The 135,221-nt window shown below is 35.2% G+C and overlaps 12 protein-coding genes and 1 pseudogene across 19 annotated transcripts in view; 7 read left to right on the forward strand and 6 right to left on the reverse strand.

Annotated features, from left to right (window-relative positions):
• LOC111998813 (DJ-1 protein homolog E) overlaps positions 1–8,915 on the forward strand; it is an 18,544-nt gene extending 9,629 nt beyond the window's left edge. Inside the window, 3 exon segments of the mRNA XM_065765473.1 lie at positions 1,308–1,744; positions 8,066–8,437; positions 8,742–8,915. Of these exon segments, the coding sequence (XP_065621545.1) occupies positions 1,308–1,744; positions 8,066–8,437; positions 8,742–8,915 (983 nt within the window).
• A 420-nt stretch (positions 8,916–9,335) lies between these two features.
• Positions 9,336–15,598, reverse strand: LOC111998818 (kinesin-like protein KIN-UA; annotated as a pseudogene).
• Positions 15,599–19,151: 3,553 nt separating this feature from the next.
• Positions 19,152–24,900, forward strand: LOC111998788 (dirigent protein 17). 5 transcript variants are annotated; one of them, XM_024030885.2, is made up of 7 exons: positions 19,152–19,273; positions 19,423–19,495; positions 22,704–22,879; positions 22,967–23,089; positions 23,250–23,356; positions 24,131–24,322; positions 24,604–24,900. In XM_024030885.2, the coding sequence occupies exons 1-6, from the start codon at positions 19,157–19,159 to the stop codon at positions 24,303–24,305; spliced, it is 771 nt and encodes a 256-aa protein (XP_023886653.1). In that variant the 5' UTR covers positions 19,152–19,156; the 3' UTR covers positions 24,306–24,322; positions 24,604–24,900. The 5 variants fall into 5 exon arrangements, with proteins under 5 accessions (XP_023886653.1, XP_023886655.1, XP_023886654.1 ...); XM_024030887.2 differs by having other exon boundaries at positions 24,137–24,322; XM_024030886.2 differs by having other exon boundaries at positions 22,707–22,879.
• Positions 24,901–30,805: 5,905 nt separating this feature from the next.
• LOC111998856 (uncharacterized) lies at positions 30,806–37,127 on the forward strand. 3 transcript variants are annotated; one of them, XM_024030972.2, is made up of 7 exons: positions 30,806–30,927; positions 31,077–31,149; positions 34,871–35,046; positions 35,134–35,256; positions 35,417–35,523; positions 36,319–36,504; positions 36,787–37,127. In XM_024030972.2, exons 1-6 carry the CDS (start codon positions 30,811–30,813, stop codon positions 36,485–36,487), a joined length of 765 nt encoding a protein of 254 aa, XP_023886740.1. In that variant the 5' UTR covers positions 30,806–30,810; the 3' UTR covers positions 36,488–36,504; positions 36,787–37,127. The 3 variants fall into 3 exon arrangements, with proteins under 3 accessions (XP_023886740.1, XP_065621552.1, XP_023886741.1); XM_065765480.1 differs by having other exon boundaries at positions 36,319–36,424; XM_024030973.2 differs by having other exon boundaries at positions 34,874–35,046.
• Positions 37,128–38,245: 1,118 nt separating this feature from the next.
• On the forward strand, positions 38,246–47,577 carry LOC111998855 (histone acetyltransferase GCN5). The gene is made up of 14 exons (XM_065765476.1): positions 38,246–38,670; positions 38,902–39,279; positions 39,410–39,474; positions 39,627–39,707; positions 40,246–40,317; positions 41,015–41,183; positions 41,713–41,756; positions 41,997–42,096; positions 42,862–42,930; positions 44,098–44,152; positions 44,842–44,960; positions 45,742–45,835; positions 46,918–47,059; positions 47,168–47,577. Exons 1-14 carry the CDS (start codon positions 38,416–38,418, stop codon positions 47,232–47,234), a joined length of 1,710 nt encoding a protein of 569 aa, XP_065621548.1. The 5' UTR covers positions 38,246–38,415; the 3' UTR covers positions 47,235–47,577.
• Positions 47,578–48,457: 880 nt separating this feature from the next.
• On the reverse strand, positions 48,458–54,159 carry LOC111998839 (light-inducible protein CPRF2). Of its 2 annotated transcripts, none has more exons than XM_024030944.2 (6): positions 53,626–54,159; positions 53,440–53,530; positions 52,308–52,518; positions 52,052–52,127; positions 51,833–51,958; positions 48,458–49,040 (listed from the first exon to the last, which is right to left on the reverse strand). In XM_024030944.2, the coding sequence occupies exons 1-6, from the start codon at positions 53,965–53,967 to the stop codon at positions 48,591–48,593; spliced, it is 1,296 nt and encodes a 431-aa protein (XP_023886712.1). In that variant the 5' UTR covers positions 53,968–54,159; the 3' UTR covers positions 48,458–48,590. The 2 variants fall into 2 exon arrangements, with proteins under 2 accessions (XP_023886712.1, XP_023886713.1); XM_024030945.2 differs by having other exon boundaries at positions 52,308–52,455; positions 53,626–54,155.
• A 2,230-nt stretch (positions 54,160–56,389) lies between these two features.
• On the reverse strand, positions 56,390–62,174 carry LOC111998819 (tryptophan synthase alpha chain). The gene is made up of 9 exons (XM_024030923.2): positions 61,842–62,174; positions 60,736–60,882; positions 60,597–60,662; positions 59,908–60,016; positions 58,841–58,917; positions 58,232–58,309; positions 57,239–57,316; positions 56,701–56,760; positions 56,390–56,605 (listed from the first exon to the last, which is right to left on the reverse strand). Exons 1-9 carry the CDS (start codon positions 62,037–62,039, stop codon positions 56,471–56,473), a joined length of 948 nt encoding a protein of 315 aa, XP_023886691.1. The 5' UTR covers positions 62,040–62,174; the 3' UTR covers positions 56,390–56,470.
• Positions 62,175–75,368: 13,194 nt separating this feature from the next.
• Positions 75,369–81,339, forward strand: LOC111998835 (transcription factor UNE12). The gene is made up of 6 exons (XM_024030939.2): positions 75,369–75,928; positions 77,356–77,475; positions 77,673–77,738; positions 79,419–79,484; positions 80,490–80,567; positions 80,655–81,339. The coding sequence occupies exons 1-6, from the start codon at positions 75,596–75,598 to the stop codon at positions 80,883–80,885; spliced, it is 894 nt and encodes a 297-aa protein (XP_023886707.1). The 5' UTR covers positions 75,369–75,595; the 3' UTR covers positions 80,886–81,339.
• A 9,955-nt stretch (positions 81,340–91,294) lies between these two features.
• LOC111998838 (protein OSB2, chloroplastic) lies at positions 91,295–95,286 on the forward strand. The gene is made up of 5 exons (XM_024030942.2): positions 91,295–91,870; positions 94,133–94,271; positions 94,378–94,462; positions 94,543–94,646; positions 94,931–95,286. Exons 1-5 carry the CDS (start codon positions 91,485–91,487, stop codon positions 95,117–95,119), a joined length of 903 nt encoding a protein of 300 aa, XP_023886710.1. The 5' UTR covers positions 91,295–91,484; the 3' UTR covers positions 95,120–95,286.
• A 462-nt stretch (positions 95,287–95,748) lies between these two features.
• LOC111998849 (probable carbohydrate esterase At4g34215) lies at positions 95,749–98,255 on the reverse strand. The gene is made up of 2 exons (XM_024030959.2): positions 97,368–98,255; positions 95,749–96,208 (listed from the first exon to the last, which is right to left on the reverse strand). The coding sequence occupies exons 1-2, from the start codon at positions 97,971–97,973 to the stop codon at positions 95,894–95,896; spliced, it is 921 nt and encodes a 306-aa protein (XP_023886727.1). The 5' UTR covers positions 97,974–98,255; the 3' UTR covers positions 95,749–95,893.
• Positions 98,256–103,201: 4,946 nt separating this feature from the next.
• On the reverse strand, positions 103,202–104,985 carry LOC111998829 (auxin-induced protein 22D). Its single transcript, XM_024030932.2, has 4 exons — positions 104,440–104,985; positions 104,078–104,286; positions 103,866–103,965; positions 103,202–103,614 (listed from the first exon to the last, which is right to left on the reverse strand). Exons 1-4 carry the CDS (start codon positions 104,652–104,654, stop codon positions 103,542–103,544), a joined length of 597 nt encoding a protein of 198 aa, XP_023886700.1. The 5' UTR covers positions 104,655–104,985; the 3' UTR covers positions 103,202–103,541.
• A 15,565-nt stretch (positions 104,986–120,550) lies between these two features.
• LOC112007559 (auxin-induced protein AUX28) lies at positions 120,551–123,494 on the forward strand. Its single transcript, XM_024039915.2, has 5 exons — positions 120,551–120,981; positions 122,085–122,308; positions 122,475–122,610; positions 122,834–122,895; positions 123,090–123,494. Exons 1-5 carry the CDS (start codon positions 120,713–120,715, stop codon positions 123,125–123,127), a joined length of 729 nt encoding a protein of 242 aa, XP_023895683.1. The 5' UTR covers positions 120,551–120,712; the 3' UTR covers positions 123,128–123,494.
• A 3,303-nt stretch (positions 123,495–126,797) lies between these two features.
• Positions 126,798–128,267, reverse strand: LOC112007583 (uncharacterized). Its single transcript, XM_065765477.1, has 4 exons — positions 128,126–128,267; positions 127,600–127,733; positions 127,454–127,497; positions 126,798–126,929 (listed from the first exon to the last, which is right to left on the reverse strand). Exons 1-4 carry the CDS (start codon positions 128,172–128,174, stop codon positions 126,848–126,850), a joined length of 309 nt encoding a protein of 102 aa, XP_065621549.1. The 5' UTR covers positions 128,175–128,267; the 3' UTR covers positions 126,798–126,847.
• Positions 128,268–135,221: the final 6,954 nt, after the last annotated feature.

Below are 135,221 nucleotides of genomic sequence, written 5' to 3' on the forward strand. Positions count from 1 at the left end.
TTGCCCTAGCCCTGCATGACGGGAAAAACTTTCTCACCCCATCCTCACCCCTTGGGGCCTTGCGAAACCCCACCCCACCCTGTGAAACACTACTTTTTGCTAATTTGCTCTACAATTAGTACAATTTTTTTTAATGAAACCTATTTCATTAATAAAAATATACTTGAAATTACAACTAAATTTATTCCATCAAATCAAATCAATTTTTAGGAAAAATTGAATAATATATCCAAGCATTTAACAAGACAATCACAAAAAAAAGAAAAAAAAGAAAAGAAAAGAAAAAAACCCTCATAGTATAACACATAACAAAATAAAGGCAGAGAATCACATTGAGTAGAATAAAATCAGCTAATATTAATATGTTATTTAAATAATAAGGTTTTAAGGTATGAGAAATTTATAATATAACCCTTAATAACGCAAGCGGGGAGGGAACGGGGAGGGGTGGGTCTAAAAAGTATAAACCCATCCCCACCCCGCCCTGTGGTGCGGGGGTAAAATCTTGCCCCATCCTCGCCCCATCACCTTTGCGGGGCGGGGAAAACCCGTGCAGGGCGAAGCGGGGGAGGGACGGGTTAAGCAGGGCGGAGCAAAATTGCCATCCCTAAGAGTAATGCTCCGGACCATTCTACCATAGAGGATAAGTATCAAGAAGGAAAAGGACAAAGGAGAGCTATGAAATATCTAAGAAAAAATTGCTAACATAGCATTAAATGCTTTGCAGCTGACTGAGCAATGCTTTATAGCCTTACAGCTACTCCCAAAGATTTTAGGGAGGGGCTGATGAGACAAGTATCAATACTATCAATCTAAATCTACACGTGGAAGGAAGAAAGAGGGGGGAATAGGAGTATAAAATTGGAAAGTAACAATGAAGAAAAGGGGGGAACTTTGTGAAGTGGATTTATAGGAACACTTGCCTCCTCGGACAAGAGGTTCGTTCATGTCAGTATTCCTTATTTGTGCATAATGGCTATCCAATTCCATATTAGCCGTTGTCCAATTTACTAGCGCCTAGTTCTTTGGCCCACTCTCTACAAATTCATTGTTTTGGGCCATTTAAGCCTAAGTCCATTCATGCTGGATTGAGCCACAAATCTGGTCCTTACAATATTTTTATTTTATATTTAAAAATTGATATATTAGTTTGGAGTAGTATTTATATAGTAAGATTTGTAATACTTTCACGTCATTTGAAAAAAAAAGAAAAAAAGTGAGCTATTAGTTACATTCTCACAGGGAGAATGTGTTAATCACTTTCCTATTCCCTCAACAACTCTACATAGAATTACCCAGCCATGTCTTTACATTAAATTCAAACTTTGATGAGGTAAAGTCAAAGTCCTATGATGCTCTCATTATACCTGGTGGCCGGTTCACGGAGCTCCTCAGCATCAACGAAAAGGCATTGAGCATTGTAAAAGAATTTGCTGAAGTAGGAAAACCTATAGCCATTACATGTCATAGCCAACTCATGTTAATCTCAGCGGGGCTCTTAAAAGGCAAGAAGTGCTTTGCATTTCCTAGCTTAAAGCCCATAATTGAGTTTGCAGGTGGGAATTGGTGGGCAAGACAAGTTGAAAATCCATTAGGAATTGACATTACTGCATGTGTTATGGATGGAAACATTTTGACTACTATTGGGTGGCCTACACGTGCTGAATATCTTGAAATTCTTCTATGATCCATTGGAGCGAAAATCACAAGAACTCGGGATAATGCAGTACTTTTTCTATGTGGGGTAAGCCTAAATTGATGCTAATCATTCCCATCATAAATGAAAATGACAGGAATCAATGTGAATTTGTTCTTTGGTGGTCCAGACAGTCAAGCGTATATACAAATAGGCAGAGACACTTGCATAAACAAGGTCATATATATTAATTCAATTTGATTTAGCATTAAGTTCGATCCATGCTACTTAACACACGTTTTTTTCTCGCCCTAGCTGCTCTCTGAGTTGCTAGAACGTAGAACCCTGTTATGTTGCTCGGAATGATAACTCATCCCCTCTGTTAATCATCCTTAGTAGTAGGGCCTTCCTGACCCCCGTTTTTCCTTCACGAGTGGTCTATTTCTTCTCTTCTACCCTTTCTTTCTAGCGTTACCACCATGGACGATATTCTTCAAGACTGGAAAAAACTATTTTTGACAGAGGAGGACACAAAATTTAGTTTGTCAAAGTCGAAAAATCTGCGCAGCAAGGAGTTTGTTTTGGCTGCAAAATTCCTTACAAGGAGAGCCTTGAATGTGGAAGCGATAGGTCGCACTTTTAAACCACTTTGGAGAGCCAAAAAGGAGTTCAAGGTATGTGAGGTTGGTGACCATATCCTTTTGTTCGTCTTTGAAACCGAATCAGACGCTGAACGGGCCCTCGCCAATGAACCTTGGACCTTCGACAAACATGTGGTCCTGCTACAGAGGTTTGATGGATCTACTCCAGCGAGATATTTGCGATTCACTAAAATAAAAATCTGGGTACAACTTCACGGATTGCCAATGAGGATGCTTGATCCAGAGACTGCAGTTGAAATAGGAGAATCACTCGGCCAGGTAATACCATTCAAAAACTTTAGTGAATTGGTAGGGGGTGACTTCTTACATGTTCAAGTGGAAATCGACATCTCAAAGTCTTTGTGCCGAGTTGTCGGGTCGCACTAGAGGATAATGAAGAGATCTGGGTCTCTTTCAAATATGAGAAACTCCCTAATTTCTGTTATTGGTGTGGATTAGTCTCACATGATGGAAAGGACTGTGAAATCTGGTTAGCAAAAAAAGACTTGGAAAAAATAAAGCCTCACGAATACAGACCATGGATGAGAGCTCTACCGTATAACCCCAGAAAAACTCCATTCGTGGTGGTTCCTGGCATGGGTGATGGATTGGGTGGAGCTCCAAATTCAACTCAATTTCCAAACATTAGAAAGTCCATTGAAATGGTGATCAAATCCACTGGGGAAAAACATGGCCGATCTGAGTCAAGGGAGAAGGACGACGCTGACTTGAGGAATGGTGAAAACTGGGAATCACGTGCTTCAGGGGAGCAAATCTCGCTGAATGGCCGAGATTATCGCAACCCAATATCCGAGGTAAGTATCTCTAATTCTAATTTAAATGCCTTCCATATTGATAACGTTGCCTTTGAAGCACAGATACAGGAACTAGATTCAGAGATCAGTAAGTTTGACAAGTGTGAGAGACACGTGGAAAATAGCTCAGTTGATGCACCAATAGTCCCACCAATCAATGAAAAGCAACTTACCCCCTCCATGCAAGCACTAGCAACCCAGGATCAAATACACCACGTGACAGACAACTTCCCTCCATCCAATCAAGGAAGCAAAACTTTACGTACTTGGAAAAGATTGGCAAGAGACAATCCCATGGAGACTGACCCACTTCAGAGCTCCACGACGAAAAAGAGAAACAGAGAAGAAGAAGCAGAGTATCTTCTCGAGTTACCCATTAAAAAATCATAGGTTTCAAAGGGAGAAAGTCAACAAAACCTAATGGCGTAGGCCGCTCAGCAGTCCCGCCAAGCACAATGAGTCTCATAGTTTGGAACTGTCGCGGACTTGGGAACCTGCGTATAGGGAAGGAGCTTGAAGTAGTGATTCGGGCAAAAGATCCCTCCGTTGTGTTTTTAGTCGAAACATGAGCGGGTGAAGCTAGGCTAAAAAAAGTACAAAGAAACATCAAGTTTGATAACATGTTTTATGTGGAAAAAAAACCCTAGAGGTGGTGGTGGTTTAGCTCTCTATTGGAAAAACTCCATGGATGTTTGGGTGGATTCTTTCTCCAAATACCACATTGATTCTATAATCAATAAAGGTAGTGACAAAGCATGGAGATTCACAGGTTTTTATGGAGAACCGGCTATACACAAGAGAATGGAAGCATGGAATAAACTGAGGGTGCTCAACACTAGACACAATCTTCCTTGGCTTTGTGCTGGGGACTTTAATGAAATCACAAAAAGCTCAGAGAAGTTGGGGGGAAATAATAGAAGCCAGGCTCAGAGGCAACTATTCCGGGATGTTATAGATGAATGCAGATTTCTTGACCTTGGATATGTAGGAGACCAGTTTACTTGGAAAAAACATTTTGCAGATGGCCATTCATTGTGGGAAAGATTAAATCGTGGGTTGGCTAACCATGAGTGGTTCATGAAATTCACAGGCACAAAAATCCACCATCTGCACTCAGACTCTTCAGGAATTAAAGGAGGCCGAAAAATTAGCCATGAGAACTGGGAATAATCAACATGTTCGTGAGTTGCAAAAGGAGATAACTGAACTAGTTGATAAGGAAAATAGACTTTGGTTCCAAAGAGCGAAGGTCACGTGGGCTAAATTTGGGGATAGAAACTCAAAATTCTTCCACAGCCATGCATCTCAGAGGAAGAGGAAAAACTTGATCCGAAAACTGAAAGATCCAAGTGGTCGAGTGATGGACACCAATGAGGACATTGCTGAAAGTTTGGTGCACTATTACCAGGACCTGCTTCAGTTTAATAATCAACACTTCTGTCCCATGGCTACAAATTCCATTTAGAAAGTTATCACCTAGGAAATGAATTCCATGCTCTCATCTGAATTCACTCACTTGGAAGTAAAGCAGGCCATCAGCTAAATGGCCCCACTAAAAGCACCAGGACTTGATGGTATGCCTCCTCTCTTTTATCAGCATTATTGGAACTTAATTGGACATGCTATTTCTATTTCGGTGTTGCATTATCTTAATTCTACATCTTTACTTGACCATCTCAATCACACTTTTATAGCTCTCATACCAAAAAAGAAAAATCCTGATTTTGCCTCTAATTTTAGACTGATTAGTTTGTGTAATGTTCTGTATAAAATTTTCTCAAAAGTGCTAGCAAATATACTTAAGAAAATTTTGCCTAATATTATTACTGAGAATTAGAGTGCTTTCACGAAGAGTTACCTTATTTCTGACAACATTTTGGTTGCTTTTGAATCTTTACATAGTATGCAGAGACACACAGGGAAGGACAACTATATGGCTATCAAGCTTGACATGAGCAAAGCATATGATAGAGTGGAGTGGGATTACTTGTCTTCAGTTATGGAAAAAATGGGGTTCAATGAACATTGGATCCGCCTTATGATGATATGTGTCAAAACTGTGACATATTCCATATTCGTAAATGGGGAACCCAAAGGCATGATCACTCCAACAAGAGGCATTAGACAAGGAGACCCTCTCTCGCCGTTCCTATTCCTACTTTGCACTGAGGGTCTTAACGGGCTGATCAACCAAGCCTCTCAACAGGGCCACATAAAGGGCTACGCTCTTTGTAAAAAAACTAACCCATCTTTTGTTTGCAGATGATAGCTTGCTATTTTGCTGGGCTACCATAGATGAGTGTTAAAGAGTTCTGGAAATATTGGAAGTTTATGGGAGATGTTCAGGTCAACAGATTAACCGAAGCAAGACAACAATCTTCTTCAGTAAATCTACTTGTGACGACATCAGAAATCAGATAAAGCTGGCACTAGGGGCTTCAGAAATTGTTCAGTATGAGAAATACCTGGGTTTGCCATCTCTGGTAGGTAGAAACAAAAAAGCAAGCTTCAACTACATAAAGGAGCAAGTTTGGAAAAAACTACAGGGATGGAAGGAGAAACTCCTCTCACAGGCAGGAAGGGAAATTTTAATCAAAGCAGTTGTACAAGCTATCCCAACCCACACTATGAGCTGCTTCAAACTTCCCTTGGGTCTTTGCTCAGAAATTGAAAGCTTGATACGGAAATTTTGGTGGGGCCAGAAAGGTGAAAGGAGGAAAGTGCACTGGGTGAAATGGGAAACACTTTGCCTCCCAAAAAAGGAAGGTGGTATGGGTTTCAAGGATCTAGCCAACTTCAACGATGCTTTCTTGGCTAAGCAAGCTTGGAGATTACTTCATAATAAGGACTCCCTATTCTATAGAGTCTTTAAAACGAAGCTTTTTCCAAATTGTAGCATTTGGGAGGCTCAGGAATCTAGCACCGGTTCACATGCTTGGAATAGCATTTTGAAGGGAAGAGATGTCCTACTTAAGGGAGCAAGATGGAGGATTGGTTGTGGAGAAGCTGTGAGCATATGGAACGATGCATGGTTACCATCCTTAGAGCATCCACGAGTCCTATCTAAAATTGTTCCAAGTTTTGAAGATGGGAGAGTATCTGATCTCATTAATCCACTCACAAGAACATGGGATCTCAATCTAGTGCATGGATTATTGTCACCAGATGAGGCTGATTTGGTTCTCAGCATCCCTTTGAGTCGCACACCTGTGGAGGACAAGATTATTTGGCCCTTCACCCCCTCAGGTAAGTATACTGTAAATTCAGGTTCAAAATTTCTAACTAAATCCAATTCTGTGCAGACTACTTCAACCAACCAGCAGTGGCAAAGTGGCAATTGGAACTAGATTTGGGGGCTTAATGTTCCTAATAAAGTGAGGCATTTCATATGGAGAGTGTGCAAGGAAGCGGTACCATCAAAGCATAACTTAATGAGGAAAAAGATCTTAGTGGAAGATAAATGTGAGCAATGCGGTGTGGAGTCCAAAACAACAATTCATGCAGTCTGGAAATGTACCATGCTTGATGAAATGTGGGAGGCTGTTCCAGGTTTTGAAGATCGAAGACAACATACCATCTTAAACACTAGAGACCTGATTAGTGTACTTCATGAGAAAAAGAAAAATCTGGAAATAATGGCCATGGTAATGTGGACGATTTGGTATCGCCGTAACCAACTCCGTGTTAGTTCTAATGTTTTTCTTAGATCGCAAATCCTCCAACAAGCGACCCAATCCTTAGCTGCCTTCCAACAAAGCCAACAAGCCTCCTGTCAGCGTTCAGCAACATGACGTCTTCCCCATCTTGCACAGTGGAGTTCGCCCCATATGAATTGTTTCAAACTGAATTTCGACGGGGCATCGTTTCCGGAGTTAGGTAAGGCCGGACTGGGAGTGGCTGTTCATGATAGCCAAGGAAACGTGATTGCTTCATTGTCAGAACAAGCGCCTCTACCGTTCTCATCAGATATCGTGGAAGCCATGGCAGCTGCAAGGGCTTTGGTTTTTGCTCAAGAACTGGGAATAGCTGATTTTATTCTTGAAGGAGATTCAGAAGTGGTGATTAACTCCCTTCGCAGCAATGAAGCCTCATTTTCTTCGTTTGGTCACCTTCTAGAGTCAGCAAAATCCATACTTGTGTCAAATAATTGCATAAACTTCTCCCATGTACGTAGAAGTGGTAATAAAATAGCCCATAACCTAGCTAAACATGCAAGAAATGTCAGAGGTTTGTCTGTGTGGGTGGAGGATGTTCCATCACACTTAGTTGATGTACTTTTTGCCGATCCTGGTTGATTTTATAAAAGTAATAGTCTTCATTCTCAAAAAAAAAAAAAAAAAAAGTTGGATTCATGCTCAGAATTGCACAAAAATTATTTAAGTTTGCTATATTTGCTTCAGAACCCTATCTTGTGTGATATTAAAAAGTTACACCTAAGTTAGGTAGCTTTATCAACCAAGTCATAAAAGAAAAAGGAACAAGGGCATATATATGCCCATTCTAAACCCTATGCTTTAGGAGTGGTTTTAAATTAAACCTTAGAATTTAAGATTGTTACAAATTATAAACCTAGATTTTCCTTGTTTTCAAAACAAACCTTGGATTATTGTATCAATTTAAACCCTCGAACAAACATGAAAACCAAACCTAAAAGGTGAGGGTTTAAATTAATTTGATTTTAAAAACATTAAGTTCAATTTGAAACTAACAAAACTATATATAAAGTTAAATTTGTAACATTTTTAAATTTCAAGGTTTGAAATTATATGATTTAATTTGAAACTACACAGAAAAAAAAAAAAAAAAAGTAGCCTTAATTCTATGCCACATTTTGCTGCATACACTCTACATTGTATTATATACTAGAATTTGCATAATTAGTATTTACTTTTTACTTATGAGATATGTTTTTTATTTATATATAAGTGAAGCTAATATTTTGTTTTGTTTTTGGTTACTGTCATTATTTCAAGGATTTTGTAGAAGATTATGAGATATATTTGCCATTTAAAGCACTGCAAAGCTTGGGTTGCAAGGTTGATGCTATTAGCCCAAGTAAGAAAGAGGGAGAGAGCTGTGTCACTGCCATTTATGACAATGAGGGAACAAGCAAGGTCAGCAGTGAGAAGCGCGGCCATAACTTCGTCTTGACAGCCAAATGGAATGATATCTGTGTAGAAAATTACGACTGTGTTGGGGTGCCTAGAGGGAGGTCCCTAGAGTTTCTGGTCATGAACGAGAAGGTGGTTACTTTAGTGAAGGAATTTGAGGAAAAGAACAAAGTCATTGCTGAGCCTGGGATTGGCCAAGGGTTATGGCTCCTGACTGCTGCTGGAGTTCTCAAGGTGAATTTCTAAGCTATCATAATTCTCACAAACTCTTTATTTTGATAAATGTACATGATAATGCACATTTTAATTAGTTTTTTTAAGACTAAACTGTGGAATTTCCAAACTTATGATAAAAAAACTAATGGCCTTATTTAACTAAGAGGATAAGACTTCCAATGGCTATTGTAATTATAAAAATAAATAAAAATTCTTTCATATTGTCATATTTGGTCAATTTTTTTTTTCCTCAATTATGAATTATATGTTGTATGTTCTTGAGAAATGGTAATTGGGATACTTTGGTTGTGGATTTTCTTAGGATAAGAAATGTGCAAGCAGTTATGCAATGAAGGCTATCGTGAAAGTTGCTGAATCAGAAGGGTTTACTAAGTGTGTCACTCATGGCAAGCTGGTAACTGCAATTGGATGGCCTGCACTGCCAACTTTTATTTCACAACTTTCTGACACCCTTGGTTTGTCCGTGGTATTTTGATTGTAATTTCCTCCATATCAATAAGATTAAAGAAGCATATGTATATGCATTTGAATTTGTCTAATCACTCCAAGAAATTTGGCTATTTTCAATGGTTGAAATTGTCGAAAAAAGTATTAAAAACCGTTGAAAAAAGTATTTTCAATGGTTGGAATGACCGTAGAGAACCGTTATTAAAAACCGTGTCGAGAACATTTTTCTACCGCCTCTGCAAACGTTGAAAAAAGTATTACACATTTATCAACGGTTAGTAATCATCGAAATATATACACATAAATGTAGATTAAAGTATGCTTATTACTTTTATCCACAGGCACCCAATCATTGAAATAAGTACTTTCTTTTTAAAAAAATTTTTTTTGAATGCACTCTTTCACATTAATCAAAATTTAATAACCTGAAAAAAACTGTAAAAATCAATACAACTCAACTACTCTGCCTGCTGCTCTTTACATTCTAAAATTTACATTGTTCATCTACCTTTCAAAATAGAAGATTCTTATAATTAACCTTTAACCTTCAAGACCAATTCATTGGAAATTTTAAAAACACAGTGACTCGCATTTGCCATCCAAACATCTGGATCTATAGCTGAGTCCTCTTCAATACACATGAGATCCCATTAATCACTAAGTTCTTTTGATGCTAGCAAAAAGTGCCGTCCATTAGTCATTGTTATAAGTGCCAAATCTGAACAAAAAGACAAATAAGGGTAGTTCATTTAGGAAGAAAATGCCCCTTCCTAAAAAAATAAAATAAAATAAAACCAGCACAAAAAAAGTCACAAGAAATTATAAATAATTAATAAAAATTTAAATGGTGACTATGAATATTATCATGAGTTAACATACAACTTATACTTCACAAAGTAGTTATAATATATTACAAAAAAGTTATTTAAGGTCAAAGTTTCCCTATACTGTTCCCAAAGAAACTCACATATCAACTTTTGAATTTCCACACCTACCTTTGTAGGCTTTTGAAATTGAACCGTACTTTGTTTCAAATTATTCAGAGGTCCTTCAACCAAGCATTCATGCTCCTGATGAAACATTAGCAAAAAATAGGAGAGGATGTTGTTTAGTAACAAAAAAAAGGATTAGTTGCATCAATCTACAAGTGATCTGCAATACCACGAATTACATATTGAAAAAGAAACCACTAATCACTTAATGTAGAAAGGTCAAAAATTAAGGATGTTGAATTAAAAGAGTATCATGTAATACCAAATCTCTGACATAATTATAAATAATAGCATAATATGCACACAATGTAAGATAAAAAATACTGCCAATGTGTGAAATGCTCCCTCTGCCTCAAAAATAATTGAAAACTTTTAAAATGGCACGAGGATCAGACAATCAAAGTGGTATCACCTTTGATAATATTGTTTGCTTTTTGGAAAAAAGAAAAGGGAGGCTAATATAAAAATTAAAAAAAAAAAAAAAATGAAGTACAAATTCCACTTACAGAATCTTTCATACATTTTGTGACAACCAAAGAGGGAAAGGTTATGATCCATTTTAAGACAAAGAATAATAGTTGACTAGCTTCAACATCCCAAAATCAATTCCAGCACATTGAAAGTGCAATAAGATAGAGCCTTAGATAAACCACAATAGCATAAAACAAGGAAAAACCTTGTAGTGTGTCAATAAGCTATTCCATAGTGGCTGTTTGCTCAGGACTTCAGGATTCCCCAGAATGACAATACCATATCGAGCACGAGTTAGAGCAACATTGAGCTTACGGGGATCATTAAGGAATCCAATTCCCTGTAGAGAAGGGAACCAGCTGTCAAACATCAATACATAAATATATCATGTATGAAAATATCTAGATACGAACAATATCTTTCTGGACAACATTCAGAATCCACCAATCACCTAAAAACACATACTTTAGGTATCCATTACACAACCTATAGGCCACAAAATTAAGGGTTTTATATGAATTGTCAATATTGTTTATTTTTTAAATTGGTAAATCACACGCAACATAATGGGTTTTGAACCCTGACCTTACCCTCAGTCTTTGACTAACTTTCATGTGTTGGAAAAACAAGTAGAAAGAACTACTTGGGAATGAACATAATGATTGACATCTAAGTCAGAGACGGCTAGGAATATAATAACTACCCAAACCATAATGTACACTAAATCAGTATGATTGGACATGTACACATGCAAATCATGCTAGTTTGCCATCAACTTTGAACAAAGAAACCTGAGCACATGGCTATGATTGAACATGAACACATTTAGATGAAAGATGTCTCACCTCCAAATGAATCTCTAAGCAACCTTGTAAGCTTAGAATCACGAATTGGAACATGAGCACTATTCTCAGCTAGAGCATTTATGCACTTCCCTAATGCACTAAGAGAGAGATTGATAGACTTGGCTTCCTCTAACATATGTCCCTCACTTCTTGCCAGTAAAGGAAAAAAGATGTTTAATATAACTGTGGAATCTAACTCACAAAAAAGAGCTTTAGAATCAAAACAAATAAAATTCCTCAAAAGCCATGTAAATGTAAAGCATAACCCCCCTTTTGTGTGTGGTACACACATGTAAAACATGCCAAATATGGAGAAGCAATTGCTGATGAGCTTAAAAGTTTTATAAACGTATAAATGTGAAGTGTAACAATGAAAGAGGTCATAAGTTGGGGTATATAGTATACCTGACTTATGGATACGCTCTGAACCTGCCAGATCTACTATAACGAGCTTGCTGATATGCATGAAATATATACAATAAAGTACTCACATATCTACATATTTAGCTTTACTTTTATGTTATTTTGTTACTAATTATATAATATCTTTATGTTGCAGGTAACAAGGGCTTTACATACAAAGTGAGGCTAGGCCAATTAAATTCAAGTCCAATTGGAGCAAGAAATCAAAGGAAATTTGCACCAAATCCAAGTCCAATTCGGATTAGGATTCCAGCCTGCACATCAGTTAGTATTTTTGGCATAACTTTTGGCTCAGATATCCAATCGAGATGATTCAAGTTGGTCTGCAAAGTTAACTTAAAGGGCTACAACATTTTAGTTACCAAAAGTCCGAATTATGAATTTAAATGGGCCAAAATCGTCGGTTAAATGAAGCCTAAAAATCTGGGATTTTCTCCAAATGGGAATTCAACTTATAATAGGATTCCTTGACCTATTTAAAGGCTCTTTAGGGTAAAAAAAAGAGGGGAGAAACCTGAGAGGAAAAGGAGGCGCCGCATAGAAGAATTTACTTTTAGAAGTATTTCTGAAGAGGAGTATCTGAGGACAAAGGCAAGAGTTTCATGTTGATCAACCAATTCGGATGAAAGACATAAGTTTTATTTGTTTTCTTTTCAATTTTATTATGAACTAAATTTTATTTTCTAGAGCATTGATGTAGTCTAGCAATGAACATACAATTTATTTTCTGAGTTATTTTATTTTTAATATTTCTATGATTGAGTGTTTAATTCTTATTCTTAATGCTTACTATTTTTTACAAATTACAGTTTGATCAATTGAATTACAATGAGACCGAGAGGTGATTTGTAATTTTAGTTCTAGAATTAAACACCATTAGTTGAGCGAAAGTAGAGATGCTTTACTGCGATTAGTGTGATTTTTCAGAAAATTCAAAGTACATAATGAGTCTCCAGTTAATTAAATTCGCATAGAGATATGGAATTGTTAGTTGAAGATATTTTTGATACTATTCGAGAGAAGATATTGAATACCTAAGGAATTTTTAATCATCAACGGGAGATTATTAGAATTTAATAATTAGGAAGGACAAATTGTGTGGGATTTGTTAGGTGAAATCAATCGCTCTAGATCCATTCTTATCATATTTTTTCACTGTTAGATTTTTACGCTTTGTTAATTCTTTTTATTCGTAGATTTATTTTTATTCAATAGTTTAACTTAATTTAGATAGTAGAACGTTCTATTTATTTTCAATTTTCTAAATAGTAATTAATTTAGTGAGTTTCGGTATTCAATAACATAGTTAATCCTTGTGGGTTCGACATCGTTTTCTAAAAACACTTTAATACTTGTTACGATTCTATGCGCTTGCAAATTATTTTACGCGAACACTTGCTTTTTTGAACAAGTGGCTTACAGGGTTTGGCCAAGTGAGAGGGATCTCCATTTTCACTGGAAATTATATCTTCTCTTCCCGTGACAGACCTTCTAACATGTACCTGCACTAAGGAACTTAAATATATCAAGATTTCTGTTATTTAATACGGAACAATGTGAAGAATTACCAACTAGACATTATGAAATGTTGATGCAAGAGCATAAAAAATATTTATGCTAATATTAAAAAGATGATCATGTAATAGACAGCCAATTATTCACCATCAGAATAGCATGACTACGAGAAGACTCAGTATTCAACTTTGTGTTAGCAGCAATTCGATGAGCTTCCCCTATTCTTAGCAGCTCCACAAAACTCTGCTGGTCCCTAATTTCTACAAGAGTAGCCCCTGGTACTGAAACATCCCCAGTTTATGGATCTTCCACAATAGGAATGCTATCATTTGCAGGATCAAGCAGGTCTTGCAGAGTCTCCATATAAAGCTACACAATTTTGTTGAGAATAACAATTTCAGACAATTTGTAAAGATTAAAATATCCCAGATGGAACCAAAAAAGACAAGGATTAAAGATTGAAATCTGAAAAAAAGTTTTTTATATGAACATCAATGGCGAATAAGAAGAATGCATGACCTGCAAATACGAAACTGATATAGAATCAGTCTCTGGAGAAATATCTGCAAAAATATCCTCCATTGAACGAACCATAATTCCACGATCAGATGTATCTTCCTCTCCTATTCGTCCAAGAGTAAAAGTTTTGCCAGTTCTAGTCTGACCATAAGCCATCACTGTCCCATTGTAACCATCTAGAACAATCTACAAAAGCAACGGGCAAATATACATTGCTAGATAGAATCTGAGATATGATAGTAGCAACATATGACAAGAGATTTGATTCATAAAACTTAACTTAAGAAACATAGTGAACAGTTTCTAGTAATAAAGTAATAGAACTACAAGATAAGGGGCACGTAAATAAGCTATTACTACCAAAATAAAAACAGCTTTAAGGAAGGAAGTCACTTCTAAAAAAAATATACACCAAAAACAACATACCTCTACAACAGGCTTAGCAACAACTTCATAGACACGCTTCTGCGATGCAAATTCGGTAAGCACCTTATCAAATTCGTAAGTGTCTGAATCCCAATTGTTTTTCCGGAGTTTCAACCTTTAAAGCTGAGTTAGAGCAAAAACCAAAATGACCAATGGCACCACATCAACAACTAAGCTATAAAATACAACAGAGCTCACAAAAAATTAAAAAGGGGGATAAAAGTCACATTTTAGAATTTACAAATTGTAACTAGAATGACATTAGGAGCACCTCTGGCTGCAATTCAACACAATCAGCAAAATCTGTATCTGCCACCAATTCCTCTGCATTTCGTGGTCTCAATCTTACAGCCACTCGAACTCTTCCAGGTACTGTCGAAAACAACACAAAAACACAACATAACAACAAAGTCCACCATGTATACATATCTACGTATGTCAATGTAGCTACATTTACACAATTACTCACACACGTTCTAGCTTTCAATCCCACAAATAGTGAAATTTGAACTCTCCTTGACCATTCATTGAGCTGAACTCCCAATGCACCTGCAATCACATTGAAAGCACGCAATACACAAAACCACAAATTAAATTTTGACATAGCATTTCAAATTCAAGAACAAAAACCACAAAAGTTCAAAATCTTTCAAGCCAATAATAGAGTATGGAAAAAATTCGAGTCTAAGAAAAAACAAACTCCAATGTGTGGTCAAGTCCAATCTATTTGGCAATAACGGGATAGGCAAATTTCCATAGGGTCAAGAAAGAAGTGAATCAGTCCTTATTACCCCCAACCAGCTATGTTTTGTCTATTATTGATGAACATACAGCTCACATTACGCTTCCATTTCCTATGCTCTCCTGTATACTACACATTAAATTATCCTAACTACTAGCACCATCTAACTCTGCAACCAATCCCATTAAATATAAAATCCTAAATTTCTCAAATCAAAAGCATGTAGCTCGCACGAAAACAACTCAGAAGCGAAAATCTCTCAAGCCCTTTCTGAAATTTATCACGTTAAACCACTGTGATGGGGTTTATGAGTCAAAAAAATTGTCACCGTTTCTGAGAATTAAAGAATCTATACAGAGTGAAAGACTGAGGTCATTTCGAACCATATATGACAATTGTTTCATTAAAGAAATGGAATGAGAATAGTCACAATTCAATTAATAAATGGAAATTTCAACTAAAAACTAATCAATTTTTTTTATTAAAATATGAAATATTATTCATTCCGAAAGCCAATGCCAAAATGCAAGAAAACCAATGGTAATTTCTAAATAAAGCTTCATCTTTTGCCGAAATTCAAAGCAAAGACAATCGAATAAAAGCTTAAATTCAAAATTAAACGTAACATTCATATCAAGCAAATAATTAAAATGATCGAAATCCACCTGAATCAAATTCCGTGGGAAAAAAAAAAAAACCTAGACACTGGAATTTGAGATCTAATTGATCAAATAGAATAATAGGGGAAATCAACTGAGCCATGTCGAGAGAAATAGAATAAACACCTGATCGGAGGGAGAATAATAGAAAAATTGAGTCGAGAATTTGTTTGGTTGCCTAGAAAATAATAGGAAAATCAACCGCCAAGACCTATGAGAGAGCAAAAGCGAGAGAGCGAGCGAGATATAGAGCAAGAGAGAGGGAGCGATTGAATTTTGTTTGGTTGCCTAGAAAATAACAAGAAAATTGACAGACAAGACACATGAGAGAGAGAGTGCGATAGAGAGAGTGAGAGTGAGAGTGAGATATAGAGCGAAAGAGAGAGGGAGTGATTGTAGGGTAAATACATTTAATCATAAAATAGCTATAAAGGTGGTGTTTGATGAGTGTTGTTAACGATTATTTTCAGTTTTTAAATTATATTTTACGTATTTTTTCACTCACACGTATTTTTATAAATATTTTTAAATAAGAATTTTCAGTTTTTAAACACATGTACCAAACGAGTCCAAAAGCTCCGTGTTTTTATTTTCAACATTTGTAACCTGTTGATAAAAATTAGTCAATTTCATTTTTTCAACATTTATCCAACTGTTGATATAAATTAGCACTGTTTAATCGGTTGGATGAATTTCTCCCCACTTATTTACCACTTATTTCAACAATTATGCCAACTGTGGATATATATATATATATATGTGTGTGTGTGTGCGCGCGCGCGCGCGCGCTATGTGTGAATTTCTCACCATTTATTTTAACAGTTATATCAACTATAGAAATACATATGTGAATTTTTCAACAGTTGAGTACAAATGTAGAAACTAAAGGCTTTTATCAACATTTTTTAGTGACTGTGGATAAAAATATGTTGAAAAAGTTCATGTTTGTTGTAGTGAATGTGGGATATATCGGTGTAGTTTTATAAAAATCCTTACTTGTAATAATAAATGATGAACTAGAATTTATAAGAGCTTGACTGTCTTGAATATTTGGCTGAATGTATGGTTGGCATGAATTAATTAGTGTGTTTTAGTGTTTCTCTTTTCCTTTGTCCTATTTTTGTTACAACTTACAAGTGTGAGATCGTAGGTAACTTCATTTAAATAACAAATATTAACCTTAGGGAAATTTCATCACATACTTATCCAAATGCTAGGAAAGCGGAAAAGTTGTATAAAGTTTTAGTTGGAGATAAAAAATTATGGCTCTTATTGATTAAGGAGGCTTGATGTACTTCATAATTAAAATATGGTGTAGAAGTAATGTCCCCTCTAAATTTAAATGTCTTTTCATACACTCTAAATTTAAGAATTGGAAATACCCCTTATTAAAACTATTGGTAATAAACACTTTGCTCCATACATTAAGATTTTCATTGAATTAGGATAAAATTCAAATTTCAGTATCTGATTTTTTTAAATTATCAATTAAATTTGTCAGAAATCTTAACGACAATGAATAAAGTGTTTTTCTTATCAACCATTAAGATGGGACAATACGCAGTTTTGAAGTTTATTGGGACATTTCAACTTCACCATAATTAAGGAGTGAAAAATGCAATTAACACGTAACAATATTTCTTCAACACCAAAAATTAAATTATATAAATATGTGATTTAAAAATGGCAAGATTGGATCTTATGCAAAATGAATAATACTATAGTTAGTAAAATATGTGTAATATATTGTATATTACAAAATACATTATACATACGCAGTTTGTGTGTGTGTGTATACAAAACAGGAAAAATATTCTGAAAAGATATGTTTTCTAATTAAATGTACAAAACTTGTATTAAACATTTTCTGCATTATACTCATATAAAAGTATTTCAACTTGCATGACTAAACTTTAATACTTTATCCGAAAAAATAATTGATTATTTTTTAATTAAGGTGTGTCATTGTATATAATGATGAAATTCTCAAAATATATATTTTAATTTCTATGTTTTATTATTTATATTAAGCATGTTGGCATTTCATATTTTTATTATAGTCTCAACAAATTTATCTGATATAATTTGAATAATTAGATATCTAATTATCTTCGTATGTATGTATGTATGAATGTGTTAGATTGATAATAATTTGAGATAATAAATACTTCTGGTATTTTGTTTTTATTGTTGTTGTTGTTGATTTTGTTTGTTAAGTAAGTGACTTAATGAATATATGAAAACTTATCTCCTTCATTAATTTGTTATATATCGTGCTTGAAAACACAACTTAAAATTGAAAAAAAAAAAAAAAAACTAAATTTAGTAAATTCTTAATAATTTGATTTCCAAAAGCTTATCAAAATTATATTAAGATAACATAAACATGTTATATTGTTACCAAATGGGAATATCATAAAAGAAATAACTTAACTATATAACCGTTGTTATGGTCTCAAAAGTTTTTGTTCAAATTCATAATATATCCATACTAAATCTACTTACGTCTTTTTTTTTTTTTTCATTTTTCTTTTTTCATTTCCATTTGTTATGCCATTTTTTTATAGTCTTCAATAGAATGAAATTCATACATATTCTGTACAACATATTTTATGTCAAATTTATTACAAACTATAATTAATAGTTTAACTAAGTTCTTTGGAATTGAAGGAAAATAAATTCTATAACTTTGTGACTTACTAATAACTAGATGATGGTAATTTTGGTAAATTCATTAATTCTATATAAATTTTTTTGTATATAGAAGATTAAGATATAATTTATATATATATATATATATATAAATATAAAATTGTTTGTCCTTTACGAAAACAAGTCTTATGAAACAGTTTTATGAAATATTTCCCTCATGTATAACATGCGACGTCTACACATAGTGTTAGAGGGATGTAAAATTGATTCATAAAATAATTTTTCGTTACTATCAATGTTTAGGATTTGAATAGATCTTGCACTTTTTTGTAATAGGATACCATTATTAATGATTCTTTTTAAGACAAAATGAATACCACTCATTAACATTGATAAAATTTTGACTATAACAGTCCAATTAAATGGACCAAAATTGGTTTTGTACTAATCCAACATATATCTCACGCACTTGGTTTATTAAATATAATAAAGAACTATCCTCAAGAACAAAAATTATGGATAAAATTTGATAAAAAAAAATTCATCTATAAAATTTGAAAAACCTCATGAACAAATCACAATGCAAATGAAACAGCACATTAATCTTCTTATTTGATAATGATTTTATATTTTTTTCCCAAAAAAAATAAAAATCCCGCGCTGTCTCTGTCTTAATGTTTTCCGACAAGTAAAGTGGAGACCAATCCTACGTGGCGTGGGCGTCGAGGTACCATTTCTAGAAAGCTAGTTGTATAGCGTCACCAGGTGAAAAAGCAATAATCCAGTGTTTCTCAAGCCAAAACCAAAATTTATCACCCAGCCAATCATATTCCCCCATACAGCAATCACTAAGTGTAATCTCGTGATTTGGCTTGTACATAGGGCCTCTAAAATAAGTTGATAGTACACGTGGAGAGGCATGGTTTGACATAACAAAAGCCAGCTTTTTTGTCTAAAGCATAGGAATTTGTCCTTGCATGAAATTACCCAAGAACGACGAATCTGAGTGCAGGTGTCGTTCATTAATGGAGGCCTCTTATCACCAAAGTCTTAAAATGAAGCCAAATACATGCATATATAATTATCATTTTGCCAAACACATCTCTCTTAAGACTTTTATTGTGCTTTATTTGCTTCCTCAGGTATGTGTGTGTGAGCATGAGGCTTAGAGGGGTTTGGTAGCTTGCATATGCTTTAAATTTTGTACCATTTTACTTCAAATACAAAATTGTATCCTTTAATTTTTCCCCTTCTTTGTTCTAATCTTTTTACATATTGATTTGGTTTACAGTGTTTCTGTTTAGGGTTTGAAGATCTTAATCTGAAAATGAGTGACTCAGAAGAAGTTATGAGCAAGCTAGTAGGTGAGATTGATTTTTATACACCTGCAAGATATCTCATTTGCATGCATGTATATCCTAGTTTGTAAGGTTGATTTTTTTTTTTAATTATTTTTTTATGGATGAGTATTTGGTTGATATTGGATAACAAAAGGTGATTTTTTTTTCCTGATTTTTTTCTTGGTAGCTTCAGTTCTTGTTGATGAATGAGGCTTAGCACAAGTTTAAACTGATTTGAATTTGAATCAGTTTTATGTGAAATTAAAATTCAGTGATTTTTTTTTTTCAAGAGGATCGGGCCGGGGAGGTGAAAATCCAGTGCGTTTTGTTTGAAAAAAAAAAAAAAAAAATCCTTCTTTTATGTTCCTAAAAATTTAAGAATTGTGATTAGAAAATAAGAGGAAAAGGAGATTTCTGCTCATCTTAAAAATAAGGAAAAAAAAAAGAATAAAATAATTGAGAATTTCCCAAAGGAAAGATATGGGTTGGTAATTTCATTCAAAAACTACTGATCAATTGTCTCTTTGTGTTCCTTCTTCACTTAGAGAAGTAGTGTTCATCTGTGATTCTGTAAGAAAAAGAAATGAAGTCTAGATAACTTGCTTTACATGAAGGTTCTTATTCATGAAAGTCTTTCAAGATATAATTTGTTATTATAAAAATGATTGAGGGGCCATCTCAATTTTTTTTGAAATTTTTTTATGCTTTTTGCATTATACATGTTCATGAGCATGTAAAAAAAAAATCTTACAAGATTAATCAGGTAGGTTTTATTGATTTATTGATGGTATTTATGTTATGGCGTAATCATTGATAATTTAAATCGTTGATATTTGGATACTAAATATGGTAGTTTATGACACGTGACAAATATGGTTATGAAATTCAGCCAATTGAAAACGATATTTTTCCAACTAATTTTACGTCGTTTTGTATATGAATGTGCATCCTTTGTTGGGTAATGATACAGTTGGTTAACTACGTAAAATTTAACAAATATATTATACCTTCATTCTTTTTGAGATATGTGCAAATTTTTTGGAAACTCTCTTTCTTTTGAGAGAAACTCTTGTTGCATGTTAGTACTTATGTGCTATTGTAAGACCAAGGCTCCTTGGTTTCACTACGAGTTCCGCTCTTGGCTTGAGCCTCTCTCAATTCTTTTGAAGGGTTTTCTCTGCTCCTTTCATGGTTTTTTTGGAGCCCTTTGTGGCAGGCTTGGAGGCTTTTACTGTTCCCTAGGTAGGTCTCAAGTTGGCCTAGTAGGTTCTAGGGGTGGACTCTCTCTTTGAATTTGGGTTTCCCCCTGAGTGAATCTTATGGTTTCGAGATGTTTTCTTGGAGAGCTTTGGATTATATTGTTTCTCAATATGCATTGATACTTTTCCTTAGTTTTGTAAGAGATTTGTAGGTTTTTCTTTGAGATTTTTTTTTTCTTCTTCTCTCCTAACCTATACTGTTCTTGTATTTTTTTTACTTGTATTTATATTATTTTAGTAATAAAATTTTTTCTTTATCACAACAAACAAATCATACTGACACATATTAGAGTGTCAATATACACCTAAAATCTTCTACCTACTTTTTGATGTTATTAGATCATCTAAATCCCCTTTTCTTCATATGGAATAGTAATGTGCTCATCATTCATTAATTAAAAAAAAGGGAGTAATGTGTGCATCAAAAAAACCAAACCAAAACATAATTTTTCTATTGGTGAAAATGATTATTGTTATTGAATGCTATCTTTACTAAATTTTTCTTTCTAATAGTGGTTTAGGATAATAATTGGTGTGGAATGGAACTACCCACTTCCAAAGCACTAAATTTTCATAGTTGTGCCAAATATATTGAAAAGCAAGTGTGGCTCTTGATTATCTATAGTGTTATCAAGTAGGAGAGGTAAGGATGGAGATTGTAGATGAAATCAAGGGGAAGAAAAAAGTTTGGTGATGAGTTCAAATTAGGCAGTATGTCAGCATTGAATTATCCATTTTGGAGAGATATACATCTGCTTTACTAGGGTTAGGGTTTTCAAGAAGCAACGGGTATATACCTTAGTAAATATATGAATGCACTAGTAACATAGTCATCAATGATGCTACCTTGTACTTAATTCATGTGCTGACAGATATGATAATTTTTCCTTAAAACTTAACCTTCAGCATCAATAAACATGTTTTATTATGCATACCAATGACATCACTGTGCCATTAGCATGGTATTTCAGAAATAGGAACTGATTTTGCACACCTAAAAGCCATCTTTCTAACTTGACCCCATATAAAAGAGGCTGTCATCTAATATATTGTTTATCTCAAGCATGGTTTAGAGTCTGATAGGTTTGGAGAATCTCTAGCAATAAAAATCTTTCCAATTTTTGGTCGTAATTCCTAGCCTAGCATGATTATGAAAATGTGGTATTTGAGTGATAAACTTTGTCTTGACACTGGATGTGGTATTACTAGATATGCAATTAATTAAAGGCAGTATGGCACCAAATTCCTTGTAGTTTAATGTAATACTTCTTGCTATTTGAAACTTTGTAATTAAGGTATTATAATTGAGCATACTACATTATAGAGTGGGGATTGATTCAGTTGTTTTATTTATATTTAAGCATTCATTTAACCCCTACATCATGTGCCTCATTTTATATAGAGGTGGTTGTGATTCACAATTCAAACTACAAACTTTAAGGAGGTGGCCTATCCATTTTGGCTTTCTAATTTATTGAATGCTTCAAGTCACACAAACTAGTTAAAACTTTGCTTTCATACTTGTTTGCTTAAGGGAAGAGATACTACTATATATGTTTGTGCCATGAAAGCCCCAGGGGTGGGGGGGCATATTTAATTTATTTCACATATAATTGTTGTAAATGCATCTCACAAATTTTTTTTATGTGATTATCATGTCATAATATTTTGTGAGTGTGCCATATAGCACAATTTTTGTATAAAACTTCAGAGTATACATAACGTGAGTCATTATTTAATTATTATTATTATTATTATTAATTTTGCTAGTAAATTCTAAACTCCTTCAATGAATGTGAATTGATATAGGCATGATCACAAAAATTGATATGCATTTTTGTTACTCATATTGGTACAAGTTAACTAGTGTAATTCTTTCAAATCCATTTTGTTATCCTAAATATCTCAAGAATCTATAATTGAATTTGAATATATTGATATAATCAAGTATGATACTTACATTTTGATAACAGAAGACCACTCAGATTCTGAAAGTTCATCAAAAGAAGTTCTCAGCACTTTCCTTAAGAAATATATTAAAAAGAAAGGTAAAATTGGAATTCAGGAAACTTCCACAATGTTTGGCAAAAAGCATAGTGATCGTGAATTTGCTCCAACTTCAGGAACTATGGTCAAAATTGAAATCAAAGTAAGTTAAAACAAATTATTTTTCTGTTTTGAGCTATGGTGTTGCAAACTTATAAAAACTTAGATGTGTTTATATTATCTTTTTTAGAACGGTAAGACGCAGATGGTTTCAGATAATAGCTGGATTGGGGCAGTTGTAACTAAGATATTTGATGGTGTGAGATACATTGGCCAGGTTACAAGTTATGAAGTTGAAACTGGATGGTTCAAGGTTTGAGCTTTTCACCATACTATTTTTATGAATGCCCTAATTATTTATTATATCTCTAATTATTTTGAGACTATAGGGTCTTTACATTCTTGTTCAACTATTCATTTTATTTATTTATTTAGTTATTATCCTTTGCCATTATGAATGTTTCTTTGTGCAGGTTGTCTATGAAGACAATAGCTACGAGGAAGTGGCTGAGGAAGAAATACCTCAAATGGTAGCCCCTCATGACCTCATTCGTAGCTACTATAACCGTGCAGCGACCGGGTAATTAAATTTAAATGACTAAATCTTCAAACCTACCATGCCTTTTTACTTTAGAGATTAGAGCCTAATTAAATTGTAGCCTGAGTTTAGAGTTACACTTCTTGAATATATATATATATATATTAATGATATTATGCAGTTATTTAATTATTTAGTAATCTTTGTTGATCATATATGAAAAACTTGGTTCCTTTCCAAAATTTTTACATATTCTTACATTTCAAGAGGTAAACAAGTTTATCACTCTGCTACAATATATATCTCTAAGTTTGATATATTCTTGCATTTGAAGAGGTAAACAAGTTTATCGTTCTACTATGATTTGCATCTCTAGGTAGTCTTGCGAATGTGAGGCTTAGTGATGCAAATGCATTAGTAATTTAGAGTATTTTATTATTTAATAGCACCTGCATTTACAAACTCAGACACTCCTCATGTAAAAAAATCAAACATTTTTCCGGAGTTATTATTCTTGTTTAATAACATATTCATTTGTTTCTAGCTTACATGTTGAAAGCATTTCATGTCATAATAATAGATTTTATATATATATATATATTTTTTGGGTTGCTCCACCAATAGATTTGATATCCATTTAGTGAAGAAATTTTATTTCCTTTCGAGATAGTACTATAAGAATATTCGATCTTCCATCTTGAAATTGCATATTTTCCTCTATGGTGTTAGAACTTTATGGATTTCCAGGTTTGACTAGAATACAACTTAATTGAAGCCACTATTTCTGTTATTATATAACACCTTTAAAAACAATAGTGGTAGGCCAAGGAAGTCATATAGGAGGAAGAAAAAGCCTGCACAAGAAAACAAAGTACCAACTCCTCCAAGGTTGATGAATTCAGCTAAAAAGGCCAAAACACCCAAGAAGGTCAGCACATATGTTCCTCTTGCAATCAGGGAGAAAAAGAAGGATTCCTACTATTGGTATTAGTGTCATTTACTTATCAGGTTAGATCGTAATTTCTTACTAGCAAAATTCTAAAACTAATATAAATTTTATTATAAAAAATTTATAAACCGACGTAACAAATTAATAATAAATGTAATTAATGCAACTTCATCAACATAATAAATATAAATGTTTGAATTTGTGATACATGAGTTCATAAATTTTATATGGTTAGATTTATAACATTACTATTTTTTACTATTTATTTGTCCAAAATTTATTATGATGCAAAACAGATTGGTTCTAAATTAATGATTGTTTTTTTTTTTCTTAAATATAGGTACAAGAATGAGAGTAACTCATGAGGCCGCGAGGGAAACAAAAACAATGAAAAGGTCTTCAATGGCTGCTGCTTATTCCATATACCTTTTTCGACTCATCTTCTCATTCTGTTTAATGACCAAACTAAAGTATTGGTACTAAATAAGTTATGTTTATTTTTCTTTCTTAATTTCAGACCAACTAATAACTCTTTGGTACCGACTAAGCATACTAATACTATGTGTTAGTGGTACATCTTATCCAGATATTAATGTTGAGACATTATAAAGTATATTTAAAATATATATTAGGATGCATGAACTTTTTATATAATATCTTATGGCTCATACTAATTGGATACTTGTAGAAGTTCTTTATTTTTATCTCCCAATAACTATTGGCTTTACCCCATTCATCCTCTAAAACAAGTATTGCTCAAGCATAGATTAAGAGACGCTATACACAGATAATAATATCCTATGCAGTTATGTATCAGCATAAGTAAGCATACCTCTCATAACATGTATGCCATATAGTTATGTAAAAATTATATAATATGAGAGACTTGCTACATATATCCAATATAGAAATTAGGAAATACTTTTTCCTGCATAAGGGAGCTCGAGCCTGGCAAAACAAATTACATAGGCCTAAATAAGGCACATGACCCCAAGTCTAAATTGCAATATTGTGCGAATATATTCATAGGTCGATCAGATTTGGGTTGCATATAAACCTATCACATTTTAGTAAATGGATAATAATATTTATTGTTCAACCAAATTCGAAACTTCGAAATTTCAATACACGCGAGTATCTCCTGTAATGTTGAAGGAACATTTTTACATCTCTTCTTTTCCTCCTATGATTTTGGTTGAACTAGGAAGAGATTGAGAGGGTTCCTTTTTTTTTCTTCCTTTATAGTACATCTTTTTTTTTTTTTTTTGGAGAAAAATAGTACATCCTTGTAGGGTGAAGGGCTCAAATCATATATTGGGTCTTGGGCTTGGCTGTGAGCATAGTAGTCCGAGGACGAACGAATAAAAATAAATAGCTTAGACTCATGACTTAAGGAGCTGGATGCAAGTGGGATGGTGGTCCAAGGGGGAATACCTCCTCGAATAAACTAAACACAGATCAGATGTAGACCCTATAGATCAAAGTGACCTTCCAAGAAGCTCCCATAATAGGAATGGACCTCACGAACATGTGAGAAGGAAGGGAACCCAAAATATCTCGGGAAAAGTTGCTACCACCGCATTGAATGCACTGCAGCTACTTTTCTGGCCGCATTTATGTGGAGAAGACCCATGAACAGTATTGCTTTGGCTACCACAACTTACAGAAAGCTAAAGAGGGGGTCTGATGGGATAAACACTCAAGTGAAGGCTTAAATGATCAACAGATGTAGGATCAAGATGGCCAAAGAGGATGTATATAATGTAAGATACCCTTCATGAGATGGGGGATTGGAAAAATAAAGAAAGAATACTATAACAATCAAAATTGTACTTGTACCTAACTATTATTGATTTATATGAGAAAAGACCTCATCGGATATAAAATTCATTGAGCCTTATTTTTCTTGTTCTTAATTGATCATCTTTTAAATCCACACTAGCCGTTGTCAAATTCATTAGGGCTTAGTTCTCCAACCTACTCTCTACAAATTTATTGTACTTGGCTTACAGGGCCAAGATCCCATACATCTTGAGTTTGGGTTGCAAAATGTGTCCCTACAATCCTTATTAAGGAGAAAAATAAAAATATAAAGTTTGAAACTTTGAATTACATATAAACCCAATAATATTTTGGGTTAGGAAACTTCCCATCCTATCAACCAGTTGAGACTAACCATATGTCAACTTTGGTTTAAGAAAAAAAAAAATCAAATGTAAAACTATCCCTGACAAACTATTAATCAAATGTATGGACAATACCTGAAAAATAGAATTATTTTTCTTTTTGTTTTCTATTCTTGTCAACCAAACAGAGCCTTGGCCAAAGGTGCTATTCTTTTTTGGGCCTCAGTAATTCAAAATGTGTTTGTTCTGAATTTTTTTTGCTTCATGGCCACATTCTCCCTTACCCCATAAAAAAAGAAAAAGAAAAAAAAAGAAAAAGCAACTAGGACTAATAATGTAGGAGACTGGGCCCATTAGTTTTATCTATAGAAAAAACGACGTCGTTTGAGGTTGAGAAATGAAATTAATGGCAAATTCGTAAATTGCACACGTTCGTCGTCATTCTCGTTCAGTTCCTACCTCTGCAAATTGATGGCACGAAGGACGGTGTGGCCCAGGGGACCGGTCCGGCGGGTCCCACAGCTCCGGCCGGAAGCTCGGTGCCTGGAATAGTTGTCAAAGAAGACGCCACGAAGATCTTCACTGAGAACATTCAGACCAGTGGAGCTTATAGCGCCGGAGAAGAAAGTTTGAAGAGAGAGATTAGTCTCTCTCTGTGTCAAATTTTGAATCTTTGTTTGGAAAATTAAAGTTTAGAAGTGATTGATTCAATGAATTGAGAATAGAAATGGCGTTTGTGGGATTTGGAAATGAGTGCAGGAAGAGGCAGGAAGGCTCAAGTTTGTGTGTCTATCAAATGATGGAATTGATGAGCATATGGTTTGGAAATGTGCAAGCAATTATGCAATGAAGGCTATCGTGAAAGTTGCTGGTGGGGAATCAGAAGAGTTTACTGTGTGTCACTCATGGCAAGCTGGTAACTGCAATTGGATGGCCAGCACTGCCAACTTTTATTTCACAACTTTCTGACATCCTTGGTTTGTCCGTGGTATTTTGATTGTAATTTCCTCCATATCGATAAGATTAAAGAAGCATATGTATATGCATTTGAATCTGTCTAATGTGGGATATATAGTTGTAGTTTTATAAAAATCCTTACTTGTAATAATAAATAATGAACTAGAATTTATAAGAGCTTGACTGTCTTGAATATTTGGCTGAATGTATGGTTGGCATGAATTAATTTGTGTTTTAGTGTTTCTCTTTTCCTTTGTCCTATTTTTATTACAACTTACAAGTGTGAGATAGTAGGTAACTTCATTTAAATAACAAATATTAACCTTAGGGAAATTTCATCACATACTTATCCAAATGCTAGGAAAGCGGAAAAGTTTTATAAAGTTTTAGTTGGAGATAAAAAATTATGGCTCTTATTGATTAAGGAGGCTTGATGTACTTCATAATTAAAATATGGTGTAGTAGTAATGTCCCCTCTAAATTTAAATGTCTTTTTATACACTCTAAATTTAAGAATTGAAAATACCCCTTATTAAAACTATTGGTAGTTTCTCCCAAAAAAAAAAAAATGGTAATAAACACTTTGCTCCATACATGAAGATTTTCATTGAATTAGGATAAAATTCAAATTTCAGTATCTGATTTTTTTTAATTATCTATTAAATTTGTCAAAAATCTTAATGACAATGAATAAAGTGTTTTTATTATCAACCGTTAAGATGGAACAATACGCAGTTTTGAAGTTTATTGGGACATTTCAACTTCACCATAATTAAGGAGTGAAAAATGCAATTAACACGTAACAATATTTCTTCAACTCCAAAAATAAAATTACATAAATATGTGATTTAAAAATGGCAAGATTGGATCTTATGCAAACTGATTAATACTATAGTTAGTAAAATATGTGTAATATATTGTATATTACAAAATAGTACATTATACATACGCATATTTTTTTGTGTGTGTGTGTGTGTACAAAACAGGCAAAAATATTCTGAAAAGATATGTTTTCTAATTAAATGTACAAAACCTGCATTAAACGTTTTCTGCATTATACTCGTATAAAAGTATTTCAACTTGCATGACTAAACTTTAATACTTTATCCGAAAAAATAATTTATTATTTTTTAATTAAGGTGTGTCATTGTATATGATGATGAAATTCTCAAAATATATATTTTAATTTCTATGTTTTATTATTTATATTAAGCATATTGGCATTTCATACTTTTATTATAGTCTCAACAAATTTATCTGATATAATTTGAATAATTAGATATCTAATTATCTTCATATGTGTGTATGTATGAATGTGTTAGATTGATAATAATTTGAGATAATAAATACTTCTGGTATTTTGTTTTTGTTGTTGATTTTTTTTGTTAAGTAAGTGAATTAATGAATATATGAAAACTTATCTCCTTCATTAATTTTTTATATATCGTGCTTGAAAACACAACTTAAAATTGGAAAAAAAAAAACTAAATTTATTAAATTCTTAATAAGTTGATTTCCAAAAGCTTATCAAATTATATTAAGATAACATAAACATGTTACCAAATGGGAATATCATAAAAGAAAAAACTTAACTATATAACCGTTGTTTTGGTCTCAAAAGTTTTTGTTCAAATTCATAATATATCCATACTAAATCTACTTACGTCTTTTTTTTTTTTTCTTTTTTTTTTCATTACCATTTTTTTATAGTCTTCAGTAGAATGAAATTCATACATTTTCTGTACAACATATATTCTGTCAAATTTATTACAAACTATAATTAATAGTTTAAGTAAGTTCTTTGGAATTGAAGGAAAATAAATTCTATAACTTTGTGACTTTCTAATAAGTTAATAACCAGATGATGGTAATTTTGGTAAATTCATTAATTCTATATAAAAAAAAAAAAAAAAAAAAAAAACATCTATCTTCTAATTCTATATTAAAATATATATATATATATATATATAATTGTTTGTCCTTTATGAAAACAAATCTTATGAAACAGTTTTATGAAATATTTCTCTCATGTTATATATATATAATTGTTTGTCCTTTATGAAAACAAATCTTATGAAACAATTTTATGAAATATTTCTCTCATATATAACATGTGACATCTACACATAGTGTTAGAGGGATGTAAAACTGATTCATAAAATAATTTTTCGTCTGTTACAGTCAACGTTTAGGATTTGAATAGATATTGCACTTTTTTGTAATAGGATACCATTATTAATGATTCTGTATAAGACAAAATGAATACAACTCATTAACATTGATAAAATTTTGACTATAACAGTGCAATTAAATGGACCAAAATTGGTTTTGTACTAATCCAACATATATCTCACTTACTTGATCTATTAAATATGATAAAGAGCTATCATTAGAAACAAAAGTTATATGTAAAATTTGATGAACAAAAAAAAAAAAAAAAACTTCATCTATAAAATTTGAAAAACCTTATGAACAAATCACAATGCAAATGAAACCATGGTTGTCAAATCCCAATCTTGATCTTACGATCCTACGATTTTATATTCTCACCTGCTCAAAACAATTTAAATCTTTTAAGGATCTTAGCAATCGTTCAAGATCATACGATTCTGACGATTTCAAACAATTTTGATTTCTTGTAATTTTCTTTAACTTAACAAAAGGTTCAGTTGGACCCAAATGAAAAATAATATTCCAATAAATCAAGTTTTACTATTTTAATGTAACGAGATAGAGTGTTAGTTGAAAACAAACAAAAAATAACATTCCAATAGAGTATTACGTTTTGAGATTTTTGATATCTTAAATGATTTTTACAAATGGATGTAATGATGCACGATAATTACATCAAATGAATACAAATTTTTGATTTTTTATGAATTTATAATTTATGTGATTATTTAATATACTAATTTTTTTTTTTTCAAATAATATAAGATCTTACGATTCACTATTTGATTCTACGATTTACGATCCCACTTATCTTTCACAGTTTTAGATAAAATTCCTATTTTGACAACTATAAATGAAAAAGAACATTAATCTTCTTATTTGAAAATGATTTCATATTTTTTCCCCCAAAAAAATAAAAATCCCGCGCTGTCTCTGTCTTAATGTTTTCGGACATGTAAAGTGGAGACCAATCCTACGTGGCGTGGGCGTCGAGGTACCATTTCTAGAAAGCTAGTTGTATAGCGTCACCAGGTGAAAAAGCAATAATCCAGTGTTTCTCAAGCCAAAACCAAAATTTATCATCCAGCCAATCATATTCCCCCATACAGCAATCACTAAGTGTAATCTCGTGATTTGGCTTGTACATAGGCCCTCTAAAATAAGTTGATAGTACACGTGGAGAGCCATGGTTTGACATAACAAAAGCCAGCTCTTTTGTCTAAAGCATACGAATTTGTCCTTGCATGAAATTACCCAAGAACGACGAATCTGAGTGCAGGTGTCGTTCATTAATGGAGGCCTCTTATCACCAAAGTCTTAAAATGAAGCCAAATACATGCATATATAATTATCATTTTGCCAAACACATCTCTCTTAAGACTTTTATTGTGCTTTATTTGCTTCCTCAGGTATGTGTGTGTGAGTGTGAGGCTTAGAGGGGTTTGGTAGCTTGCATATGCTTTAAATTTTGTACCATTTTACTTCAAATACAAAATTGTATCCTTTAATTTTTCCCCTTCTTTGTTCTAATCTTTTTACACATTGATTTGGTTTACAGTGTTTCTGTTTAGGGTTTGAAGATCTTAATCTGAAAATGAGTGACTCAGAAGAAGTTATGAGCAAGCTAGTAGGTGAGATTGATTTTTATACACCTGCAAGATATCTCATTTGTATGCATGTATATCCTAGTTTGCAAGGTTGATTTTTTTTTTTTTTAATTATTTTTTTATGGATGAGTATTTGGTTGATATTGGATAACAAAAGGTGATTTTTTTTTCCTGATTTTTTTCTTGGTAGCTTCAGTTCTTGTTGATGAATAAGGCTTAGCACAACTTTAAACTGATTTGAATTTGAATCAGTTTTATGTGAAATTAAAATTCAGTGATTTTTTTTTCCAAGAGGATCGGGCGGGGGAGGTGAAAATCCAGTGCGTTTTGTTTGAAAAAAAAAAAAAAAAATCCTTCTTTTATGTTCCTAAAAATTTAAGAATTGTGATTAGAAAATAAGAGGAAAAGGAGATTTCTGCTCATCTTAAAAATAAGGATTAAAAAAAGAATAAAATAATTGAGAATTTCCCAAAGGAAAGATATGGGTTGGTAATTTCATTCAAAAACTACTGATCAATTGTCTCTTTGTGTTCCTTCTTCACTTAGAGAAGCAGTGTTCATCTGTGATTCTGTAAGAAAAAGAAATGAAGTCTAGATAACTTGCTTTACATGAAGGTTCTTATTCATGAAAGTCTTTCAAGATATAATTTGTTATTATAAAAATGATTGAGGGGCCATCTCAATTTTTTTGAAAATTTTTGATGCTTTTTGCATTATACATGTTCATGAGCATGTAAAAAAAAAAAAAAATTCTTACAAGATTAATCAGGTAGGTTTTACTGATTTATTGATGATATTTATGTTATGGCATAATCATTGATAATTTAAATCGTTGATATTTGGATACTAAATATGGTAGTTTATGACACGTGACAAATATGGTTATGAAATTCAGCCAACTGAAAACGGTATTTTCCCAACTAACTTTACGTCGTTTTGTATATGAACGTTTATGAATGTGCATCCTTTGTTGGGTAATGATACAATTGGTTAATTGCATAAAATTTAACAAATATATTATACCTTCAATCTTTTTGAGATATGCACAATTTTTTTTGAAACTCTCTCTTTCTTTTGAGAGAGAGAAGCTCTTGGTGCATGTTAGTACTTATGTGCTATTGTAAGATCGAGGCTCCTTGGTTTCACTACGAGTTCCGCTCTTGGCTTGAGCCTCTCTCAATTCTTTTGAAGGGTTTTCTCTGCTCCTTTCATGGTTTTTTTGGAGCCCTTTGTGGTGGGCTTGGAGGCTTTTACTGTCCCCTAGGTAGGTCTCAAGTTGGCCTAGTGGGTTCTAGGGTTGGACTCTCTCTTTGAATTTGGGTTTCCCCTTGAGTGAATCTTATGGTTTTGAGATGTTTTCTTGGAGAGCTATGGATTATATTGTTTCTCAATATGCATTGATACTTTTCCTTAGTTTTGTAAGAGATTTGTAGGTTTTTCTTTGAGATTTTTTTTTTTCCTTCTTCTCTCCTAACCTATACTGTTCTTGTATTTTTTTTTTTTTACTTGTATTTATATTATTTTAGTAATAAAATTTTTTCTTTATCACAAAAAACAAATCATACTGACACATATTAGAGTGTCAATATACACCTAAAATCTTCTACCTACTTTTTGATGTTATTAGATCATCTAAATCCCCTTTTCTTCATATGGAATAGTAATGCGCTCATCATTCATTAATTAAGAAAAAGGGAGTGATGTGTGCATCAAAAAAACCAAACCAAAACATAATTTTTCTATTGGTGAAAATGATTATTGTTATTGAATGCTATCTTTACTAAATTCTTCTTTCTAATAGTGGTTTAGGATAACGGTTATACTTGGTGTGGAATGGAACTACCCACTTCCAAAGCACTAAATTTTCATAGTTGTGTCAAATATATTGAAAAGCAAGTGGCTCTTGATTATCTATAGTGTTATCAAGTAGGAGAGGTAAGGATGGAGATTGTAGATGAAATCAAGGGGAAGAAAAAAGTTTGGTGATGAGTTCAAATTAGGCAATATGCTGACAGATATGATAACTTTTCCATAAAACTTAACCTTCAGCATCAATAAACATGTTTTATTATGCATACCAATGACATCACTCTGCCATTAGCATAGTATTTCAGAAATAGGAACTGATTTTGCACACCTAAAAGCCATCTTTCTAACTTGGCCCTATATATATAAAAGAGGCTGTCATCTAATATATTGTTTAATAGCATAAACATTTTGATTTATTGCCTATTTCAAGCATGGTTAAGAGTTTGATAGGTTTGAAGAATCTCTAGCAATAAAAATCTTTCCAATTTTTGGTGGTAATTCCTAGCCTAGCATGATTATGAAAATGTGGTATTTGAGTGATAAACTTTGTAATTCCTTGTAGTTTAATGTAATACTTCTTGCTATTTGAAACTTTGTAATTAAGTAAGGTATTATAATTGAGCATACTACATTATACAGTGGGGATTGATTCAGTTGTTTTATTTATATTTAAGCATTCATTTAACCGCTACATCATGGACCTCATTTTATATAGATGTGGCTGTGATTCACAGTTCAAACTACTTCAAACTTTATGGAGGTGGCCTATCCATTTTGGATTTCTAATTTATTGAATGCTTCAAGTCACACAAACTAGTTAAAACTTCGCTTTCATACTTGTTTGCTTAAGGGAAGAGATACTACTATATATATTTGTGCCATGAAAGCCCCGGGGGTGGGGGGGGGGGGGGGGCATATTTAATTTATTTCATATATAATTGTTGTAAATGCATCTCACAATTTTTTTATTTTTTATTTTATGTGATTATCATGTTGTGGGGCCCGTGGGCCTGATAGTCTCGGCCCATCGGATAGTAGGCCCAAGGACAACGCCGAGGAGGACTGACCAGCCAAGGCTAAGTCAGGCAAAACCTCTGTTGTGACCCACGCCGAGGACCTGTTCGTCCTCGGCATTCTAAGGATAACTTTCGGGAGGGGACAAGCTTAGAGCAAGCTGTCACATTCGCACTTAATGCATTCACCTAACCCCTCTGGCCGCATTAATTGGGATATAACCCCTTGGCAGGGCAACGTTGATCAGAGTGAACCACTTGAGTACTGATAAGGCCTCTGATGGGACGGACGGCCAGAAGAAAGGCAAATGGATGATCAACAGATGGAATAAGGAGATAGGCAGATGGAAACTATATAAGAAAAGCAAGTAAAGTAAGAAAGGGGGGGGGAAAAAAGAGGGAGAACAAGAAGGTCTCCTCGGCCCGTGGCCGAGGAGCATTCCCCCATTTGTAAAGAAAACTCTTAGTATTTTTTTTATAAAGAAAGTTCATGCATGGTGATCGACGGTCAGCACCTAAACCTTTAACCCACTCTCTATAAATTTATTGTTTGGGCTTATTGGGCTGAAAACCCATCAAAACTTAGGGTCAATCCAAACTGAGTCCTTACACATGTCATAATACATTGTGAGTGTGCCATATAGCACAATTTTTGTATAAAACTTCAGGGTATACATAACGTGAGTCATTATTTAATTATTATTATTATTATTTTGCTAGTAAATTCTAAACTCCTTCAATGTATGTGAATTGATATAGGCATGATCACAAAAATTGATATGCATTTTTGTTACTCATATTGGTACAAGTTAACTAGTGTAATTCTTTCAATTCCAGTTTGTTGTCCCAAATATCTCAAAAATCTATAATTGAATTTGCATATATTGATATAATCAAGTATGATATTTACATTTTGATAATAGAAGACCACTCAGATTCTGAAAGTTCATCAAATGAAGTTCTCAGCACCTTCCTTAAGAAAAATATTAAAAGGAAAGGTAAAATTGGAATTCGGGGAACTTCCACAATATTTGGCAAAAAGCGTAGTGAACATGAATTTGCTCCAACTTCAGGAACTATGGTCAAAATTGAAATCAAAGTAAGTTAAAACAAACTATTTTTCTGTTTTGAGCTATGGTGTTGCAATCTTATAAAAACTTAGATGTGTTTATATTATCTTTTTCAGAACGGTAAGACACAGATGGTTTCAGATAACAGATGGATTGGGGCAACTGTAACTAAGGTATTTGATGGTGTGAGATACATTGGCCAGGTTACAAGTTATGAGGTTGAAACTGGATGGTTCAAGGTTTGAGCTTTTCACTATACTATTTTAATGAATGCCCTAATTGTTTATTATATCTCTAATTATTTTGAGACTATAGGGTCTTTACATTCTTGTTCAACTATTCATTTTATTTATTTATTTAGTTATTATCCTTTGCCATTATGAATGTTTCTTTGTGCAGGTTGTCTATGAAGACAATAGCTACGAGGAAGTGGCTGAGGAAGAAATACCTCAAATGTTAGCCCCTCATGACCTCATTCGTAGCTACTATAACCGTGCAGCGACCGGGTAATTAAATTTAAATGACTAAATCTTCAAACCTACCGTGCCTTTTTACTTTAGAGATTAGAGCCTAATTAAATTGTAGCCTGAGTTTAGAGTTACACTTCTTGAAATTTTTTTTTAATTTTTTTTTTTATGATATTATGCAGTTGTTTAATTATTTAGTAATCTTTGTTGATCATACATGAAAAACTTGGATCCTTTCCAAAATTTTTACATATTCTTACATTTCAAGAGGTAAACAAGTTTATCACTCTGCTACAATATGTATATCTAAGTTTTATATATTCTTGCATTTGAAGAGGTAAACAAGTTTATCATTCTACTATGATTTGCATCTCTAGGTAGTCTTGCGAATGTGAGGTTTAGTGATGCAAATGCATTAGTAATTTAGATTATTTTATTATTTAATAGCACCTGCATTTACAAACTCAGACAGTACTCCTCATGTAAAAAAAATCAAACATTTTTCTGGAGTTATTATTCTTGTTTAATAACATATTCATTTGTTTCTAGCTTACATGTTGAAAGCATTTCATGTCATAATAATAGATTATATATATATATATATATTTTTTTTTTTTGGGGTTGCTCCTCCAATAGATTTGATATCCATTTAGTGAAGAAATTTTATTTCCTTTCGAGATAGTACTATAAGAATATTCGATCTTTTATCTTGAAATTGCATATATTCCTCTATGGTGTTAGAACTTCATAGATTTCCGGGTTTGACTAGAATACAACTTAATTGAAGCTACTATTTCTGTTATTATATAACACCTTTAAAAACAATATTGGTAGGCCAAGGAAGTCATATAGGAGGAAGAAAAAGCCTGCACAAGAAAACAAAGTACCAACTCCTCCAAGGTTGATGAATTCAGCTAAAAAGGCCAAAACACCCAAGAAGGTCAGCACATATGTTCCTCTTGCAATCAGGGAGAAAAAGAAGGATTCATACTATTGGTATTAGTATCATTTACTTATCAGGTTAGATCGTAATTTCTTACTAGCAAAATTCTAAAACTAATATAAATTTCATTATAAAAAATTTATAAACTAACGTAACAGACTAATAATGAATGTGATTAATGCGACTTTATCAACATAATAAACATAAATGTTTGAATTTGTGATACATGAATTCATAAATTTTATATGGTTAGATTTATAACATTACTATTTTTTACTATTTATTTGTCCAAAATTTATTATGATGCAAAACAGATTGGTTCGAAATTAATGATTTTTTTTTTTTTTTCTCAAATATAGGTACAAGAATGAGAGTAACTGAGGCCGCGAGGGAAACAAAAACAATGGAAAGGTCTTCAATGGCTGCTGCTTATTCCATATACCTTTTTCGACTCATCTTCTCATTCTGTTTAGTGACCAAACTAAAGTATTGGTACTAAATAAGTTATGTTTATTTTTCTTTCTTAATTTCAGACCAACTAATAACTCTTTGGTACCGACTAAGCATACTAATACTATGTGTTAGTGGTACATCTTATCCAGATATTAATGTTGAGACATTATAAAGTATATTTAAAATATATATTAGGATGCATGAACTTTTTATATAATACCTTATGGCTCGTACTAATTGGATACTTGTAGAAGTCCTTTATTTTTATCTCCCAATAACTGTTGGCTTTACCCCATTCATCCTCTAAAACAAGTATTGCTCAAGCATAGATTAAGAGACGCTATACACAGATAATAATATCCTATGCAGTTATGTATCAGCATAAGTAAGCATACCTCTCATAACATGTATGCCATATAGTTATGTAAAAATTATATAATATGAGAGACTTGCTACACATATCCAATATAGAAATTAGGAAATACTTTTTCCTGCATAAGGAGCTCGAGCCTTGCAAAACAAATTACATAGGCCTAAATAAGGCACATGACCCCAAGTCTAAATTGCAATATTGTGAAAATATATTCATAGGTCGATCAGATTTGAGTTGCATATAAACCTATCACATTTTAGTAAATGGATAATAATATTTATTGTTCAACCAAATTCGAAACTTTGAAATTTCAATACATGCGAGTGTCTCTTGTAATGTTGAAGGAATATTTTTACATCTCTTCTCTTCCTCCTATGATTTTGGTTGAACTAGGAAGAGATTGAGAGGGTTCCTTTTTTTTTTTTTCCTTTATAGTACATCCTTTTTTCTTTTTTTTTGAGAAAAATAGTACATCCTTATTAAGGAGAAAAATAAAAATATAAAGTTTGAAACTTTGAATTACATATAAACCCAAAAATATTTTGGGTTAGGAAACTTTCCATCCTATCAACCAGTTGAGACTGACCATATATCAGCTTTGGTTTAGGAAAAAAAAATCAAATGTAAAACTATCCCTGACAAACTATTAATCAAATGTATGGACAATACCTTTGATCAAAAAAAAAAAAAAAAATGTATGGACAATACCTGAAAAATAGAACTATTTTCCTTTTTGTTTTCTATTCTTGTCAACCAAACCGAGCCTTGGCTAAAGGTGCTATTCTTTTTTGGTCCTCAGTAATTCAAAATATGTTTGTTCTGAATTTTTTTTTGCTTCATGGGCCACTTGCTCCCTTACCCCATAAATAAATAAATAAATAAATAAATAAAAAAAAAAAAAGTAACTAGGACTAATAATGTAGGAGGCTAGGCCCATTAGTTTTATCTATAGAAAAAACGACGTCGTTTGAGGTTGAGAAATGAAATTAATGGCAAATTCGTAAATTGCCCACGTTCGTCGTCATTCTCGTTCAGTTCCTACCTCTGCAAATTGAACTTCGAAGTTCGAACCCTAAACTCACTGAGCCAGCTCTGTCTCTTTAATTATAAACGTTTTTATAACACTGAGTGACAGAGTCGAGTCGACTCGGCCGAGTCAAAAATGGACACGCACTCGTCGCACCTCACAGCGCCGAACCGCTCCCGAAGCTCTCAGTCTCCATCTCCGTCTCACTCCTCCGCCACCTCCTCCATCCACAAGCGCAAGCTCGCGTCTGACGACCACGCTCCCCCTTTCCCTCCCTCCTCCCTCTCCGCCGACACTCGCGACGGCGCTTTGACCTCCAACGACGATCTCGAGAGCATCTCCGCCCGCGGTGGAGGCGCCGACTCTGACTCCGACGACGATTCCGACGAGGAAGCCCCCGAAGCCACAAACGCCGAAGACTCCGATGAAGACGACTCCTCCATTCGCACCTTCACCACAGCTCGCCTCGACGCCGCCAACGCGGGTGGAGGCTCCGGCTCGGCTCGCAACACGAAGATCAAGACGGAGAATCTGAGCTACTCCCTCTCCGCCGACACTCGCGACGGCGCTTTGACCTCCAACGACGATCTCGAGAGCATCTCCGCCCGCGGTGGAGGCGCCGACTCTGACTCCGACGACGATTCCGACGAGGAAGCCCCCGAAGCCACAAACGCCGAAGACTCCGATGAAGACGACTCCTCCATTCGCACCTTCACCACAGCTCGCCTCGACGCCGCCAACGCGGGTGGAGGCTCCGGCTCGGCTCGCAACACGAAGATCAAGACGGAGAATCTGAGCTCCTCCGCCACGGTTAAGATCGAGAATTCGGATAGCACGAAGGACGGTGGGGCCCAGGGGACCGGTCCGGCGGGAGCCACAGCTCCGTCCGGAAGCTTGGTGCCTGGAATCGTTGTCAAAGAAGACGCCACGAAGATCTTCACTGAGAACATTCAGACCAGTGGAGCTTATAGCGCCAGAGAAGAAAGTTTGAAGAGAGAGGTAAGTCTCTCTCTTTCTCTCTCTGTGTGTCAAATTTTGAATCTTTGTTTGGAAAATTAAAGTTAAAAAGTGATTGATTCAATGAATTGAGAATAGAAATGGTGTTTGTGGGATTTGGAAATGAGTGCAGGAAGAGGCAGGAAGGCTCAAGTTTGTGTGTCTATCAAATGATGGAGTTGATGAGCATATGGTTTGGTATTCTATTCCTCTTTGCCTCATCTTGAATTTTCTTCAGTTATTACGCGTTTTTTTTTTTTGGCTCAACCAATGGAAGAAACAAAAGGATTCTAAGAGTTTTAGTGATTTAGTGCAAGTGTGGATTTTGAATTATGTTTGTGGTTTCTCAGGTTGATTGGATTGAAGAATATTTTTGCAAGGCAATTACCTAACATGCCTAAAGAGTACATTGTCCGGCTTGTTATGGATAGGTAATGTTGTGCACATCAATTCAATTGCAAACATTCTTCATTAATTCTCTTTATGAGTGGTCTTTTGCGTTGAGTTTCACAGATATTAACTCCGTTCATTCCTTCTACTTTGTGACTATTTTCATTATTTATTTTCGTCTCAATAAAATTATATTTACCTATACAAAAAAGAATGTAATGTTGTGTGAGGTTGATGCATACATTCAAAGGTATCATACATATGGAATGCTGTGTGAGGTTGATGCTGTTATTGTGTGGATCTATGTGCCGCTTTTATGGCCTTTATCATCTGATTTTTCATGTTGTTATGCTTTTAGGCTGTCAATAGTTGATTCACCTCCAAAGTGATGAAAATTTAGGGCGAAACTGTGTATAAGCTGAATTTATTTAAAATTTCCATACTTTAACTCAGAAGTTGAAAACCTATTTGGGAATATGATTTTTTTTTCCCTTTAAATTTATGTACATCTCTCTGATATTTAGTTTTTTGTTTTTTTGGGGGTTGTTTTAATTTGCTTTTTTCATTGAATTTCTACAGAAGCCATAAATCTGTAATGGTTATCCGACGTAATTTGGTTGTTGGTGGTATCACATATCGCCCATATATCAGGTAAATTTCATTTTAATTTCATCCTTATAATTGCTTATTTGTTTTTACCCTTTTGGTATCATTTACAGGTAGAATTTCCTACATATAGTTGCTCTATTCTGTAGCAATATTACATTTGTAATAGTGATTTTTATATTTTATTTGTTCTTATTATTCTTTGCGCGGCTGAGGTTGTCATATTTGTAACAATATGCCCACTTATTTGAAGTATTTTAAGTACAAATAAACGAGTGTAGAAGGTGGAGCACTTTCCCTGCACATTTTCATTCATGCCTCCTATTTCTATCCTGCTGTTTCATGTGCTTTCTTATTTCCTAATTTCATTCACTCCTGAAGTTCTTTCTATATGATTAATTAGCTCATCTTCCTATCTTTGTAGAGGTCAAGCAAAAAATGCATTTTTTTGGCTTTAAATCTTCCTTGTAATATGATCACACTTATCTCACAATCATCTGGGCTTGATTTTATTAGCAACAATCATGATTATCAGGAGTATGGCCTTTAGGCCATGAGACCAATTCTAAGTTTTCACAATGGATCTGGAATTCCTACCTTTTTTGTTTGCTTTGTGCGCCTCTTTGATTTAGTATGTGGGAGCTAGTAAAAACTCCGCAGTAATTTGTTGGTGTTATGGTTTGTTTACATGACACTTCATTTACCATATTTAATGAGACTCATTTTCCCTGGAAATTCTCAGCCAGAAGTTTGGGGAGATAGCTTTTTGTGCTATCACAGCTGATGAACAAGTAAAAGGTTATGGCACCAGGCTGATGAATCACTTAAAACAGCATGCGCGTGATGTAGACGGGCTGACTCATTTTCTGACATATGCTGACAATAATGCTGTGGGCTATTTTATCAAACAGGTATTTTTGTCTATCTTTTTGTGTGGTTGTTCTGGTACTTCAGGGTTTTATTACTTGTTTAAACTAAAAAAGGAAAAACCTTTTTTTTTAATTAGAAATGTTTTGACTTCTCTAGAGAGCATGGGTGATGATCTGCTGATAAAGTCTCTTTGTTTGGCAAAATGAAAAATGAGGGACAGAAAGTTAAAGGAGTAGATAGTTTCTTATATGGTTGTTTGTCAGTTATAATTCTTGATCAAGTTACTTAGAAGGTTAGGTTTAGTTTAGGTTAAACAAATGCTACATATGTAATAAAGATTAGATATTGGTTGGATCATTCATCTGACTTTTTAAACTGCTATTTTATCATCTATAATAATTATCTCCATAAATGGCTCCTTAAGGAATTCTGGGATCATCTCGATGTTAATGTTTTGGCATAGTTTTGCTTAACTGTTTCTTTTTTGTATTTCTTTTTATTTATCCTTCTCCTGATTGGAGAGGGTTTGATTTTAATAATGCATTGAATTTTATATTCTTTTACCTGTAGGGTTTTACCAAAGAGATCCACTTGGAGAAAGATCGATGGCATGGGTATGTCTGAAAACATCTCCTAGCTTAAGACTATTGAAAGTTTATTTTCACATCTACGTTATTTTTTTAAGCCTTTTTAAAACCGGTTTATTGTACCTTAACAACAGCAATGCTAAAATTTTCTTTCCAAGTTCATATGCCTCACCTCCTGTGAAAACCTGCTTCAGATGTATTGAATTAATTAAGACGTTCCATTCTATTTGTTTCTAGTATATTTATTAGAATTTCCTTAGCATCCAGGTATATAAAAGATTATGATGGAGGAATCCTTATGGAATGCAAAATTGATCCAAAGCTTCCGTACACGGATTTGTCAACTATGATTCGCCGTCAGAGACAGGTAATATGAATATCTTCTTAGTCACTCTGATAGTTTTTGGTTTGCATAATCAAAGTGAATGAGTTTATATGATAAGTAATTATAGATGAAATTATAGAGCAAAATATTGTCTGCCATTGCTCCAAACTACTTTGGGTCTTATTTTTACCACTTGAACTTTTACCTTGTTATCCACCCCTGGCAAATTATGTTACTTCCACCTTTTGGTTTTGTCTAGACCTTGCATTGTAAATTTGTTGAACTATTTAAATACCATCATTTTTACGGAGTGTTTGGAGAGTGCTATTGGTCTTCCTCTCTAGCTTCTTTTTAGTTCTCTACATGATTCTTCTTCTCTTATCATTGAACTACTGGAAATTCCAACCAATTCTCTACTAAAAGAAAGTTGCACAGCTGAGAGGAAATAAATATGTAGATGAGGGAAAAGTTGGTTGTTATTACAGATAACATTGCCTCAGGCAAAGCCTTTAGATTTTAATGTTTGAATATTTTGATCTCAAGTTGTCAAGGTATTTCAAACTTGGAAAGCAAAATGAAAGAAAAACCCAAACATGTGTACCTTTCAACCCCGGACTTGCAAGTCCTTTTTTTTTTTTTTTTTTTTTTTAATCACTTGAAAGTTGCTAACAGTTATCTTTCTGGTCAAACTGTTGCTTCTGAGTTCATTGTCCTCTCTCTCTCTTCCTGTTTTCTGATGTACTATATTATCTCATATTCTAACTTCTAACTATAATCTGAATTATATTGTTGTTTTTGTCATGATAGGCAATTGATGAAAAGATAAGAGAGCTCTCAAACTGTCACATCGTTCATTCTGGAATTGTTTTTGAGAAGGTATTATATAATATCATTTCTGGATGCCCTGAGCTCTCTAATCGATACATACTATATGCTTCTGATGGTTTTGTAGGATAAATGTTTAGCATTTCAGAGTGTTAATTGCTAGTTGTTTCAACTGAATTCAGTTTGCATGAATATCTAAAAGTAGATTAGACCTTTACATGCTTAGAGCACCTTCATGAAGTCAGTACATGATAACATGACCAAGGTGAATTTGCAATTTCCATGATTAAACAGTAATAATGAAATATGCCTATGTGATGCATATGCTGATTAAAATCATATGTAAATTAAAGAAGGAAAACACTACTAATGTTGTCAAAATTGAACAATAAAATGGTGATAATAAAATTAAAAAAAAACCCATGTTACACAACAGAAACATATCATTTAAAACTACATTTTTATCTAAAACCAAAAATTATTTTATAGGATTTAAATAATTCAAAATAAATAATGAGACTTCTTTTGATAAGGTTCTTGAAATTTTTTGCAATAAAGTTTTGAATGCAGTAGTATTAATATAATTTCATGATGAAATTCCTCCATCCCCCAACTATCTAATAATCCAAGAACCCAGAATAACCGCACAAATTTACCAGTTCTCATTTCTTTACTTATATTAAAAATAATAATAATAAAAAATCATGAAATTATCTTTAATAATTTTAATGAATTTATAGTGAGCCAAATGTCAAAAACATGTTATATGATATATAACACTTAAATTGAACCACATGGCATAACATGACTTGTTTATTTTATTACATGGCACATGTAAAACTCAAATTTTATAATATCACATAAGATTTGTAAATTCAATTTTTCCTTCCTAAAATATACTTCAAGCTATATCAAAGCTATTTCTCAGAAACTGTTAAAAATTTGGAAAGTGCCAATGTGTCTAAACTAGAATGAAAACTCACTACCTTTTTATATGATGGAATTATATACTAGACACCCAAGGAGATCCTCTGAATCATCTTGATGCATGTCAATAGCAAAGTCTGATACACAGACAGTTGTTAACACACCTTCTAAAAAGTTTGTTCTTTTTAATTTATTGTTTTTAAGGCAATATGCTTTATTTCCAAAATTATTATGTTAAAATGATGTAAAAAAGTGTTGTACCTAGTTCTGATGGAGAACATATTTGTTCAGAAAGAAGCTGGTATTCCCAAAAAAATCATCAAAGTTGAGGATATTCCAGGATTGAGTAAGTTTTTTTTAGCTTCCCCTCATTTTCAGTTTATTTGCTTGGCATTTGCTTCTTATGGTACTTATGGGAATTTCAGTACATCAAATAACATTTATAGTTCTAGTGCTCTGTCTTCTGGCTCAAAATTATTTACCCTTCACAATTTTTTTTTCCTACTGTTTTTTTTTTCAATTTTTTGGCCGATTAGCTGTTCTGAGTTTTTATGGAATGCTTCATATAGAGGTATCTCCTTTTCGTTTTTGCTGTTATACGGTAAAGTATGGATCTATCTATCAGATATTGCACATCAAAGTAAAAAATTTCCAATCTAAGCATTTACAAGAGAGAATATCATGTAGTAGTTGTATAAAACCTTGCTAATAAAGGTTAAATAGATTGTTTTATGTTCTTGTTTGTCACTACAGTTAAGGATGAGATACATAATTTTATTTAATTCAAAACATAAACTTATAAATATAAAAAACAAAAAAACATAAACTTATAATTAAATTGAGAGCACATTTTGGCTGTTTATGCTATGCTGTAGGTATCAACTTAGATATGTGAATAATGGTCTTGCTGATTCAATTTTTTATATCAGTCTAATTTTGCAATTTATGAGTCTAGATGCTACTTGAGTGTTTTTTGCATCGTTTCATGGAGTATCAAAGTGTTAATTAGATGTTTGTGGTTTATTTTGATAATAGGGGATGCTGGGTGGACCCCTGATCAGTGGGGCCATTCACGGTTTAGAATTGTAAGCGCTTCTACTGACAGTGCCACTCATCAAAAACATCTGACTGCATTCATGCGCTCACTTCTAAAGGCAAGTTTCTAACATCTTTTTCTCACTTTTTTTATTTTTATTCCTGTAATACTTATACTCTTACCAAAAGAAGAATTTATTCATGTAAGCTCTGGAGATACTACAACTATCCAACAGATATTGCAACTTCTATAGAATTAATGTTAAACTAAGTTGCAAAAATAAAAAATAAGAAGGAAGCAGAAAAACATAGTCATGACATGATTGCAAAGAAAACGCATTTGTTTGCCACTTCTAAATCAACTTGAATTTGACCTGAGGTTGCAAGTTAATGTCCCTCATTCAAGGATGTTGTCCTACTTTTCTCAGATCTATGCCCTTACACAGTCACTTGTGCTTCAGGCACTTAGCTTCAAGGCATGCATGTAAGTGAGAGGGTCAATCTGATACCCTCTTTAGAAGAGTGAGTGACTACTGATAATTAAATATACATATTCATGCCTTTGTGCTCTGCAACAATTAAATAAATACCTATTTTTCTATAATGATTTACTAAATTGACTCCTGAAACTATCTAAATGCCTTTATTTCATACAAAATTTCATATTAAGTTTTCTCTATGATGTGTAGGACCCACCAGATCCCAGGATGACTTGTGGGGAGTTGTCTTTTGTGCTTGCAGTGTGAATATAATAAAATTTGCAGAACTTGTCATAGAATTCAGAAATGAAAGTGTGCTTGCAAATTTCCTTTTTTTTTTCCCTTAACATCTCCTTCTGTGGCTTGATTGTGCTTGTCAATATTTATTGGAATCTTACCAAATGGGTTTTCATTTAAGCAGTCGCTGAATGATCATGTTGATGCTTGGCCATTCAAGGAACCAGTTGATGCACGAGATGTCCCCGACTATTATGACATCATCAAAGATCCAATGGGTAAGAACTATTGCTTTGGTTCTGGTGCAATACCGTCCAATGGCTCATAACAAAAGTTAAAAGTTAACTTTTTGTTGGTAGGCATTGGATAGGATACAAAAAGGTAAAAATATATATATATATATATATATTTAAAAAGTTAACTTTTTTACTTTTTGAATCCAATGGCTGATAACAAAATAAATAAATAAATAAATAAATATGAGCCATCGGATGGTATTGCATCTGGTGCAATTTATTGCTCCAGATCCGAATCCCGCATTTATATATTTCATCTTGACAAAGTATCATATGCATCATATTCATTTCCTTGGATTACCGAAACTGTTTTGGTCATCTCTTTATGAACATTTACTCATTGCCTCTTTGAAACAACGGGTATTTCTAGTTTTGTCAATGCCTGAAACAATTGTTTCTTCTCCACCTTACGATATTTCATGTGAGGTTATAGCTATTCTACCATTAGAGTTGAATTTTCGTGTGAGGTTACTATATCATTAGGGTTGACAATTTCAGCTGAGGTTTATTATTATTATTATTTTTTATAAGTAAAAAAAAAAAAAAAAAGGTTAATTGTCTTCAAACTTGTAATTGGCTTGAAATTATCTATATAACACCTAGAAGGGTAACTCAAGTTTTTTCATTCTTGTAAAATTTTAGACATACTGAAAATTAATGTAATAATGGTAGTGCGGGACTATAATATTGAATTAACAAGCTTTCTTAGTTGTCGATGGGTGTCCATGTCTTATTAATGCAACCCCCAACGCCTTCCTCTCCTGCTCTCCCTGCTTCATTGATGACGTTCATTCGCTAAATCACCATGATGTTGGGAAATTTGTCAGTTTTATTTGTTCCAAATCTATTCTTGCCATACTCTTCAAGCCGTAATAAATGAAATCTTGATGATGTTGAGTCCTTCCAAAACCAGTTTTTCAGTAACTATAGCAAAGTACACTAAAACCAAAATCTATGATTGCTTGTGCCCTATGTACTTTCTATTGAAAAACCCATAAAAGAAACTAATCTTGTGCATTTTTGTCAAATATGTGATACTTTCATGGATTGTCAACCTACTATAGATCTGAAGACAATGTCGAAGAGGGTAGAGTCCGAGCAATATTATGTAACATTTGAGATGTTTGTTGCGGATGTTAAAAGGATGTTTGCCAATGCTCGCACCTACAACTCCCCCGAGACCATTTATTATAAATGTTCAACCAGGCATGGCATAGTGCTCTATTCCTTATTCAAATCTTTTCCTTTTTTTTATTTTTCTTTTTATTTTTTTTTTAAATCCCCACTATTCTGACTACGGTAGACTTTTTGCAGGTTGGAATCCCATTTTCAAAGCAAAGTTCATTCAGGTCTCCAATCAGTTAACAAAATTCAGCAGTAACGGATTCCATATATGTAGTACTCTTTTCTGAAGTATATCTGCATGTGGATCATGTCACTCATGGGTCACGATGATTTTTTTTCTTGTTCTATGAGGTTCACATAATGGGTGGAATACCATACGTGGAGAATCACTCTGCTACAATGGCCAATGGTCACTCCACCAAGTCCAATCACAGGACAACCAACTCAGCTATTATCATTGTAGGAAAACAGCTTTAGGATGAATAATGGGATTGTTTCTTGCCGACAGATATTTATCCATGGACTATGTAGTTACAATTGTAAAATTAATTTGTAAATTTTGCCGTAATATTAATAGTAGCTGTAATATTTTTCTGAAATGCAATATTGTGTTACAGAAGATAATTGCTTTGGGGAAGGGGGGAGCAGAGTTGTGTGAAAAGGATGACCTCCATAGGTTGGACCCGAGGGTTTTTTTTTTAAAGACCTCTTGTTATCTTGAACATCTTGATAGTCACCTCCCCATGACATGGTGGAGTGTGTAAATCTAATACAAAATTAAATTGCAAAGAAGCATATATATGAATATAGCTGCTTGGATAAACCACCAGGTCAAACACTGTTCCGATTGTAAAAGGTAATCTTGAAAATGATCCAATTTTTGGAAAACTATTTTTGTAAATTGACTGGTTTACCGTATAGTTGCGGCCTTGAAAATAAACTTGAAATTATTTGATTCACATGGAAAGAGTGTGTTTGGGGTGGAAAGAGTGTGTTTGGGGAGGAATATTTATTCCTCTCCCTCGTAATTTATTTGTAGGTACTTCAATAGTTACAATGAAGGGTGTTTCGAACCCTATTTCTCCTAAATCCTAATAAAGTAGAGCAGATTATGTCTCTAAATTATAAGGCTCTTGATTCTCTTAAATTTCACAAACATACAAATAAGAGGAACGGGCCATTCTCCTCCCCTTTCCTCTTCCCTTGTTTCTCCCACTATTATGGATGCCTTAAAATATTTTGATGGCCTTTTGAAATACTCTGGATGCCTTATAATATTTTGATGACTTTTGAGACGTATGAGTTCTAAGCAAAAGGAAAGAGAATATGGGGCACATGAGTGGTAGGATTGTGTTTTCATGAAAAATGGATAGCTTCGAACTTTATGGGATGTAGCACCAACATAAACACTAGTGATGTTCCCTGCAATCATTTCAAATTAGCAAAAAAATAAAGCTCAATCCATCCATAATTTTCAAGTTATTAAACTAGAAACTGAAATGTGAAGCCTATTATTTAAGTACTCCCATCCAAATTAACCAATAGTGAATAAACTAAATCATAATAATAACAAGAAAGATGCAGTTGAATCAATATTCACATATAATCTGAACTAATACTTATTCTGCTGGTTATTGTTTGCAACTGCACGAGAAAGCTCATTGTCCCAACCAGGCATGGCCCCATCCGAACCAGTGTTTGGGGAAATCTGCTTTTGCACTTGTTGCACGCCAGTTGTGTGCTGCACAGAAGACATTTCAGCGACTCTGCTTCCCCCAATATCTTTATGTTGGTTTCCCATAAGAGGGATTAAGGGGTCAGTGGCAAAACCATTGTCTAGTCTCTGGGGATGTGGAGCACCATTGCCAACTGTAGGAACTGGCGGCTGGTGAATGAATTGGTTGTGGTTGAGGTTTGGTGGAATGGGTAAAGAAGCATTTGTAGATGCATGTACCGAGCTATTGTTGACAAATGGCATTCCTGCACCAGGTATGTTAGCCATCGCTAGCAACAGTGGGTGGAGCCCTGTCACTCGCTTAATTTGTTCTTCAGCCATCTTCACCTGTGAAAATCCATATAATATATTAACTACATATTATTTGTGAAAGCAAAAACTCCATATAAAAATAAAAGTGCAAGCAATTTATTTCAAATTTATTTCATTATATCCATCCAAAATCTCTTATATGAAGCAATTAGAGACTTCAGAGAGGCAATTCCAGGCATGAGACTCATACTAGCATCTTAAGCAGCTTTCTGGTATGTGACATAGATACAAGTTGTCAAATAAGACAAACTTGATGCAACATGGCAGTCAACATCAGAAGATGTGTCAACATCCATTCTGTGAAAATAGAATGACTAGCACGTGATGCAAAAATCACCATCAAAGAATATAAACAAAAAAACAGGCATTGGAAAATACATCACAGACTTATATCCATATTCCATGGTGCAATCATACTACAGAATTGGCAAATTAAGAAGATTGCAAATGTATTGCTCCCAGCCAATAGTGCAATAAAAAACAAAACAGAATTATCTATAATCCTATGGAGGATGGAGCCTATTTTGCGCTACTATAAAATATGGACCAAAGCACTGGAAAAACAAGTAATGTTAGTAATCAGTGACTCTTTCATTTATCCACCCTGAGGCATGAGTCCAAACCATTCCTAAATTTAGCCCTGACCTAACTGGCTTAATAGAGGCAGTGTTATTGACTTTAAATGAAAGATTAAGATGAACACAAGAAAAATCTTGTCTTGACCATAAAATGCTATAACAACTTAGTTTTGTAGATAACAATTAAAGATTTATACGGATACATATGAAGACACTCTGGTGTCTGAGTATGCATGCCCACTTCAGTATGGAGAACAGACAACAGCATGCCCACTTCAGTATGTATGTTTTTCATTTGGTAAACTTATATACTAGAGCATAATTGTCAAGTATGGTCCAACCACTTAACTCGTAGGACCATAAACTAAACATTGTTCAAAATGAGCCAGATGAATATGCCAACAACCGCGGAAATAAAAACCAACTTACTAAGCATCACACAACATATGCACAGTCCATTCACTTTTCACTCACCAAAAAAAAAAAAAAACCTAAGGGATATTTTCCTTTACAGCCCACAAGAAATAGCATAAAAATTTAATCTCCATAGGATGTTCAAACATTATTAATAATTTTACAATTTTACACTAAATCCAATTTTCATATAACTTCATAGTCACACAGTAACCTCGTTGGCATTTATTTTCAAATAACGTATATTGATTTATTGCTCTGGGCAAGTCTGAATTGGTTCCGGTTGGAGTAGTGCTTAATATTGATTTATTGCTAAATGTCCTTAGCTGCAAGTTGGGCTCTCTACCAATGAAAAGTCTGGGTCTTCCTTTGGGTGCTAAATTCAAGGATAAGACTATATGGACTCCGATTCTGGAGAAAATGGAAAGGAAATTGGCAGGTTGGAAATGCTTGTATCTATCAAAGGGAGGTAGAGTCACTCTAATCAAAAGCACCCTTTCTAATTTACCCACTTACTTCCTTTCTCTATTTCCTATACCTGCTAGTGTGGCTAACCTAATTGAGAAGCTTCAGCGGAATTTCTTATGGGGCAGTTTTGGTGATGAACCTAAAATGCATTTGGTTAAATGGGCTACTGTATGCGCTCCTATTTCTTCGGGTGGATTAGGGATAAGGAAGATAAGACTTTTCAATATAGCTCTACTTGGGAAGTGGTTATGGAGATTTGGGATTGAGAAGGATGCCCTTTGGAGACAAGTGATAGAGTTGAAATATGGATGTCTATGGGGGGGATGGTGTACCAGATCTATTAAGGGTCCTTACGGTGTTGGTTTATGGAAGAGTATCAGTCAGGGTTGGCCTTCTTTCTCTCGCCATATTCTGTATGATATTGGTGATGGGTCTAGGGTGAAGTTTTGGCAAGACCATTGGTGTGGAGAGACTCCTCTTGCAGTTAGCTACCCTGACCTGTTCAGATTTTGCAAGAATAAGGAGGCTAGTGTGGCTGAGCTCATGAAATCCCCCAATGGTGTCCTTTTTTGGGATGTGAGTTTCTTTAGGGGTGTGCATGTTCGAGAATTAGAGGCTTTGTCAAGCTTCATGGAAACCATTTATGGTTCTTCTATAAGGGGGTTTGGTGAGGACAAGATGTGTTGGTTTCCTAGCAAAGCTAAGGGGTTCTTGGTGAAAGATTATTATAGAATTTTAGCTGGTCTTACTATCTTCGGTTTCTTGGTGAAAGATTATTCTTGGTGCCACATATGCAAGAGTAATGGTGAATCGGTTGACCATCTCTTCCTTCATTGTCCCGTTGCTATGGATCTATGGTCTATGGTTTTGGGTTTATTTGGTGTATCTTGGGTTATGCCTCATACTGTTTTGGGGCGGTTAGGGTGTTGGCAAGGTAGTTTTGGTCATCATCGAAATGGTTATATATGGTCCATCATTCCTCATGGCTTAATGTGGTGTCTTTGGAGGGAGAGAAATAGTCGTTGTTTTGAAGACATTGAGAGATCTATTCCGGATCTCAAGCTTTTCTTTTTTAGAACTTTGTTGGATTGGTTGTTAGCTTTGCAAAACAAATCTTTCCCTTCTTTTTTTGTTTTCCTTGATTCTTGCAATTTTTGTTTTTGATTTGTTGTCTTCTTGTTCACTCCCTGTGTACTAGGGTGTTTCCTTTTTGATATCAATATATCTTATTACTTATCAAAAATAACGTATAAAACAATACTTTCAAGAGGAAACAGATATAAGCTCATTACAAAAGATATGCAAGTGACCAAAAACTTTCACAATTTGACAACAATGGTGGGTTACCTGTGCTCTCATTGTCTCAATTTCAGCTTTTAAAATTCTGTTGTCAGAACCAGATGTGCCACACTTATTTTCCATTTCAGAGAGACGCTTGGATAATGTAGAGTGTTCAACCCTAAGATGACCAACCTATATAAAGCCTTATCACTTCAACAAAAATCATAAAAACAAGGATATAAATGGTGAGTGAGTTTGGCGTTAACAAGAAACAAAAAGCAGTACCTGTGTCTCAAGTTCACTCATCTGTGCTTGTTTTCTTCGTCTTGAGCGTCTAGCTGATTCTCGATTTGACAGCATCCTAAGTCAAACAACCAACATATCAATTGAAATACGACTGTACTTCCTTTTTGTCTAAAAAAAATTAAAATATATATATATATATATGGAAAAGAATCAAATTGGTTTGCAGACCATTTTATGTTTAAGAAACACAAACCAAATGAGTTTAAAGCATAGAAGAAACAATTTTTGAAGTTACCTCCGGGCACGCTTTGCATCAGCAGGATCCATATTCTCAGTGATCTCCAATTCTCCCTCAAATTCATCATCATCTGAATCATCTCTTGATGATCCACTAGTTGCTTGTATGACTTGAGGTTCTGATCTTCTTTGCAAAGGAGGTAATGCTGGATTTCCAAGAGGTCCACCATCAGCCTCAATTTGTACAATAGGGAAACCATGACCAATACCTATAGTACTAACATACAATTTAATTTACAGGTGTGTGCAGGGAGAGTCCCCCAACTATATTTGAAAATGTATTGGCTATCCATAAAGATAAAGAGAGCTCTCTTGTAGTTCTGCACACACAAACAGAGTTCTTTAAAAAAATGAAATTAATGTAGTTGTTTTTAATAAAAAGAGCAGCCTCTCACACTCATACTAGAACAAATCTACCATATTGAGGGTATGTTTGGAACCGAGTGAGATGGAGGGAGAGTGACTGACTGACCGTAATATACTATAATTTAATTCATTCCACTCCCTATCTCCCTCAACAATTTGAATGGTAGAATCCCACTATCAGGGACCCTCTCCTGTGTGGACCTCCAATGCATAACGATTGCACCAAAATTGGACCACCGTCTATAATGCCAGCGGGTCATGTGGAGGAAGAAAGTGGCAGTTTCATGGACATGGATATCTATGTGGTGGCTTACATAATGGTGTTGTTGGGAATTGTTGCAGTTCTCTTACTAGTGTAAGGCATGGTTTAACCTCATTGAAATGTCTATTGACAATTGCTACTGTTTTGTAGTGCTTCATTGCCGTATGTTGCCCAATTCCAGGCTTTCCTAGCCTAATCTCTCCCCATCTCCCTCCTTCATTACATAGGCTACGTTCTGGTCTCATTTAGCAATAAGGAACATAGAAATGCATATAAAGCCACGTTATATATGTCCAAATTGTGGTAACTCGTCAATCATAATGAACTCTACGTATTAATTTAACACCTCCAATAAATTTTTCGGATATAATAACACACATGAGAAAAGGCAGCAAATTGATTTACGATTATGAATTTTCTCATTGAAATCAAACAAAGATTATATATACTATAATAGAATTGACATCAGTAATTTGATAAGGAAAAGTTGAAAAGGCTGTACCATTAGGTTCGGATCCCAATTGAGACGGATTTGGCCGCTTTGCTGGAGTCTCCGCTACATTACCAGTTTCTTCAGGCTTTGAATTCGATCCCTGCACTCAAAAATTTCCAATACCAAACAAAATCAAAACCGATAATCAGTCAATCATACATGTATATATATGCATGTATAGAGAGAAAGAGAGACTCTTTGAGCCACGGCGGCGCAAGCGAGGTCGAGCTTGCTTTTGAGAAATGCGCGGTACTCATCGGAATGAACGGCAGCCATCGGAAATGGATTCGACGGCAGATGAAGGAGTTCGTCGAGTTCGTCTGGTTTCGACGAGGACGATTCCACCGGCGAAACCACATCGGAGGCGATCGCCGCAGGAGTCTCCGGAGCAGGAATCTCTGACTCCGTGCACTGCTCGACAAAGTTCATCAACGCCCACTCGGATTCGCTCCGGGTCATCGGACCCGAGCTGATATTGTCGCCGGTGCCGGACCAGAAGGAATCGGCGATTTCGTCGACTGGGAAAACTCTATTCATTGCTCTCGATTAGATTGGATTCGAGAAGAAATGAGTTGTCGAAACTTGCTTTTTGATTCGCTCGCTTTTCGAGCTCAAATTGTGGCTGCGCTATTTATATATGAAAAGGATCGCTGAGAACTTATACAGTGCTGTAAGAAACTGGTAATGTAGCGGAGACTCAACCAAATCGCCACGTATGCACTAGTCAGAGAAAAGTAAGCTATTACGGTACACGCTATTGATGTAGGAACTAGGAAGGTGAGTTTTTCTTTGGGATACATTTTGTAAAAGAGGAAGAGAAGGTAACTTAGAGCATTCGCATCCGCTCATGTAAAATTTGTGTCTATTTTACACATAAAAATTTATTTTTTCTATTTTACACATTCACTTTTACAATATACTCATATCAGTTCATTTATTCTATCCCCTCTTCTATTTAAATAATCAATTTTTTCAATTATTTTATTATGTCCCAACTACCCTTTTATACGCACTCTGTCTCTCTCTGTCTTTCTCTCTTTCCATTTTTTTTATTCTATTTCTCTATACCCATCTATCTCTCTCGGTCTCCCTCTCGTATCTCTCTCAGTCTCCCTCTCGGTCTATATCTCTATACCCATCTCCGATCACAAGCTCTATCTGATTCACAGCTCCGATCTCCCTAACTCCGATCCACAAGCACCGATCTCCCTAGCAAGACCCACGAGCTCCGGCGATCCAAATCCTCTCTTCATCGCCCGATTCACGCTCCACGCTTCACTGGCCGACCCACGAGCTCCGGCGACCCAGATTGCTCCGATAAGCACCGATATCTCTGTCTGTTTGGGTTTGTTTGTGTGTGGGTGTGTTTGTGTGTGGGTTTGTTTGGGTTAATTTTCAGTTGATTTTGGCCGTTTGGGTTTGTATGTGTGTGGGTGTGTTTGTGTGTGGGTTTGTTTGGGTTCATTTTCAGTTGATTCTAGCGCGCTGGATGTTGGGGAAGAGAGGTAGGAGATGAGCGTCAGTTAGAAATGAGGGAGAAAAAATTATTAAGAAATTAAATACACGAGCTACAGTACCCGTGTAAATATACACGGGTACTGTAGCTCGTTGATAAATTTCCACAAGTTTACATGATTTTAAAAGGATTGATGTGGAGTGTTTTTTGATTCAAAATGTGTAAAAGTGATCAAAATGTGTATTTTACACATTTATACCAGAGCTGATGCGAATGCTCTTAAGCGGTAAGCAAAAAATGAAAATAATTTATGAAACTTTTGTTAGTTTTAATTTTAATTTTTTTTTTTTTAAGATGTGATTATTTTTTAACAATATATTAGACTTTTTTAAATTAAGCTATTTATATTTGTTATATCGTGAAAGTGTTTTAAATTTTGTAAATTAATCAAAGTAGACTGAAGTTAATCGAATTGACTGAAATGCTACGTTAATATAGCTCAAAAAATAGCATAGTAACAAATATAAGAGTTTAATAATAATAAATGTTATTTCTCCTACTCTTCAACTTTTAGATATTTTATAGAGAACAAAGTTTGACAATAAACTTGATTATAGCATCTAGAGTAAGAGAAACTTTGTTCTTATATAAATGATTATTAAAACTTGCCTAGTTGCTTTCCACATACATCATACGATCACAAGGTGATGTATTACAACTTTAGAAGCTGCTTTTTGAAGGTGTGAAATGTGTGGATCATTCCATTAGAAATTTTCTTCTTTCAATCTGATTTTGAACTTGTTAATTTGAAGAATAATTGTTAGAAAGAACATTTGTCTAGAGTTCTTAATTGAATTTGCTTCTTTTTTTTTTCTTTTTTTTATGAGGAAAATTTTCATAGATTTAAAAGTGTAGTAGAGATCTTTAATGTTTTCTTCAATTTTTTAATTGAATTGAAATTATTTTAACATCTTAATTATGCAATTTCATGTAGGATTGATGATTTGTTGTGAAAATTTCATAAAATTTTGTTGTATCCCTAAACTTTCTATTCAAATATGATCAATGATTGGTATTGTTGAGGAGCCATCTGCAATTACTATGACCCTCATTGCCGGTGTAAGAGTTTGAATACTGGTGCCAGAAAAGAAAGGTTATTACTGTGAACAATTGCTTAAATCAAGGGAAGTATTAACTCACTCACAAATAATTTTTAGTATTCGGAGCATGGAGAATGATACTCCTCTTACATTCATGGTGGGGTGTACTCATTAAATTCATGGTTAGATCACCATGAATGTAAGAAGAAGAAACACTATTTTTCCGTATTTCAGGAGTATATAAGAATTTTCCCTAACTAATGCACTCAACATCCCAAGACATTGGTTTTGAGATTAGATGGTGAAAATCTATTCTGAAAATTGTAAAATTGTTTTGGTGTAAATGAAAACATATTCTCAAAAAAGATGGAATTTTTCTGAAGTTGTCATCATGACATAATACTAAACAAAAATGTATTCTTATTTGATTCTGATGCATATCAAAGTTGACAACAAGCTTGAATTTATAACATAAAAGCTATTCTCAATCAAGTGCAGCTATTAGGGATTTGGTGAAAACTTCTAGTTCCTTCAAACCTTCCTCGGGGGATTTTGCTTCATTCAGTAGCTTCACCATGGCACTCCCAACAATCACACCATCAGCTCCCCATCCGACTACCTGTAACATAATTTACAATTTAGTCATACATACCAACATGAAAGGAAACACAACAATCTACACAAGTATGTAAAGGTATATGTTGGAAAATTAACCTGTTTTACATGCTCAGGTTTTGATATGCCAAAGCCAACTGCTACGGGCTTGGTAGTTGCCTGTCATAAAAATTGAAGTATGAAGCTTATGTACAGAATTGGAAATCACTCATATCATCAAAACTAAAGGCTTTTAGTTAAATGACCAGACCTGAAAAAATGCAATTTAAACATTCTTCATATCATGCTAGGGAAGGGTATTTGATATATTTCAAGCATCTTAACAGATGAAAAACTTAGTATTTCAATACTATGATAATAAACCCATACATATTTAAAATCAACTTATTTAGAATGGCCTACTATTTACACACTCAGCACAACCACAACTAGATTTCAGGCTTGTATACCTCCAAAACATGTATACTATTTATGGGCATATAACTGTTTTCAATCCACCAATTGCTATGATAGTCATTGTTTGTGTTTATTAATGACTTGAAACTCCTTTTTTTCCTCTTTGGTTGGACTTGAATCTCATTCAAAGATATCAGATGAGGTATATAGTGAATGCCAAGATGAGATTAAGTAGACAAACCGCTTTAATATCCTGAAGAAGAGTTTGAACTCGATCACTCACAGATGCACGAGCACCAGTGACCCCAATTGAGCTTACCTAGCATTCAAAAGAATCAACAATTAACTCTTACATGCAGTGTAAAATTTCACCTAAAAATTAAATGGCTAAGTAAAATAATTTTATTTCCCTTTTTTAAAAGAATTTTCACCACTATTCTGAAAACAGTTGCCCACAAGAGCTTAGACAACCTCTTCAATATAAGATGGGTACAACATGATTCATGAAAGATATAAGAGGAAATTAAGTTCTTGGTTTGGATTCTTGTCTATTCTGATAATTAATTGTTATTACTTACTAATTTCATTGCACTAACATAATGCAAAGATAAAATTAGAGCAAAAATTATTTAGTGAGGCATATCAACTTTCTTAAATCATAAAGTTGAATTATACTAGCACTGCTAAGAGCTACTCAAAACCATAGAAACAATCATAAAAATTCTAAATTTTTGGGTATTTGTATCACTATAAGTCAGTAGACTATTCTTGCATCTGCAAAATTAGGGAAGTATACCAAGCCAGTTAAAGCAACATCACGCCAAGAATAGAGGTGTGAACTTTCATTTTTTTAAACCAAGAATTCATTGTCGAAAACTTCATAATCTCCCTGTGCCATAAACAGACATTGCTGAGAGAAAATTTTGAAACTGTTACTTGAATCTGCTTTCTCAAAGTACAAGTATAGCAAATACATGTCAATAATTTCATTGGCTTACAGGGTACATTTGAAAGATAATTCCAACAGAACAGGAGAGATCAAAACAAACACCAAACTTCGTAATAATGACATCTTTTATATAACAATGCAAGTGGATCAATAAGACAAAAACTAAAAAACACTTAACTAATGTAGAAGCCTAATGTTTCGGTTGGAACATTCGCATTGCAATAAAACTAAATAAATAAAAGAAGAAACTTGGTAAGGAGCATCAGCTATAGAAAAAGGTCTTACAAGGTACACAAATCCTTCCGCTGCTTCAACAATGGCTTTCATTCGTTCAGTTGGAGTAGTGGGTGTAGTGAGCAGTACCTTAACCACACCAGTAGACATATCAGACCAACAAGATCCATGTACGTGCTATCAACTACATAAATTTAAAAGAAGGAATTGCATAATAGCACATATGAACGGGAAAAGGTTTAACAATTTCATAAATAAGGTCAATGAAAACTAATGACTTGGCATTTTACTCAAAGAGTTTGTTCATTGCACATCTACCTTTTCAAAAATTGTTTCTAGTAATTTCAAAAGATCGGTCTTTAAGATTAACTATCTACTAACTAGTAATTTCAATGAAAACCAATCCATACCCTAATATATAGGTAATAATATCTTAAGAAATAGATTATATACAGGTAAGTTAATCATTACATTGAAAAAGAGTTACTAAAGAAAAGTTGGTTCAAAAAACTTTATGATTACTATCATCACAAAGAACTGCCACCAACTGCTGTGGACCACAGTTTATATTTCATATAATAAAGAATCTGAAAATTTGAAAATTTTTTATCCAGAAACTGAAAGAGGGAAAAGAACATAGAAGATGAGAGGTAGACGCACCAATTCAATTCCATGCTTTGAAGCTTCCCTTCTCAGAATTTCAGTCTCCTCTAGAGGAACGTCTGGAACCACAAGCCCTGCAAACCAATGCACAATGAAGAATTTAATAAAATCATACAATAAAACAAATAACATTGGGACAGGGGAGAAGGAATCAAAGCATTTTCCATATTTACTCGGGGTTGATTGAGTGGATATATAATTTTTTTTCTCTGTAAATGCTAATAAATTTATTAAAAAATTATATTTTCTCATTTTCTGTTGTTTTTGTAAAATGGACTCAAGCACTAGATTCTATTCAGAGGAAGCCCATGCTAACCATTTTTACAAGAAAAGGAGAACAATTATGCATAAAAATTGGTTGATAACTCAGTTTTTGGCCAATACATTGCATCTTCTTCTGAAGATATCTGAGTTTAACTCAAAATGAAAAGTAAAAAGCTTTCAGTAATTCTTACACACTACAGCATAGAAGAACCTAAGTAAGAAACCATTAAAAGTTAAAAATTCCGGTCAAGTACATGATTTTTTGAAAACACATGGCCATTCTTACATAATTTTAATGGGACAGTTAAAATTGCTGGTCCAACCATAGTCTTTTGCCATATCTATATAATGAAGGATGCTCACAGTTTTGAGTATCAAATTCAATACTATTACAAATTTATGTTATCTAACTGCATAAAAAAGTTGCCAAGTGAGTTAAATGATTGCTATATCCAAATAAAAAACACTTAGTTATGAACCATGTATATTTTGTTTCCATTCCCACTAGTTCTATTCTAGGTTGCGATCAGCAAACATACCTGTTGAAATAATCAGAAGGGGAAGTGTGGGTAAGCATAGACCCACTGTTTAGGCTAGACTCTATTAAGTTTAATCTAAAATGCATTTACAGACAGAGAAGTTGTGAGGCATACACATAGCATTTGAGTAAATAAAATGGCTTGCTTCCCCTTCCCTTTGCATTCATAAAATTGTTTAAAATATCATAACTTACCAATTAGATCCAAAATCATCATTGTGAAAAAGCTTAAAGTTTCAGTAAAGCATAAATTATAAGTTACCATGTACTCCTACGTCCTTTATAGTGGACATGAACTGCTCGACACCACGCTTGAGAATTGGGTTGTAATATGAAAATAATGCGATTGGAGAAGATAGTTGTGGAATCACCTGTCAAAAATGATAACATTTTAAACTCCGAGTATGAAAAAAATAGGCAAAGAAGCAATAATTAAAAAATGTTTTACACTTCCCTTCTTTTGATTTTTCTTTTATCTAAATACATGTATGTATTTAGTGAAAAGCGCCACTCTAAAGTAAACAAATAATTAAATAAATAATGGATGAGTGTAGCAGTGTTCTCTAGTATCAAATGGTGATATATTTATAGTAAAATATGCATAGCTGAGATAAGTGAATATACATAGCCAATCTATTTCCTGGAAATTAGCATCTCAAATGATTGATGATTTAAAAAAGAAAAGAAAAAGAAAGTATCAATCTTCTCATGCAACTAGCATAACACTACTATAGTAGGAAAAGTTTTTCAAATTCACTTCTTTGATTTAGTTTTCACTAATAACAAAGGTGGTAAGGCATAAGTGAAATTATAAACATTTGACAAAGACCTAATTGTGGATGTTCTGCCTAATATAACACAGACAAAGAACACCTATAAGAAAGTAACAGAGGCTATCATTGTATCTTGATTTGATGATGACAAAGGCATAACATTATATAATGGTCCTACCTCCTTCAGCATAGAAATAATTGCATTGTAATTGGTTCCTCTTGCCAAGGAACGTGTAGCTGCAGCCTGTACAAGAAGATGCATCATTAAGAGAAATGGAGACATTAATTGAAACAAATACAAAAGACAACTATAATACCTGGATAACTGGACCATCAGCTAAAGGATCAGAGTATGGCACACCCAGCTCAATTATGTCTGATCCACAAGAGTCGAGCACCTTCAATGCTTCTGCTGTGGTTGAAAGGTCCGGATCACCGGCCGTGATGTATGGAATAAATGCCACCTTCACACATGAGCATGTTTGTTAGAGGAACACTATCGGATTGAGAATCTTGTATATTAAACACCTGCTAACGACTGATCCCAAATGATATCTAAGTGAAATTATTAGTATCCAGGATTCAGTGAAATGATTACATTCGGTTTCACAATTAGGGAAGATACCAAAATCTGCAGTACATGACCTAATTACAAGAGATAATTCAAAAGCTATGCTTTAGAAGATGGCGTGGAGCTTGAAAAAGGATATTATTTTTTCTGGCCAATTTAGATGTGTGAAGAGATAAGGATGATATCTCAATAGTCTAGGACAATTACAAACATATAGTACAATTAAAGTTTCTACAATAATACACAAATATTCATGAGAGAATCAGGGAAAATTTGATAACAACCTTTAGATTAAGTGAGTAACATCACCCTAGTACTTCAATTTTTCAGCTTTCCAAAATCCACAATGTTATTCAGCAGTCTCTTCTATGATCCATCTTCTCTTATCACATTCAAACATACACCATGAGGTAAAATCCACCAGGGTCCTCAACCATTTGAACAAATTAAAACCCCTCAAAATGCAACCTCTATATCCAAGATTTACCTCACTTAGTGAAACAATTACACAAAATAGTCAACTTTCCAAGTGACACCAGAAGCACACTTATACATAATTTCCACTTCCTTTCACAAATAACCCCCAATTCAAAGAGAACCTCCAAAATTGAAAATGATTAACGCATGCTCCATTACCATAACAATGAAGATCACAATGGCATATAGAAATAACAAGAAAACTAGAATGATAAGAAGCACCCAAAACACAAACCCGGAAAAAAAATAATATAAAATAAAACATATACCAACACTCCAATTGAAACAGAGAACAACCCATGATTTTTTTGGGAGAATGTAATTGAAACATAATAGAGAAAACAGAAAGCGAATGCAAAGTGAAAAGATGCTTACTTTGCCTTGTTTTTTCAGTCTTGTGAAAGTCTCAGAGAGCCCAACAGTAGGGACAGTGCTGATAGCAGCCATTGGAGTGAATCTTCTAGCTGGGGTAGCAAATCTCTGAGAGGAAAAGCGGAGAAAAGAATGGGTTTCTAGGTTGTTCTTCTTCAATTCAAAGAAGCTTGTTGTTGGTGACTTAAAAGCAATAGCCATAGAAAACAAAAGGGTCGTGTTTTGCTGAATTTGAATGAAAATGTACTTGTGTTTGTGCGTGGGGTTAAGCAGTCAAAATAGAAGAGGTTTTGGAAAATGAAAATAGAGATTTGCTCTAGTACACTACGTCTCTGGTGCCGTTGTACTTTATAGTGTTAAAGTGTGATGGGATTTCAATCGTGGGTTGGTCTGATAATATCTAGACCGTTCAGTGAAAAAATAGATGATATCTTCACCGTTCATTTTTTTTGGAGCCAATGTTAATTTGTTTCGATAAATTCTAATCCTACCTTTTTTTTTTGAGGGTGAATTCTAATCCTACGTAGTTAGCCGTTTTGAAATTTTTTTGACATTTACTTGGAATATCTTTTTTTTAATTATATTTTTTTTTGAGTTTGTTTCCTTATTTTGCTGACAACCACTATTTTCTTTTTTCTTTTTGACCGGTTTGCTGACAACAATGGGTTTTTTTTTTTTTTACCATATTCGCTTATATGTAATTTATAAACGAATGAGGAAGATAAAGTATCCACATCATACAATAAATTACTTTTTTTTTTTTTGTTAAGAAAATACAAAAAATTACTTGAAGTTGATCTTTTGTAAATTATATTTTTCCATCCTAAACATTCACATCAATTTCTATGATCTGAAACTATTAATTTGCACCATAGATACTTCAATTTGATAGATACTTCAATTTGAGAGAATCAATATATATCTATTGGCTGCAAATCTGTTAAATGAGCAGTATTCTAGTTTTTTTAATCATTAGTATAAGTATAATTTTTTTATTGCACACGAACAAAAATATTGATTAGGTGGCATGTGTGGCTCATGTGTGTTCATTTTCATCTCATTTTAATGTTCAATTTATCCAAAAATGGGAGTATTGATACAATTTTCTTAGATTGAGGTGTCAATTGAACAAATTGATAGTTTGTGAGAAGTGAAAAATGTGTGTTTCTATTTAATATTTTAGAATAAAGCATGATTAATGTTAGTTTTCCTGATTTTCTCATGTGTATTTCTTTTGTCTTTTTACTTAATAATGGGAACGTTACACACATCTAACAAACTTTTATTTTTTATTTTTTTAAGATTACTAGTAGGATATATAGGAGGGAAATAAAATTAAAATTTAAGGGCCAGATATGGAAAATCTAGCAAATCTTCTACTCACAATCAGCTGCTGAATTTGTCATATAATTTGCAAAAATAAAAAATAAAATTGTCCATATCACATATGGCATATATATCACCATTATCATTTCTGGCAAATAATTTTGGGGGAAGTGAATAGTGATATCAATCTTAATTGCCACGAGAATTGAACCTAGACCTACTGACAAGCCCATTTAAAGTTATATCATATTACAAATATCATGCATATAATCATCATCATACCATTGATTAGGAAAGTGAAACAATGTATTTGGTACACCTAACATTTTCCCTTTGGATCTCTCACATGGTCTGTATTTGCATTTTGCACAGTGAAGAGCACATTTATGATTTAACACTGCGCAATAATATACTTTGTTGTCAATTGTTACTTCTCTCTATTCGCACTGTTAGTTATTACGGGGTTCAATGAATGAACAAATGCTGCATTTTATGTTATTTATTTAACCTTATATCTTAGTTTCATATGTTCGATATTATTTATCTTGTTGCTCAACAGTGCTTTCTAAAAAATATGGAAGACACATCTTTTAGATGTCGGTGGATCTTACCAATTTAAGTTATGTAGCATGAGATTAGATATGAGAAGGACCATATTTGTTGTCAATGCTTCATTTCTCTGATTTTTTAAAGTTTGCAGTAGTTGCTTCTTAGTCGATGCATAGTTTGTAATGTATGGTCAGTCACCTCTAGCACATGTCATAAGTCTATTCTTTGACTTGATTTGCAAATGGACTTTTGTGCACATTATTGATGCATCCTTGTGCAAAATGAGTAATGAGTTTGATGTTGAAGAAAGAAACAACCTGTGGTTGTGCACTTGTGCTGGCAGATGAGATGATGTGAAAGAATCTGACATTGTGTTGAATCCTCAAGGAGGCTGAGGTGACTCAAACTCTTAGAATTGAAAGGAACCATTTCATAGCTGAAATCCTCAATAAGTTTAGAGACAATTTTTTTTATAACTATTGAAACAACATAACTTGATCGATACGTATTAATAACAATAGTATCAATAAAGAGTATATATTAAAGTAATGTTACTTCAATTACGACTTGTGATGTTTCATAAGTTAAAGAAATTTGGGTAGTAGTAGGATCATTTCTAACCAATTAAAAAATATATATATAAAAAACAAAAAATTATTTACCTAAAATTTCTGTTTTGTGATAGTATTTGTTTACTATTTTGGATGACATGCATTGTTATTTTCTGCAAATTTATTTGTGTGAGCTCATAAGTCCACAACAGAAATAGTCAGAAATGTAACCGCTACTTTAAAGAGTTTGTTGTTGTCATTTATTTCAGATGCTGATGCCACAGTAGTAGTACTGTTGCAAGTCATTGTGCATGATAATAGTGTAAAATGTGTAAAACTCTCTCTAGTTATTAAGATAGCATAGCAATGTGAAAAGAATTTAAAACAGGCTGTCACATGTTAAGTAAGCACTAGTGGGCTATCTACAAATCATAGCTTAATACATATGCTGGTTGAAAGGGCACTCCATCTCCATGTACAATATTGCCTTGGCCCTACTTATCTAGATAAAAAGAACTCTTCTATTTGGTACTTAGCATGACTTGCAAAAATGACTTAACTCCATCTTATTAACAATTGAAAGATAGTCTTTATCATTTCAGGCAAAAGAAAAAAAGAACTAGCATACAGTTCATTAGTATTAGTTGAAGGAAAGTCTTTAGCATCGAGCTAACCTATATATATTTTCGAGTATGGGAAAAAATATTTGATCTAAATTTAGAGAATTTTTGTTGCCACACTCAAATTCATGTTACCAATGAAATTTTAAGCATGTAAGTCACTACAAGGAGTTTTGTTTTTGGAATTAATTAAGCAAAGCAAGTTTTATGATTATTGCAATGGGAAAACAAAAAAATTGAGAGACATGTACCGTCGCATCAACATTTTGGACTTTAGTCATTTTCATGTGTATTAGTGAACGTAATTGTAGAGTGAAACCATTCAAATAGATCTATAATTTATATAAATATATAGACATTTTCTAAATTTGGTTCAAATCAGCGAAACCAACTGCTTTGATTTTTTTACTTGAATTTTCATTGTGGTTCGTAGTACATAGAGCATCTATTTCTTCAAGAAGCAACAAAAAAAAGTTTTAATATGTATTTTTCATTTTTTATCTCTAGTATAAATACTCTTAATTAACCTATGAACATCTTTAAGTTGATACAAAATTTCATTAATATGAGTAACAATTAGTCATGTCTCAGCTTATTATAATTTTAAAGAGAAAATATTATTATTTACGACTGCATTATGCTAAGGATTAGGATTGCAAAATTTTAAATATTATGAAAAATAAAGGGAAGACAAGAAAAGAAAGAACGAAAAAGATTAATGTAACTCGACTCTAATATCTAACATCCACGACACAAAATCCAAAAGGATACATCTTTATCATTGGCTTAGATTGATAGAGCATAACAATATAATCCATAATTATGATGAGTTTACAGATTGAAATGCCCAACTTAAAATAATAATAATAATAATTGAATCCAAAGCATAAAACAATGCTTTCCAATTTTGGTGTTTCAACTAAAGGTATACACAAATAATAGCGATCGATATTAAAACAAAGAATCCCCTTAATGAGAAAATTGGAAGAAATACTCTATGAAGCAAGATGTGACAAAACACTTGCTATGAAGAAAGGTATTAAGAGAGAAAATTGAAAAGATAAATATACTAATATGCATAAGAATTAGAAAAAGGCAGTAATAAAAGTTCATAGACAAAGATGATTATACTATAAATCACCAACAAGAGGAAACAAATTATGTGAATGAATAAATCTAAGAAAAGTCTAATCGACTTGTTTTGATACATAAGATTTGAAATATTATGGCACATAAATAAAGATGAGAATGAAAAAAAGTGAAAGAAATTGATGCGGTTTGACTCTAATAGTTGTATCTCCAATACAAAAATTCAAAATTTTATATTTTTCTTATTTACTTTGATCGGGGATATCTACAATAGAATTTATATTTACATATATATTGTAGGGACTCAGTTTGGACTGACCCTGAGTATGAATGGGTTTTCAGCCCAACAAGCCCAAACAATAAATTTATAGAGAGTGGGTTAAAGGTTTAGGCGCTGGCCGTCGTTCATCAAGTATGAACTCTCATTTATAAAAAGATACTTAGAGTTTCTTTACAACTGGGAGGATTCTCCTCGGCCATGGGCCGAGGAGGCCTTTTACTTCTCTTTTTTCCTCCTCCTCTTTTTTACTTTACTTGCTTTCCTTATATAGTCTTCATCTTCCTATCTCCTTATTCCATCTGTTGATCATTCATTTGCCTCTCTTCTGGCTGTTCGTCCCATCAGAGGCCTTATCAGTACTCGAGTGGTTCACTCTGATCAACGTTGCCCTGCTAAGGGGTTATATCCCCATTAATGTGGCTAGGGGGTTAGGTGAATGCATTAAATGCGAGGGTCACAGCTTACTTTGGGCCTGGTCTTTCCCGAAAATCACCATTGTCAGGCTGAGGATGAGGAGGTCCTCGGCATGGATTGGGAAAAGAGGCTTTCCCCAATTTAGCCTTGAATAGTCAGTGTTCCTTGGCATGGGCCTTGGGCCTGCTACCCGATGGGCAGAGGCTATCAGGCCCACGGGCCCCACAATAGCCCCTCAAAACCCTGCTGCAGGTTTCTTCGGACGGGGAGGAGGGTTTTGATACCTGCGGGCCCTCTAGACGAGTCGCCCCGCTTCAGCTCGTGTTAATGCTAGTGGCTTTTTGACTGCCCGATGCGCGTTTTTAGCGTTTCAAGACTTAATGGGTGTCCACATTAAATTTTGGCGGCACCACGTTTCCCACTTTCAACGGTATGATTTCTGGCTTTTATGAACAAGCGGTTACATTTGGGGACCCAAGGGGGAGTATAAGTACCTGTTTGAACTGCCTAGTTTCATCATTTTCGCGCTTACAACCATTGATGCGTATGACTTAAGTCTAGTTCAACTTGCACTCTTCCTGAAGAGAATCGCCATACTTCTGTAAGTCTTCTTTTTCTAGCGACCCCAAATTTCCTTGATTTTACTCCTCCTTTTCTTCTTTTAGAACTTTTAGTCATCTTTGGGGAATTGGTAAGTTTAAGAAGTTGGTTGAGTCCGACGAGATGATGAACAAATTCATTGTCGACTATGGAATACCAATAATGTGAGTTTGAAGTACTGTGAAGAAGGGGAGTGGTACCTTAAGAGGAGAGAGGGTGAAGTTGTGATCCCAATAGTCGCTTTTGTAAAAGGGGGGATGAGAATCCCTATGAGGCCAGTAACTCTCAATTACCTTAGGCATTTTCGCCTGGCTCCTACTCAGTGTGCCGTGAATGTATTTAGGATATTAGGGTGTGTAGATACCCTGAATGAGAAAATTGGGCTGAGACTGACTCACCACGATGTGAACTAGTGTTACAACCTTCATCACCTGAGGGGTAAGACGTACTATATGAAGACAAGGGACGATAGGGTTCGTCTTATCCAGTGTCTTCCTGATTCCAATAAGGGGTTAACCCAAGATTTCCTCATAGTGTCGGGAGAGTGGCACAACGGTTTTCATTGCCCAACAGTAGAGGGGGAGCCAGGTAGGATATCCAAAGTAAAAGACAATCTAGGTTTCAGTATTTTCAAGTTTTATAACCGTATATTTGATTTGGTTGATTAACCATAGGAGTTTCACTTTTCTTGTCACAGATCCGCACGCCTTTGCACGTCATTTCCATCTGGTTAACAAAGCAGATTTGGAGACCGTTCTTAGGTTGGACCTTTTCCTAAACGAAACCGATAAACAGGTCAGAGCTGCTCATCACATCCTCGGATGCGACCCAGCTCAGAAATCATTCTCAGTCCCGAAGCACGTAATTCGAGCTTGTGACCCTCGGCTTACGCAGATCACCGTGGTGGAAGACGGTTTTGCATTTACTGAGGGGTCTTATATACCTGAAGGCATTCCGCTAGCAGGTCCCTCCTCATCCGAGTAAGTAACAGTGGCCGAGGAAGGACTATCTACGAAGGAACGGGAGGTGGTTGAACTGAGTTCTTCTGAGGACGAATATAGTGTATTCGACCTAGCTGATCAATCCGAGGATCCCTCTGGTGATCTAGGAGACCCTCATTTGTCCGAAACAGATCTCCAGTCCCTAAGAGTTAGTACTCCGACTGAGATGGGTTTAAAAAGACAGCCCTAAACCAATCTTCTTGACTTGCTCGAAGGCGGTTCCAAGAAAGGTGTATCAGAAGAGTCGCAGCCCCAGCCCCCAGCACCTCCGCCCCAGATTTTAACTATGCAAACCAGGTCGTCCTCTGTCCCCATAGTATCAGACCCCCAGACTGAGTCTCCTGTCCCGAAAAGGAAAAGGCTTTCTAAGGGTAAAGAGCCAATGGATGGGGGCAAGTCCCATTCCCCACCCGAGGAGGGTAGGTTTCGCAGGCCTCCGAAGCAACTGAAGCTCGGTGATCAACGGAAGAGTAAGAAGGCCATCCAGCAGTCCGAGGCTCAAGCCTGGCTGCCCGCTGCCATGCTCCATGATCAGCCCCTGATGGATAACGCGTCGATGCGGGAATCTCAAGGAGCCGAGGGGGCTCTTATAGCCGAGGCCCTGGAGAAATCTCTTCTTCTTCCCACTGACATGGCCGAGCTAAGAAATATGACTAGGGTAGAGGTTGTCCTCGACCTTAAGAAGTATCTAGGAATGGTGGGTCCTTTGGCACCTATTCATTTTATTCAAAGTTTGTCACTTAATACCTTCCTTTCTCTTTACGGAGTTACTTGTTTTTATTGGCAGGCTATCCAGGCCCTTTTTAGGTTAAGCGAGGAGGTCGATGACCATAGCAATGCCTTAGCGCAGGAGCGTGACAAGTTCTTGGATGCTGCCAATACTCTCAAGAGATCTGAGGCCGACCTAAAGAAGGCGACCGAGGATCTGGCAAAAATGACGAAGGCCAGGGATACTGCTGTCTCCGACCTAGCCGTGGCCAGGAAGCAAGCTGAGGATCAAACTAATCGCTTGCAAGACGTTGAGGGTCAATTACAAACTGTCAAAGAGAACATTACCTATATGAAGGAGAAGTTAACCAAGGCAATCCATGAAAAAGGTGTTGCCGAGTATGCCAGGGACGAGGCTGTGAGAGCCAAAGGCGAGGCGGTATTTGCAAAAATAGACGCTGAGCGCTCTGTGGAAAAGGCGGAGGAGGATGCTTTCGCAGATGGGGTGGCTAAGACTGAAGCCACCCTTCGGGCTCAAGTTCCTGCAGTGTGCAGGCATTACTGTTCTCAAACCTGGCATGAAGCCCTCAACCAAGCAGGGGTTGATGCCTCATCTGATCTTAGAAGGGAGGACAGGGTATATTACCCTATTGCCATTCACGAGGTTGCACCTGCTGCTCCCGAGGAGGGACCCTCATTACCAGTGTTTGAGAGTCACGATAAGACCGCCGAGGATACATCATTAACTGACCAACCATCCGAGGAGGTTGAGCCCCAGAGAATGTTGGGGGAAGTTATAACCGAGGGTCAGAAAATACCACAAGACGTAGCGAGGCCTACGGCGGAACCTTCGAGACCAAGCCCTTAGGCCTTGGCTAAAGCCTTTTGATTTGCTCATCTGATTAATTTACCTACTGAGTCGGGGAGACTAGTATACAACATAGGATAATTTTGTTTATTTTCTCTTTTATTTCATTTTGTTTCTTGCCTTAGTGGCGTTGTAAGGAAATTGTGTACTTTCTGTTTGAACTGAATACTTAATACTTTGCTTCTAACTAATGATATTTTCTTTTATTTGCTTTACTATTGTATTCTGCTCAATATTCGTATTCTATTCTGGAGTTAGCCTTATGAAACCATCTGTTATCCTTCAAATATAAATCTAAAGATCGTATTATAGCTTGACTCTAAGTAACGCTTTGGTTTTTCTTCAGATAGTTATTTTCTCCATGGGTTCGAGTTCGAGGACCATGCAATACCTTGGTTAGGCCTAGTACTTCTATTTTTCTATGAGTATCTAGTTTGCCATAGGCTTGGGTCCGAGGACCATGCAATACCTTGGTTCTGTCTACCACTTCTATTTTTCTATAAGTATCTAGTTTCCCCATAGGTTTGGGTCCGAGGACCATGCAATACCTTGGTTCTGTCTAGTACCCAGGTATTATGGTGTGTATAGTTTTACCATAGGCTTGGGTCCGAGGACCATGCAATACCTTGGTTCTGTCTACCACTTCTATTTTTCTGTAAGTATCTAGTTTCCCCATAGGTTTGGGTCCGAGGACCATGCAATACCTTGGTTCTGTCTACCACTTCTATTTTTCTGTAAGTATCTAGTTTCCCATAGGTTTGGGTCCGAGGACCATGCAATACCTTGGTTCTGTCTACCACTTCTATTTTTCTGTAAGTATCTAGTTTCCCATAGGTTTGGGTCCGAGGACCATGCAATACCTTGGTTCTGTCTACCACTTCTATTTTTCTGTAAGTATCTAGTTTCCCCATAGGTTTGGGTCCGAGGACCATGCAATACCTTGGTTCTGTCTAATACCCAGGTATTATGGTGTGTATAGTTTTACCATAGGCTTGGGTCCGAGGACTATGCAATACCTTGGTTCTGTCTACCACTTCTATTTTTCTGTAAGTATAAGTTTATCCTCGGATCGCTTTGCTGGAGGTGATTCCTCCTTGGGTCAGATTATGATCTTTACACGTGGCGTTAATCTCGCCTCCAGCTCAATGCCCCATCTTTTTCATTTATGAAGCGCCCATTGTCCGTTCGTGTTCTGCGCTTGACGCTTCGGTGCGCGAAATGCGCCTTAATTAATGTCCTCGTAAATTAACACGAGTCCAACGGTCTATAGCCTCCTTGGAAATTGGTAGCTTCATTATTAGCCCAGCTGATAATTCTCTTTTCAAACTCTGCATGAATGAATTCTCACCAACCCCCACCCCCTATAAAAGGTGGCGAGATAGTTTCTCCACAACCCATGGACCTTTCAACACCAACAGAAAAACAGAACACATTCTTCCAACTTCCCAAGCCCTTTCAACAACCCCGCCGGAATTGTGACTGGAACCGGGAAAAACCGGTATGGCCGCAGCCCCCACTGGGCTTTCAGTGCGGCAGAATCTAGGCGTAACCCCGATGGCGCCCTACAAGGTGGCCCAGAGGGATGTTGTTAGAGTACCTAACGTCTCTCCTCGGAGCGCACCCCCGACGAAGAAGACGTGCGAATTCACCTCATGGGCGGTACTCGAGTGTTGCCGTCTCCAACGGCCAACACTCATGAGGATTGGAGAGAATCAAGGGAACATCATGGGGGAAGGTATCCCGGAGCCCCTGCATCTGCTACTCTCTTTGTTCTAGCTCCGCCTGGCCGAGAAGGGAGTTGTCGGTGGCCTGGAAACATGATGGCCCTTCCCCTTCTCTACCTTTTGTCAAGCTCTCCCATTCTCTTTATACCAATAAAGAGACGGCTTGACACTTCCCACTGGCTAGTTTTTTCTTAGGGCGGCTCCACCTGGGCCTCTGATTGTAGATAGCTGGTAGGATTAGCTTGTAAATTTGTGTGTGAAACACACCTGCCTGAGCCTCTGATTGTAATTTGTAATGTTTCTGTTTATGAAATGATAATAATATCAAGATTTCTCTCTTCGCTGTCAAATCTTCTATTTTTTTTTTTTCAACCTACTGTAAAACGACTACTTAGAACACTCGCCTGGTGCGTCGGCCAGTACCCTAATCCTTCCCACAGACGGCGCCAATTGTAGAGACTCAGTTTGGACTGACCCTGAGTATGAATGGGTTTTCAGCCCAACAAGCCCAAACAATAAATTTATAGAGAGTGGGTTAAAGGTTTAGGCGCTGGCCGTCGTTCATCAAGCATGAACTCTCATTTATAAAAAGATACTTAGAGTTTCTTTACAACTGGGAGGATTCTCCTCGGCCATGGGCTGAGGAGGCCTTTTGCTTCTCTTTTTTTCTCCTCCTCTTTTTTACTTTACTTACTTTCCTTATATAGTCTTCATCTTCCTATCTCCTTATTCCATCTGTTGATCATTCATTTGCCTCTCTTCTGGCCGTCCGTCCCATCAGAGGCCTTATCAGCACTCGAGTGGTTCACTCTGATCAACGTTGCCCTGCTAAGGGGTTATATCCCCATTAATACGGCCAGGGGGTTAGGTGAATGCATTAAATGCGAGGGTGACAGCTTACTTTGGGCCTGGTCTTTCCCGAAAATCACCCTTGTCAGGCCAAGGATGAGGAGGTCCTCGGCGTGGATTGGGAAAAGAGGCTTTTCCCAATTTAGCCTTGAATAGTCAGTGTTCCTCGGCATGGGCCTTGGGCCTGCTACCCGATGGGCCGAGGCTATCAGGCCCACGGACCCCACATATATATATATATATATATATATATTTATATATTTGAAAAGTGATATATAGAATTTAAAAATAATCCAATTATCAATTTATTTCATGTATTTTTTTTATTAAAAAAAATTAAACTTCATGTCAATAAAATTGATCAGGCAAAATTTAAGCTCAATTTCTTAGGTGTTATGCTTAACATTTTCAATATATTTCCAACCATGTAATTGCATTGATTAATACACAATTATATTGCATTTTATTGGTCAAGGTAATCACATAATATATTAAATTTAATTGAAATTTTACATGAGGTACAGCACTTAAAAAGAAGTAGTTGAAATTTGTCTTAATATCAGTGGCTCTAATATAAATCTTAATGCACTAAAAAGCAATCAATTCTTGGACCTAATATTATCTTGGAGAAGGGAAAAGTGACTCATAATTTAGGATCATCAGCAACCGTGGCTTGTGGCAATATTCTCTGATGCTAGGCATGTTTATGTCTTGTAGTACTAGTAGTTTCGACCTAATTAAACAACATTCCACTATGTTCTTTTAAGCTATGTTGACATATATATATCATATGTGTCAAATGTTTGTGAGTTGTAAACCACGTGATATGTGTATAGCAGTCTTGGTCTCGTGATGAGTTTGATGCGTTGATGTACACTTTGGGTCTCTCGTGTTGAGTTGAGTTGAGGTTGATCGCTGATGTACACGGGCAATTTGACTCGTTCATTTGATGATTAATCTCCTTCCTTTTCCAATGGGACCCCTTATCTGAACCTAGATTGAACTATAAGCAAATCACCCTCCAATAATTGTGTAGGGGTCAGGTTCAGGTCCACCTGTAAGGGTAACTAAGCACCTGGACTCTACTTGGAAGTTGGAATATATATATATATATATGTGTGTGTGTGTGTGTGTGTGTGTTAAAAACATTCTGTGAATAAATCTCTGGAAGGTAAGGATTTTCTCTGCAATGGAAGACTTAATTACCAAGGTAGGGTTAATATAAGATATATAGAGGTTTTCGATGAATCATTCTTGAAGTGGATTCACTACTTGTATTTTCATATATGTGGTTATAGCAACCTTTTGGTCTGAAACTAGTAGGTTGAGGTGTGTTACACTTACATGTACATGAACAACGTATAATATTGTATATTATTCATGCAAATACGTACATTAATTGTGTTCACTATATGAATTGTCCCGTGAAGAATACATTAAGGGAAGAAAAAATAGGTCATTTGACTTAAGACAAACATATTCTATGTGCTTGGTTTGTAATCCCCAGGACACGGGAGGAAGGTATTTTACCTAACCAAAAATTCTCTCATTGAACCAAGTTTATACTCCCGACCAAACAAATATAAAAATAAGAAACAAAGAAGCCAATCAATGCTGGAATACAAGTAGCTTAAATGTATATGGTGGAGTCATCAAATATTCATTATGCTTGCGTTGAAAAGTTAAGATCTCCATTTTTAAAAAAAAATCTTTTATGAAATATCGGTTTGGCATGATTAATTTTGCCAGTGTATTTTACTATTTAGCTTATTTTTGTTACTATTTATGGGTTTCACTGCACTTTTTGGTACTATTTACGAGTCTCACTATACTATTTCAGCTAATTTTTACATTTATCTAAAATACTTTTAGCAAAAAAATTTCAATTTTAGCAAAATAAGCGGGATTCTAAACAGACCTGAAGTATTATAGAAAATAAAGGTGAATATAGAACCCATTAAGTATAATCCCATGTACATTATTTGAAAAAAGAAAAAGAAGAAGAAAAGAAGCTCTAAAATACCTGTCTCAAGTTCAAATCATTATTACATAATTTACATGAACCAATCTTAATATAAGTCTCTTGCTCAATCCATTGCTAACTTGAATACTTTGGTTTGTGTCACTTTCCCACCTAGCTAATACCTAAATATACTAGAATGCTATTATTTATATATATATATATATATATGTGTGTGTGTGTGTGTGTGTGTGTTAGGAAATTAATCATGTCTTTGCAGAATGTTGAACACGTTGTTAGTGAAAAAATAAAACTCAATATATGCTGTCACAAAGTAATTAAATCAAAGAATAAATGATGCATAGTAAGCATAAGGAACAATTCTAGAGATACAAAAAATTTCACATTTTTTCACAAGGATCTATTTGAAATTCGTTTATTTTGTTGAAACTGAAAACTTTTTGCTAAAAATACTGTAAATAAAGGTAAATGTTAGTTGAAATAATACAGTGTGACCTACGAATAGTACCAAAAAGTGTAGTGAGACCTATAAATAGTGGTAAAAATAAGGTGAATAGTAAAATAAGTTAGACACTAAGATGACAAGTTTTGGTTGAAATAATATTATTTTCATACACTAAATCTCTTTCATTATGTACTACTTTAATCATAACAAAACAAGTTAATAATTGTGAAAAAAAATTTGTCAAGAGCGCACAAGTCTAAAGTTTATTTATTAAATGAATACTTTTAACTCCCTTAGAATAATTAACAATATCAAAAGTAATCCATAATAGATAAAATAATCAAGAGAGCATTTCTGAGAGTGGTAGTTGGCAGGTCCCCAAAACGACACCGTATCTCAGTGAGCCAATAATAATGAATGGCAAATGGCAATAAAGAGAAAATGGGTAGAAGTGTAATAATGAAGAAAGACGGGCCCATTTAGATAAAGTGTAACATTTTTAACAAGGATAAAGCCACCCATTCTTTTCGTCTTTCTTTGCTCTCTCAGTACTCCCTCTGTACTAAAAAAAAAATTATATACAAAAGCAAAGAAAAGCAAAGCAAAGCAAGGAAAAGCAAAGCAAAGAAAACTCTCTCTCTCTCTCTCTCTTTCTTTCTTTGTTATTTGCATGTAGATGCTCTTTGAAACTCGTAACTCGTCGACGCGACTCACCACGACTAGGCCGAGTCCGACTCAGGCTGTTCCACCTCATGGCTAATAATCCGTCGGAGGCCACTAACGACGATTTCCTCGAGCAAATTCTCGGCCTGCCCAGCTTCGCTTCAGCTGAGGCTGGCTTGACCGGCGCCGATGGAGGCTTGGGCGGTTCCGGGACCGGTCCGCCTCCGATGATGCTTCAGCTAAGCTCCGGTGACCTTGGCGGTGGAGGTGGTGGCTCTGCTGGTTTTCATGGACAGGTGTTTCCGTTAGGGCTGAGCTTGGAGCAAGGGAAAGGAGGGTTCTTGAAGCCCGAGGAGGCCTCCGGCAGCGGCAAACGCTTTCGAGACGACGTCGTTGATGGTAGAGCTTCGTCTATGAAAAATGTAAGCTGGAAACTTTTTCTCTATTCTCTGTTTGGTTAGTTAGAAAGTGACGGAATTTGAAGGAAAATGATAGTTTTTTTTAACAAAAAAAAAAAAGGTTATTTTAAAATTGAGTCAAGTCTCGAGCTTGTTTAGTAAGGACTCTGGTTGAAAATTTTAAATTTTTGTTATTTCCCCGAATTTTCTCAGCAACCAAACGGATCACTATTTTTGTGTTTTGTGTGTGTGTGTTTGTCTTTATGTGAGTGTCTGTGTTTGTGGTTTACTAGAGTGAGTGATACAGACAAGTATATATATATATATATATATAGTTGATAAATTTTGTTGTAGTAAGAGAAGAGGAGGAGGACTAGTGGGGGTAAATTTGTCAATTTGATTATGGTTGTTTAGTTTAATAGCTGAGAAGAAAAGGAACTGTGTGAGATTGAAGTTTCTTTCTATATGGGACAATAAGTAAGAAAACAAGGGTGCATATAAGGCCATGAGGGTATCTGTTGGTTTTGTTTGAAAAAGAAATAGGAACTAAAAAAAGATGGTTGGCATAATGCTTTTCTGAAATATAGTAACAAGTGGATGGGGGTTGAATTTGTGGGTTCAAAACCCACTGGGTGCATGCACAACTTACCAGTCAAACACAGAAATGTAGAAAGCTTTGGGAAAAAAAATAGTGGTTGTGCTTTGTGGTTTCTAAAGCGAGGTTTTTGTTATGGTGTCTATGAATGATTAAGTAGTCATCCGGAGATTGATAGATGGTTTTGTGGATTTGGGTCAAAGCTACTGGCAAAGTATTTAAAAAGACTCGAAGTAGCAATCCAATAGGGGGAATATGCCTTCCTTGTAAGGAGTAAGACCATATTTACAAGATCTGTGAACTACCTTGTGGCTTCTTAGTTAGGTATTATTTCAAGTTGATGCCATGGGGTTTGGAGTGATTGGCCCATTTTCCTGTAGGAAATGACTTTGAGAGCTATCCAACAAAATGTTTGACTTAGAAGTTTGGTTATCTTGGAAGTGTAATGCACTTACCCTAAAAAGAGGGAAAGAAGTAAAAAGGTATAAAAACTTAAATTTATTATAGAAGAAATCACTATTTAACTTATAAAGAGAGAATCATCTCACTTCCATGGAAAATGATTGGAACTTGTGTTGTTGTTGTTGTTTTTTTTTTTTTAAAAAGGTTTGTAGACCTGGTTCAGACATAAGCTTTTTTTGTTTTTGTTTTTAATAAATAAAAAAAGAAAAAGAAGAAGCTGAATAAATGCTTCTTCAGTCTTTTAATACATTTTTGTGATGTAGTTAACCTTCAGGCTTTCTGTTTCATATCTCTCTCTCTCTCTCTCTCTCTCTTTGTGGGTGGGGGAGGTTGGTTATCCCTGTTTTCTGTTGTAAGTGTTGTCTGTGTTGATGAAATTATGATTCTTCTGCAGGTTTTCCATGGCCAACCAATGACCAATACTGTTGCTGCTGCACCACATCCACCAGCAATGCGCCCAAGGGTGCGGGCTAGACGAGGACAGGCCACAGATCCACACAGCATAGCTGAGCGGGTGAGCTTGATATTCATATGAATCATGCAAGAGAGCAAAATTTGTCTAATTTATAAGAATGCAAACCATGCTACTAATTAAAACTTATTTTGGGGTTATTAGTTGGAATCTTTTGTTTAATTTACTTAAAGTTCCTTCTTTTATTGATCCTCAGTTTAATTTTGAGTTGGCATTGATTTTTGACCATTTTACTACAGTTGCGGAGAGAAAGAATAGCAGAAAGAATCAGGGCATTGCAGGAACTGGTTCCTAGCGTCAACAAGGTCAGTTTCTTTCTTTCATGTCAATTTTAAGTGCAAGAATGTGATAAGTCTTAGACCTTGTAATTTAGGAAAAGGCATTCAATGCTTATCACACATGTTGAAATTCTATCCTTTTGGAAAAGAAGGTGAGTTGTTCTCATTTTCTTAAAATTAAATAAATAGATAGAATATAAAGGGAAAGAAGCCTGGATTTTTTTTTAACAGTTTTAATTCTTCTTGAGAGAGATAAGGAAATCAAATTGCTCTCTAGGAATTATTTAAACATATTTAACTATTGTAAGATCTTCCTATTTGGAACCTTGGTGCCTTTCTAATTGAAAAAAAGAAAGAAAGAAAGAAAGAAAAAGAGAAGAAAGGGATAGTTAATTACTAGGAGCCACACTATTAAGTCTAGAGTCGAGAAGTAAACCCAGTGCTCTGTACACATAAGATGCCTTCATGTGAAATTATACATTACACTTCCTTTTTCTTTCAAGTATTTCTGTCCTTTTGTCCCCCTGTAAAACAACTGCTGTACAGTTTGTCCATGCATGACAAATACTGAGAGTTTCACTTATTTTTTACAAAAGAGGAACCAATTTCATTTGAAAACAGGGAGAGCTAATTAAGGTTGGCTATCTTAGTACCAGTAAAAAGTGTGGCTGTTTGCCAGTGACATGTGCGTGTCAAATTGCATGAAGTCTTGTTGATATTTATTTTTAGAAGGTATATAGTGAGTCAAAAACATTCAAAATTCTTGTTCCTTGCTGAATTCTTGTCCCTATTCCCTATCAGAAATCAGCACCATCTAGTTCTTATATGATATGTTGCTGTACGAGATTGAGTTTTATATTTTATTCTATGTGGATTAAAACATGAAAATATGCAATATTTTTCACCTTTTATTTTTTATTGTTTGGCCTTCTCTCATAGCTTTTTTTTATTAATTTAAATACAAAAGTATTTTTGGGCTTATGATAATGGGTCAGAGCAGAAGTGATTTTGTATTTTGTTTGAAACATTTCTTGAAATTGTTCAGTCTACTGTATATAATTAATTTATTCACGATTCATGCAACAAAACTTTATTGGCCAAGATGGCAGAGGGAATGAGATATCGAAATTCATGTATTTAATGCTATTATGATTTACTCTAAATGTCCCAATATGCATTACTGTCTTACTGAAACTCAAAAATAGAGGTTTTTATTCATTCTTAATTCTATAGCAACGTTCTTTTCTGTGTTATCATTTCTTCATATACTCTCTTTGCAACTTCAAAGCTGTTAAGAGAACACAAAGTGGAACATGTTACTGCTATTTTATTTTTCTTGATGGTTAAATATGGATAAATGAAATGGCATAAAGAGAACATATCACAGGAACAGCAACAGCAACTGCAGAGTATAAGAAGATACTCTTGGAAATTCCGGCTTTACCTGATTGATTTTTTCATTCAACTTGTGCAATAAACTTTGGGGTACTGGTCTGTTAAATTTGTGTGACCAGTAAGCTTATAAGTAATATAATGCATTGGGATTTCTCCTTGTGATAATTGGGTGGAGTGAAGGTGTGGATTCTTACGTGACTTATCAAAGAAAAGAAAGTGCTTTACCCTGATGATGTTATACCGATTTAATTCAAGGACTTGTTTCATTGAATTTAATTGAGTCTGACTAGTGATATATATTTGTTTCTGTAGACGGATAGAGCTGCCATGCTTGACGAAATTGTGGATTATGTGAAGTTCCTAAGGCTTCAAGTAAAGGTAAAGTAATCTATGCTCGTAAATTCAATTTTTCTTAGGTAGCTATCTGATTGAATAAGCTCCAGACATTATGTTATGACTTCCTTTTAATTACTCTGGTGAAATTGTATGAATTTTCATTTATCTGTTGGCTTGCGCTTATTTTAATTCAATCATCAACTGAAAATTATGCTGTGTTAATATTTTTGTCAATTGCCCGACCAAAACCGGTTATTTCTAACAGTATATATTATCTAATCTGCATCTTTAACAATGCTTATCTATTTGGTGCCATCATTATAATAATCTATTTGATGCCCATCATTATAAGGTGGCTTTTCACACTAATAATGGATAGGAGATAATACTATTTTGTCCCCCCATGCTTTGACCCATTCCTTCTTCCCATCTTGTCATTTGGATCATGTCATTTTGCTTACTGTGAGGTTTCCTTTGTTGATCTCCTGTTAAGATAGACAGAATATGTTTGTTAAAGGCATATCTTAGACAGCCAAAATGAAACATTCTATTCATCTTTACTATAGAACTTTTCTTTCAGGGAGTGTGGGGAGACGCACTCCAAATTGTAGGGTGGTAAATTGAAATCTTACCAAACTACAGGCACCAAAGTGTTAATTTCCCTAAAGGATATTTGTTCTCTTGCCTATTGTTACTGTTGCTCACATGCATCGTTGGCTACAAGAAAGGGCACATTGTTTGAGTCCTTGGGCTTCTAAGTCACCGAAATATTGATTGTCACTGTTGTATAATGCACACGCAGGCAGTTACAAGTTCAAAGGTCATATTTGGATAGCCTCAATATGCCTGTAATGTAAACCTTGAATGATTAATAGTAGCCTTCGAGTCAATTATGTTTAAACGATGTAATTGATTTTGAGATTTCAATGATTAATCAAGTAGTGTATTCCCCAGTACTTGTAAGGGGAGTGTCCAAGCAGTTGACTGTGTAATCATATAGAATTGTATTCATTTCTTTTAATAATTTACTTTTCATCTGCTTTACAGGTTTTGAGCATGAGTAGATTGGGCGGAGCTGGTGCTGTGGCACCACTTGTAACAGACATTCCACTATCATCAGTTGAGGTTATAAATATGAACATTATTTGGTATTTGAAGATATCTTAATTAATTTTCTTGTCCCTTTGACGACTGTGTCTTTTTGTATCTTAGGAAGAAGGCAGTGAAGGTGGAAGAAACCAACCAGCATGGGAGAAGTGGTCAAATGATGGGACCGAACGTCAGGTGGCTAAGCTTATGGAAGATAACGTTGGTGCCGCCATGCAGTTCCTTCAATCAAAGGCTCTTTGCATCATGCCTATCTCATTGGCATCAGTCATATACCAGACACAGCCACCGGACACCTCTAGCATTGTCAAGCCTGAAAACAATCCACCTTCATAGACCTTAGGAAAAAGGTTACATTTTTCCACGGTCCCATCGGAAACTCATTATATGCTGCTTGACCCCACACCTTATATATCCTTTTCAACCCCCACAAATTTAGTTGTTCCCTCGGTTCAAATTGCAATCAAAGTCAGATGCCATAATTCTTGCTTTTTCCCCTTTCTTTTAGCTTTTGTCAAAACAGGGATTGATGTCAATGCCCTGAAAAATGCAAGCAGGCCCTTCATGTCTTGCCAAGTTCCAAGTAAAGGTGAAGAATTGTCAAAACTCACTTGATATGCTCTTCTTTTTTGTATCAATGGTGGGGATAGTGGAAAATGATGGAGGCACCTTTGTAGTGGGGCTCTTTTTTTTTTTTTTTTTTGTAGTGGGTTGTGGGACCTTCTTAAAGGGATAGATTATGTTTCATTTGTATATCTGTAACTTAATATAAAGCGCGGAATTGCGTTTATATTTTGTGTTCCACGCTTTTCCTCCCTTCTTTTTTCCATTGTCCAAAATGGCCCCCTTATTTTCCAAGCAACGTGCCTTGGATAATAATATAAAAGTAAGAGCTTGATACCAAAAAAAAACCATTCTAGTTTAGGTGGCTAAGCTTTTAATGGAACAAGGCTGTTTAAAGAGAATTGTAATTTGTACTTTGAATGAGAAGCCTTAACGGCTTCTTGAGGAACACTCAAAAAGCCCTAAAAGGAGTGGAGATGTGGTTATAACTAGGCAAGATTCTATGGCTTCTCATGAAGCCTATACATCCTTATTAAAATGACTTTTTGTGCATCTGGTTTTTTTTTTTTTTTTTTTTTTTTGGGCTCCGCTTTTTCTCTCTCATATGTAGCCTCATATAATTGCAGAATCCTTGTAGCTGGTACTTTGGAGTTTGGACTTACTCAAAAAAGGGTTTTGTACTTCGGTTCCTATTGGCACGTGCGTGTTTATCCTGACAACAACATCATAAATATTCCTAGTTCCTACAAGAAGTTTTACTGCAAAACGCAGGAAATAAAGGTCATGCCTCCCGGAAGAGCGGGAGTAAGATAATACATGGTACACTTTCTTTTGTAATGAGTAGGAGATGCAAAGCTTCATGGTCAGGAAGAAATCCAGTACTCTTAGTACTTTCTCTTCCTTTTGTTCAGCTTTTGTGCTCAAATAATTGATTAGTTTACAAACACACTGGTTGAGGGTTTTGTTTAACGTGCTATACTTACACTTTGAAATGTGTCTGAACCTCAGGGGATTGACTTACTAATTTTTAAAATCTCTAGATATTAATGAGATTCAAGGCTTGAAATCTCAGTCCCATTTTGGGCCACCCTAAGAAATTCCCCCTTGTGATAATATGTGGTGTCTGGAATGAGATGACTACAAATACTCGAGGAAGGAAATAATTAGGTGTTCGAAAAGCTTTAAGTATTTTATTTTTCAAAAGAAGAAAAATGTGGCGTTTAAAATTCTAAAGTAAATTACCGGAGCCTAAAATTATTAGTGTTGAAATTCGGTCTATGTGAAAAAAAAAAAAAAAAAACAAAAACAAAAACAAAAACAAAACGTGCACAAGCACAAGCAATCCTCAGTTACAATTCACAAGAGACTAGCTGTCACGGTCTCATCTATGTGAATATCATCTTCTGCCACAATAGATTATGGCTTTGTTACTTACAAGCCACCCACGCGCGCCCACACAATCCAAGCCCCCCATCAAATCATACCCAATTTGAAATCCAAAGCCCATGAACCCAAGTCAAAATATGAGAATTTATTAGAACTGATTTTTCCCCCCCATATTTTAAAGCTAAAAAAAAAAAAAAAAAAAAAAAAAACCTATGTCGTTGTTAGGAACTTAATCCACTTGACAAAAGTGGATGAAAGGATCGAATTGAAATGAATGAAAGTCGAGGGACATAATTGAAAAAATAATTAAATTTTAAGGACAAAAGTGAAAACATATCAAATTTAATGAATGTAATTTACAATTTAACCATAAAACAATTTGCTTATTTGGGTTCAGGTGTAATGTAAATGTAAAATATCACATTATTTAAAGATTTATTTGTATGATTATTCCAAAAATCAATGAATCAAAGCTTTTAGATTCCAAACTCCAAAGTGATTATCCATGTTTACTTGTTATAAAAAACATGTTCTTCTATACAGATAAAATTTGGTTTATTTTTGTCTACAATTTTATCTGTATCCTTTTGTCTAACTCTGGTTTGATTTATTTCAACTATTTAACATGTGATGTTTAGCACTCTATTTGTAGCATATATAATTTTTTTAATATATATTTTTTAATTTAAGAATAAAATTGTAATTTGAGGAAATTAAATTGTAACTGTGGGGCTAGAAAATCGAGTAGCCAAGGCCCACTTCAACCCAGGCCCAAATGGCCCACGTCAAGGACGCACAACGGGTCCGAGGGTGACCCTATCCTCGGTCGTCCGAGACCTCGGTACGGAGAAGGGCAAGCTCTGGGCGAACCGTCACCTCGGCATTGAATACGTTCACCTAACCCCTCTGGCCGCATTAATGGGGATGTAACCCCTTGCCAGGGCGACATCGATCAGGGTGAACCACTCGAGCACGGATACGACCCTTGATGGGATAGGCGGTCAGGAGGAAGGCCAATAGATGATCAACAGGAGGAAGAAGATGAGGATATATAAGAAATGTGAGCAAAATGTAGGAGAGGTCTTTTTTTTGGAGAGGGAGAAAAGCCTCCTCGGCCCATGGCCGAGGAGCATCCCCCAGTTGTAAACTGTTCTAAGTATTTTTTCAATAAAAGAGAAAGGAGTTCATGCTTCGTGAACGCCGACCAGCGCCTAAACCTTCGATCCACTCTCTACAAATTCATTGTTCTGGGTTCGTTGGGCCTTTAACCCATATCCTTTGGGCTAGGGCTACAAAAATCGACCCTACAATTGGCGCCGTCTATGGGAAGGATTAGCGCGCCGGCTGGCGCAACAGGCGACGGTTCTAAGTAATCGTTCTATGAAAGATTGGTGGTGATGCAAAAAAGAAAAAAAAAAACACTGCAGAGAGATAAAAGTTCGAGACAGAAGATTCAGCAGCAAAAAAAGAAAGCTTGATATTATTTCATAAAAAGCAAAGTTACAGATTACAATCAGAGGCTCAGGCAGGCGTGCTTTAGAACTATTCCTACCAGCTAGTTCTACAATCAGAGGCCCAGGTGGACCCGTCCTAAAACTAGCTAGAGAGAAGTGTCAACCCGTGCTTTTATTGGCATCAAGAGAATGGGAGAACTTGACAATAAAAGCAGGGAAGGGGGAGGGCCAGCTTGTTTCAAGGCCACCAACAACTCCTTTCTCGGTGCGGCGGAGCTTGAGCAAAGCGAGGAGCAGATGCAGGGGCACCGGGATGCCTTCCCCCGTGATGTTCCCTTGATTCTCTCCACTCCTCACGAGCGTTGGCCGTTGGAAACGGCAACACCTGGGCACCAGCCATGACATAGGTTCGCGCGTCTCCTCCGTAGGGGGTGCGCTCCGGGGAGAGACGTTAGGTACTTCAGCGACGTCCCTCCTGGCCACCGCGTACGGCACTGTCAGCGTTACGCCCAAACTTTGCCGCGCTGGAAGCCTAGTGGGGGCTGCGGTCACAGCGGCTCTTGGCACGGATGTCCTCACACCCGCCAAAAGCCGCCCCATATCTACCAACTCCGGTCACAATTCTGGCGGGGTTATTAAAGGGGCTTGAGGAGCTGAAAGGGTGTGTTTTTTCTGTCTGCGTTGGGAAGTTCATGGAGTATAGAGAAACCATCCCCCCGGAAAGCCTTATATAGAGAATGGAGGTTGGTGAGAATTAATCCACGTAGAATTCGAAAAGAGAGTTACCAGCAGGGCTAATAATGGGGCCACCAAATTCCAAGGGGACTGTAGACCGTTCGATTTGTGCTAATTCACGAGGACATTAATAAAGGCGCGTCTCGTGCACCGAAACGTCAAGCGCGAAACACGAACGGCCAAGGGACGCTTCGTCAATAAAAAAGATGGGGGCTCGAGCTGGAGGCGAGATCAACGCCACCTGTAAGATCCTAATCCGACAGAACTAAGGCATTGCATGGTCCTCGGACTCAAGCCTATGGGGAAACTACTCGCTCCTCTATACCTGGGTACTAGACAGAACCAAGGTATTGCATGGTCTTCGGACTCAAACCTATGGGGAAACTAGATACTTACAGAGAAATGAAAGCGTTAGACAGAACCAAGGCACTGCATGGTCCTCGGACTCAGGCCTATGGGGAAACTACTCGCTCCTCTATACCTGGGTACTAGACAGAACCAAGGTATTGCATGGTCTTCGGACTCAAACCTATGGGAAAACTAGATACTTACAGAGAAATGAAAGCGTTAGACAGAACTAAGGCACTGCATGGTCCTCGGACTCAGGCCTATGGGGAAACTACTCGCTCCTCTATGCCTGGGTACTAAACAGAACCAAGGTATTGCATGGTCTTCGGACTCAAACCTATGGGAAAACTAGATACTTACAGAGAAATGAAAGCGTTAGACAGAACCAAGGCACTGCATGGTCCTCGGACTCAGGCCTATGGGGAAACTACTCGCTCCTCTATACCTGGGTACTAGAGAGAACCAAGGTATTGCATGATCTTCGGACTCAAACCTATGGGGAAACTAGATACTTACAGAGAAATGAAAGTGTTAGACAGAACCAACGCACTGCATGGTCCTCGGACTCAGGCCTATGGGGAAACTACTCGTTCCTCTATACCTGGGTACTAGACAGAACCAAGGTATTGCATGGTCTTCGGACTCAAACCTATGGGGAAACTAGATACTTACAGAGAAATGAAAGCGTTAGACAGAACCAAGGCATTGCATGGTCCTCGGACTCAAACCTATGGGGAAACTAGATACTTACAGAGAAATGAAAGCGCTAGACAGAACCAAGGCACTGCATGGTCCTCGGACTCAGGCCTATGGGGAAACTACTCGCTCCTCTATACCTGGGTACTAGACAGAACCAAGGTATTGCATGGTCCTCGGACTCAGTCCTATGGGGAAACTAACCGCTCAATCAGACCAGTGTGCTGAACAGAACAGGGGCATCGTATGGCCCTCGGACTCAGGCATACAGGGAGGCTAACTACAAAATATCCCAAGTGAGGAAAGGACCAAGCCCCACCTGGCCCTTGAGACGCAAGAGAGCTGCCTATGCGTATGTCCTCTCCCCTTATCCTCGTTTCTGGCGCGATTGGCCGACATACAATTCAAGCTAAAATCGTACAAATCTAAGGAAAAAAGGAAAAGCAGGCAGTGCGTACACAAATAAGCAATTCAAATAAAGGAAGATTAAATTGGCATTACAATAATGAGTTCGTAAAAGTTGCATGGCAGAAGCCACAATACACAGAAGAGAAGCACAACAAAATGAAATGACAACATGAAAGTAGGGCGAGCTGCGACGCCGGGGAGTCTACTCCTTTTGCTCAGGCTGAACAGGGGCAACCCCTGACCCCTCCGAGCCCTGGCCTGATAGGACGGCCTGCAGGGGTATGGCGAGAGCAGCTGCTTCTTCAGTAGTGGGGGTTGGATCATCGAAAGGGATCTCCACTACCTCTTGGGGCACCTCCTCGCTCGGAGGCTCGCCCAGCTCAGCTGTCCGCACCTCTTCAACAATCTCCCCAACCTTAGGGTCTTCAGGGGCGGCCTCGCGGATAGCGGGGGGGTAATACACGTTCTCTGCCTTCCACAGGTTGGACGTGGCCTCCACCCCAGCTTGTTTGAGAGCCTCAGCCTAGACCTAGGAACAATATCGCCTACACACCCCCGGGACTTAAGCCTTGTAGGCGGCCTCTACCGCAGCCACCCCATCAGCGTAGGCTGTGGTCTCAGCCTCCTCCTTGGCACGCTCGGCCATCTCCTTGCCGTGGTCAGCCTCGTCTTTAGCCCGCAGAGCTTGGTCTCTGGCCCATTCGGCCCCCCTCTGGGACTCTTCGGCCTTTGCCGCCTTAGCCTGCAGATCAGCGATCAGATCCCTTGCGATCTGCAATTGGTCTTGCGCCTCGCCCAGGCGCCTCGTTTGCTCATTGGCCTGGTTCTAGGCACCCTCAAGACCGGACAGAGCATTGTCCCACTCCCTGGTCACCGCCGTCAAAGCCTCTCGGGCCTTGGCGAGGTCAGCCTCGGAATTCTTCAGGGTCGTGGTGGCCTGGTAGCGCCAAGCACGCTCCCGTTTGAGGTCCTCCTTCTGGTCATTTGCCGCCCCCTCCAACCTAAAGATAGCTTAGACAGTTTGCCAGAATAACCAATGTGCTATAAGCCCAATGAAAGAAAAAGAGTGGGAGAAGAGTCGAGGTTACAGCGCTTACCATCCCCACATATCGCTTAAGGCTGAGGAAGACCTGCTCGCTCGTCAAAGAGTTAAGCTCAGCCATGTCCACCGGGAGTAGCAGGCTCCTCTCCAGTGCATATGCCACGCGCGTACCTTCGCCCTCGTTGAAATCCTTGAGGGAGACGTTATCCCTCAAGGGCTCCCTACGGAGCATTGGGGCTGAGAGCCAGGCCTGGACCTCGAAGGAGGTGGTGTCGACGACCTGCCTCTCCTGGCTCTGGTCGCGTATCTTAAGTTGCTTGGATGGCCGCAGAGTAATGTCCTCCTCCTAGGAGGACACCGTCCTATCCTCCACGATCCTTTTACCCTTATCCTTCTTCTTCTTAGAGCCCGCAGGCACGGTCCCAGAGGGCGAGCGCGTCTGAGAAGGAGAAGGAGGGAGCTTCTGCCGAGAGGAAGTCGACTTAGCCTTTGGAGGAGTAGAAGTTTTCTGTTGGGACTCCCCTACTGGCCCTCAAGCAGGTCCAGCAAGTTGGTGGTGGGCTTCCTTTTGTAACCCATTGTCGGCCGAGGAGGGGCTTCTAAAGCAAGGAGGTCTGCTTCGCTCAAATTGGGATCACCCAAGTCCCTGGGAGGATCCTCGGGCTGATCAGGCTGAGTGAAAACGTCAAACGCGTCCCCTTCCCCCTCTGAAACTCCCTCGGCGAACAGCTGGGAAGAGGAGGGGACGGCTAATGTGACAGCTTCCTGGTCGAATGGCTCCTTGGGGAACGAAAATCCGTCATCGGTCACAGTAATCCTCTGAAGCCGAGGATCGTTGGCGAGGATGACGTGCTTCGGAACCGGGAACGATTTCTGGGTAGGTGTATAACCCAAAATTATGTGGGCAGCCATAACCTGGTTGTCGTCCTCGTTTATATACACCGGCGCCCTCAGCATCTTTTGCAAATCTTCCCGGTTAACCAGGTGGAAGTGACGCTAAAAAGCGTGCGGGTCTGTAAACAGAAAGCACCACCGCGTTAGTAAAAAGGAAAGAAAAAAGACGAGTACTTGAAACCCTATCTGTCTCCCACTGCCCCACCTGGTATTCCCTCTGTTGTTGGGCAGTGAAAGCCATCGTGCCACTCCCCTGACACAATGAGGAAGTCCTCGTAGAACCCCTTGCTGGACTCAGGGAGGCACTGAATGAGCCGCACCCTGTTATCTCTCGTCTTCAGGTAGTAGGACTTGCCCTTAAGAAGCTGAAGGTTGTAACACCAGTTCACGTCGTGATGGGTCAACCTCAGCCCCATCTTCTCGTTCAGGGCGTCCACACAACCCAGAATCCTAAAGACGTTTATCCCACACTGGGTGGGGGCCAACCGGAAGTGCATGAGGTAATCTCTCATCACCGGCCCCATAGGAATCGTCATCCCCCCTTCAAGGAAGGCGACTATGGGAATCACCACCTCGCCCTCCCGCCTGTGTATGCGCCACTCCCCGTCCTTACAATGTCTTAGATTTACATTGCCGAAAATTTTGTAGTCGGTGATGAATTTCTCCATCGCCTCCTCAGTATCGACGTATTTCTTAAACCTACCCATCCCAGTATACGCCTAAAAGAACTAAGAAAGAACAGGCGAAGTAGAAAAAAGGGTAAAGAGAAAGAGAGGCCAAAGAGAGACAGAGAGTGTGGCTGAACTCAGGAGGGGCGCACGAATGTTCTTGATTACAAATGAGGAACTAGAAGATGCGGTTCGTACGAGTATTTATACCCCAAATCGAGGAACCATGCGGGTTTTCCCGCTCATAAATGCAAGACGAATCTCCACCGTTGGATGGGTAACGCCTCATTGGACGTGGGAGGCACAGAGCCGCCTGAATTTAATGATGGACACGTTACGTGCTCCGAAACGTCAGCGACGTGCCCTTGGCAGGTGAATGGGCCCCAACACTAACGAAGGGTGGGGGGGTGAGGCCGAGGATGTCAAAATCCTTCTCCCCGCCCGAGGATGCGTGCAGCAAGATTTTGAGGGGCTATTGTGGGGCCAGAAAATCAAGTAGCAAAGGCCCACTTCAACCCAGGCCCAAATGGCCCACGCTGAGGACGCACAACGGGTCCGAGGGTGACCCTATCCTCGGTCGTCTGAGACCTCGGTACGGAGAAGGGCAAGCTTTGGGCGAACCGTCACCTCGGCATTGAATACGTTCACCTAACCCTTCTGGCCGCATTAATGGGGATGTAACCCCTTGTCAGGGCGACATCGATCAGGGTGAACCACTCGAGCACGGATACGACCCTTGATGAGATAGGCGGTCAGGAGGAAGGCCAATAGATGATCAACAGGAGGAAGAAGATGAGGATATATAAGAAATGTGAGCAAAATGTAGGAGAGGTCTTTTTTTCGGAGAGGGAGAAAAGCCTCCTTGGCCATGGGCCGAGGAGCATCCCCTAGTTGTAAACTGTTCTAAGTATTTTTTCAATAAAAGAGAAAGGAGTTCATGCTTCGTGAACGCCGGCTAGCGCCTAAACTTTCGATCCACTCTCTACAAATTCATTGTTCTGGATTCGTTGGGCCTTTAACCCATATCCTTTGGGCTAAGGCTACAAAAACCGACCCTACAGTAGCATATATCTTAGTTAGAGAAAAAATATTTTACAAATTAGTTTGGAGAAAGATTGATGATTTAATTTACTTTCAATCATATAACTTATTTAATAATTTTATCGCTTATTTAGATTGATGCTATAATTGTTGCAAATTTTATCACATACATAAGGATTTGAAACTTATGGTGTAGGAGCTCAAAAATAGCCCCCAGGCCCACTTAGAACAGTGGTACTAGGTACTTCTAGCCCAACACAATTAATTATAAGAGAATGGGCTTATTTAGTCAACTATAATGCTCTATATGATCCAGGTATAGAATTAATGAAGTCAAGACTCGTAACACGATGGAGAGAAACACAAAACAAGTATAAAAACATTCCTCAAGCTTGTTTGACGATGCAATGTTCATATATTAGTTGCTCAAATCTTGGTACAAGTTGATACTCTCTTCCCTCTCATTCAAGTTCTATTATTCCAACCTCTTTCTTGGAGGGATTCCCTTCTTTTATATAGTCCCTCCTAATGCATCTGAGCCCTCCACTTGTACGTCTCTAGGTAACAATTGGGATGCTTATCCCCTTAGAACTTCCTCATTAATGCAGCCAGCTAAGTTGATGCAGTGCATTAAATGTGGAGGTGGTGACTATCTTCCCTAGATATTTCCTCTCTTCCTTACTTGCACGTCTCTGATGCCTTCCACGGTGTTCTATCTTTTGGTGTAGGTGGTCAAATGAGGCAATCTCGAGGTTTATTTGTTCCTCGGGCTCCTTAGATGATTGGTTTGTCCATTTTCCATCCTCAGACCTTTGTTCACATGTCAGGTCTGGATTAGTGTGGTCTCTTTGTCTTCCCTCCTCAGACTTTAGTCCACCTGTTGAGTTCGAATTGGTGCACAAATGGGCCTTTGCCCATCCTTAGACTGGGCCTATGGGCTTTAGGTTGTGTTCGAATCCTTTCCTCCCACACATGGCATTGCTCTAGGATAATTTTTATTTACCATTAGGTTAGTTAGTTGTACTAAGTTTTTTTTTTTTTTGGAGAAGATGTTAGCTTTATTAAGTAGAATCCACTACAAATTTTATTATACATTCCTTACAGACATGCAAACTTTAAAATAAAAATTACTTCGATTAATAAAATCTATTATCTATAGAATAAAGGATTTGAGCTAGAATCTTGCCTATACCAAAACTAATTAACCATCAAAATGGTACATATGTTTTGTAAATCGTCATTTTTTCTCAAACACCAATAAGAATCAACTCTAATATAGAAGAGCATGTGATAAACTGAACACTTTTACACTGAACATTTAATATGCACATTTTTGAAGTTGAGAGAATACTTGGATTCCTTGACCTAACATCATATGTTTTTTGGTTGAGAATTAACATGTTCCCATTTATTTCTAATATATATATATATATATATATCTTTCATTAAAAATAAATGTAAATGGCGATGTGTATAAATCGAGTTCTTAATTCTTATTGGATGGGGGTAATTGTTAACACCAATGGATAGAGTTGAGCTCACAAAAGAAGCCCTCAGATTTGAGGCAGCTTGGCGCGCAGACACAGACAAGAAGACTCTCACAGTCAGTGAGAATAGGCAGCAGCCATAGCCCCATTTAGCCTTATAAGAACAATTGCCACAGCCAACACTTACAAAGATAAGATATTACCAAATCAAAATGGTATTGAACCAAACACTACCAACACCACCAACAACAACAACAGCCCACTTTCTCTGCAAAAGCAAAACCCCACTCACAAATCTCCAAATCCCCTCTCTATCTCTATCTCTATCCCCATCATCATCATCAATATCATTCAACAATCGGTGTTTAAAGCCGCTAAGGTTGAAATGCTCGGTGGATTATAATTACAATTACAATCAGACCCAGGTGGAGTACCCTAGGCCCACTGAGATTCCCTGGACCAAGGAGCACAGTAACTCGGTGCACCTCATCGGCATCGTGGGCACCCCTGTCGAAATCAAACACCTGCCCTCTGGCAATGGCAAAGCTCTCGCTTGGACCCGCCTCGCCGTTAAGAAATCCTCGACCCTCACCTCCTGGTAACTTTTTCATCCCTTCTTTTTGTTGTTGGGCATTTGTTACTTTTTAATAGTTTTTATGACATTTGGTTTGATAGTGCAACTGGGCTTTAGTGGGAAATAGCATTAAAGTTGGGTGCTTTTGTGTATGCCTGTACATTATCAACTTATTTTGGCTGCTTGGTTTAGAAACCGAGTTGTTATTGTATATTTTGTGACTTTTTTGTTTGATAATACAATTGGGGTTTAGTGTGAATTGAATAATACAATTGTGATTGGTTTAGTTTGAGACATTCTAGACTCAAAATTTGGGTGCTTTTGAATTGGTGTGATTTTTGTTGTGTGTTTTGCTGTAGTTATGGACTCTGAATTGTAGTTGTTATTGGTGGTTTATGGGTTTCTTGACAAGGTGGATTTTTAGTTGGCATTCTATGAAAAAATTCAAACTTTATAGTTTTGGACACAAGGAAAGAGAAAGATAGGGTTTTCAATTGAGTATTGAGGGGTTATAAACTAGGTAATTGAACGAAGGAGAAGGGAATGGAAAAAAAGTGGGATCCCAGATTTGCTTTTTGGCTGGTGGAATTGGTTGGGGAAGTACTTGTCTCAGATTTGGAATTTAGTTTCATTGTGCATCCTTTGGTGTATTTGGAAGGAACAGAATCGGCAGACTTTTGAGGATTTGGATAGTTCCGGTGATCAGATGCTTGCTTCTTTTAGTGAGACTCTTTTTGATTGGTCTTGGGCATGGAGACTCACGACTAGTGATTCTCTTCCTTCTTTTCTTAACTCTCTTTCTCTTTGTAATTAATCTGTTGATTGGTTTTCTTTTTTGTTTTTTCTCTATTTTCTCATTCTTGTATTTTCTGGGTTTGCTCTATGTTCTTCATGCATAAGTAACCTTTCATATATATAACATTCTTACTTGTCAAAAAAAAAAAAAAAAAAGTGGGAAATTTGGATGATAAGAAATTTTTTTTGCTTGGTAAGTAACATAGCACCTGATGTATTTTGTACCCATAACCACAGGGAGAAGATGTGCCATTTGAACTACAGCTTTGTGGTCTCTTCTTCTCTGTATGTGTGGGGTTTGTTGGGTGTTGCTTAAGACTGTTGTGGAGTTATTCTTTAGTTGGAGGAATGGCTCTATATGGTATGGAATATGGCCCCCCCTATGCCTAATGTAGACACTTTGGAGGGGGAGGAATAATAGAACCTTTAACGGGATGCAGTGCAGTTTTTAATTATTGAGTTGAACTCTTTGTTTGTGAGATCTCTGTTGGAGTGATCACATTGCACGGGTGTCGCTGATAGATGTTCACTAGTAGATTTCACAGAATCTCTTTCCCTATATACATAAAAGTCTCTTCATTTTTTCAGTAAAATGAAGAGACTTTTATGTATGTAGTGAAAGAGATAAATAATTGCTGTCTGTATTTGGCACTTTCATATGATATTGTCATCCTATATTTGCAGTTATCTTGTACTGAGGAATTCTAGACAGTTGAAGTTGATAACTGAGTGCTTTGTTAGTGTTATTAAGCACGACAAAGATGGTGAGCATATTTAAGAATTTTGTCATTATTTTGGATTGATAATGCATATGTAAGAATTATGGTGAGACAGTGGATCATATTCTTTTACCTTGCTATGTGGCTAGAGAATTGTGCTTGCTATCCTTTGGCTGATGCCTCATTTTGTGATAGAAGTGTTTGCTTGTTGGAAAAAGAGACTTAGTCATCATGAGAAAGGATAGATTTTGGGAGCAATTCCAACCATACCAGTGGGTGGACAATTTGGAGGGAGAGGAACAATCATTCTTTCAGGGATATAGAGCTCAATGGGCACTCTTTTAAAAGTAATTTCTTATGTTTCTTTTTGACTAGCTGCACAATTTAAGATGTACACATTCTGATTCTTTTTTGGATTTCATTGCTCTTGTGAATTTGTAATTGTAACTTGATTAGAGGATGCATTATAATCATCCTGTGTATTAATTTTTTTTATATCTAATAAATTTTTTTATTGCTGATTTCCAAAAAAAACTTCCTGATTTTAAAGAGAAATATAGACCAGCAAGGCAGCAACTCAAGTCAGAAAAGGACTTTGTTATACATCTTTGTCATTTGTGTGTGTGTTTGGCTAGCATATATACTTCTTTTAAGTTAATATCCTTTTCATCTGGTTAAGATGTAGCAGAATTCATCCACACATGTATACCATATCAGTGGCTCAGTGCTTATAGCATTCATCTTTCTTGAAAATGACATTAATGTTATTCAGGATCAGTTTAACATTCTGGGATGAGCTGGCACATATTGCTTTTCAGCATGTAGAGAAAGGCCAACAGATATATGTCTCTGGCCGGTTGGTCTCAGATACAGTTGAAAGTGAAGATGGAAAACAGCAGACCTACTACAAGGTTAATTATTTATTTAGTTTTTCTTATTTATATTAATCAAACTTGATCTCATGTTTTACAGATGGTTTGTCCCAAGCCGATTATGATTGTTTATGATCTTTTGCAGGTAGTTGTTCAGCAACTTAATTTTGTTGAAAGGAGCATCTCACCCTTGCCCTTGTATGATCGTGATTCTAATTCCATGATGGCAGGCAAGACACATTCTAAAATTGAGAAGAGTTTTCTTTTGTGTTTGAGTGTTCCTGATATTTGTTATCTATATTTTTTGCAGGTAAAAAGCTTGGAAATAATGCTGCAAGTAATATGTCCATAGAAGAATTATGGCAAGCCTTCTTTGCTAATCCTGTGGATTGGTGGGATAATAGGAAGAACAAGGTGTGCAATTATGAAACTTAACTGACTTCATTGAAATGTCATGTTAATGTTGTTCCTTCTACCAAATAATAATGATATAGTTCTTTCTACTAAATAATAATAACAGGAAAAAAGAAAATAGAGGAACCTGAACTTTTAGTATCATCCAACTAATTTCTTGTTCATTCTCAAAAAAAAAAAATAAAAAAAAATAAAAAAAATAACTAATTTCTTGTTCATGCTTGCTGCAAAAGCATATGATGAAGCCTTAAATGTCAGTGTGTTTTTGCTTTCATAAATTACAGAAGAACCCAAAGTATCCAGATTTTAAGCACAAAGATACTGGAGAAGCTCTATGGGTCGAAGGCAGGTACAATCCACCATGGGTGAAGTCCCAACTAGCAATACTGGATACAAGAATGGGGTCTCTTTATGATCAGGATGCTAGGTTGGACGCAAATTTAGTGCCCGGTGATAAATTTTTGCCTTTCTAAGTGCTCATTATGTTGAACTTTAAGTAACGGTGCACTATATATTAGTCACTATATATTCATTTGGCTTCAAGGTTATCTGGAACTTGAGCAACTATTGTTGGGTATATAATAGGAAATTTTGTCTTGAGATCTTAATCATTCTTATAAAGATTATGATTTATTCATCAGTCTAGAATGCTCTATCATATGGTTCTGGCCATTATAACTTGGGCCCAAATCCAGTCAGCCTAAACTTGACGTAACTTTTTGTTTTTTTTTTTTTTGCCTAAATTGGTGGATTCTTATTTCCTGGTTTCAGTCCACTAATATTTGTAACAACTTGGAACTTGTGATATATCTAGGGCCTTGGATATACATATACCATGCATCTGTCACATTTGATTATCTTTAGGACAAGACACTTTAAGAACATAAAAAATGGTATAGCGGGTCTGATATGATATGTCAATCAAATGCATGCACTTGAAGTTTTGTCATGTTGTTATTGATGTACTAATATGTCAATCATTAGTAAGATCTCAATCGATTGTTTTCAATCATCTTATTTTCATTTCTAGATTTATCACCATAATAATGAAATTGAAAATCCCCATTCAAGTAGATACTTTCACTTGAATAACATCAACACATTTCAAGGGAGAAGAGTCTTTGAGCACAACTGATATTGTAACCACAATAAAAATGTACAATCTTTTTCCCTTCTCATATTTCATAAAGATCTATATCACAATTTAGTATTTTTTTTTTTCCATATTTGCGAAAGCTATCTGATTGTTAGACAATATTAGTTAGGATCATTCTGATACATAGTAATAATGGAGCTATCCAAATGTTAACAACAAAATTAGAAGAATTCCTAGGTGCACTACTGCCAATAGGACTCACAATAGGACCACTGGGTAGAAATTTAAGGAATGTATCAGCGAACATCTTCCCAAGTTGAACCTGCGCTGCGGTGGTTAGATGCAGGCTATCCGGTTCAAGTGGTAGACCCTTGGCATCAATGGTACGCAGGTTCATTAGGTCAATTCCCATCTGAGCTTCTCTAACAATCTCTATAAAAGGTCCTGAACCTGATGCTAGAGCCACCTACCAAGAAACAACCTACCAACATTATTGAAGAAAGTTGAAAATGAAAGTCTAACTTATTAATTATTAATATTTCTAGTGATTGTTGTTGTCATGACTTGTTTGAAAATCAAATTAGCGTGAGTTTGGATTGTACGTTTTGCCCCATCCGCGCTGTCTATGTATTTTAGTGGATCCCATGAGTATTGTTCACTTTTTCACCAAACTCAGCAAAATACAGATTTCTAGATAAATTTAGGTCTCATAGCATTATTGACACCTTTAAAAATTATCTTGTTACAGTGTTTTCAGTAATAAGTTTTCAGTTTTCAATCCAAACACACCCTTAGTGTGCGTTTGTGTAGCGGCTGCGTTGCATTTGCGTGCATTGCTTTTTTTTTTTTTGCTGGTCCCATAGCACTATTCATGGACCAGCCAAGTGATGAAAAATGCATGAATAGTAATTTTCAGCAATAAAAAATATTTTACTACAGTATTTTCAGTAATAAGTTTTCAATTTTCAGCAAAATAAGAGATATATAAACACAACCTTAGTATTATAATACAAGTGACATTAGTGATTCAAGCCTATGGAAAAGTGATATTGTTTTATTTGGAAATAATAATAAATAAAATTGACTTTAAGTCATTCATTATTTATGAAACAGATGTACTGACTGCTTGTTGGTTGTTACCCCAAAGTCTAAACTTCTAGCCTTCACCATATGCATTTTCTGCACCATCTATTATTTCTCCCATGCTTTAAAATATACATAAAGTGGTGTATATTAAAAAAAAAAATTATTTATGCTACATCAGGGTTAGGCCATCTAGCTTGTAATACAAAACTCAATCCATTGCGTAGATTCTTGGAAACCACAGTAGGCCATTTTACAATATTATCAATTATTTATCAGTAAACCAAACCTCGTTGGCAGATCATACAAAACTAGGTTCAGTTTCTCTGAAATTGTCAATGTACGAGGATTGGTAGTAATTCTATGCATAAATTAATCTATAAAATAACTAATGTACTAAACTAGAAGAAACCCCAACCAATTGGACGAAAATAAAATCAAAGTTTGGAACAAAAAAAGATAGAAACTTGATCAAAAGAGAAGAAACAGTGTACATGTATATTGAAAACTAATACTAAATCTAAGTGAAATCGTGTACATACCTGGATTATAGGGAGCATAGGAGACTGCAAATCATCTCGGACGTCCAAGAAAAACTTCTGCAATTTTGCTTTATAGGATTTGGCATCTTCTTGACTCTCTGTATCAGCTTCTCCTTGATACCATAGAAGCGCCTGGATTGTCCCACCATTTTGCACAGAAGCTTGAGCCCTCTTCATCATCTGTTTGTAAAGGAAAGTCCCTTTTTCCCACAGACTTATCTTAGTCCCTCCTACGGCACAAGGGACCAGATCAATGATCCCAAAATTGGGATCTTCACCCAACACATAGTTAGCAAAAGCCATGCCTGGTCCAATCCCATTAATCTTGTTGAAATCAATATCCGAATGGAGAGGCTCATGGGCTAAAACCCACGTCAGGTTTGCACTGAGTTTGAGAGTGGAGGGGTTAGGAGAGCACTGGGGTGGGACAATGCCATCCCATGTGGCTGTGCCGGTAATGGTGTTGTTAACCACGCCTCCACGTCCGGCCATGTTGCTTTGTCCTGCTAAGATGAATATGTTTTTGCTTTGTTGTTGGAGTTGTTGGGGTCTCACTGACCAGGATTGAGTCACAATGAGGAGTAAGAAGAAACAAGGAAGAACCATCCCTTTGCTCTCTCACTTTACGGCTCAATGTGGCAAACAATGTGAGTGTCCTCTCTGAAAGTAAGATGCTTGCTTCTTATGGGTCTGTTGAAAAAGAATTTGGGTGCAATACAGAGTGTGAATCAATTACATATCGGTCTTTTCACTATTTTTGACTTGTAAAGAAATGCCACGTCAGTATCACTGAACAATAAATAAAAAGGGAAAGAAAAAATATATTCAATAATTGGTAAAGTTTCTTGTTTGTTGAGCATATGAGCTATATTGTTGAAGCAATTTTGTCTAACTTGGGTGGACTGTGGATAGGGCTATATATAGAGACTGTGTTGAAGCAATTTTCTCTGTATGCATGTATGCAACATTAGGCCTTCCAAGTTCCACCTCCCTTTTTATAGAGACTACTGTGTTCTTTGTATCTTTTTATTGAGACTCTGTTCTATGCATCAGAACGTAGTCTTCAATCCATTCAAAGTATACTACACTTCAATTAATCAATTCAAAATTTCAATGTCTTCAATCCATTCAAAGTCTACTTCTCTTCAATTCAAAATTTTAAACTCTTCAAGCCAATGTAAAGTAGGTTTTGTGAGAAAGTTGTTCAATTAGACCATTATAACGCTTAGCCTTCCCAAAGGGTAGAGATAACGCTAGGCCTTCAAAAGGGCATTGACCAAACATATGCACATTGGTCATTTATTTATTTGGCCAATCTTTTTTCTTTTGCATCCGTAATTAATTCTGGTCTTTGTTAGCATATGCATACTGCTCATAAGGAAAACTAATATAACAAATAATGAATTGGATCCTGTATAGAATATATGAATCTGTAAATAGTAAATACAGTTAGTTAACTTGTCTATGCATTTTTGGGGTGGCCCTCCAAGTTGCTTGCCATGGTGTTAAATAATTCATTGGATCCGCATATATCGTATGCAACTTTACTCTATTTTTTAAAGCTATATCCTATATATTACATTTTCTTGGTCATTGGTCATGTAACTTTTACTTGATCTTATATAATAGAAATTTGTTCTCTCTTTTTCAATCATATTAATCTCGGTAGGTTTTGTGATGAAGATAGTTCAATTTGACGATAACCCTTAGCCATCCAAGAGGGTGTCGAGGTATTGACCAAACATGCCCTCGGTCCTTCGTTTATTCATTTGCTGAATCTTTTTAATAATTGCATTCATAATAGGATTTTAATTTATTGTACATTTTAAGTAGGGGGATTCAAACTCTATACAACTCCTTTAAAAACATTAAAAAAATTTGTCCATTGACCTAAAGACCAATGGTGTAATAGGATTAAAACAAAAAACACTATTAGTCTCTCAAATTTACATATTGAACACTTTTAGTCACTATTGATCATTTTGTCCACCAAGAATTGCCAATTTGGTCTTTCAATGCATGCGCAGTGCGCATAAGGGAAATCTAATAATTGTTTTTCGTTTATCAAAAAAGGAAAGGGAAACTAATAATATATTATTTTCATTAAAAAAAATCATGAATTGATCTCGTATATAATATTTGAATATGTAATTAGCTTGTCTATGTATTTTTGAACTGGCCCTCTAAGTTGTTTGCCTTGGTATTAATGATATATATAAATTTCGTTAGTAAAAGTAGTTTTTTTTTTTTGAGAAAACAGTTTCTTTTATAGAATTTATAAAATTAATCATATAATTTTATTTAAAATAAATAATTAATGCACAACTATAAATAATCAATATATGTATTTACTTTATTGAGATAGAATTCTAAATAAAGAGAATATCAAAGAATGCTTTACGTGGTAGAATTTCATACTCTCCCACGTTGATTTAAAAGTTTTACGTACATCATGTGTTGGTTTGGATAAGCTAAATTATTTTTTGGTAGCTCATTTACTTAAAAAGAGATTCAAAAAAAAAAAATATATATATATATATATATATATATTGCTTTAAGCAAATAAACAAATAAGTTAACTTATTTCTAATTCACAAAAAAAAAAAAATATATATATATATATATATATATATTGCTTTAAGCAAATAAACAAATAAGTTAACTTATTTCTAATTCACGAAGTTAATTTATCCAAACTCAAAAGGATTATAAAAATAAATAAATAAAAACTAGTACATTTTTTGTGGGTTTTGAAATGAAAACTTAAAAGCCCTTAGTTTTGACTCAACAAATTAATACTACATGTGAGAATTGAGAAGGAATGATCATTATTTATATAATTTAATAATTACATTGAAAAAGAGGAGATTTGAATTCTAGATATTTTTATTAAAGAAATCAAGAGATGCCAGTTGAGGGAAGCTTTTGGCAAACTCTTTAACAATTTATATCAAATTAAAAAGGAGATTGTCTTTATATAAACACATATGAGTGGTATATAAGTAAAATAGAGTTTGCTACAGGTAAGTACAATAGGTTTTACGTCCTTTGGCCTTTTATTCCAACAATACAAATGCCATTATCTTAATGAATTAAAGATAGTTTGATATGAACTGATGTGATCCCTAAGTGTACCAAATAATTTCTTATAGTTTCGTATAGGTATGGTTCATATGTATTGTGTTGGATTTGACGAAAAAGTGTTAAAAAAAAAAAAACATATACTTGAACAACTTTTTTGATTAGCTACAATATTGGTTGTAACATAAGGTTACAACCTTACTCAATATCATTAATAATACTACATATTTTGAAAATTTTACCGTTAGATTGCATATTCTTTACACTCTTTATACACATGTCAAATTTTGTACTAATCAAATATTATTTACTATATACCACCGAGCCTGCTGGCCCAAGAGGTACCTAGTCATCTAAGTGACTTTCAGCTCAGGGGTTCTAGCCCCTGCATAAACACTTACCTAGCAAAAAAAAAAAAAAAAATTATTTACTATATGATCTATAAAATTATATTCTATGCATACTTATAAACTACAAAAACTTTTAATTTAAACAATTTATTAATTACATAACTATTGATTTTTAATTTTTTAGAAATTTTGCAAGTATGGAAGATATAGGAAGAAAATGTAATCTCATCGTGGATTTGTCAAAATTCACTTCTAATAAAAAGATATTGAGTAAGGTTATACCCTTCGATTATAGCTAATTTTGTAACTAAATTTTGTTAAAAAAAAAACTATTGTGTTGTTGCGTACCAAGCTCAGAAGTATAAGAAGAATAATCCTAAATACAATCCTAGTCACATGTAGTAAAGGTAGGAATCCTGGTACAATATAATTTGAAACAAAATATGCTTCTCAAATAAGAAAACATAGAAAAATTGAAACAATATAGTATAGTGGGCTTTTGGACCATGGACCCAATAACGTAAAGCGGTGGGGTTGGACAAGCTCCAATAGCACTTGAAAAGAAGTGAAAAAGTTGGGGTTTACTCTGAATGCATATTCTTTATAATGGGACCATTTGCTACTTCAATCAGGGTTTCGTAAGGAAGCCTTGAAGGTTTTTATAAAGAAATGATCTCAGAAGGGATTAAGCCCTGCCCAAAAACTCTGAAGTTTTTTGGGGAGAGAAGAAATGTGGGTTATGTGTAATCTACAGGCCCAGTTTGAGTTATTGAGTCAAGTTTGTGGCTTCTATTGATATTTCGTCATCTGGTAGTGGATGATTACTGAAGACTTTTGTCCCGTTAAGCACAGTTTCTTTGGAAGTGGAAGGAAGCAATCAATTATGTTCAGTAAGTTGAGGGACTCAACAAATTTCGTAACTTTTTTCATGATCGTTGTACGTTCAATTTAGATTTTTGAGATTATTTTGAAAAAGATCTTTAAAACCTTAACAATATATTTAAACATCATCTTTGTTAAAAATGATGTTTTTGTGTTTGTAAGAAAATGAAGAACAAGAGAGTAAAATTGTAAGAGAAATATACAATAGTTTTTTTAACGTGGAAATCCTCTATGTTGGAAGAGGGAGAAAACCATGTGTCACTTTCCTAATGGGTAAAGTGTCGCATTTCCATTAGAGAAGGACAATGTAGAGTCTTAACAAAATGAGACCACATGCATTTAGTACTTCTTTGACAAATGTGCTTATACTTGTACTACACGTAATACAAGCATATGGCTGTGATTTGTTGTTGTAGCTATAATGGTTCTTGACTAATCTTGCTATTACTTTTACCTACTATCTTGGACATGTGGACTACAACTAATGGCTACATACTTTCTTAATTACGCATCTTTTTATCTTTCTTTTCTTATTATTTTGTTATGCCTTGGACACGTGGGGATGGCGGATTGGCTCATTATGAGGCAAATCCAATATGCCCCACTTTTGGGCTTGGTGACCATACAATTGTTGAGGCGATAGTTTGTGATTACTATATAATAAAAATGATGTCTGTAGTGATTTTATTTAAAAATGATGTTCCTCTGATCACTATTTGTGACCTCATATACTGTGAAACAAATTGTGAAATTTGTGTTGACAAAAAATTAATCTAGTTGATGGGAGAGTTTCAGCCTTTCAGGTACTATCTATCTTGCTCTTCTTGAGTTTGTTTGCCTTTCTTTGTTGGAGTGCTGTGGTATAGATTTGTTTAGGATATTGGTAGTGCATAGTTAAATATGTAATTAGCTAGTCTGTTGCGTGGTGGTTCTTTCCTCTTATGATTTTAAGTCTACTGATTGTATTTGACCATGGGTATTCGGTGCATAACTCAAAATTACCTACATAAAACAGAAATTATAAAATAAAATAAAAAATCAGTTCTCAGGCTGTAGGTATTGATGATGGGAAGTGACTCATTTGATAATCCCATATTTAACATTTGTGTCAAATTATTCAGATCTGAGGACTGTCAAGCTTATTTCGCTTATAACAACCAAACAGTTTTTGTGAATTTCAAAAAAAAGAAAAAAGAAAAAAAAAAAGAATAAAACTTACCAATGTTAAAAACACAAAACAAAACTTCTTACCGTTTATGCTTCTAATTGTCCTTACAGAGAGCTTAGATTGTCAAATCTTTGTTGAATTTTGCTAAATTATTACACAAATGATCACCCAAATTTCATAATTCAAGAAGGATGATGATAGTTGGATATATATAATTACTGCCATTTGCTTGATTTGATGCCAACAATTTATGTTGAAGGTATGAGGCTAGCATCTTTTCCACATTACATATATGGTAAGAATATTAATAAACAATAACATGTAATTTGTTTCTAAATTTTAGTTTTCATTAGTACACATAAAACAGAAAATTTATTTATTTTAGCCTTCCTATAATCATATTGATACATAACCATATTGTGGGACAAAATAAACTAATGAAGCATTTAATCCTCTGTACAGTTGGAGCTCAATTGCTGTATTTTCTTTTCTTTTTCCTAGCTTTGCTTTTATGCAAGTACTGTTTTGGAAAGCTAACAAAAGACTAAAACCGCTGAGGCTGATCCCAGCACTGAATAAGTCTGACCAATTTTGTGTTTTTCTGTCAGATACCAAACTTCTTGGAGATCCCCAGCCAATCAATTTCACTTCCAAGACACCTTCCTCTTTTTGGGTGGTTGTCTTTTGTGGGTTTCACAAACAACCCAAGCCTCTAGCTTCTGACCCCTTCATGATTCTCAGTCTCTTGCAGGTGGAAATGAACATACTGCGATAAAAAGAAAGAGCTTTGTCAGTTTGGAGAAGCATATAAAGTTCATACTCATTACAACTCAAAGGTCAATAAGCCTAAAAACACAAAAAATTTCAGATTTGTTGAGATGTCGTGTTGAAATTGGTCCTTATAAGTAGTAGACCCATTTGAAAGAGATGTTGCTCTAATTATATTTTGCCACAACATTAGATGTGAAATTTTGTGTGTCCTGGCATTACTCAAGCCCTAATAGAGAGAGAACTTACTCCCATGGAACATCTCCAACCAGCATCCAATCACCATCTTTATCTTCATAAGTAGGAACAAATTCAGATACATTGTAGCCTTCCCTTTCTGAATACTCCCCTGAAAAATTTAGAACCAAAACACTGTCAGAATTTATAACATGTAATAGTAATACTGCAAAAAGCATAATCCTAGTCATCCCTGTGGTACAAGAATGTACATAAATTCTTACCTATTGTGAGCTTGAACATGCTTTCCAAGGCCTTGAGGAGCTCTGGATAGCTCTTGTAAACCTTGAGATCAACCTTTCTTAGATAAGGAGCTCCATCCATGCTTACTTTCACATACATCCCAGCACCAGCACCATCAGCCTCAGTTTTCTTTTGTTGGAAGCTATTTCTCCTGTAAGATCTAATTGGTGGCCACCCCACTACTTGTGCCCTGCCATCATTAACCAATTCATACGAGGTTAGCACATTGAAGTAAATTTATACATAAGAACTAACTTATACTATTTGTATGATCAAATCTAACATTTATTTATTTTTGCATATTGTTCTGTAATGAATTTAATTCAGTTTCATGATTACTTACTTGGCTGGAGGGGCACTATCTTGGTCACCATTTCTAGCATCAGATACGCTCAAAGAACTTGACTCCTCGGCCACCTCAGGTGAAGCTCTCTTATTACTAGTCCTTACACTAGGAGATGATTGTTTCTCATGCTCATCACTCCCGGGCAACCCTAATCTTAGCTCAGTTGCCTCAAGATTAAGATCATTACCCCCACAATTCACTGACCTTTCCATTTTTCCTACAAAAATGGTGGTGAATATTCCAATGAGTTGTTGTATTTTCCAATGAAATTGAGAAAACTTGGGTTGATGAGAAAGATTGGGTTAGCATAGCAATTATATAGAGGGTCGTTATTAGTGAGGGACAACATCTAGGTGACTTATTCTTTCGGTGCATGAACTTTCCCACATGAGAAAAGATAGCATGACTTTGCCATCTCACACGAGCTGAAGCAATGACCAATGAGAGGGCGACACGCAGTAGAAGGCGTTGAGACAAGGAGCGGAGAGAGATTGGGGCAAGTTTAGAACAGGTAGAGATATGGTTGTTGGTGACATGAGGAGCAGCATGGAGTTTGATGCTCAATGAGAAGGGGACATGGAGGGGACAAGCACAGCCGATGGTATTGAAGACCGTGGACCAGGAATGGACGGCTGAGATTGGGGTTTCAAGATGGGGTTTGAGGAGTGAATCCAGGAGCGTTGGATCACGAGGATGGAAAGGGACAGACCACGCATGTGACACAAGGGGATCCCCACGTGGATGTGGTTGATTGGTATGGCATGGCCATGTGGGTTTTGTGTTAATTCATTGGCCTGTGGGTGCATGACATGTGGGATTTCATGTTCCATGGTGACCCCATCATCCTAAGAAAAAAATATCATCTATTTTTCTCTTAGTGATCCAATATATATGTGTGTGTGTGTCTTATTGCTATTTTATATTTTGATATTGAAAAAAAGAAAGATAAAGCAACATATTACGAGATGTAATTAATTTGAATATAAAATGAAATATAAAAAATGAACAAGAGATTTTTATTTATGTATCCCATTTATAAATAATCTCTCATAATATATGGGTCTCACACAATGTGAGATCCACATATCATAAGAGAAAAATTCATATGCCAAATTTATAAGATAATTATTACATCACCTTAGCCATCATTTTTCTCTACATCTTAAAATTTTCTTAATAATAAATATATATTAATATATTTTTTTTAGGGTTCAATAGGAGACTTAACAATAAGTGTCTTTTTTTTTTTTTTTTAGGAGAAACAAACACACACACATACAAGGGAGAGGAAAATGAGTTATAATACAAAGACATACCACAACTACACTTAAAAACCATGATAACTTTTACACACAACACACCCTCTTAAACAATATGGGATAATTACCCATTCTTTTTTTTTTTTTTTGGGAAACAAACACACACACATAAAAAACAAATATAAATGTCATTTACTCGTATTTGGGTAGTTGACTATAATTAATAATTAATTAAGTTATTATATTTGAAAGGAAAAGATAAAGTATATATCCAAAAGATTGTAAGTGGATTTCATCATCATGTGGGCACTTTAGAAAGCACATGAATCTGTGATCGCATATTTGGTAAAGCCAAACCGAATTAAAAAGTGCTTCTAGTGAAAATATTATCGTTTATCCAAAAAAAAAGAAAAGAAAAGAAAGAGTATTTGGAGTGGATAATTAATTTTAACAATATTAATGTATGTTTGAACTCTGAAGGCATCTCATAAAATTGGAATGGAATACTAAGTGGATAAGTAAGTGCTTGGATTGAATTATTTCAAACTTTTTCCTTTATGTTCTCTCCGTAGTAAGCGTTAGGATTGGCTTGTTTTCGTTAGAAAAAAATCAAAAAAGTATAAATTGTAATTTAAAAAAGAGAAGCTTCAAAAGATATACATAAACAAATACGTTTTAAAAAAAAAAAAAAAAAAAACTAATTCAAGAAACACTAAATTACTTACAAGAGTTGGAAATTTTATTGAGGAAAGTCACACAACTGGCTCCCTAGGAAAGGTTTGATTATATATTGAAAAGCTTTTATCCTTGTCTAGGTAGTACCATTAAGCAGGCATGTCTATCAAATTTCACCAACTTGTAGGGACATAGACATAAGTTTCATAATAGGACTAGTAGCTAGTAAGCCTATGCGATGTACAATTTAATTGAAATTTACACGTATTTTTTTTTAATCATAAATATAATAGAAATTGAACAATAACATAGTTAATAAGAAATGAAAGAAAAAATTCCTTAAGTTATATGATAGAAACCTATAAACTCTCAAACATAGTGTAAGGTTTCAAAACTATTCTTCTAAGGTTTTTTTTTTTTTTTGAAAACTATTCTTCTAATATAACTAGTAAAAGGGATCCTAGCTTTTTAAATAAAGTAAATTGAAACCTAAGAAAGTTATCAATATTGTATGCATCGAATTTTTAAAAATGATTATATTTTAAAATATTCCAAAATGAAATAGAGAATCAATAATATGGGACAGATGGAATAAACGAGAGTGTAAGTCTTGATTTATGCTTTTAGGGGCGTAATGTCTTTAGAAAGATATCAATTTCTTTTTCCTTTCCTTAAGAGGTGGTTGGGCCACATTAATATTTATGGCTGGCTAGCATACATCAAAAGCTCCATCACCAACAATTTTGTTGCAAAACATATGAGGATTTGTTCATTCTTTTAGTATGTAATCCATGGTGGGTGCAAAGAAATGAAGACTGAAGAGAATTGATTAACGTAATTGTGGTCCAAGAGTCTACATTAAGGCTGAATGGGTTTATGTGTTAACAATGCAAATTTAAAATAAGCTTTGGTGCAAGTTTGTGGTAGGGAAATTTGATTGTAACTTCCGAGAGTATCGTCCACAAATCGTGTATTTGGCTGTGACATCTATTAATCAATGAGATTCAAAGTTGGCATGGACAGTTGTAATGTATTTATCAAACCTTCTGCAATGGCAGGCTGCGCATCTCTGTTAGAATGCACTGATTGTTACTTGGTGGATCAACACAGAAAACATGTATATCGCCTTTAATGTGGAAAGATAATAGTTGTTGTAATAAAAATATCATTAATTTTCTTTGTAATCTGCAGTTGTAACTTGTAAGTACTAGGTTAAATGGGTCATAGCAGTAGTTCTAATTATGGTAAAACATGCATCTTGCACTTAATTATCACATTAAAAGGTGTCATGTCTCTCAAAAATGATCGCATATAATTTTCTTCATAATCGTGTAGAATGTATATGTTGTAAGATGAAGGAAGCATATATGACATACCTTCTTCTGATGTCAACTTGTTGGAGTGATCTTAACATATATACCTCTAGATCTCTAGCATTACCAATGCTAATTGGGTTAAAATGTTTGTTTTTGTCAAACTGAACAAATGACATATTGATGAATACGGAATTGAAATTAACCAAACACGCACGTACGTTGTCAAATGAAAAAATTATTACTAGAAACTAGATGCTTGTCGCATGGGGGGCAATTGTTTTCATGGATGGGATTGATTATGCCAAGTACTTATGTTGGATTTGACTGGTTGTAATTACTATGCAAATTCAAAATTAGGTCTATTGCAAGGATTAGGATTTGAACCCATTCCAGCATTATAAGCCCAACACGTAATTATCCAGAGAATTCTAAACAGGTCTGAGTTTGTTTAGGAGCGCAGAACCTGAATGTGATTATATCATGAGTTCATAACCCTACTTTTTCTCTTTGCTTTCTACAATTTTAACTTTAAAAGCATTATTAGAAGCCATATACATATTAATATGCCCATCAAGGTTTGTAAGATTTTGCAAATGATATTTATATATTTGCTATAGCTAGATTAATTGGTTCCAATCAACAAAAATATTAACGCGTAAAAAATAAAAAGAAAGGGAAATCAACAATTTGCCAGCCCAACTTTTAGGTTTTCTTAACAGACCCTTTCGATAATGGGGCACTGGTTTTGCCGTTGCCGGTATACCTATAGACTAAAATTAAACAACTATTGTCTGTTTTATGAATCCCAAAACATATCCACAAACCAAATACTACACAACAAAAAACAACTCATATATAGGTGATATGCATGCAAAAAGAAAGAGGAACAATAGACAAATTTAAGTGTCACCATTCTTGTAATTAAACCACGTACACAGTCGGCATTCTTTTATGAACCCAGCTCACTTATCTTGTATGGACCACAAGCACAAATGGTCCAGCACCTTTTTTTCCCAACAAGATTGAATTAAAGAATTAATTGATGGTCTTAATTGTCTGTACGTGTATGCCAATTTCATTTATATGCAACACTTCCTTACCCCACTCCTTTGGATCCCTCCTTGTTCCAAATAGCTTTTGCATTACTTGAAGGAACACCACATTTATTTTGGAAACAAATATGAATAACGACAAGCTGGATTTCAAATTTTTTACATATATTCTCCGTTAAATAAACGATCAAGGATTTTTGCTTCCTTTTTTTTCCAACAAATAAATTAGGTTAAATTGCGCATAAACATCAAGAAAACATGTATAGCTATAATGAATTTGGGTGTAAAAACCAATGAATTATTGATGAATGTATTTTTCTTTTCATAAAATAATACATTGCAGCTCATAATCTAGTATCTATTATTTCTTTAACTTATGTCCTTAAGCACTCATTAAGAAAACCGTTTAATAGGTTCCAATTAACTTAACTGATAAAGTCTCTTATGGTTGAATAAGAAATTTGATATTCAATCCCCGTCTACACAAAAAACTTATTGATATCTTGATCTGATAATAAAAAGCTATCATTAAGAAGGACGTCATATATTGAAACTCTCTCAAAAAAAAAAAAATTTATTCTTTGGAAAAGTTCAAGCTGGATCAATTGAGATTGTTTAGTTCTTATTTAATGCAAGCCAAGTCCTAGATTCAAGTAAACTAATCAAGATTAAGCGTGATTACTCCGTACTAGTAAATAGTTTTCAAACCCTAGTCACAATTAGCATGTTCAATCAGATGAGCTCGAGTAGGGCATGAGTACAAGTTCGAAAAACATGGTCCAACTTCATTTGTTTTTAACAATATCACAAAGTACTCGGGTTTTTTTCTTCTAAAAAAACAAATTAAGAAGAAGGTGAAAATCCCAAAGGCAATCAATAAGGAGTACAGTTGATAGGACTCACAACTTTGTGCATATTAAATGCAAGAGAGAAGTGAAGAAGATAGGAATACATGCACGCATCATACCGACGTACACACGTGTGAGTGCTAAATTATGATGTGGAAATAATGTGGGGTTCAAAGACAAAGCACACGTGAGTGCAAATGTATTAGACTTTTGGACTGTAAAGCTAGTTTGGGATGGAGGAGAAGCCCCTAGATTGAACCAGAAGAGAACGAAGAGCAAGTCCCCACATCGCTTTCTTTCTTGTTTCCCCATGCATGGTTAATCATGGTTGGTACCTTGTCTGATTGTTTACTCTGACCGTGTATATATGCATGCCAGCCATGCTCATGTCATGCACCTTCTTGTCCTATTCCTAAGTCATTAACAATAACATGCATCATATATACGTACGTACGTATCATACATGGAATCTAGGGCAGCATGCATACAGCCAGGATCATTTATTTGCTAAATTCATTACCTTCTAGTGCTCTCCAGAAAATTTTGATTTCTAAGTCTTTGTTTTGGGTATGTTTTAGTAATAATTATCTCATATATATTCGGCTTATATATATTATCATATTTTTCATAGTATATGCATCATATTTCATAATATGTAAAATGTAATGCATTTAAAAATGTATAAGATAGATGGCCTCTTGCTCGCGTTTTAGCCTTTAGGGGGGTTGAGGAGCTGGCTCAAAGTCTTTTAAATCCAATCAAGTTGCTAGGACATCACCTTTGACAATAGCATTAATTGCGCACTAAAAAGATTTGAATGCTTGTAGTGGCATATCAGACACCAATGGGCCAATATAATTCAATACACGTAGCTTTCATTGAATTATATATAGCACATACAGATTCAGATTCTAGTAATTTTTTTTTTTTTAACTCATATATAGCTTTTTTTTGATAATCTTACTCATATAGGGTCCGTTTGGATACAGTTTATTGTTGTTGAAAATTAATTGTTGCTCAAAACACTGTAGCAAAATAATTTTTAAATGTATAAATAGTATCATGGGACTCATTTTTAATATTTTTAATGTGTGAACAGTGTATGAACAGTGCACGCACAGTATATGCATAGTGTTTTTTTCTCCCAAAAGTCAATAAGTCCGGCTGCTTAAAAAAAAAAAAAAACTGAAAACAGAACGCGACTTTGAGTGATTTAAAGTGCTATCCAAACCGGCACATAGTCATATATAGCTGGTTAGGTTAGATTGTATGACCATTTAAGTGTTATAATGCAACCAGATTGAGTTAAACCCCAAATGAAAATTCATTTTAATTTTGAATGTCCTCAATCTACATGAACTTCATGACCAGTTGAGCTCTCATTCGTAGGGGTCCACTCTCTCTCTCTCTCTTTTTCTAGGGGTTGGGGGTCATGATCAGTGATCAAATATAGCTGTCCTCTTCGTACGGGCAATAATTTTGGATATAGGCCCCCCTGAGATGCCATGATCAAGCCCAAAGTTCACAAACGTAGATAATGTACAATATGGGCTACGTACTTAATTGGGCCCGTTGCTTCTTGGGTGAAAGGGCAAGTCTCGCCACAATTTTAGTATTTAATTTTTATCGTGGATCTTTTTCTATTGCAAGAAAAATTGTCGACCCGAAAATACTCGGCTGCTTGAAAGGGATGTTCATCTATTACAGTTGAATGTTCATTCAAAATGAGATTTGATGATTTTCTTTGTTAAATATTCAGACAACTTTTAGGATTATGTAGTTAAAATTTCATTGATGAATCACTTTGTTAACTAATCAGACATAACTTAAGGACTTTGTCCCCATAGCCAGATAACATAATTTCTGGTGGAAGCAACAGAATGCTTCATGGCTACATTCCTATGAATGTAATTAATCATCATTTTTATGGTAGTTGTTATTGTTATAGTACTTCTGTAATAAAATTTTGTACAAGTGGCTTGCAAATCATATATTTGAGACCAAAATATGATTAGCCCAACAATATGTCTAGGAAAGTATTCAAAAGACTAGACTGATTGACCATCTAGTTTATGGACAGTAATCTTTGCAAGGATATCGGAGAAGATTTTACATTTGGAAGATTTAATTCCCATGATCATCGTGAATTATTAGCTTTGGGAATCTGCAAAATGCGACATGGGGGATCCAATATTCCAATTGCTATAATTTTACATGTTCGCATGTGTAACGTGCTAGAGAACTAAGAGAACCCAATCACCTAAGTTGCTTCATGCTTCTCAAGTTTGAACCTGCTGCAGATGGAGGAAAAACTGAATGGAAATTCTAAATACATGTGAAGAAATGTTAACACGAAACTAGTTTAAATCCCTTAAATATGTATGAACAAATTTAAACATAAATTCAATTATATACAATTAAACATCTTTACTTAAATTTATTGCTACACAGGTTCCTTTTTGAATTTTTTTTTCAGCTCCAAAAAAAAAAAAAAAAAAAAAAAAACTTACAAATTTGGTCTAGCTAAGAGCATGCTAATTATGTTTATTTGTACATTAAAAAGAAACTTATTTATAAAATGTCACCTGTAGGGTTGGGATTTGTGGCCCAAACCCAGGGGCAGAGCCAGGAATTTTTGTTTGGGGGGGCCAAGTTGCAACGTTAATATATTTATCAAGACAACTTTCACACCCACACACACATATATACACACACACACGTGCTTTTTATTATATACACACACATATATATACACACTTTTTTATTTGATAAGTTATATATATACACACACCCAAAAAAAAAAAAAAAAAAGATTTTAGTAATTTCAATCAAAATTATTTTTGACGGCGATCTTTCATAAAAAATTCATTTTTTCCATTTTCATAGTCAAAATCTTAAAAAGTTTCATTTTAAACACAAATTATCAAATTTTATGCTAAAGCAAGTAAAAAATCTTTCAATTGAACTAATGAAATTTTCAAAAACATGAATGATCCAAAACTTGGAGAAATAAGTTAGGCTCCAAACATATTTAAAGCTACCTTACTTTAACACATTATATGGCAACTAAGACACATTTCATGTGTAGTTTTAGTGACAAAATTTTTTTAATGAGTCAATGACTTGTTAATCGTCACATAACGGGTTGAAAAATATAGATTTAAACATGTTTGATACCAAATTATATCAAATATTTAACAAATATAAAAGCACATTTTACAATAAAAAATAGAATTGCGAAAAATAAAGTTATATCTTTGTAACTATTAGACCAATTATTTTTTTTAAGAGTATTATTGGACTAATTCAAATATTTGGGGGGGGGGGAACTCTTATTTTTTAGACTAAATTTTGAAAACATTAAAATAATTGTATATATATTTTAAAAATTTTTAAAATTTTGGGGGGGCCATGGCCCCCCACCCCTGTACGTGCCTCCGCCCCTGCCTAAACCAAAAACAATAAATTTGTAGAGTATGGGTGAAAGAGCTAGGTTAAGTATTGGATCAACAACAACGAATCACAACTTTCAAACACAAGCCAACATGAATTTACACGTAAAGCATGAATATCCGAAAAGCTATATTATTGTTTATCTGATGAACAAAGGTCTTAGGGTTACAGTCAAGTTCTCTCTTTCTCTCTATTCTTCCTCCCCCCTTACGTTAGGAGCTTCTTTCCTTTATATAACCTCCCTTCTCTTCATCTCCATCGTCCACTTGTACTTCATCCGTGAGTCTACTTGAGTATGTGTCACGTCAAGCATCTTCTTTAACTCTATGTGAGTGGCGGTAGGTGAGGATACACTGTTCAGGGGTCTTCTCCACATAAATGCGGCCAGAAAAGTTGCTGCAGAACATTAAATACGGTAGTAGCAGCTTTTCCCTTAGATATTTCTTCATCCTTATCGTCTCTCAGTGTGCTCAAAGCTTATCTTGATCAGGAGAATTCCTCGGAAGATCATTTTGACCTCTTATACGTTCAATTGATCTATACTATTCTCGTCAGAGGAATATAACTTCTTCGAACAGAAGATGACCTTTTCGGATTGTAATCATTCTTCTCTCTGAGAGTCCCACTTCCAGATGGGCCTTGCCCTTAATTACCATCTCCTTCTTCTCGGTCGCACAATAGCTCTCATATGGGCTCTCGGTCCATTATGTTAGGTTGGGCCCTTTTCCCCCACATCACCTGTAATGTGAATTTGGCCATATCTTTTCTTTGTTTTACTGATCATCTTCTCATTATATATAATAATATGAACATCCTCTTTTTGATTTATGGTTTCATTTATAATTTCTTTATTGTCTTTCTCACACTTTTTATGCATGAAATCCTTAACTTTCTGATAAAGTTTATGTTAATACCTATGCTACTTTTGGGTTAAAGTGGATGGACTTTTCACTTTGTCATAGAGCACAATGAAAGTGCACTAGCAATTGATATACAGTGCGATTCACAAAAAGGATCGATCCGCCCTCGAAGCATTAAAATGAGATATGGGCAGAAATTAGCGTCAGATTAATTTCCAGCTTAGAAGGTTTACATCTTTATTTAGAGTACAAAGAATCTACAACTTGTTTAACATTTTCTTGACCACTTTCTATATGAGTTCTCCTAAGCCCTAAATTTGAGACCATTTGACCTATAGTTTTTACATTTATTAATAATCTATATGACCACCGTCCAATAATACAATAGCAATATCTCTGATCAATAATCATTGAACTATTATTTTCTAACACAGAAAAAAAAAAGTTGATCATTGGATAATAATCATTATCTCTGACAATTTTGGCTTATTATTTTGTAGTTCTCATTTTATCGTTGGGAAGGGAGCGAGATGGGCATGATGCTAGCTAGAGACCAAAACTCTGATTTTCTTGTATGGAAACCAAATGTCAAAATGTTTACATACATAGGTAATCTTAGTTCTCAAAAGTTGCAGATCTTCATTTGAGAAGATCTCTAAGCCTCTGACTAAGTCAGCTAGTAAAGAATACAATACTACTGTTGGAGGTTTTGAAGGAACTTTTTTAATTTTCTTTTGAAACATTAGAAGGATAAATTAATATAATGAATGTGTTTACATATATAGAGAGATTCATATATAGACTTAAGAGTTAAGAGTAGAAAAATAAAGAAAGGGGAGGGTCAGTGGGAAGCCCTGCAGCGGCGCACATGGGGTAGGGTTGGAGACCTAGGTGACACAGCCAACAATTTCACATGGCCACTTCTTGGACCCCACAGGCCACAATCCCCTTACCCATTGAATCTTATCACATGCCTTCTTGCAGTCATGAGGTCCCACTCATTCTCCACCCCCCTCCTCTAAAAACCAACTAGCTAGCTGCTCAGGTCCCTAGAGATCGATCACAAGTTCAACTCCTCATAGCTACAATTGTCTGTGTGTGTATATGCGTCTTAGCAATTAAAGAGAGAGAGAGAACCCCAGCTTGAATGAGTTTTGATGACATGGTAAACTTAGTATGGTTTAATTAAATATTGTTTATTTTTTTTTACAAATAAGGATATTTAGACCTCTTCGAGTATCTAATTTTTTTCTCTGGTGTATGTAGTCCCCTCATCCTACACGCATTAAGTTATTCTATAAAAGAATCCCATGAGAATAGTTCCAAGATACTGGCAAGTGATTTCGAACTCAAGATCTCATGAATATAATAAAGCATTAAGAACCAGTAAGTCAACCACTAATGTATATTGTCAACAAATCTTTGATATCATTGTTTTGTTGACAATATACATATATTTATATCATAGTTTTAACTATATGAGTAAAGAATAAAATAATTAAATAGTCCATGAATAAGTTCGACCTTGTTCAATAAAAAATTGAATCAAAATTGAATGTTACAATCTAGTTTGATGATAAACTTGAACTTAACTCGAGTTGAAAATAAAATTAAATGAACAATTTTTAATACTTAATTTGACCCGCCTCTGCAATATACCTATGATCTCTTTGATTCTCAATTCCACTGCTACAAAAATCTATAATGGCTTAAAGAAGGCTGAGAGAATCAAAGGGCGCCGCGCCTAGGGACTTATATGAGAAATTGGTGATTGAAAAATGAAGAGGAAGGATCCGGAATTTGTAGAGCACCCAAATCATGGGTCACGCATGGCTTCTGTGCATGATGGGATACCAAAATATGCTTGAGCTAGCGTCCGATCAAAACATATGAATTTTCTTCTTCTTTTTTCTTCCTTTTTTTTTTTTAACTTATAAGATTCGTCAAGGGAATGGGCAGGCCAACTTTAAAACAACACTCAAATGTAGTAACATATATGACCATAACAAACGATTTTCACAATCATAGACAGCAAAATATGCTTTTATTCTTGTGTAGGAATTAATAAATGTCACCTCGCAGTGTTCGAACGCACTAAATACAATCTCTTCAAATATGAGTTTGATTGTATATTGGATTTATTCGATTGCGAAAGACCAAAATAGTATTGAATCCACCCCACAATGGTCGATTCACTAAACATAAGTTATTGTCTTCTATCTCTTTTTCCATTCGCGTATCGTCTTTGCATTGACAAGTGCTTTAGCTTAGAAATCCTTGGACGCAATGCTCAATTTTTATTTTTATTTTTATTTTTTTCTGATCCACCAAGTTGGTTTTAATGGGGGCATTTTGCAGAGTGTTGAACGCGGCAACCATGTGTACGTGCGAAGTAATATTGGGGCAACGTCGCATGCATCAACACCACAGATCATGTTTGCATGTCCTAACAACGAACAGTTAAGTGTGGCTGTCAAATAATTGCACATCATTCTGCTTTTGTTCCCACTTCCCACAAACTCTTTTGGGGAGCAATTTGTAGCATATAGCTAGCATGCAATATATGGGAAACAAGCCAACATACACTTTTAGCATGTTTCTTTAGCACTATGGTGTAAGTCATCCTTGTAATAATTATTTCCTGTGTGTCTAATAAGCATGCATGTAAAAGATCAAAAAGGAAAAAAAGAAAAAGAAAAAAGAAAAAGGGCATAATAATCACATTGATGTGTATAAATTCAGGTTACAAAGATAAAGGCACAATAGTACTGGTCTTTATAGCAAAAACAGTGTTAGATTTTTTTTTTTAGTGTTGCCTAATTCTATGAAAAATATATATTGTAATTTTGGGGTATGAGCATTGTAATTGGTATTGGTATAATTTGGGTTAAAGATTGAAACTTTTGTTCCTTGTACAAGACTGAAGATCTCAGTTGAGTAAAATCCTATGATCGGTCGAGTGAAATTGGAATTTGGACAGAGAGTCTTGCTAGAGACTTACTTGTTTGACTTGATCGAGTGAAACCTATTATGGAACAAAAACCGATCTTGCTTCCCATGATTGTTTCCGTAGCTACCTCAACCCTAAACCCTACTTTTAATTTCAACCAAAACTTAACCTTAATCACAACAAATTAAGGAAGACAACTGCAAAAATAGAGAGAACACCTAAAGAGAAAGAGTTCCATAGTCTTCCAGCCTCTTCAATTGAACATCATGGGAGGTCATTTTTGTTCCAGCCTCTTCAAACCTACTTTCTGTATGTTGGACCTTGATCACGAAAACACAAAGACGCCATCAAATCTTTAAGAAGCTTTTGGAGTAGCCGATAGATTGATATACTGTCAACATGCAACGATCATTTGGGAACTGGATTACATAAAATGCACCAAAATGGAAATTTGTTGTTGCTAGCACAAGAATGGATACTGTGTCTATCTACATGTATGAGGTTTCATCAAATCTTTAAGAAACTTTTGTAGTAGCCAATAGATTGATCTATTGTCTACAAGCAACGATCATTTGAGAACTGGATCACATAAAATGCATCAAAGTGGAAATTTGTTGTTGCTAGCACAAGAATGGATACTGTGTCTATCTACATTTAAGAGGTATCATGCGAGTATAGTTTGTACCGCAACAACATTTTATAGTAGATTTTCTTTTGGGGGCTTGTCCCTTGGAGTTTTTTTTTTATACCTTGGAAGTATCTTATACAAGGGTTTTCACTCAGCTCCGTAAGCAATTCTTATCTCTCGTGTGATTGTGATTCTGATTGTATTTATTTATTAATTTGGAAGACTGGAATTTGTGTCATTTAACTACTATGAATCACAATTGAATTAAGTTATTAAAATTAGTAAAGCCATCGGTCTAAACACAAATTTCAAATGGTACTTAGAGTGCATTTGGATTAGTTTTTTTTTTTTTTAATTAGTTTATTAACTTATTTACTTGTGCACAATTTTTTAAGGTTTCATTTTATAGGTACAACTTTATTAACTTTAAACAAATAAGGAAATAATCTTTTTAATAAAAAGCTAATCCAAATGAATAAGTCAAAACATTATCCTACATTTTGCTCTTAAAGGAGGAGAGAACGTTGTATGAATTAGAATTAGGTATTTTATTTATTTATATATGTATGTTTGAAAAAAAAAATGCATATTAAGCATTGTGAGAGGGGAGAGGGGCTGGGGAAAAATCATGATTTGACAATAATAAATATTAATCAGTTGAATTTTTTTAATTTTTTTATTATAAATACAATAGAATTTGAACTTATAATATCTGCTATATGATGATTGTTTTTACCATCATGTCCAAACACCAATTGGTTTCTTTTCGTGTTGGTGGAATTCGTCGATTCGATCACCAAGTTTTTTATTCAACCGAAAAAAAAAAAAAAAAAAAACGTACAAGTTTAACCATATATGGCCGGAACCCACAATCAATTGGAAGTTATCAAAATCATATCATATGTCCATAGCAATCAAACAAATGTAAATCAGATCAACATTGATCACAAAATGACGTACGAATTATGTAGTTCACTGAAACCCTAATGTCAATCTGTTTCTCAATTTTCTTTGTCTATTTATCCTCTGCTTGCACTCCTCAAAGTCCAATGGATGGATGATTTCACTAATAATATGCAGAATCTCCCTTTGCTTAATTTAATTCAACACTCCCCCCGGGGTGGATTTTCAACTAGCATGATTGATTCTAGACACATGGATAGGATGAGAACCAATAATTAAGCTACTTTTTTTCCCAAGCACCAAAAAATACATTTTTTTTTCCTCCTTTTGGCTGGGAAATTATTTGCTAAGTTGTTCGAACTCATCAGCGCCAAGTGTCTGATTAGTTGATGAAATCATGACATACGGCCCAAAAATAATGAAAAAGTACACACTTAGTAATGCAAATAACAAACAATATAGCTGCTTGTTTATGGACCACGCAATGTCTAGTTCAAAATTCATCATAGCGTGATCATCATTAAGGATAACTGATATGGTGCCACAACATGAATTTGATATCACTAAACAAACGTGCCCGTCTCCAAATGAATTTAAATGATAAGTTTTGATTGTACTCTAACCATGCACGATAAAAGAATAATTCTAAATATATTTATTAGGGACCATATATATGATTGCTTATATTGCAAACAATCTTCAACAAACATTCTCATGCCTAACATGAAGAATTGCCACTTATCAATCATTATTGAGTATTTTGATTTAATGGTAAAGAATAATTACTATAAAAACAGATATTATAGATTTCAAATTCTATCGTATCAATCAAAATTATAATTATTGGGCTTCTTATGATGCGTGGTCCAATTTATAGTTGGTTAAGTAACGTTAATATGAAATTATATGTCTAGGAAAACTATAAAGGACATAATTTAAATTCCTCTTACACCAACAAAAATTAATTGATATTTTAATCTAATGGTAAATATATCATCATGTAGTAGGTTTCATAGGTTTCAAATCCTATAGTATCTAAAAATAAAATAAACAACTTTTTCATAAATTCTGAAATAATAAGGACTAAAAAGCACATAAAAATAAATAAATAAAAAATGAAGGAGAGAGATGGTACACCAAAAAGAATTTCCAAGGTGATTCCAAATCTTTTTGAAATCATTTTCTAAAGTCTCCAAAGTCCACTTGCTAAGAGATCTTCTTGAGTTATGCATGAGACCTACTGATCCAATGTGGGTCATGGAATTCTAGGCAAATTATATTATATCTATTGGAAAAAAGTAGTGTCTCATATGTGCTTTCCTAATTAGCCCACATTACAAGAACTCCGAAGCACTCATCTCGGTGCTTAGTACTGAAAAATCACATGGAGGATCTTAAGTCTACAAATTAAAGTGTAAGTTAAAAAACCAACTTTTACATAATGCTGGTCTATCATGGTTTGTTCTTATATATTGATTTATTTTACGTAAAAAAATATGTTCGAAAAAATTTAATTCTATCTAAAAAAATAAAGTTTTTAAAAGCTCTATACCAACCAAATAAGTTGAATAAGCTCAAGAAAATTAATGAAAAAGAGTATAAAGTTTACCCTTTCCAAAAACTATTCCCTTTAACTTAAACTCAAAATTTTAATTAAAAAGAGTATTAAATTTTCAAATAAAATAACTAATAAGTTAAAATTTATCAACATGGTCTCCATTGATTAAAAGAGAGCAATAATATGAGAAGGAGAAGGAGAGAGCACTTTAGTTAATAATAATAGCCCTGTATGGTTTGAGAACAAAATTGAAAACCATGCATGTGGATCTAATATTAAAGAAAAAGGAGAAAATGTGGCAGCTAGTATTAATAGTATATTAAAAAAATGAGAAGAGAAGAGAAGAGAAGAGAGAGCAGCGAAGCGAAGGCAAGATGAGAGTGTGTGTGTGTCCTCATTCACACATATATTATATATTATAGGAAACTAACATCACCCTGTCGTCACCTATCCCAGCAAGGTTGGAAAAATCCAGCTCACACATTCTGCCATGTGTCACCATCACAGTTTCCAAAATGCAAAAGACAGTGCAACCCATCCATGCTTCTATTAATACCCAACAACGCCCAAACACTACCCTTCCTTCCTTCTCTCACCTCCCCTATAAGCTAAGCTAACGTTCCCCACCCCCACCCCCACTATTATTATCACAAAGAAACAAAGCACTGAATATTGCTTAGAGAGAGAAATATAAGAAACTCACACACACACACACACACACTGTTTCTTCTTTTTTTTGTTTTCATATAGAGAGTGAAAAGAAAATTCATGGACGTTGGGTCCAAGAAGGAGAAGAAGATGGGTTTTGAAGAGACAGAGTTGAGGCTAGGGTTGCCAGGAAATACTGGAGGAAGTGAAGGTGAGGTGGCAAGGAAGAGAGGTTTTTCTGAGACTGACACCACTACCACTGTGGATTTGAAGCTTAATCTTTCTTCAAAGGAAGCTACTGCTGCTGGGATGAATTTGAATGAGAAAGCAAACACCCTTCAGAAAGAGAAGAACCTTCTTGCCACTGATCCAGCCAAGCCTCCAGCTAAGTAAGCTGCTTATATACATTCTTTCTTTGTGATTTTATTCTAAGCTTCTTTGTTTGTTTGTTTGTTTTTTATTTATGTATTTATACATATATACATGTTAGTACATGTGTAGTTATGTCATGAGTAGGATTAGGTTAAGGCGTTAAGCATATTTTTACATGGGAGTCTGGGATGAGTTAGAGAAGGAAGAGCTTATACATGATGGGCTTTGAATCTTGAGGAAGGTGGAAATAAAGAAATGAAAATGAAATGAATTTTACGAGCTCAACAAATTTTCGTGACCTTTTTAGGAAGTGATGAATAAACTTCGCTAAAGGCTGTATATATATGTAAGTTGTTTCTTTTGAAGTTGAAAATAATTCAAATTCTTTCTATTATTTTTAAAAGTGATATTTAAGATTTAAATCTCTCTCATATACTACAATTATTGGATTGTTAAAAAAAAATTGAGAAAATTTTGTTGTAAATAATCTTCTCGATCATACAGCTTAATTAGAGATGCCTCTTTAATTAAGGGAAATATATATTTCTTTTTCATTTTTTTATTTCTAAGTTTTATGTTTCCTTCCAATTCTCTTTAAGTTAACATTAATCATTTTGCTATCATTTTGGAGGTTATATTCTTTTTCTTCCTCCATAGATTTAATTACATGAAAAAAAAAATTAAGGAAAAAATATATATACCTCTTTTTTTTAAATAAAAAAAAATTAAAGCACAATTTTATTTATTTTTGGGAATATTTTAATTTTTAAAAGGTGAGTTACAAAGATTTCCATTGTGAGATCTCCACAATAAAATAGTTAAGGTGAGAGTAATGATTAATTATTGAGTAACTAATTCTTTTTATGGGTTTAATGATAACAAAGTAATATAGATCTTGTGCAAAGCACTTTTGAATCGTCTGTAATGGTACCAAGTAATCATTGATACCTCGATGTTCTATAAATCCCGAGAAAATGGAAGAAAAGAAAGAAATAGTTGCTTTCCCCCGTCTTCTTTATTTCTTTGAACTCCATTAAAGACCTAATTAAGCTTGTTAATTAAGCCGTAAAAGAAAGCTCAAACGGTATTATATATAGAGTTTAACCACATGGAAATTTAGGGCACAAGTTGTGGGTTGGCCACCGGTTCGATCTTTCCGAAGGAATATACTGGCTGTCCAAAAGGGCAGCTCCGAGGAGAGTGAGAAGGCTAGTGGCAATGCAGCCTTTGTGAAGGTTAGCGTGGATGGTGCACCTTATCTTCGTAAAGTAGACTTAAAGATGTACCAGAGTTACCAAGAGCTCTCTGATGCCTTAGGAAAAATGTTCAGTTCCTTCACTATTGGTAAGCACACCAAATTCTTCTGTATGTATCATGTATGATATACAAATGTGAATTTTCATGATTTGAGAAAGTTGAATTATCAAGTCATCTTTGTCATTAATTTCTTTTCTTTGTCTTTTATTAGAAAGTGCAGCATTTATTGATTAATGATTTTAAATTGAATAAGGAAATTGTGGATCCCAAGGAATGAAAGATTTCATGAATGAGAGCAAGCTTATGGATCTTTTGAACAGTTCTGATTATGTTCCAACTTATGAAGACAAGGACGGTGACTGGATGCTTGTTGGCGATGTTCCATGGGAGTAAGATTTTCGTTCTTCATTAGCTTATTTGCTTATGCATAACTTCTAAGACGTTACTTATTTTGTCAAGAGTCTTATGACTCAACAAGTTGATATTTCTTGGTGTTTCTAATAAAGATATCCAAAATTCAAATCATCTCTCCTCTAATGATCAAATTATCAAAAATTAAAACTTTTAAATAAATATCATGCAATTATGTTAACTTTCTTTTACTTGAACCAGGATGTTTGTTGATTCATGCAAGCGTGTACGCATAATGAAAGGAACAGAGGCAATTGGACTTGGTTAGTATATATCTTTAAAACTAAAAATGTCATGGAAAAGACATACTCTAATTAATCTTAATTTCTTAAAGGGTAGCTCAATTAGTTTACCAAACTTCTTAATTGAATTTGGTCTTGTTTTTTTGGGTGCCACTAAATTGGTTTCTTCTTATGCTTAATTTCCTTATCTCTGATTTGTCATGAAACTGTTTCAGCGCCAAGAGCCATGGAGAAATGCAAGAACAGAAGCTAAACAATAGTAAACTCCACAACCTGCTCCTTTGATCTGGTAGCAGTCATTGCAAAAACAAAGCAAGGACACCCAAAAGCGCGTAGATGGATTGAGCAGGATTTGTGGGTGTTTGTTTTCTGTATCATTATATATTAGTGTGGAAGATATTTGAGTAAGTATTTGTGAACTCAAACAATGATATAACTCTCTTATTAGTATGTGCCAAGGCTTGGCTTGACTTTGTCCTGCTTGTTTATTTAGTATTAATGGCTTGCTCTTATAATAAAAAAAATTAAAGAATAAGAAGCAGCATAATAATGTGTCTGTTGCCTGTAAGTTCTTGTGTGTTATTTTATTCCTTCAATTATTTATGAAATTCTTTGTGTCATGCTCCTTTTCTTAAAAGTAATTTTTAATTTTAAGGGCTATTATTTAATGAGTGTGAGACCACGTATTAATTGGAAGATGTTTCATGGCTATGTTGAAAGAGGGAACAAGATCATGTGCATGTTAATGAAGCATTTATGCATGGCCAATTTTTTTGCTTGCTAAATTTAATATTCCAGACCCATGAAAGAGATTGATGTTTAATACCTACTAATATTCGGGAAATACTATAATGAATATAAAATATAATAGTAGAAAGGAAATTACCGTAAGCGGAGAAAAAAGTGTGTGGGTAAATGGCACTATCAGTATCATGTTATGAATATTTATTCGATTGACCAGTGACACTGGTCCCCTATGTTTATGGCATTAATGGTTGGAACTTTGTCATGGTACACGCTGCTTGCTGGCACTTGCAATTTGAAATTTGATACTATTTTAATGTATGTAATATGTATGATCAACTACCTCAAAATTTGGTCCTTTCTTTTTATTTCTTTATCTCTCTCAAACTTTGGATCTGATATTGCTGACCAACTATACATTTCTATTAATGGAAACTGGTTATAAACTTATAATTTTTTTTTTTAATAACAACTGGTTATAATATTTTATATATGTGCCTGTAGAGATATAAAAACAAAATCATTACATAGACACAGAGAATTTTCTTGTAGAGATCGGGTACTGTTGGCTCCATTCTTGTAACTTATGAGATTAATGTGAACATAGAGAGAGAGACATAGAGGTGTAATATTATGAAATCTTAGAGCATTAGCATTGGAGAATGCTAAAGCCAAATCTAAGGGATATTTAGCATTTTTAGTCTCAAAACCAGCTGCATCAGAGGATTGCAAATAGTACTATTGCAAATTTTTTTGCAATAGTGCTACAGTGCAGTTCTATGTTTAGAATTGCACTGTAGCAAGTATTGTATCAAAAATAATATATTTTATCTGACTCTCTCTCCTCTGTCTCTCATCTCTTGTCTCTGTCTCTCCATCGCTGAACCCAAAAACCACCCAGCACCACAGAGCACCATATCACGCCACAGAGCACCACGGTGAAACAGCCACCCAAAAACCCAGCACCACAGAGCACAACCAAAAACCCAAAAACCGAAACAGCCACCTGCAACCCAGCACCACAGAGCACAACCAACCCAGCACCATATCACGCCATCGAGCACGGCAAAACCAACACGGCGATGCCATATCACAAATTCGCGATTCACGGATCACAACCATCGAGCACGGCGAAACCCACCGGATCACAATCATCGAGCACGGCGAAACCCATATCACGAATTCGCGATCCACGACCCACGATCCACAACCGGAGCAGTGCGAGTACGAGCTCGTCAAGGAGCGAATGAAGTTTTGGGTTTTATTGAAGCCGAGTTTTGGGTTTTATGGGAAATGAAGGCTCCAGCAGAATTACAGAGAGGAGAGAGCTGAAAATGAGAGAGAGGAGAGAGCTAAAAATGAGTTGACGAATGAAGTTTTAGGTTTTATTGAAGCCGAGTTTTGGGTTTTATGGGAAATGAAGGCTCCGGCAGAATTACAGAGAGGAGAGAGCTGAAAATGAGAATGAGAGAGAGAAGAGAGATGGGTGAAAAAAAAAATATAATTTTAAGATATATTATTTTATTAAGTAGATATATTATTTTAATGAGTAAAAGGGGGAAATAGAAGTTAAGGATGTGGAGGTATTGTAAAATGGTATGGTATAATAGAATTGTGGGTTTTTAGAATTGTAAAATATAATAGCATTAGCATTTTCCAATGCTAATGCTCTAAGAAGTATTTTATGGCGTGTCAAGGAGGAGTCCCAGCAACTACATATGAGCTCTACTTTATGATAATTACCTTTTTACTATCAAGAACATTAATAGACTCCTTTTTTGTGTATAGACGAGATTTTAATCATAGAGTTAATATTGATGTTTATTATTCATATATTTTCTCTTTCTCTCTATCTCATGAAGATGACACCCAATTAAGAATGTTGAGATTAGCATTTTAGGCCAAAAACTAAAATTGTCATATTTTATCTTTCAAGGTCAAGTTGATTTGGTTTGGTTGCTAAACTGTAATGCTTCCTAGTTCCTACCCTAGCTCTCTAAAGCTGTTTTGTTCAGGTCATGACTCTTGGGGTTTGCTTGTTCTAGCTTAAAATATCATCTTATTCTTCTTACTATTAGCTTTTGTACAATGTTTAAATTTTCACTTTTTCTAGTTATTATTTTAATTTTACAAATTTAATTTTAAAAAAATAATGAATATAAATTCATCCAAGCACACACTCTAAGAAGAAAAATGAAATAGGAATTAGGTTTTTTTTTTTTTTTTTTTTTTTAAATGGAGATTGCATTGCCAAGTTAGAAATCTAATGGGACACACTAGAATCAAACTGCTTTCTATTAAGACAGACAAAAATAGAGTATATAGAATGTAAATTTAGTAAATCTAAAAACATAGATGAAGGGATTGTAAGATTCAAGGGTCAAGAGATGTCAAAAAGAAAGAGCTATCACTATTTTCGATCAATAATTTATAAAGATTGAGATAATGAAAATGATGTAAATCATAGAATACCTATTAAGTTAAAAGGATATTTTTCATAAAATTTCTATAAGAAATAACATATTTAAAAAATACACAGAAGGATGAGTGTGATTGAAATAAAAATATATGGAAACATAAGATTCAATATGACAAAATTTGCTTCGCGATAAAGATAACCCTATTGATGACAAGATAGTCGTTAGGCCGTGTTTTACTGGCCAAAATAAAACAAACCAAAGTCTGGCCCAACATCCTGGCTCCCAAACAGGTTTGGGTCTAATGGCAACCCAATCCAGGCCAGCCCACCACGCTAACAAATCTTCGCAACGTATTTGTTGGTCATAGCTTGAATTATCCCTAGCCGCCTAGAGAAGCGCGGAGGACTATGTACAAATTAATGTTTTTCTATTTAACTTATTAGCTCATAATCATATGCTTAAGTACAATTTTTTAAAGGCTCACTTTTTCCAGGTATATAGTTTGACCCACCATGCTCTATGCTAAGAATCTCAAGGTTTAAAGTTAAATCCAACACAAGAATGGAGCTAGTTGAGATTTATAGGATTAGATAGGATAAGGGTTCTTCTATCATTTAAAACAGACAACATAAAGAACAAAAGAAACTACCAACCAGTTTTGAGACTGGGAATTGCGCTAAAAGATGGAAAAGTTGNCTTAGCAGCATTCATTTTTATAAAACCCTAAAATTTCATGTTTTTTTTTTTTTTTTTTTTTTTTTTGGATAATTAAATCTCACAGTTTCTTCTGCTAATTCACACACTAGAACTTACTTCAAATTGGGATTCGATGCTACCGCTGCTGGAAGAAGAAGACGTTTGGCTAAATCATCATATATTTCATCAATACACCTTGAAGAAATAGAAGCAACAGTTACTATAGGTAATCAACAAAGAAGAGTCACTTCTGTGAATCAGATAAATAACTTCCATCACACATTTAGCATGAAATAACTTCTTTTTTCCTACGTATTTTTATTGGTAAGTTACACATGCATTTCGTGAGTTTAAAACCCATGATTCACGTACTCATCTTCAATCCAGTTCTTACAAGGGTGTTAGAATTGTTGTTAAATAAATTTTTTTTATAAGTACAATTATGGTTAAATGCTTAATTCATCATTTCCTAACAGTTTAAGTTTTTGGGACTATTATATATAATCTCTCATGGTTTCAGTAAAGATGGTCTCGAGTTTGAGGGGAAGCCTAGGCCCATGCTTGTAGGGAGCATTAGAATTATGGTTAAATGATCACATTCACCTTTCCTAACTGCTTGAGCTCTAGGACAATCGGTAATTTATCAAAGGAGATGAAACGCCATTTAAGCTAGAGCTCATGGCTGGGCATGAAGTAAGTTCCAGCACTTAAACCCATACCTGCCCTCCACTACAGAAATTTCTTTCTTTTGACTGCATAAAACCTGAATAAAAGGAACACAAAATATCAATATAGAATGACAGTACAAAGAATGAAAGATTCCCAAGATTCCAACTCTAAAAAAATATTAGGAATGGAACCAAACCTTCACACTGTTGCCCTTCCCAATCAGAATTCCAGTTTGAGCTAATAAAGGTGAGGCTTTTACTCTAATGGGTGAAATGGACACAATACATTGATTCCATAAAGGAAGTTTAACCCTTTTAAGCAGCGATGACTCTGCAAACAAATAAATTGTTTACCTCAAAAGACATTAACAATCATCACACCAAATTTCATAAGCATGATTTATTTTAAAATTTTATAATAAAAAAATGATTTAAAGATTGCAAAGTGGGTTCGGCAACTTGCTGAGGATACCCGCATAAAAACATTATACGATATGATAACTAAGTTGTCATGTGCATATCAATCAAAAATCATAGTATATCCGAAGTGGGTTTGGAACAAAATCATGGATAGAGTTCAATCGAGTCTGATTAGTGGAATTGCGTTGAGTTTGATTTACATGTGAAAGAATCGAATTATATAAATTGGGTTGAGTTTTTCATATCATATCTATCATGTATGCAATTGATAACAATTACTAAATTTAGACAAAGAAAGGGGACCTGAAAAAGCTCCCGATGTTGTCGGACTCGGAGACAAGGAGACCTCCATCGCAGAGAAATTTGTGAATAAAACAAAAGAAATTTTTTCGAAAGGTAGAACTGTTTAGGATTTAGAAATTCCGAACACAAGCAGATATTGAATTATGGCTTACGTGGAATACTAAAACATTACTAAGAATTTTTTATTTTTAAAAAAATCTAAGAATTTATTACATAAATTTTATAAATTAATATATTATCAATTTAGGGCTTGTATAAAAAAAAAAAAAAATAGAGCTGTTAAAAAGGCCAATAGACGAGAAATTATTAGAACCTCCTAGAGGACTACTGATATGGTCTCTTGCCACTCAATAGAAAAATGACACCTACACATTTTTGTTGACTCATCTCCACATCGGCACTTACCCATTCCCTTAACTCGTGTTAGAAAATCAAACTAAGGTTAAAACTAATAGACCCAACTGGATTTAACCCAAGATCAACAAAACAATAATGATTCGAAAATTTTCTCAATCCCTTAAACTTTATCTGCATCTTTCTTCCTCCCTCCCTCTAACTCTATTTCCCCAATCTCTCTCTAGAGAAGAAATTTCGCTTTTCTCTCTATATGAAACTAAAATTTACAGAATTGTTAGGCCATGGAAGGCTTCTATTTTCACCTATCACCATCTCCATAGGAACTCTAGCAGTGACACAGTCAGTGGAGGGCCGAAGGGAAAGCCAACAAGTTCCATGGCGGTCGGTTTCGTTATCGAATCTGCTGGGAACGTGAGAACCGATACACGGAACATAGGGTTCCTCTGTACCGGTAATTTCAAAATATGGAGGAACCTCCAATTTCCGAGCTTTTGAGCGCGAGGCGCAGGAAGAAGAAGAAGACGACGACGACAATCGAAGGAGTAGCAAAGAAGAAGAAGGACGGTCCAATTCCTTCAGTGAACGCTGAGAATCCATTGGGATTTGCAGAGAATTGCAATGGCGAAAAGGTTATGGTCTTGGCTTTCGACGAATCGGTGGAGAATCACTTCAAAGCCATAGACACGATCTCTAAGCTTTGCGGAGGGGCAAAGGAAGACGATGGTCGGTTTTGTACTTGATCTGGTGGGGGACATGGGAATTTTAGGTTTTAGGTTTTAAGACCCATGCCTATTTGATCTTAACAGGGACATGGTTGATGAGACGAAGGCATATAAGTGTTTTAAGTTCTTTTCAATTTTTAATGTGGGGAAGTAGTATTTGGTTGTGGGCAAGATTGTATTAGTGGTATTTGGTTGTAGGCTTGCTGCTATCTTGGAGGAATTGGTTCTGATGTGAATTGTTTATGTGATTTTGGTATAATTGTTTTAATTTGGAGTTGTAAATGCTCTTTAGAAGCTCAGTTATCTTTGCATTAGTTTGTATGTTAGGCTATGTTAGCTTTTAGTTTGTATTTGCAAATAATTTTTGTGTTTGTAGATGAGGTTCATCTTTTTGTTTAGGTGTTTGAATTTCATTGTAAATTTTGTTCATTTTGACAATAAAATTTCTCATTTGGTATACTAGTAGTGATGTTTTTTTGAGAGAAATGTTAGAAATTTTATTCATGTAAAGCTATTGTATTACAAAAATTTTGGCCATGAGCATCTGGGTAGCACATGAAGGCCACAAGAAGTTACATTACAACCCAATGTTACAGTTGCCAATGCCAAAACAATGAAAGAAAAAATAGAGCCCATCTTTGGGACCTTCACAACAAGTAGATGAGTTGAAAAGGGGAAAAACCAACACTTTTTTTTTTAGTCAAATGGCAGCTACATCTTCAGTTACATTCCCCCATTTTTTTTTTTTTTTTTGCATCATAGTTTGGTTTACTGAAGGATGAGCAAAGGAAAAAAACAACCCAATTGTCCTAGAATATCTACCCACTGCAGCAACATCGCTAACCAGTTAGAAGGGTCACATAAAGGAACTAAACTTAAACCTTAGCAAGTACCCAAAACTACCAGAGAAATTCTTCAATCTGGTTGATCTTGGGGAAATAGAGTTAGAGGGAGAGAGGAAGAAAGATGCAGAGAGGAAGAGAAATTTTGGATCATTGTTTTGTTGATCTTGGGTTAAATCCGGTTGGGTCTATTAATTTTAACCTTAGTTTGATTTTCTTACAAGAGTTAAGGGAATGGGTTAAGGGTTGATGTGGAGTTGAGTCATCAAAAATGAATAGGTGTCATTTTTTTATTGGGTGGCAGGAGCTGGGAGGAACACATTAGTGGTCCTCCAGGAGGTTCTAATATTTCCTCCAAATAGACGAGACTGGACTGAAAATTCAATTTGACCACTTTTTAGGGATTCGGTCCCAATCCTTCATTTTCAAAATTGTGAGGATAGAAAAAAAAAATAGTTTCACAATGTGTGTTTGGTTGGAACTTGGAAGAACAAGTAAAAAGATGAATATTTCATTTACTTGTGTATAGCCAACCCACCAATCCAACAAAACCGATCTAATCCAATCCAAAGGCTAGAGAAACTTCTAATGTAACAAAGAGAGTGGCAGTTGTTAGAGCCTCCAACTGCTAATGGTAAACATTATTCATCCAATGAATTTCTATTATTTATGGTTAACATGATCGATGATATTATATCAATCTTTGTTTAAGACTAGTCCGTACTTCTATTTTGTGTTGTTTAGGTAGTGAAGAGGATAAAATTAAGGTGGACATACTCATCCAAAAAGTCTTCCATAGATGACGATACTAAGATAATGGATGATCAAAACATAAGGACAGGACGGCGGATTAATACGCCGAATGGAGAATATACAAGACGGATGGATCCTCCATAGTGGACGGATTCTAGCTATACGGACACAAGGGGGACGGATATCAAGGCCACGCGGCACTTACGTGGCTTAAGTGGTCTCCAAGGAACCCTAAATGGAAATGTCTTGCACCCTACGATTAACCCTATTCAATGGAATCCTTATATGGAAAGAATCCAGCAAAATATGGACCTTTATGAGGATCTTCCCCACAATGAAACATCTTCTTCGTTAAGAAACGAATGTTGATTTTACACTACTATAAAAACCCAAAACCCTCAGAAAACAAGGTATGCATAATTGACCTCAACTCTGGCACTATAAAGTTGTGAAAGTTCTTTAACTTAACATTCAGAGAGTCTTTGGCCAGTACCACACCAGTACTCTTTGTAGGGTTTTTCTTCTTCTTCTTTTTTGTTGTGCAAATTTTGTCTAGGGCATGTGAGGACTGTGCAGCTTATTGACGATTTTCGACATCATCAGGTAGGAATAGGATTAGGAACCTTGGGAGGTTAGGACTTATTACTTTTTGGCCTTGTTTCATTTGCATAAATAAATCAAAAAAGGGTTTCTTTTCATAAATAAATCTTTCTAATTTATTAAAACAAACAAACAAACAAAAAACCACTGCTATTATCAATATTACTATTTAAGGAGTTTCTTCTCATTGGATTTCTCCTTTTTTTTTCTTTTTCTTTTTTTTCTAAAATACCCCCTTGCATCAAACTTATCAGATTTTTAAATAATAGGGTCAATTTACTACATTAACGTTACTCAACTTCCTAATTCACCTTTCTCAAAAAAAAAAAAAAAAAAAAAAAAAAAAAAAAAAAAAACTTCCTAATACACATTCTCATTGCTTCGCACTCCACACCCTCCATTCAGTTTTTCAATTTTTCTTTTCCACCTCTTTTTCTGTTCCTTCCCATGCACACTCATTTCTCTCGATTGCAAAAATGCGTACTTCAAACTTCTCCCCATAAAAGTTAACTGATGGTTGCAGTGTGGAACCTGTTATGAGATTCAAGTTTGCGAAGTTCAAACTTTAGAATCATGGATTACCCCATCTAAACGGTAAGATATTTTTACTGGGATTTTATGAATGCTGATTTAGTGTGCCATATGTTTGTTTGTTTTTATTTTTTATTGAGTTTATAATATAGGGTTTTGCTGTGATGGAAATTTTTCTTGGATTTTCACATTGACCTTCGTTGAGCATGTAAATCTTGATATTTTTTTTCAAGTTTTACTTATTTGTTCTTACAAATGATGATGACCTTGCCAAACCTCTTCTTTTCTTTTCATGTGCGCAAATGTTAATTATTATCTGGGTGTTCCTCCATTGTTAAAATGGAATTAATGATGATAAAATTAATCTATAGATATCGCAAATGTTTTACAAAAAACATTGTGATGTACACACACATAAAAAAGAGACATTATTCATATTGAAAATGCTTGAACTAGAAAAAGAGAACACATTAAATAACGAAGGAGTTCTTTTGTAAGTGACAATGATAGAAGGCATTCTATTATCCTAATTGAGGGGAGCTACCTATTTTCCTGACTGGAGTCTTATATACAGGCAGTGATGTTGTCTCCACTGACCACCACAGTTCACATTTTGATGCCATTGGCCCTAGCTTTCGATTATTTCCTAGATTTCAGCCTAGAGAACTGAAAACAGAGTGGCACTATATAGTCAGTATCCAACTCTTTCAACTACTCCCATCAAGAAGTGGATTTTATAATTTACATGCTTTTTAATACTGTTATTAAAGAAAGCTGAAAAAATTAGAAAACCCATTCATATTGGAACCATGGACAGTAATTCAAAAACTTTCTTCTGCAGTTTCAAGATAGAAGAATCCTTTCTAATTTTTTTTTTTTTTTTTTTTTTTAATTCTTGAGAAATTTCAAGCCTAAAAAAAGGCATTCTTAGTACATCTTTCTTCCTCTGGTCTAATTTTGATATTTGGAATGCCAATTATGCTGCCCTTATATGTTATTTGAAGTGACTTACATGATTATACATTTATTTTTTTTATTATCTTTTATAGGATTAAAGCAATTTTGATTCTATTGGTGCCCTTCAGACTTCACTTTGAAGCTTAGACAAATTAATGGATTTGAGATTTTTATGTCATTATGTTGTGTCAAATTTCTTTACTCTAATTGTGACTTGAAATGTGTGAAGATTATTAGTATGATACTATGATAGAATAATTTACAAAACAAAATCCAACAACAGAGAAGACTGATTTTACAAAAAAATCAACAATTTAAACTTCCTTCCCCTTCCCTTACTATTTTTTTGTGAATATTTATCTTTCAAGTGTTTTTTTTTTTTTTTTCCAAATGGAATTAACCCCTTGAGATCTGAATGAGTCATTTTTAAAAATTCAACGATTGAAGTGTGTGTAAGGGCCTATCTCACTTATGCATGATTATTTAGCAAAAAAAGTATGTGGGTATTACTTAACCTTATTCATAGTAGAGTTTAATCTTTGTGCGATTAGGGTCAAGGGCTTATTGTATGTGTAACAATGTTGTATGTTGATATGAAAAATATAGCATTTTCATTGTTGTTCAACATTGTCTAATAGTTCCTTCTTCTTCTTTTTTCCCATAATAAATTTAAACAATAATTCACTAAAGAGGTGCACAACTAAGTAAACGAAAACTAAGAGATTTTATTAATCGTTCAATTTATTATTGGGGTGTACCTCTCCATTGCTACCTTCGGAAGGAGAAGCAAAAAAAAAAAAAAAAAAATTATATAGATCATATTATATTTGAGAAGATGTCTAATAGAATGTCGTCTTTATGTAGTGCATATGGAATGAGAGAAATGATAGGAAATAGGGACAACAACAATATTAAAACATATGAAAAAATTTCCTATTTTTCGGAAAATCGTGGTCCTAATGGAAGCCTTAAAGTCTAAGAAAGGAAAATGGATTGGTGTTTCATTTCAATGTAAGAATTTGAAGAGGTTGCAATATGTTCATGGGCCATCAAAGTTGGAAAGTGTTGAGGAATAGTTATATTACCAAATTGAAATTGATTTAATAATTAGACTAGCCTCTCAGCAAACGCTCACACGCCTCAGAGCACGCACGTGAGCATGTGCTCAGAGGCTCTTCCAATTATTATTATTTTTTCCTAAAGGTTAATGATTTATATTCATCATAATTCAAAATTTCTACATTTTCCAATTACAAAAATACCCAAGGGTGTGATGAGATTTATGCATTTGTGGGAGAAATAATTTTTTCGCATAATTCTTATCACATCCTAGGTATTTTTCTGATTAGAAAATGTAGAAATTCCAAATTATAATAAATGTAAATCATTAGCTATTAAGAAAGAAAAAAATAGAAGGGCCTCTAAGTATACACGTAATAAGTATTAATAACTCCAGTCATACAAAACTTGAGAATAGCACTATAAAAATACCTAGAGATGTGATGAAAAAATTATTTCACCCACAAACACATAATACTCATCATAGGTATTTTATGATTAGAAAATGTAAATCTCTTAAAAAAAAATAGAGAGCCTCTAAGAAGTACGTGATAATTACAAAATACTAGCCTCTGAGCACGCTCGTGCTCAGAGGCTCCTCTATTTTTTGGTAAATGTTAATAATTTGCATCTATTATAATTTGGGATTATTACATTTTCCAATCACAAAAATATCTAGGGGTTGTAGGAGCCTTTTTTGTGTTGTGCATTGGGCTAGGCTGCCTCCTGTAGTAATGGGCCCGAGTATTCTGAGTAGGAGAGTTGAAACTGACCCAACTATAACTTACTTTGGGCCGGCTAGTGCACAAATTAGGACTTGTCTGCCAGGAGTGTACTTATGGTAGGCAGAGCTGTTTCAAATGATTTACGACAGACAGATATAACAATAGTAGAAGAACAAAAATATAGTGACATGTTCTTAATGAAAAATGACCAAGTAATCCCTATTTATGACAATCACAATAATAACAATAGCGTTTACAAAAGAAGTGAAGGATTAAGTGGCAATATGAGTTAATCGAAGAAATAATATCAAGTCAAGTTTGGGTCCGTAGAGGCAAAGACCAAAGAGGAAGAACGCCTCCTCTTAATGAAACTAATCTCCCAGGAAAAAGATCATGCCATGGGGATTAATAATTTTGAGGGAATCAGACCTAAATGATTAATGCCCAAAAGAATCTCTATTGTTTACTTGCCTCTAAGAGAGTGGGATTTTGAAGGGGAGAAAAGGGAAACGACCTACTGGTGCATGCCCATTATATTATCTTTCTTTTG

This window comes from Quercus suber, unplaced genomic scaffold (assembly GCF_002906115.3).
Source record: "Quercus suber isolate HL8 unplaced genomic scaffold, Cork oak 2.0 scaffold_632, whole genome shotgun sequence".
NCBI classification, from domain to species: Eukaryota; Viridiplantae; Streptophyta; class Magnoliopsida; order Fagales; family Fagaceae; genus Quercus; species Quercus suber.

What these genes read in the sequence shown, in the direction of transcription:
- LOC111998835 (XM_024030939.2), top strand. Translation starts at nt 75,596, where the DNA reads ATGGCTAATAATCCGTCGGAGGCCACTAACGACGATTTCCTCGAGCAA. An exon ending in GAGCTTCGTCTATGAAAAAT is followed by an intron (nt 75,929 to 77,355) that starts GTAAGCTGGAAA and finishes ATTCTTCTGCAG; the next exon opens with GTTTTCCATGGCCAACCAAT. An exon ending in TTCCACTATCATCAGTTGAG is followed by an intron (nt 80,568 to 80,654) that starts GTTATAAATATG and finishes TTTGTATCTTAG; the next exon opens with GAAGAAGGCAGTGAAGGTGG.
- LOC111998849 (XM_024030959.2), bottom strand. Translation starts at nt 97,973, where the DNA reads ATGGTTCTTCCTTGTTTCTTCTTACTCCTCATTGTGACTCAATCCTGG. An exon ending in CTATGCTCCCTATAATCCAG is followed by an intron (nt 96,209 to 97,367) that starts GTATGTACACGA and finishes GTTTCTTGGTAG; the next exon opens with GTGGCTCTAGCATCAGGTTC.
- LOC111998838 (XM_024030942.2), top strand. Translation starts at nt 91,485, where the DNA reads ATGGTATTGAACCAAACACTACCAACACCACCAACAACAACAACAGCC. An exon ending in TTCTAATTCCATGATGGCAG is followed by an intron (nt 94,463 to 94,542) that starts GCAAGACACATT and finishes TATTTTTTGCAG; the next exon opens with GTAAAAAGCTTGGAAATAAT. An exon ending in GGGATAATAGGAAGAACAAG is followed by an intron (nt 94,647 to 94,930) that starts GTGTGCAATTAT and finishes CATAAATTACAG; the next exon opens with AAGAACCCAAAGTATCCAGA.
- LOC111998855 (XM_065765476.1), top strand. Translation starts at nt 38,416, where the DNA reads ATGGACACGCACTCGTCGCACCTCACAGCGCCGAACCGCTCCCGAAGC. An exon ending in CCGACGACGATTCCGACGAG is followed by an intron (nt 38,671 to 38,901) that starts GAAGCCCCCGAA and finishes GGTGGAGGCGCC; the next exon opens with GACTCTGACTCCGACGACGA. An exon ending in CATCATCAAAGATCCAATGG is followed by an intron (nt 45,836 to 46,917) that starts GTAAGAACTATT and finishes AACCTACTATAG; the next exon opens with ATCTGAAGACAATGTCGAAG.
- LOC111998788 (XM_024030885.2), top strand. Translation starts at nt 19,157, where the DNA reads ATGGAGGCCTCTTATCACCAAAGTCTTAAAATGAAGCCAAATACATGC. An exon ending in TGGTCAAAATTGAAATCAAA is followed by an intron (nt 22,880 to 22,966) that starts GTAAGTTAAAAC and finishes TATCTTTTTTAG; the next exon opens with AACGGTAAGACGCAGATGGT. An exon ending in TATAACCGTGCAGCGACCGG is followed by an intron (nt 23,357 to 24,130) that starts GTAATTAAATTT and finishes TAAAAACAATAG; the next exon opens with TGGTAGGCCAAGGAAGTCAT.
- LOC112007559 (XM_024039915.2), top strand. Translation starts at nt 120,713, where the DNA reads ATGGACGTTGGGTCCAAGAAGGAGAAGAAGATGGGTTTTGAAGAGACA. An exon ending in GTTGGCGATGTTCCATGGGA is followed by an intron (nt 122,611 to 122,833) that starts GTAAGATTTTCG and finishes TACTTGAACCAG; the next exon opens with GATGTTTGTTGATTCATGCA. An exon ending in AACAGAGGCAATTGGACTTG is followed by an intron (nt 122,896 to 123,089) that starts GTTAGTATATAT and finishes AAACTGTTTCAG; the next exon opens with CGCCAAGAGCCATGGAGAAA.
- LOC111998856 (XM_024030972.2), top strand. Translation starts at nt 30,811, where the DNA reads ATGGAGGCCTCTTATCACCAAAGTCTTAAAATGAAGCCAAATACATGC. An exon ending in AGTTATGAGCAAGCTAGTAG is followed by an intron (nt 31,150 to 34,870) that starts GTGAGATTGATT and finishes TTTTGATAATAG; the next exon opens with AAGACCACTCAGATTCTGAA. An exon ending in TTGAAACTGGATGGTTCAAG is followed by an intron (nt 35,257 to 35,416) that starts GTTTGAGCTTTT and finishes TTCTTTGTGCAG; the next exon opens with GTTGTCTATGAAGACAATAG.
- LOC111998819 (XM_024030923.2), bottom strand. Translation starts at nt 62,039, where the DNA reads ATGGCTATTGCTTTTAAGTCACCAACAACAAGCTTCTTTGAATTGAAG. An exon ending in CTGATGGTCCAGTTATCCAG is followed by an intron (nt 60,663 to 60,735) that starts GTATTATAGTTG and finishes CTTCTTGTACAG; the next exon opens with GCTGCAGCTACACGTTCCTT. An exon ending in TTATTTCTATGCTGAAGGAG is followed by an intron (nt 60,017 to 60,596) that starts GTAGGACCATTA and finishes CATTTTTGACAG; the next exon opens with GTGATTCCACAACTATCTTC.
- LOC112007583 (XM_065765477.1), bottom strand. Translation starts at nt 128,174, where the DNA reads ATGGAGGTCTCCTTGTCTCCGAGTCCGACAACATCGGGAGCTTTTTCA. An exon ending in AACATCGGGAGCTTTTTCAG is followed by an intron (nt 127,734 to 128,125) that starts GTCCCCTTTCTT and finishes ATTTGTTTGCAG; the next exon opens with AGTCATCGCTGCTTAAAAGG. An exon ending in ATTTCTGTAGTGGAGGGCAG is followed by an intron (nt 126,930 to 127,453) that starts GTATGGGTTTAA and finishes TATTTCTTCAAG; the next exon opens with GTGTATTGATGAAATATATG.
- LOC111998839 (XM_024030944.2), bottom strand. Translation starts at nt 53,967, where the DNA reads ATGAATAGAGTTTTCCCAGTCGACGAAATCGCCGATTCCTTCTGGTCC. An exon ending in ATTGGGATCCGAACCTAATG is followed by an intron (nt 52,519 to 53,439) that starts GTACAGCCTTTT and finishes TTAGTACTATAG; the next exon opens with GTATTGGTCATGGTTTCCCT. An exon ending in TTGAGACAATGAGAGCACAG is followed by an intron (nt 49,041 to 51,832) that starts GTAACCCACCAT and finishes GGATTTTCACAG; the next exon opens with GTGAAGATGGCTGAAGAACA.
- LOC111998829 (XM_024030932.2), bottom strand. Translation starts at nt 104,654, where the DNA reads ATGGAAAGGTCAGTGAATTGTGGGGGTAATGATCTTAATCTTGAGGCA. An exon ending in GATAGTGCCCCTCCAGCCAA is followed by an intron (nt 104,287 to 104,439) that starts GTAAGTAATCAT and finishes TAATGATGGCAG; the next exon opens with GGCACAAGTAGTGGGGTGGC. An exon ending in GTTGGAGATGTTCCATGGGA is followed by an intron (nt 103,615 to 103,865) that starts GTAAGTTCTCTC and finishes TTTTTATCGCAG; the next exon opens with TATGTTCATTTCCACCTGCA.